Consider the following 118,095-nt stretch of genomic DNA (forward strand, 5'->3'; position numbering starts at 1 on the left):
TATTTCAGTCTATTTAACAATTAGTGAACCTCACAGCATGGGACATGGAGATCTTTACTGGAGAGCATCAATCAGACCCCTGAATTCAACCGCGGCCATGCAACTGTTACTGAGCCGTGACCACTCAGCGCCGGTAACCTTATAACAGGGGCTGTAAAACATATAAGGAGGCTTTTCTTAACTTTTGTTTCTAGTTTCACAGTACTCTCCCATCACATTGCTTTAATTCTCCAACCAACCTATTTTAGAGTGGAAACAATTCAACAGTCTGGTCGACGGAGAAATTGAGCCAGATTCCAATTACAAGCCAAGACAAAATTGTGAGCATTAGAAAACATTAATACCTTGTTCTCATCCAAAACGTTGTGTATGGTTTGGCGTGTGTGTTTGTGTAGGTTGTTATGTGACTAAGCAGGAATGTGTGTGTCGGTGTGTGTATTAAAATAACAGTATTTCTCTTAAGTGGCTGGAAATTGTAGCGAGCTAGCTGAACTCGGAGGAGGATTCCATGAGAAATCACCTCACCAGGGCTTTCCTCGACATGGTTTTCCTCCACCCGCGCAGGCACCCGCGCAGGCACCCGTACTTGTACACGCTAATGGGCAATGACATGCATACACGCATAGAGAGTGAGGCATGCTAATTTCTGCTGCTCTTGGACAAAGATGAAACCGCGCAGGAAGTCGGCAGGTTGTTTGGATTCATTGGTGTTATTGAGACATCAAATAGCTCAGTCGGAGTGTGGCGGCACCGAGCTTCAATGTGACTCCGAGGGAGAGTTCAACGGACACCTGACACGTCCTTTCTGTAGTAATGTAGCTTTTTCAAGTCCAGTGGGGAATCAGTATGTGTACAGTAAATATTTCGTTCAAGTATTTCGTTATTGTGGTTTCCAGCTGATGCGGTTTGCTGGGCAAAGGGGAGCAGAGCTGCTGAACATTGTGAGGCACATTTTCCACTGATTTAGATGTTTCTCCTGTTTACCAGGTGAAGACCCCAGAGAGAACACCAGGCTGGAAACTTCAACAAAGAGCCCTGTTTAACAGGTCAGGGGGGGGGAAGCCTTTTCAAATTGATTTCACAAAAATTCCCAACAACAACATTTACAACATGGAGCTCTTAAAGGAACAGTTCATCCCTTTTACCTGTGGTGCTATTTATCAATCTAGATTGTTTTGGTGTAAGTTGTCTAATTTTTGTGCTTTTGGTCGTGTACATATCTGTTGAGTTTTTAAAATGTACTGTATGTTTTGGGAGTTTGGATCTCCAAAACTCGGCAACTCTCACCGAAACAATTAAAACTAGAATGGGCACTCAGTAGAGCGCATACCTTCGCATATCACACGATTGGGCATTGAATTATGAAAATGTTGGCGTTAGTTGCATGCCAATTGGATAAAAATTGACCGCGCTATGGTAAAAAGAAGATGTTGACCTGATCATGACCTTGACCTTGACCGTTGACCCGATCGATCCCAAAATCTAATCAAATGGTCCCCGGATAATAACCAATCATCCCACCAAATTTCATGCGATTCGGTTTAATACTTTTTATGTTATGCGAGTAACACGCATACAAATAAATAAATAAATACACGGCGATCAAAACATAACCTTCCGCATTTTCAATGCGAAGGTAAATATCACAGGTAAGAAATATGAATTTTTAACTGACCCTTTAAAGCTGCACCAATTAATAGTTTTGGTATTAACACAATTACGATGGGTATTGTGAAAGGGGTCACATCATTTTTACATTTTTACAGCTAAATGTAGCACTGTTTTAGTTCATTCTCAGCACACATCCCATCAGGTTTGTTTTTGGCCGTAGCAAGGAGCTATTTTAGCTGTTGCTAACTCGTTTGAAGCTTATCGTGCTGCCCCCTAGTTTGTACTCCATGTGAGGGAAGCATGAAACGGGGCTTATATAATAAGGCAGCATCTGGTTTATTATGTTCATATATGTTCTAGCTTGGTTTTGAGTCAGATGATGGCAGATGGCATTCCAGGTTTTACAGAGTGCTATGGTTGTTCAGTAAAATCACTTTCTCAACGGCTATTTATTAATTAAATAGTCAATATTGACTCTGTATAAATAATAGGTTTGAAACTTAGCTAAACTTGCTCATGAATTTGAAAAGAAAAAATAAGACAGACAACAAAACACACCTGTTGGATGTTGCCACATCCACATCTGACAGCTGTTAGATCCTAGTCCAAATCTCCACTCCATTACACGATTAGACTGTTACCATGATAACCACGATACCTCCAAAGACGACAGCCTCATCAATCTTCTGCTGTCTTTGAACACACACACACACACACACAGACACACACACACTCCCTGCAGGCCTGCTCCTGCAGGGAGTATATTATTATGTCTCTGACATGGTATGTGCTCTTTTATCTTTGAATTATGCATGAAGACATTTTTTCTAAATACCGTTGTACGTTTGGCACCAACACTGAGTTTACTTGGCTTTACTTTTCGATGTTGAGTTGCCCCACACCTTATATTGAAGTCTGCTAAGCCTCAAACCCCTCCTCTCTTTCTTTGTCTCCCCTTTCTTAAACATAACAAACACAATTTACAGGACTTTTTGAAGTTGACTGCAGCAGCCGGTTCCTTAGCATTTATAACTCTTATTTCTTACAGTATGTTCTACTTAGGAGAGTCTACGCCTGTGACTGGGATCTTGTGCATTGTAATGGTGTCGGGGCTATAATGTAAAGTGTTTGCGGCGGGCCGGGTCACTGGCTGCTGTTTTGAGGCCTCTGTGTTCTCCCAGGCCTCTCCTTTCCCAGCTCTTCTCCCCTGAAGCACTGTGGGTGTGTTTAGAGCATACCCAGCAGGCCGCCCTCAATCACAAAGCCCTCTTCTTCCACAGTCCAAGGCTGCCAGCTGGTGAGAGTGTCCAGTGTAAGCGTGTTTGAGAGAAACTGAAAAAAACTACTCCTCCCTGAGCCGCAAACCTAACCAGAGAGGAGGAGAATGAAAGAAACAGACTTGGAGGGAGACGTGTAGGACTTGGATCTTGAGGTGGAATAAATCAACAAGCTGGACTCATTAGAACCAGCACGGCAGGGTTTTTTTTTATCTCCCCAGCAGGCAAGCGATGCTGATAAAGCACCGCCACTCAGTAGCAGCTCTAGTAAAGAAAAAGAAGAACATAAAACATAAAGAAAGAGTAACGTACTGGCGTTGGGGTTTCAGGAATCCAAATTAAGTGTGGGTCATGTCATATGAGAGTCTTGCAGGGAAATGCAGGAAAATGGAACGGCTGAACCTACATCACCTCTCCGGAGCAGTGGGCAGATCAACCCTTCCCATGGGAACTCACATGGTCCCGATGACCCGCCCACCATGAAAGCCTTCATCAAAAGACCCGAGTTCTCAAGCGGGAGAACAGAAATAAAATAAAAGATGTAGGAGAGTGAAAACAAAGGACTCGGTTTCCTGTTTTCTTAAGGCCAAATCAAAATGCTGCTCATCCTCTGGACGTGGCTCTGCTGTAATCTGTAAAGGAGACAATGACAAGTGACATCACCCTCCGATCCAATCTAAGTCCTCAAACAGCACCAGTGGCCACCAAGAGTAATGCATCTGTCAGCTGTCGTCTTCCTGAAAGTCTCACAGTCCACTTCCTTCCTCCCGGGCACTGTGTAGAATCCCGGTTTCAGAAGAAAGACATGCTGGTGCTCATCACACATCCCTGTGAGTATCCACAATCATGCTGGGATGTTGCTGAGGCTGAGAGCTGCTTGAGATTTGGCTGTGGCCAAACTGACAGCAAAAGACACATTTACTGATGCTACAGTGTCCAAATACAATACAAACACTTATTGTTGGCCTGTCAAAGCAGCTGGACGTGTGCCATGTGGGTTTAAAAAGTGAAGGACGCCAGAGGGAGTGGACCCGATTTCTTTGGCCTATCACCAAACGGATGGATCTTCTCTAAGTAATTGCCGTTTTCATTATGTTGTTACGAAAGGAAAACAACGATTTGTCCTTGGTGCTTGTTTTTTGTTGTTTATTTGTTTCCTTAATATCTGACCATTGAATTCTCATAAATATCTTCAACAATGTCCAAATACTAAAGTATGTGCGTCCACTTTGCCCGGGGTCTTTGTAATGGCCTTCTTTGCTGCTGTTAACATAACTAATACAACTTTTTGGCTGATTATTACATTGGAGATCTGCATTCTTCCCTCCACACAGTCTCCTTTATGATTAATATGTAGATGGGACTTTGCATTTGGTGTTGAGAGGAATGAAACAAATTACATTATTTCCACAGCTTTGATCTTGTGGTGGTTTTAAATCATTTCAAAGTGTTTTATAGTTGTGGATGAAGCTTGAAATCTAACAAGTCACTTTTTTAGCTTCCCTGAAACAATTTCAGTGGAGCAAGCAAAAGCTGATTTAATGAGGTGAATTTGGATGGATATTATAGCAATAACATGAATTCAAAACACAGACTGCTCTGCAATGTCTAAACAATGAAATCATAGGTCTTTTGATTTAGGAGGCATACGAAAGTACTTCAGAGAGGATCCGGCTTGGCTACAGTTTCAGTTTTCATTCCCCAAAACCATGATTATTCTTTTGAATTTCACCGCATCATAACTGCACTCAGACTTTAAGGCACCACAGCAATCCTCCGGGTCTATGATTTGCATTTCAGGATTTATGTGAACACTTTTAAAGATCTCAAGATCAAATATAATAACACTTGAACATTGAGCTAATCCTACAGCTCCTTCAAAAAATAATATATAACATAAACATAAACTGCCTTGAATATATATATTGAGAAATGATGAAAGACGCAAAGGAGAATATTGGATTGTGTTTTTTTGCTTTTGTATGAAGCCAACCCGGAGGAGGGGCAGAAGGTTAAGGGCATTTTCAGCCACAACTTCACATGTGTAAGTAAATGAATGATGGTTGTATTTCCTGTTTATTCACTAAATGGATCCACTTTGGACCCCATAACCCCAACTGCTGCAAATTAGCCCAGTAATGGTGTTAGTCACTGAGTACATTAACAATATTGATGTGTTCGGCCCATTAGGTAAAAGATCATTATTAATTGTCCATCCACTCCGCAGACTATCAAGCTGTATGTAACCGCTGGTGACCACAGTCGGTTCTTTTCAGAAGGAGAGTGACTTGTTGGCCTTTCTCCTGTTTGTCTTTGCCTGTCTAGGTTTGTATTGGCAATGTGGTGACTGAAGAGAAACACAATCGGGGTCCAGATTGCTGCTCTGGGCCCTTTATTCATCCATCACATCAAGGGCTTTCTGAACGCAGAGCTCCTACAAGCAATTAATGCCACTGAGCTCCAGCGCTGGGTGCTGTTCAGTGTAACGGCTGCCTCGGGGCGCAGACCACAAGGTCACAAAGCACTTCCTATACCTTAACCTCCCCCTTGTCGTGGTAACAACAGATAGGCATCAAAGCAATGTCAAATCAAGATTAAACTTTCTTATTAAGTTCATAGACGCCCTGGAGCAATGTCCTCCTCGTAATGTGTCCTCTTCCACTTCCACTGATTGCACAAAGACCTTGATTTCCTTTATACAGATGAGCGTTTGTGTGTTTGTGTGTGTGTGTTTGTGTGTGTCCTCAGCAGAGGTGAGGGGTAGTTCAGAAAAAACTAAATTACAATCCATATACTTTTATAATTCAATTCAATTCAGTTTATTTGTATAGCCCAATTTCACAAATTACAAATTTGTCTCGGAGTGCTTTACAATCTGTACATATAGACATCCCTGTCCCAAAACCTCGCATCGGACCAGGAAAAACTCCCAAATAACCCTTCAGGGGGAAAAAGGGAAGAAACCTTCAGGAGAGCAACAGAGGAGGATCCCTCTCCAGGATGGACAGATGCAATAGATGTAATGTGTACAGAAGGACAGATTTAGAGTTAAAATACATTCAATGAATATGACAGAGTGTATGAATAGAAAAAAGACCCTCAAATTAAAGCTGAAAGTCTGCTCTTAAAGCACATCGTGATTGTTTCATTCAAAATCCATTGTGTAGGCTACAGAGACAAAAGGATGAAAATGGTGTCAATGTCCAAATATTTATGGTTCCTCCCTGACCCGCAGCACCAGACAAACAGATCATGACGGTGTTTGTCCCCTGATGTTGTTTGTGATAAATCAACCACAACATTAGCGCTGCTGAAAACATGACGTCACGACTGGTCCGACGTTTTCCTAAAAAAAAACAACAAAAAAAACTCGAAAAAATCGATTTTTCAAAGCCTTGCAGCTGTTTGACGTTAGTTATGTTTAGAGAGAAGAGAGAGGAGAGAGAGAGAGAGAGAGAGAAGAGAGAGAGAGAGAGAGAAGAGAGAGAGAATTCTTATTCCATTCTATTCAACAGGGGCTAGTCTAGGATTTGCGTGGCCAGGCTGAAAACAAATCATAAGGCCTCTCTTGTTCAGAGGTCCCCAAATGTGGAATCCGGGCCTTAGTTTGAGGACCACTGCTCTTGGCTGTTGATGTCTATCAATATCGCTCATTTTGAAAATGACGGATCTGTATCAGACCAGCGAGGAGGGCAATACGTAGCTGGCATGACGACCCATTAGCCAATCAGAACGCTTGTACTGTTGTTGCTATATAATAATTAATCTTTATTCATAAAGTAAATGTAAGCTAGCGGTCTGATCCTGCCCAGAGGAAAGGCAGGCCGAGGATGTATTGCATCATCAGTGTAATGCTGCTTATGCTTCAACTCTGTCCGAATTTTTTTTGGGGCATTGGGTGCCCTTTTTTTTGGTTTGAGCACCTGCCCCCCAAAATGTCTGCACGTGCCTGGTCCTGACTGTATGTACGTGTATACATGTGTATGGGTATATATACAGTATGTCCATATATACATGTGTATGGGTATATATGTAGGTGTATATAGTGTTTTGCTTATCTAATGAATGGGTAACATGGAAAAAAAGTATGCTGCCCTGATATACCATGACATACTTTATACTTATTATATATTACAAGCAAAATCAAACAGGAGTTTATTTCATCTGTTGTTAAGAGGTTAGCTTTAACTTGAGAGACATGCATTTATTGTATTAAGATGCATAAATGTGTGAACACGCCGACATTAAAGCATGCACTAACATTTTTCCTCAGACAGCCAAAGATGTCCACTCAATCATGTCACATGTTACATATTTCACATTTCCCCAAAACTTTTCATGCCAAGATAGCATGTGACTCAGGCATGAGCCAAGGAAGAAGATGATCGCAGACAAAAGCGTAAAGGCCAGATTCAGCATCTATTAGCCAGGCCTCTCTTTACCTCATGGCTCCAGAGCTCCTGTGTGGGGTGGCTCTGGGCCACTGAGCTATAAAGAGGGATGAGATAATCTGGCAATGGTGGAGGTCCACTGTGGAGAGTGCATTGTCTATGATGAAGCTAATAGAGTCCAGCCAGGCTGTCTGATCCCTGATATTTGGCCCATGTCCAGACTGGGCATACTGCTCTTGTCTCTCCACTTATCGTCTCCTCTCTGCCCCCTCCTCTCTGTGACAGGAGGGCTTCCAGGAGCAGCTTTGATCAGTGTCTGCCTGTCATTCAGCATTAGTCACCCCAGGAGCAGGAGTCCTCTTTGGGCCCAGGATGGACCAGAGAAGGGCTCGATCCTGAATGGAAGGGCCCATGGCTGTGGAACAATCAGCTTTGTGTGCCACTGCAGACGTCTGGGTGTTAGCGGACATACTCTGGTGTGTGCCACATGTCTCACCCCTGACACTGTCACGACCCAATCTGCACTGCCCTTACAGCTTTATCTCCCTAATATGGCCCCACAACTCGATTAAAAAGTATGTGTTGGTCAGATAATACTGATGACAAATACACATGCTGATTTAACGATGACTTAAATGACATTTAATGACTTTTCCAGGGCAAAACTCCTTAAAAATAGTTAGGGCATCGAGTTACGCTCATTGCATCCAGAAGGTCAAAACATAGAGAAGACATTTCAACAAATTATCCTATTCTTTATTGAATTGCTGTAAAGACTTGTTGGACAAAACATTGTTCTTGTTCCAGACCAATTTAGTTAGAAGCATGATATCCGATATCTCCTATTCAAACCTATCATCTGTGTCTACCTCATATCTGACGGGATCAGGTAGAGGGGAGCACAGGAGGAGTTTGAGTGTTCAAGCACCCAAATGTCCATAAAGAGCCTTAAGGTCCCTAGGATGCTGTTTTTCTTTGTTTCCCATGGTTTGGATACTTTTGAGATGAATGGAAGGATTGTGGAGTCAGTTTATGATGTTATGAGAGACATAATGTGAAGACCTCATGGTCCATAGCCATGGAAGCAGCCACGAGTGAAAAACATGCACACGCAGACACATACACATACACACACTCGCTATATACACATGAGCTGCAACATCTGACACCGCTTCCCTGCTGCTCCCAGTGTCAGGAGGGGAAGTCCATTCATTTCAGAAAAATTCCTTGTGAATCAGAAAGACTCTGAACCAGGACTGAGGTTTCAGTTTACATGGAGACCGAATGTTAACAGCTTGTGTCCTCTACATCCGAAACCATTCATAAATAATATTTCGATTTTAAATGCAAAGGCTATGATAAGGCCGACTGGGACCATTGATCATGAAGTGATGTCGGCTCCATTCAACTGTAAAAGTAAGGTCATATAATCGTTCAGTTTAACCACGTTCGAAACTTAAGCAGCCAATGTCGTATTCTACACGATTCGGCTGCATTCCAACTTGTGGCTCTCCACAACTCGGTAGCAGTCACACAACTAGCAGACGTATCAGTTATCACAACCCCGTTCACAATTTAAAGCTTGAGTTTCTCCCGGAGGTAATTTACTATTGACATGTATGCTTTTGGACACGCACAAACACACAGTAGAGTAAGGATGGGGGAATTTCAGTAGGATTCCAGTTTGGTGAAAAATATTTATATTTTCTCCTGAAAAGAAGTGAAAACGTGGATATAAGAAAAACAAAGAGAGAGGTACTGAAGGAGAAGGAAGAGAGGGGAAAAGGCTGACAATCAAAGGAAGAAAGAATGAAACAAAGTGGATAGAAAAGAAGAAGAGAAAAAAGGGAGATGGGTTAGTGTTCAGACATTGATGAGTTTTTTACTCAGATTTTTTTTATCAAGTTAAGCTTATTTGAATAATATAATAACACTGTACAAAGGATTTTACACTACGCCAATTTGATCAATGAAAGATAGAGACTTCAGGTCTTTAAAAAGGAGAACAAGATGTCTTAAATTACCCACAGCATGTTACAAAAAGGAAAACAGTTTTAAACAGATGTTTATGGCATGATATCATTCATGAATTAATCTTATTGTGCTGAAGCTTTAACATCAACAATGTTAACGTTTAACCAATTTTATTTAACCATCAACCCAAGAAATCACATCTGCTTCCATCACATTCCTATGTTCTTTCATTGTGCGACATTTATAATGACCGTATCTATGCAACGCCATAACTCTTCGTATGAGCATCTTGTGGTGCTGGTTCCCTGTGTTAATTAAAAACAAGTTACCCCCTTCTTCAAGTCTGATGCCAATAACGCAAAGAAACCTGAAGGTTAACTTTGTTTAAAACCAGGAAGTTATCAACAACGGGCCTTCGCTGGTATTAATTGAATCTGCGTTCCTGTGAGATTGGCCCCCGGTGCTCTGGCTTTGTCCTGACAGCAGGCTTTGTAGGGCTAACTACACACTGTAGATGTCTCTCATTCTCTCATACTGTATGGTTGTTCTCTAGACTGACCTGCCTGTAACACCACCAGAGAAAATAAATCCAACCAGTGAAATATTTACTCTTGTGTCAGCGATTGTCAGAATCATGATTTGACATGACTCCAAAATATGACTCGTAAATATATAATGTTTCTTTTCGATCCCTGCTTTCCTAACTTTTTGTTATCAGTCAATTTCCACTACCGGGCTTTTCTCCTCCTGAAACCCATGGACATGACATCACCGGAGCAATGGTCATGTCCAATTAGAGCCTGGAGAGTGACAGGAGGCCTGAACCCCCATGATGGGAAATAGATATTGCAGTTATTACATTTGCAAGGAGGGTAGATTTATTGGGAAATATCACACACTGCCTCGCTAAATGATGGAGACAGAAGCAAATTAGGGCAAGGGTCAAACTGACAGATCCATCAAGCTATGAAAAGACCTTCCCATCATATTCCCAACAGGTATTACATATCTGCTTTCTTTAGAGCGCTGGGGCTCTGGGATAACAGGCTTTTTTTTAGAGGAAAAAGGTTTAGGAACAAACCCCATGTAAATCTATGGAGGATATTGTACTGAATGTGTGTGGGCATATCAAATTCTGGTAAAACAGCCGTACGCGCATGCTAAATGTGATCATATCCGACTGAAGAAATACACTGTGTCCATTATTTCCATTTCAGAACTCAAGTTATATCAAGGAAGTGACAAATAACTGCCCTTTGATTTGTTTTACAGTTAAAACATTCAAGCTCATTCCCAAGTGTGTCGTCTCCGTTTTCTGTCAATATTATGAAAACTGCTGCATTTCCCATACTTCAAGTAAAACCTCCAATTTCACATGAATTTCAGAATAAAACAAAAATAAAAGCACAGTCTGGTCTGTCAGGACGGCCAAACATTTCCATCTTTGTTTGACACGGTCAACTAGCTTAGGCACAGTCACTCAGGCCCCATTGTGTAATCCGAATAATTAAAGGATTGAGCCAATCAATCTCCCAGTGCAATTTCCTCTATCCTGACTTGAGCCCAATGGGGTTTAAGGGTAGCCTGTGGAGGTGACGGTCACAGGCCTATGGGACGTGTTCAGGAAGTAGGAGCACACGGCACAGCCTGTAATGAATATCATGGGCGTCAGAATAAACAAGACCACCAGTCTCAGCTCAATTCACACTCTCTCTAGAATATTCTGCATTCCCATCTAACACTGCACACTCAGTGACTTCAGTGTCGGAGTACAGAGCTGCATGCTTAGTACTGTCTGTACAATAAGTCCAACTGGAGACTGCTTTGTATGAATGGATAAGCAATCATTTGAAAAAGTCTGTCATCGAGACTATTATATTTGGCACAGAAACACAACACAACATGAAGGTGAACCACAAACAAACAAAAACAATATATATGTATACAGGACTGTCTCAGAAAATTAGAATATTGTGATAAAGTTCTTTATTTTCTGTAATGCAATTAAAAAAACAAAAATGTCATATGGATTCATTATATATATATAAATATTGCATTTAATATTGCTGATTATGGCACAGCTTAAGAAAACTCTAAAAAATCCTAATATTTCCTTTTTTAATTTTAAAAAAAGATTTATAACAGCTGAGTGTTTGTCAAGGCTCAGAAACCCTTGCAGGTGTTTGTTCATTAGACAATTCAAGTGATTTGTTTAATAACCTACTATTATACTTTTTCATGATATTCTAATATTTAGAGATAGCATATTTGAGTTTTCTTAAGCTGTATAATCAGCAATATTAAAAGAATAAATGCAATATTTCAGTTGATTTGTAATGAATCCAGAATGCATGACATTTTTTTTTTTTTTGCATTGCAGAGAAAAAAAAAGAACATCACAACAATATCTAATTTTTTCTCCTGTATACATGTATATATATGTATATATATGGTCATTGAAAGATGGCGACCCCGAATAAATACTGCATGTCAGAGCTGGGAAAAGACATTAATCCTCTGAGTGTTTGAAACACACATGGACACACATATTCCATTTATTTTCCTTAATCACCAATCAGCCCTGCTGTCAAGTGGCTTAATGCTCAGAGAAAGTACTCAGTCAGTCAGTGAGATCGTAAGCACAATGTGTGTCTCTGTACCTCGCCATGGCCTGTGAAGTCAGAAGTGAAACAAAATGAATCAGTCAGATGTCAATTAAGCATGAAATAATACTTGCGGTGCACTGTGGGTCGCATGAGGTGAAATCATGAGAAGTCAGGTTCTGTCCTCCAGTTTTCAAACCTGTGTTTAAAAGAGGAGCTCTGCCTTCTGAGATTACGTGGCCACCTGTGTGTTCTGTCTTCTATCAAAGGGAAAGAGCCAGAGGACAAAGAAAACCCCAAAACACAAAACTATTTATTGAGACAAATTCAGAGCAGGAAGGGAAATATTTGGTTAGCTCGGTGGCGAACGGTTGGCGGTGTTGGAGCAGTCCACAGTTGAAGAGGGGGGGAACAGCCGGCCCTTTGTTTGCAGAGAGAATGGTGCACTCCGTGGGGTCACTGCTGCAGGCCCAACATCACAGACACAAGGACACACACACACACACACATTCCCCCCTCTCACACACATGCATGCATGCACACACATACATGTTTGCCTGCACAAGCATACACACTCACACAAAAACCATAACATTCCTCTACTTCTAAGAATGTTTTATTAACCATGTGAATGGGTCAGAGAGTTACACCACCCTGGCACAACTGTGGTCTCCATAGTCACACTTACAAAAACTACCGACGGAGCGAAGTGGATGACTTTGACATGGTGAGATTCCTGGTCTTTGATATATGTACAGTATGTGTCTCCTTGTTCGGTCACCGTGTCTGAATCCGGTTAAACGCCACGAATCTCCAGGTATAGCCGACCTGTGTTTTGCTCAACATTGATGGTTTCCTGCCGAAGAGGACATTCTTTGCCACAAATGAGAATTAAAGGATGTCACTATTGATCTTTTAAATCAAATATTTCAATGGTGTGAGCACTACAAACATATTTGCTTTCACTTAATTATATTGAGTAGGATAAGTGAGATTTCTTTTGATTTCCAGTTCTCAAAACGTGGACAATTAAAAGCTAAATGACTTGGAGGAACCAGGCTATCTTTTCCCTCTTGCTTCCAGATGCTAGGATAAGCTAACATAATTGCCATATTGGGTTTAGCTTTATATTTAACATACAGATATGAGAATGATCTTCTCATATGACTCACAAAGAAGGCGATCATTTCCCATAATGTTTCTTTCATAATTTAGGTGATCTGATCATTTTATTTAAAGAAATGCATCCAAGACAGAGAAAACTAAAACAATGAAGTGATTGATGTGTGGCAGCATGTTTTGCCCGTGTGTTTTTATGTGCTTAACAGGATTCTAAAAGTCTTTAAACAGCCTTTAAACTATTCCGCTTAAATCCCTTTTATCCCGAGTGACCTCTTGTACACTGGAGTGTGATCTGTTGTTTCGTCCACCCATAAAATGCACCCAGTCCCCTAAACATCCTGGAAGATACACAACAGAAGAACATTTGGCTTCAACTACCCCCTCTTTATTTTTATGACACAAACAAGACATTGCCAGTCAGTCCGTCCCCCATACGAGTCACAAGAGGAAGACGGGCCAATAGTTGATCCATACCAAATCCCCTGAGCCCACACACAAACATTAATCTGCCCCCTACTGCTGTGCTCTGGAACCAGAAAGTCTCACCCAATACTATGCAAAGGTGTGAAACTGGGAGCGTTTCCAGAACCAACTACCCGTCCTTGCACCACACACAGACAAACTCACACACAAGCATGTTAATTCCTCAAGCGCCTTCATACCCCCACAGAGCAGAACTCAACTCCTGTTTGCTTTGGATGGTTCTACGAGGGGACCTTCATGTCAAAGAAACTACAACACACAGCAGCCCTGTAACACAGCCCGAGTAGTTTGATGCAGCCGGCTTCACAGTGCAGTGCTGCTGCAGAGATCAATGGGCATTAGCTACACCAATATTAAGGTTATGCAACATTCCAGCTGGTGATGTCTGCTGCGTGACTCTTTCAGCTGCACTGGTGCATGCTGTGTATTCTAAACATCACACTTGTGCATGTCCACGCTTGGCCTGAAAGTGTCTGTTACATGTCTGATGTGGCTGTGTTAATAAAAATCAAAATGTGTGGGATTCTGGTGTCAAAGTGAGACTGACTGCTTCCACGTGTGGCTTTGAGGATCCAATAGCAATATAAGTAAAACAACATTGTGGGTGCGATGACCTGTCACTGACTACAGCCCAACTGCAGACAGAAACATTTCAGTCATACTGAAATGACACGTGTAACCGTAGCCTTACATCTTACGCCAGCGGTTTCTCTGTCCTGCTGGTCCTCCTGTTTAAAATAAAATCCTATTATATGTAGTCACAGCAATGCAGTCGTGATTGGAGAGAAGAGCATTATTGTAGATAATGCCCAACATTAACCTCACACTGCTCTACATATTAAAGGTCAGAGGTCAAAGCCATTACATGTTGTTGTCCTCACGCTTGAACTTGTATCGGGTTGTGTTCTCCCCATGACTATTTATTGTGACCCTGATGTCCTGGTTATAGATCTCAGTTTAACTCTCGCTCCCTCTCTCCCTGCCCACACGTATGTTGGGTCGGTTCACAGCGTATATTAGGACATGTTGTTGAATAGATAGCGGCCGGTATGTGTACACAACAAAGATCTCCTTGTCTTTTTCCAGGCATTACTTCAGAGAACAAGACACTCCCATGTTGTCATAATGACAAGGGTTTTTTAAAGGCTTGTTAATAACAGAGAATGACAACTCGCTGTTGGGCAATTATGGCTTGTTTTTCAAATGTTACTACTCCAAAGAAACAACAGCATATCTTTCATCATCTGTTTGTGTGGCCAGGGGTTTTGTTTGAGTGGTCTTACTCAAATGCCACTCTAAATTATCACAGTGTTTTTTCAAAGAATATTGAATGTATTCAAACAAATAACCACGACAATTAATCATATTTTGTTTTTCAGCAGAGCTTAACTTAACATGGTATGGGAAAAGGCGAGGCACCATGTGTTTGTGTGCTGTGACAAAACCACAGAGCAAGCCACTTGAGCCAACTTCTTATTCGTTTGCTATCATGCACACACACACGCACACGGACAAACATGCACACACAAACACACACACACAGACACACACACACAGATTTAAGACCTGTCGCTGGTGTGGAACGTAGTGAAAAGGAGTATCCTGTGAGGCCCTTGGGGGCCAGAAAAGTACTATGTGGCGCTGTATATATGCTCGTGCATGCATGTGTGCGTGTGAGGGTGTGTGTTATGGCTGAGAGTGACCCGAGAGGCCCAGCTAGTTACAGCCTCTCTGCTGGAGTCCACCACTTCCACAAAACAAGCTTTGTTGGTACAGAGCTCCAGACACCAGAGACCCACACATTGGAAACAACTTGTATGTACACACGTACAACAAGTACACACACGAGAGAAAAATGAAACATGCTGAAAACGGTAATAAACTTTATAAAATCTCAGAAGGTCCCACAGTAGAGTTTCATCTTACATATATAACCACAGCCTTTCACTACCAAACTCACACAACACTTCAAAACGTGGATCACTGTCGCTACGGCCCTTGCATGGTTAATCAGAGTATTATTGTAGGTGTTTCTATGCAAATGATGTGTGACTGAGAGCATGTCAAAAGTAATTACTGGAAATGATGTGGTGAGCTGGAAATTTTGAGGTAACAATTCTGGGGCAAAAAAAAGAAGCGGGTTGAGATTTGTCTGACTAGACGAAACTGCAACTCTGTGCCGAAGCCATTGGATCAATGTTATTACCCCGGCAATACACAGCATCAGGAAGACATCATCTTGGCTGTCAAAATCATCATCAAAGAGAGAAGGAGGGGGAGAAAGGGGGGTCAGCATCATGACCTCCACTTCTGACTGCACCTCTACAGAGAACTCGTTGGCTGACAGGAGTATACGTCAGCCCCTCTCACCGCTCCAGTATAACCCCCTCAAGCCTCTGGCGGTCACACAGACGCAAGTGTAAAAGTAGCAGCAACTGTTGCCCGGACTAACCCATTCAGCATCCACGTCCCACGCAGCCTGACACAGAGGAGTGGGTCGGCTCACTGAGCACGAAGCGTAGAAGTGAGAGGAGAGGTGGAACATTCACGCACAGCCTTTTTGGTCTGGATTGTTTTGGCGCCTCTTTTAACTGCCTTGGATCGTTTTGGACATTTGTCTGCACTGTTTGCCTCGTGGAGTTACATTTTGTATTAATTTCAGCACTTAAATGGCAGCTCTGAGTATGACTCCCTCCCACCTGTTCCTGCTGATGTTAAACTGTTTCCTGGGTGCTGCATCAGTTAGGATCATCAAAGGGGGCAATGGGAGCGCACGGGACAGCTTCCTCCAGCCCTCTTCGGACCTGTTCTCAGATGACCTGGACCAGGACATGGTCTCCAAGCACATGTCCAAACTGTACGAAAAATACAACAGGGAAAACCGCCTCCGAGAGGGAAACACTGTGAGGAGTTTCAGAACCTGCCAAGGTGTGTGAAGACATTGATAAGCCTGCCCTCGGAGCGCAATCGATGGGTATCGCAACGCATGTGTGTTCGTTATGGAACAAAAAAGCCGGTGGCATTAGCGCACAATTAATCCGACGCAAAAAGCGTAACAATAACTGCAGTATTCACAAAGCTTCCCTGGTCCTCTCCATTGATGGTTATTAAAGGCGCTTAGTGGGGCTGCATTGCTCGGACCGACGCTCTAAATAGGTTGGATTGTTTTGGGAACAGTCTGAGAATGCATTGAAATGATTTTGGGACGCAGTGGGCACACGGTGTTATAGCGGCAGCAGCTGTGCCGTTCTTTGCGGAGTCTGGTCAATTACCGCAGACAGACGCGCAATATGCGCAGGAATGTTTGCGATTCCTTGCAAGCAATGCCAGCTTCTATCCTGTGAAACCACCGCGGCAGAGTTACGCGCTGCAAAGGGTCATTGTCGTGGCTTCTGCGTTCCTGTTGTGGTTACACGACATGTGTGACTCCAGGAGTCAGGGGGCTTAGAGCGCAGTCCTTTCGGTCTGATGCTGTTTTTATAAACACAATCCATAGACATTTATATCCCACTCAGTTCTCGGATGGCATATCATAACACGTGTGTATTTTTACTGCAGCGACTGAGTGTAATCCAAGGAGGGATGTGAGAGAGTTTTCACAACAATGTTCGATCTGTTAAAACAGTTGATTATGTCTCGGTGTCTGGGCAGACAGTGCTGACTGTATTAGGCTTAAGGGAAAGCTTTAAGAGAAACTGAGGTAAGCATTTCCATATGCAGGCTGAATCAGAGGTAATGTATATCTCTTGAGTCAGTCCCTACTTCCGCTGAAGTCTTACACAATGAACAATAACTCTGCTGTTGAAGTTAATGTTCATCATGAATATGAAGCGCTCTACTCACCCCCTCCACCCCTGGCAGCCAGATCCTCAGAGTCTGGTTCCTCTTAAGGGCACCTTCGGTACCAAGGCAGGCAGGCAGCCGCCCACCAGCCACACAGCTCAGTCATGGAGCACAGAACAAAGCAAATGTGTTGAATAGTCACACTTCTCAAGCAAAGTGCTTTTAGTGCAATTTGATACAAACTTGGTTAGTTCCATATTCGGTCATTTCTTCATCTTAAATTACTGTTAAATAATCTTTAAAATGTGTGGATTCAAATAGGGTTACATTCCAGGTTACTATCAGTCCATCAGTACGGATCTTTCAGCTCAACAGCAAAAGGCCACTGGGGCCTATACATCTAATTCTTGCTCTTTTATCCTCTGAAAACATAAAAGCACCTGTGAGCTAGACAACTGTTTCTCTATGAAATGCGTGAGAATACATTATTCTGTTGATACAAAACGTTTTAGTTGTCTGGTTGTTCACCTGACTGACTGCCTGCCACTGACTGATTTATTGTTTTTGCAGACTCCTCTGAGCACAGGACGGTGTACCTGAACCTTACAACCGTTCAGGACTCAGAGGTCATCCTCTCTGCCACATTCCACTTCCTGCTCGATCGGCGCCCTCGTCAAAAACCCTGGTTCTGTAAACGCTTCAAAAGCCCATCCTGTCGTTCCTCAGCCGTCCACCCTTCTCCGTCCATCAGCCTGCTCCTTCGCTCTGTCTCCTCTGGGTCAGAGGTCAGATCTGGGCCAATGGGGTCACTTTTAGGCAATGTGACCTTCCACCCACCCAGGAGAGGGGTGTGGCAGATGAAAGATGTGACACAGGTCATAAAGGAGGCCAGGGACAAGGGTCATCTCCTGGTGTCAGTGGAGTTGGACTACCACCGGAAACCAGAGGGGGCGCTGCCTGGTGGAAACCTGCCCTATCTGTTGCTGTATGCTAATGACCAAGCCTTGGCCGAGCCCAACAGCGTGGCTGCAAGCCTTCAGAGATACGACCCGTTCAACAACGGAGGAGAGGCCTCGCATTCCTCTCACAGAGCCAACTCCTCGCCAGAGTCAAAAGGACGAGAGAGAAGGGAAGCAGCTCTGCTCTCCGAGCCCATCCAGAACAATGAGCTGCCTCAGGTTGACTTCAGGCCTGATGGGTACAGAAAGGATGACCTCTGGGAGAGCACTTGGTACCTGGCACTCAAACCGAAATTAGGAAGGAAGGAAAATAAAAGAAAGAGCCAGGAGGAAGAAGAAGCGGATCAAGGTAGAAGAGTGCATGATAATGAAGAACGTCTGGTTCTCAAAGAAGGAGAAAGAAAATCACAGGGGCTCAAAGCTGATGACTCAACTGAGCAAATAATCAAAGACAGTCACATGCCGACTACCAGTGACGGACGAAAGCGCGAGTGGAAAAACGAGGGAAGGGACGGAAGAAGGCACAAAGGGAGCGCTAACACTCAGTCGCCTGTTCTGAGTTTTGATGAACAAGCAATGCGTAAGGCCAGAAGGAGGCAGTGGGGCGACTCCCAGCACAGAGGCTGCTCCAGGAGGAACCTCAGAGTGGATTTTGCAGACATTGGCTGGAGCGACTGGGTTATAGCACCCAAGGCCTTTGATGCCTACTACTGCGCTGGCACATGCGGCTTCCCCATGCACAAGGTATGAGTGAAAACTCCTAAGTCATTCCACTTCCGCATTACCAGGTTGTATTGAGGAACTAAAAGTGTGTTGTTCTTCTCCTCCTTGTGCGTGCCTCTCCCGACCACGCAAACGCTCTCAGGTGGCGAGGCCGTCTAACCACGCCACCATCCAGAGCATAGTCCGTGCCGTTGGTATCATCCCCGGAGTTCCTGAGCCCTGCTGCGTCCCAGAGAAGATGAGTCCTCTGGCTGTGCTCTACCAGGATGAATCCAGGAATCCAGTGCTCAAGGTTTACCCCAATATGTCCGTCAAGTCTTGCTCCTGCAGATAGGAAGGGGCGGTCAATGGGGGCCGAGGACAGAACAGGGTGGATGTGGAGAGGAACATAAAACAGGACTACGGGAGGCAGAACCATACCTCTGTTTGTTCAGTGGTTTCTTGAATGTGAGAAACAAAGTCACTTTGACTGGCGTTTTTCCTCGAGGAGCATAGGCTTCAGAGAAATCACTTCCATCTCTTCTGCCCTGCGGCAGCAGACTAGAAGAGGCACATTGTCTGGCATCTGGCTGAGCAAGAGGAACAGAGTCACACGTGTAATGTCAGGGCTCCACACAAACTCCGTTGTTTTGATTCCGTGTTTGAGATAATATTGAACATTTCATGGACAAGAGCATTTTTTCTTTTATCTCAGAGTGTACTTGCTTTTCAAACAGCTCACAGTGTCTTTGTGTTCATGTTTTCTTTGGACACGAAGGCTATAAATAAAAGACTTTATCATCGAGTCGTCGGGCAGCTTACTCAGTCTCACAAAGATGACGAAGATTGAGAAACATATTTCTTCATTTTTGACATACTGTGTCTCTCTGTTTTTACTTTTAAACAAATCATATTCCACGATGTACATACATGCAACACTCATTTGTTTGCAAGAATGGAAGGTCATTGTACATTATTGCGCTGTATGTCTTAAAAAAGGAAATATCCAACTGATCGTAGAGCATCTGGAATTCATTTACACTCACCAACCCCCTCATAACACTTCAAGAATGTTATAATGAAACCAGAAATATTTTTATACTTTGAATGTGAAACTTGGTTACAAATTATTCCTCATGTTTACTAGCTTATGAATTACTATATTTTAGTGTTTTGTACATGTGTATTGTTTAAATTATGAAAAAGGTAGCCTTCTATAAATTAGAATAAAACAAGTAATTTAATCCATTGCTCGAGCTAGAATATTATTGTTTCGTACACTGTGTTATTCTTGGTCATTACAGCGTATAACGTTTGATTCGGGGGGCGGGGGGGGCGCTTGTCAAAACAAAGCTAAAAGGGCACCACTGTTCCAAGATAACTTTGTACAAAAGCAGGAAGGTTCCACTCAAAGATAGCCAACATTCCCCCGAAAGCCCCCGTAACTCCTTTTACCCCACAACAAAGGCTCAGACGTCTGTTGTCCGGCAAATGATGTGGCTGATGCAGCTGCCGTGGATTAATGGTTGATGGAGGAAGCAGGCACGCACCTATTAGGACGTCAGCCACTCGGTGCGCTTCCCCTTTTCAAGTCCTCCATTTAAAAGCAGAACATTTGCAAGTGCAGGACGTTCTCCTAAATTGCCTTTTTTTCGAAACAGATTTCAATCTCTTTAAAAAATCAACTGCTTGTCACTTTTATTCATAAGAGGAAGAATGTGGATCATGTGGTGACAAATTGACAGCGCGAGCCTTTTGATTATTATGTATTTACTCTGAGGTTGTTCTGCCTTGAACGTGCAGAAGTTAACACCGAATCTGTTTAAAAGAACCGATTGCTCTCAAGTTTGAGATTGAACAGTCATTTTGTCTCAATGACAGATATTTATTGGCACAAGATTGAGCCATTATGCTGTGTATTGCAGTCAAAAATAATTCTAGAAGTATTTTGGCCTTTTTTCATCTCTAAAAACAAATTGCTTCTGTCCCTTCTGCCCGTGTTGCTTTGTCCTTAGATATATAAGAGACTATAGAAAGTACCACCCCCCCTCTTTAGAAGTTGTTGTATGTGTGTGTGTGTGTGTGTGTGTGTGTGTGTGTGTGTGTGTGTGTGTGTGTGTGTGTGTGTGTGTGTGTGTGTGTGTGTGTGTGTTTTTTTGCCTGACAGCAAATGTGATTTAATGTGTAATCTTTTTGGACACTAAGCAACAAAAACCCTTTAATGTCAACGTGATCTCTATGAATATGACATTGACTCAACAACATTTGGATTTACTAATTATGTGACTTATAAAACTAACCGGCTGCACCAGACAGTAGTGTATGTGGATTTATTATTATTAAATGGGCTGAATACCTTTTGCAAGTATGTATTTAATCTTTTATATTTGTAATTAATATAGATCACTTTGTAGAGATCTGTTTTCAGTTTAACTAAAAGGTTTTGTTCTCTTGATCACTGTCATAAAAGTAAGTAATTAAATCCCACTGGATTCAATGTTGTGTGATAATAAAACACTTGTCTGTAAAACCAGTAAGTATCAAATGTAAACAGGACATCAAAAAGTGTTCACATAATTTGAGGATGATAGAGAGAGACAGAATATCCGAAATACTAAATGCCCGATTACATTTTCTCCATTTTGAACAAGTGAGACTGTTCCACAAATAAAAGATATTGTTATGAATGAACCATTGATGGGATCTAACCTCCTTTTAAATTATGATAATGACTGTAATGAGGGTTATTATGAATAATGTTTTATTAATGTATGTTTTAGCTTCGGAGCAAGCTGGCCCAATTGTAATGAACACATCCAGGTTCATTTTCCCCCTCATTTTTTGACTGATTCCTTTTACAAAATGAACCCCGTGTCAACCGCAATCACAGTCAGGAGAGCGCTTACAACGGTCAACTGCAGCAGAGAAAACCACAGTCGTCTCGGCTCGTGTTAACGTCCTAAAAGCCTGAACCAGACGAGGAAATTGGGGAACGAAGAACAATATTTAGTTTTCCCTTGATGACTGTTCAATTATAGGAGATCAATACAGCCATTATTAGACAACAGAGGATGTTTTGTGTCTGGGCTGAATTGGCTCCTTTCTAACTGAATACCGAGCACGACTAGTTCTGTTCATTAGGCTATCGCTTTAATAGAGTGACACTGTACCTCCTAATCACACATTTAAACCAGTGGGCCACTAGGTATTTTATTTAGAAATCGTATTTTTCCTTTAGAAAGTAAAACAACTACTTTTACCAGTTTCCACATCACCTTTAGAAGATTTATTCAGCCAAGAAGTTAGTTTTAGTCTGAACACAAATATTATTTGGGCTTAAGACAAATCATGAACATGTTTTCGTGTGTTTGTTCTCATATGAGTGTGTTTTTCAAGTCTTGTGTAGGTTTTACTCCCCGTAATAAAACATATCTTTAGTTTTGGGTATGAAGAAATAGGAGGATAAACTCTGTTACTTAAATAAAGGTATACCACACCAGTGTGGGCGGGTGTACACCCCTGCTTACGTTTCAGAGTGACTGAACAGGGTCGAGGCTTGACTTTCCCATGAACTTCATGCCTTCTTGCCGCCTCATTTACCTGCAACAGAGACGGCTATTTATGTCCATCTGTCGGCAGCCTGACCTGAATGGGACGTAAGCTGCATTGCTCACTATGGCTGGAGAAACATAAAATCACAAAATCAAAGGCTCATGTGGACTCCATCCAAGTCTGTAGATGAATGATAACTATGGAAACTCTTTTACGTGATTTCTTATTTGTTTTTGTGGCAGCCTTGAAATGAGCCTATTATTGTTCTCAGCTCGTTGATTTGAATAGCTTGTTGAAATGTTGGGTGAAACATCTGAAATGACAGGCAGTTATAATATTGATGTATCTTTAAAACAACAGTGTTGTCTCACAGCCAAGGAGTGCAGGAAGATAAATATGTTAACCCCCTTCCGTACTACACTGGTATCGTTCAGGACAATGTCATCACAAAGCAGACATGTTTTATAGATGTTCCTTGTATTGAACGATATACAGGGGAAAGAGAACAGTTGGTCTCAGTCGCCGCCTGTTGGAGCAGGAAAACAGACGGCCAACATGATGCAACAAAACACTCGACACGTTTCATTTTCATCATTTTAGATTTCAAAACCAATCTGCAAACACAATCAATCCACATCTATGTATGACAATCATGAGCTGTTCTCGAGATCTCTCCGTGTTTCTTCCCTCCTGAGTTCCATAAGGCACAAAAATAATCATCAATCTAACACACAGGACTAAGAGAAAGACGCCAACCCGGAGTGAGCTCAGCGTAAACGTACCCCTCTATCGCCACCTAGCGGACAGTCTTTGATGGTCATGGGTGTCCGTTTCGCTATTCTCTTTACAGCTCTTTACATTCACCGTTATACACCAACGTCTCACCGTGAATGGAGTCTAACCCTGTTAAATATGAGCATCGTTTAGGAAATAAAGTACGGGCTGTTGTCCCTTCTTGTCTCAGTTATGAGAAGTCATGTGTCTGGACAGGTGGTGCCGCTCCCGGAAGTATTCGTGGCAGATCGGGCAGGTGAGTTTTTCCTCTCTCCTCCTCCTCACGTGGGACTCCGCCGCGAACTCCTTCTTGTGATGAGAGCGCATGTGGAAAACGAGGTCGGAGGTCATGCGGAAGGACAGGTTGCATTTGGCGCACCAGTTCTGCACAGACACGCCGAATGAGGTGAACGTCGGCGGAAGGATCGTGAGAGAAGATGTGTTCTGCAACTGAGCGCCAATGCTCCTGGACCAGTGCTCCGGTGCGTAATGGAAAGCATTGTTTACTGCCACCGGGGAAGGGACGGTATGCAACTCACTGCTCAGGAGGTTGGACCCCATCAAATTGTTGTATCCCATAAGAGTCCTGGAGGTGAAGGAATCAGGCATCTCCTCGAGACGGCGAGGGGGGGCTGTTGACGCACTGATGATATGCGCATGGGGGTCAATAGGTGAAGTTCTTTTACTTGGTTTACAGAAAGCGCTTTTCTGCTCCCCCCGATTGTTGGACAGGACCAGAGAAAAGGCACTGCTGCTGCTTGAGTGCAGACCAGAGCTCTCCCTTGTTTCCATTTCTCTGTCGTGCGTAAAGCCATCGTTCTTATATCCCAAATGATCCGGTTTAATCTTATCAGCTTTCAGTTTCCCCGCAGAGGAAGATGCCTCTCCTGCTGACTGGTCGTAGCCTTTCATCAGCGGTGTAATATTGTCATCGTTTGACATATTAGTTTTTTCCAACAGAACCGTTTTCCGCCCTTTGAGATAGAGAGAGTCCTCGTGTTTCCTTCTCTTGGGGAAAATCTCTGCATCCTCGTTGCTGCCAGATTTTTTGTGTTCCAAATCTCTGGCGATGTTGTGGAAATCTGTCACTCGACGTTGCCTCTTAATTTCCACATGCTTGTGCTCGTAAATCTCGCGGCTCCAGGTGTCAGTCTTTACTTGAGTGCACAGGAATCGGCAGTGAGCCAGGAAAGGATTCTCGTTCTCAAAAACCTGGTTACATCTTCCACATTTGAACTCTGAAAAAGACCCACAAAAAAACACACAATGTGACTAAACAGATACATCCATCACGTACAATTTCATTTAAATCCTCCCAAGAGTCAAATCGTATGGCTCATTGTGATATGAAATTCTGATGCTTTATTTGTATTTGGATAGAGGGGCTTCGTAATTAAAGCTCAAATAGCCTCACGTAGGCTAAGGCCAGCCAGTCCTGACCCTCGGCCTCACCTTCACTGGAGCCCCTGGTCATCATGTCTGTGAAGCCCAGTAGGTGAGACAGCTCCTGGTCGTACCACACCAGCAGCTCTTCCTCCTGCCGGATGTCCCGGATGGTCCGCACATACAGTTGACCCGCTTTCAAAAAGGCCTCTGTATTCTGCTCCTCTCCATTGCGCGCAGCCTGTACGAGCCGCAGCCAGGACAGAACCAGCGCAGAATTGCTCATGGCCTCAGGGTCCACCTGTTGACGGACGTCACTAACATTTTACTCGAGCTCCCTAATTTGAATCTATCTTTCCTACAAACTTGGAATTCCCAGAAAATAATAATAATAATTTAGAATAAAATATTATTTAATACATGTTTTTAAATCCCTTTGAGATAATAACCATAAAAAGCTTCAATGACAAACACAAATAATGCAGATGGACAAAAAAGAATATAGGGGACTCCAAATTAAAATATGGTAATTATTTCACCAGCCCGATTATATTATAACTAAGTAAAACAAATATTTTTTAAATGTCACACGCTTTAACATGTCCGTGCTGTGACTCACCCTGAACACATATGATTTAGATCTCTTATCGCATGATTTCTGCGCTATGAAGGCGATGGTCTCGTAGAAGGTGTTTTGGAGCACACATGGACCGAAGCACGTGCCTGCAGGGATGCTGCGCGTAACGAGCACACTGGTGTAGAGGTCCGCCGGATGCTGGAGGAATTTACTGTCACCGGTCCAGATGGAGCGAGGCAGGAAAGTGTGATCCATCGTTAAACTGAGATCAAATATAACGGTGATCATTAGTTAGACAGCAGGTAACAATTTGTCTTATTACAAGATGAAAATAAAATCACGAGGTCGACTTAGTTTTTTATAGAATTAGAAGAACACTAAACTAATTCACATGTTAATGTATTCGTTTTACACAAACGAAATAGAGCAAACGATGTTGCTATATGACATACAATAACGGTTGGAGTGATCTGGCATGCCGTTAGCCGATTTGGATTCAGATGCTCTCAACCCACTCTCCATTTCCTTGCGAGCAATATTAGAAGAAATAATAAATACGACAGTATTTCACGGCTTTTCTGATTAAATTAAGCGTCCCAAGTGAAGCAGACGCAGCCGGTGTCGAGGCAAAATTATTTCTAACGTCCTTTGTCTCCCTCGGTTTCTTCTTTTGTCTCTCCATCTGCTGTGAAGACCAACTGCCTCCCCTGTGCGCAAGATAAGTTAAAAATGCCTATTCATAATTTATCAACGATTTTAACGCAGGACGATTTTTTTCTTCTTCTTTTCTGGACAATCATCTTTCTGGTTTTATTATTTTTTTAAACGTTGACAGTTGACCACGCAGCATCATGACATAATATTCTGGTGGAAATCTGAAGATGAGTCTTGCTGGTAAAATAATGACATGAGAGGAAGATTGTGTGCCCCTGTGAAGAAAACCGAGAAGTGCATGTTGTCGCATGACTCACCCGCTGGACATGAGGAAGACGTTGGCAGCAAGTTGCAGCAGGTGCAATGGACCTCGGTGACGATGCCCTCCCGTTTCTTGGGGACGAGCTACTTATCCGACTGGATCTTCCTCCGTACTGTCGCCCCTCTCCTCTCCCACTCCCACTTATTCCCTTCAGAGAGCGCGCTGAAGCGTGGCGCATTGATATACACGCGCGCTCTCACGCACACACATAGACGCGCGTACACACGACTTGAATGTTAGTCCCTTGGCAAATTCCCCCATGTGTAATTTGCAATCCTTTCAGTGAGCTGCTCAGAAATACTGTGATAATTTAAACAATAATGCACATTATTGGGTGTTTATTATCCAATGCAGCTAAATGATGGCATAATGTGCACATATGAACACCTTTCAGACAGGGTGAAACGTTTTAAATATATGTTCCCTTTGCTTTTAAGGTGTAATTGGACAATTTGACCTCTATGCCAACATTTCCCTAAATGAGTTTGGATGACCTAACAAGACCTCACAAGCTTGTTCCAGCCTGTCGTCAGATCCTAAAATGCGCATGAAGATTATTCTGGCATTTTATTGTCTCTTGGTTTTAAAAAGTAACTCCTAACCGTGCTTTGTGCAAATTAAATTCAGATTGTGAGGGATTCAGAGACATTTGTTGGTCACGTTTCTGGAACCAATAAGCTGCAGCTATATGAGAGTTACACGAATGGTGCAAGTTGTCATGGTTAATTTGGACAATTGTAAATTATAAAATTGGCCACGTGGCATGTTGGATGGTGGTCTGGGTTTGCCATCGGGCAAATGCATTATTCATAAACTAAATGCTTCTTTTTAATGAGCATTTAATTAATTATTCTGCTTCAAAGCTTTGGTTTGGGTAAATGTCCTCGTCGTTATGAGCCAACTTTACACATAAAAAAGAGTGTAGAGAATAAAGCTCCTCGGGCCATCTTCTACTGTCTGGTTCCAGTGCAATATTCAATAGCTGGCAAATATATTATGTTATGCCAGATAACGTTCCCTCAAATGTTAGCCTATCAGATTACATTGTGTTTACGAAGTTTCATGACAAGCTCGGGGCCACTTTGAAAACCTTTCAGCATCACATGGGTCGATTTGCATTCAGGCCAATAATTAAATGTACTTCCCTGCAGTTCTCCTGATTTTCATTTGAAGGCGAAATGCATGACACGGGGAACAGAAGCACATTCTAAGGTGCATAAAAATAACAAATAATTGATTATTCAAAACAAGATGGATTTGCTAAATATTATATCAAATCATCGACTCGACTAAAACTAATTAGCCAAACCTTAAGTAACTATATACGCAAACAATATTAAGGAGAGCCGTATCCTTAAAGCACGTGAACATAAGTTCAATTAATTGTGGAACACGTGTGACTTCTATTCCTCTAATGGACAAACAAACGACAAAAGACAGACTTATGAGATGACTCGTTTTTCCCCATTCTCACGTTTATTTTTGGGAATACCCCAAACAGATATCTCACTATTTAGTTTGAAAAAGTGGAGTTTAGTATCAACTTCCTCCTTCTCTCCTCGGGTGTCGCTCCTCTCCTTCATGCTGCCTGCTTCAGTGCCTTTTCTGTTCTCCACTCAAGCAGAAGACTTGCAGAGCCCGGCTGAAACTCAACACGGCTCCGTGGCCTAAATGCGCTGCGCCGAACGGGAAGAACCACCGGGAAATCACCCGTGATACGCACGCAGTCGACCCGGGAACCGATGTCTGGGAGAACATGTGAAGATATTTAGTTGTCACAGCGTTGGGGCAGTCAACAGAAACCGGGAAAGATGGCGAGGACACAGACTCGCATGTTCCTCGCCCTGGCTTTGCTGGGAATTTTCCTCCTCGATGTGTCGGTAAAAGGACAGCTACAGGGCGAGCAGGAGGAGGAGGAGAGGTCCTGTCAGGGCGCCTTCGACCTCTATTTTGTCCTGGACAAGTGAGTGTCCGATATTATTTACGGCGTTGTTACTTTCCCATCGCTGCGCATTGCCATGCAACCACCCAGTGGTTTGGAAACGCGGAGCGCATCAGCCCGATTCCGTCTGCGGTTGTAACGGCGCGAGAGAAAAGCAAACGAAAAGTGTGAGCTTGTACATTTGGCAATCAAGCTTTTGTCTATTAGCTTTGTGTTTGACTAAAACAGTCGTAAATAGGATAGTTTTATTGTTTATTGTTTAACGGAATGACTTTTACATGGAGAGCACGTCCAACACCATTTTAACCCCCATTGTTTATCTGTAAGTGTCTTCTCGCTGATATATATATATACACACATACATGCACATATGTACAGTGTGTATCCAGCATTGTATTTGAAGTAGCAAGACTATTTTGGACGTTGAGGTATGCTTTGCTGTTCTTTTCGTCCGGTTCAAAGTGGAGAGGCAAACAGATAGCGCTTTTACCAACGGGATGTGGGCAGGGCGAGCAGGATGGAGAGAGTTTCAGGCTGATGACGCCCGCGGACACAGCTGCAGCTGCTGCCCCAGCGGTGCGTTGTGGCCTGCGGATCCTCGAACTATTCCTCCCCACTGTGTCCATGGGGCATGTTAAGAAGTTAAGAGTTCTGAAATATGATCAGGTTGTTGTTTCCATGGAACAAAACCACCAGAAAAACATGGATGTTGTCGCCAGCTTCTGCTTTATAGGTTGTAACTATGAAGTGAATATGTCTATAATTTATTTATGAGTTTTTTATCTGTTAGATCAACATCTGGCTTGCCAAGTTATGAAAAATCCCCGTGGATAGTCTTCATCCTCCTCCAGCTTAACTCGCTTTGTCTTTTTAACCGGCTTTATATTTCACATAAGATCTAATCTATATATGTTATAATTACAAATCAAACCTCTTTTTAAAACACGACTCGTTAAATATTCTGTATATGAAAGTGGTACCACATCTATTTGTGGCCCTGGTTATCTTTATTTGATATACGTAGAGGGCTAACAGGAAATGAGGCATCATCCCCAGTCTGATTTGAAACAGAGACCATAATTTACACCTCTTGGACCTCAAGACGCCCATGACCCGGTTCTAACATTAATAACAACTCTTAGGTTAACCCCAGATCAGTCTTTAAATATCTTTATTCAATTTTTAACATGTTTAGGCCCTGGCTATGAGGTGACAGACATTGCAAACCAAGAGGAAAGCGCCTCACAGGCCTAACAAACACACTTGACTTATTACATCCCATAATAGTGGTAATGGTTTTGCCACCTTTTCGGTCTGTGTAAACCAGACTATTCTAGACTATGTGATCTCTCTGCAGGTTTAGACTGAGCTGCTGTTCATAGCTGCTCAGACATAACCCAAACTTTTGTCTTATCTTGGCTCGAGTTGAGAACTTGCTTGTAAATGCAGCAATCAGACATGTCGAAACATGAAAGTGGGCAGAGAGAGAGAGAGATATGATGACAACAAACACACTAAGTATGGCTGTATATGTGGCCCTATTTGTGGAGATGAATACAGGTTATATAATATCAACAGAATGACTCGAGCAGTGATTTAGTGGTGGAGCTGTTAAACACTGTGGTTAACATTTGGGAATATTACATGGTTTTAAAAAATGCTTGCTGCATGTCCTCAGTTGCCCTGTGTGCGCTAACTGGACACGTGGAAGTGACTTTTTCCTTTTGGTTTTGACAAAATTGAATGAATTCTGGGACATCCACTGCAAACATCTGTAAGATCCTCTTCAGTCTTCACTCTTTGCTTCAAAATGTTTCTGAGGAGCCCGGGAAGCATGACACATCACGCATGGCCGAGCCTCTGCTACGACTCTTGACTGTCTGGACCGGCATGCTTCAGCAAGCCTCCGGGAAGCTTCTGCTCTTTTTTCCCCCCGAAAGACTTGTTGGCTGTTTTTCAGATCTTAAATGCCACACAGTGACCTAATCTAATCTTCAGTGAGAAACCATGCATCACGGATGCTTCTCCGTGTCTCCACCGATCTTCACCTCTTCACTGTCCAGAAGAGGCATGCTGGGTAGAGAATGTGTGTGTGCTCTGCTGGAGGAATCTAAGCACACAGAAAGAAAGAGAAAACATTCCTACACTCCACGTCTGACCCACAGCAAATACCAGGCTGCATTCCTTCTCTCTATCTGGTTGCCCACAAATATAATAATAGGGGTCGTGTTTTATGACTGGGATCTGAACAGAGATGTATTTTCACTGATCCAAGTACTAGATGAAAGGATGCTGTGATAGTATGCCAAATTAGCAATTACATTCACCCATACTTATTGTTTCTTTGTGAAATCTCTCAATTATTCTTTTCTGATTAATTAAATAACATTTAATTCCAGAAAAATGTCAAAAAATAATACACAGAGCCAGATCTCCAACTTGTAATTAATTAACCAATTATTTCCACCCACTGAAGGACTAATAATGCTATTTAGGTCAACCCCCTTCTCAGTCATGTATAATCATGTAACCCCTCGCTTCACTCTGATGAAAAAAACGTTAAAGATATTTTACTTTAGCAGACAGACACCTTCTGTCCTGCAACTGAGATGCTCACTATATACAATCTGACACACATACACACACACACACACACACACTTACCCCTACTGAATGTTACTTCCCTCTGTTGTTCATGTCGCAGCCTTTTCACTCTGCAGACCAACCTGTTGTCATGTTGTTGTCTGCCTGTGCTCACTGGAACCATCTGTTCCCCTCACAGACACACACACAGACACACACACACACACATAAACACAGAGATACTATCCACACATAGACACACACAGGCCAGCTGCCTGCTACATGGTCCCTGCTAGAGGCAGCCTGCTACATCTGTCCCTGTCTAACCTCAACCCTCTGGCCCAGCAGCAATTAGCCCCCATTAGCAGCCCCCTGGGACTGAGCTTCATTAATGACACTGTCATGTACACAGCAGCATGTCGCAGGCTCACCAGCAGCTCTCACCGCTCACAGGTTACCGTCCAAACTAATGGAATGGGACTGAGTGGCCAGAGGAATGTCCTCGAATGGGGAGGAGATAAACTGTTGGTTGGTAATGGTTGTTCCTGAAACAGGTCAGGGCCATTAAATCCAGTTTGTACATATCAGTGTGTCAGACAAAACATGAAGTTTGAATCACATTCTTTTCCAAAGGGGAGGCCCGATACTAACATATGGGTTTGTAGTTTTATGAATTGCATATCTATTTAATTTTTTTTTTACTTCAGTTGTCTGAAGTTGGTTACTTTTGTGGGTACCCATCTTAACATCAACAAGTCTACATACTGGACTACTACACCAGCAATGATTGGAATTATGCTTATAGGTAGCATCATCAAGCATTATGACTACAATTTTCACTACTTTAGCAGGTTAGCATGCTACCTCTGGCTAATTAGGCCCACATACTAAAGTGGAGGTGAAGATTGGCACGAGTAGAAGAATCAAAATACTGACCCGATAATGTCCCTCAATCCTCAAAGTTATTACAGCTTGTCCCGTGAGGAACATGAATGTCTGAACCAAATTCCACGACAATCCAAAAGTTGAGGAAACATAATACAAAATGACAAAAGTTAACTGCATTTTGGAAATAGATCCAAAGTTTCCAAAAGTTTCATGGCAGTTCAACCAGAGTCTGGACCACAGTGGTGGACCACCAATAAAAATTGCAGTAGTTGCACAACGTCAGCTTTGTTATTAAATTATCATACAAAAAAAGATCCACATTTTTATATGCATAAGTCTAAAGTTGCGGTTAGAGCTGTTAACCTTGCATTTCATTGGATGTAATTGTTTTGGCTGTGGATAATTATTATTTAGATATTTATATTGAATTATTATCATCCAGGCCAACACAACTGTGTTATTTTTGTCTTCTACGGTTGTGTTCTTGTTGCTTTTCAGATCTGGCAGTGTGAAGAATCACTGGATCGAGATTTACTCATTTGTAGAACAGTTGGCAGAGAAGTTTATCAGGTACACGCGGAATAAATCATTCATACATTTGGATGTTTTTGGTTATCGCCCGTTTTAATTTAAAACAACTGTGTGTTTGCAGCCCCATGCTGCGGATGTCCTTCATTGTCTTCTCCACACGAGGAAACATCATATTGAAACTGACGGAGAACAGGTAAGACCAACACCTGGACTTTCTTCTGTCTGGATCTTTCCCTCCTTAAACTAGTATTAGACATGTCCTCTCTTTTTGTGGTTTTTAAATCTTTGGATTTTGGACCAATTCAAACCATCTCTACCTTCCTCTTTCTAACTTCTGTATTGTAAAGAAAATCTCGTTCCCTAAAAGTAGTCATTTTCTGTTGAATTTATCTAGGAAAATGTGTTTGTTTACCCGACAGGGAGGCCATCACTGGAGGCTTAACAGCCCTGAGAAGGGTTATCCCCGGAGGAGACACATTTATGAACTTAGGCCTGGAGATGGTAAGGATCAGGGTTCAAGACCCATAACATTTGGTAAAGTCATCCTAAATCACACTAGTTATAGTCATCACTTCAATATCATATTCTGTCAAATGTCCAGTGAGGAATAATCAGTCTGGCATGCAGGTGGAACCAGGGCTGGAATGAGATTAGCATGAGGAGTGGCTCAGATCATCAATGACTGGCTGCTTCTTGAAACTGCTGAGCTTTCAGTGTTCAGACTGAAGCCAGGCGTCGCCAAATTAAGCATGATCCCAAACTTCGACATTGTTTACTTCTCATTTTTATTCAGATAAGTTTGATTATCTAAAGCAAAGAGCAATCAGTTGAAGAAAGGGTTCATATTCATGTCCTATCAAAAGAGCATCCAACAATCTTCAGTCATACAGCCTAATTGAATGCCACCTGCCCCGAGCTCATGAGTATTGGGCCTCGCCAGGCCACACTTGGCAAAGTGACATTTGTGGTCTGGTTTTGTAACAATATCAACATGTTTTAAACCAGTGCCGGCTATTGTAATTGTAATTGTCTGAGATTGTACTTGTTTCTTTGCAGGCTAATGCGCAGATATATCAAGAGAGGCAGGGTAAGCTCGGTTCACTATGCTTCCTCACATGAGCCTACATTTAGTGCGTTGTTTCAGAGAACACGGAGGTTTTGTGTTCTGCAGGCACAGCCAGCGTTATCATCGCTCTGACGGACGGAGAACTGAACGAGTGGCAGTTTGACACAGCTCAGCGAGAGGTAAGAGTCCGGGAGGTGACTGAAAAGATGTGAAGGTTGTAGACACTTGCAAACTGCCACAGGCTGTGGACTTCATACTGTAGGTTGTTGTTGTTGTTTGATAGGTTCAAGATGTTATGATTGTTTATTTCATTGATACTGAGTAATGACATATTAAGTCATTTGACAGTATTCTTTTTTATTGATGAACTTGCAAATAGAAATCAAATAACTTGGCCGTTAATAATTTGCGTTGTTCAACTCACATAAAGGTTGAACTTAACACATGTTGCGAATGCTCACTATTTCCTGTGATTGTTTTAATTCTGGAACATTATGTAAAGGTTTCATTGTTACATGGTTATTAAACAAATAGGACGCCCCTTTGTGCTTTAATTATGCTACACAGAGTGTTTCGGGGAGATTTGTTTGGCTCCACAAGAAAAGGCCTGAATTCTGGTCTATTTGTTCTGTTTTTCAGGCTCAGAGGGCCAGGTCTATGGGAGCCATTGTTTACTGTGTAGGGGTCAAAGAGTTCAACCAGACCCAGGTAGGATCCACAGAAGGATATTGAAGATATTGAAATTGCATAAAGAATGCAATCACAAGTTTCTGTGTCTGCATTTTTTTCTAGCTCGCAACTATTGCAGACACTGTGGAGCACGTGTTTCCTGTATGGGGAGGATTCCAAGCCCTGAGGGGAATCATTGACTCGGTAAGACACATCCATCCCACATGAAAACAGATTCACACTCATCCACACACAATCCATTATGTTATTAAATTGTCTTGTGGCGTTTTCCCCTTTTGTCTGATCACTCAGATCATCAAGAAGTCCTGCATCGAGATTCTAGCGGCAGAGCCGTCCAGTGTGTGTGCCGGAGGTAAGACGTGTGAGGTGCACGGGTTAGCCCTTCTTTTTAGGACATTGGGCGGTCACGGTGTGCGATTGTGTCAGATGACAGTCATCAGAAGCCTCTGGAGTGGAACATGAGGTTGAGTAATCGCACAGACGCTTAGGACTGCGGAGTGACAGAGAGCGTATTGTCATTCACGGCCGGGGGAATTTAGCATAGCTGCTTCAGCGCAGCGTGTGTGCAACAGAGAGGCGGGGGGACGGGTGTTGGTCAGAGGAATTAGCCGAGAATCTTTAAGCATGGCTGCTTCTCTGGCCTAGTTTTAAATGGCTGTTTCAACCCTGTCCTCCTTCTCAACTCTTCGTCCACGCCCAGCTCTTGTGCCTCTAGTCAGCAGTTTCAGGAGGTAAAAAACAGGATAATAACTAAAGAGAGACGGTGACAGAGAGCCGTTATGTGTAGTCAGCAGGATGGATGAGCTTTGACATGACCTTATAAGGGCTCACTTAAGAGAGTGTATTTGCAGCAGTGCTACCAGGACAACCAATGGAGATTAGCCTTCATTATGGGATATGAAAGATGGGAAAGGAGATGGAGAGGAGGGAGGGGGAGGGTTGGGGATTTGAAGAGCAATGCAAAAATAAAGAATCGCACTTGTCATGTATTGTGATAATTACATCCTCTGGTCTGAGTGTGTCACTCGACGTGTGCCCAAACATCCTCCAACAGCCTCATTTATTATTCGATTGATGAGTAGCCTAATGGAGAGTGAACTAAGAAACCGAGGACACGCTTAAACCAAGACCTGATTCTGGCCTAATTAATGAAGGGCAAAGATTGTAGTTGACTGAATACATGCTTATGAGTGTGCTGCCTTTGTTGTCACGCAATGTGTATACATAACATATAACCCTTATGTTAGACATGCAATGTTTATATATGATCATGCTTATTGAATCAGTATGAATTCATATTATGTCAAGCATTTAACAAGAGTTTGCTTTTATTTTTAACTGCAATACTGTAGTCCAGATTCTCCAGAGGTTTGAATATAAACGTCTCCATTATATGTACTTATAGACTGACATATCACATAGGTGTTGTGACAGTCTCTCTCTCTGTCTTCGTCTATGTCTGCATGTAGTCACATACCATACAAGCTTGACACCAACACACACACATATTAAGATGTTCTTTCGTCTGCATACACACACACACACACACACACATTTCCCTCACATTGATGTGAAGTGACCAGACCGAGCTGCCTGCAAACAGGCCATCAGACTGGACAGTGAACGTTGGGCCACACTATCAGACATGACAGGACTGATTCCCCTCTAACACACTGAGAGGACAGTGAGAGTTGGGCCTTAGATCTAACATGACAGCAGAGATTGCTGCTTTTATTAACGTCTGACCCTTCCCTCCCCGTTGTGCCGTCCTCCTTTGCCCCTCCCTGTCCTTTACTGTCCTGTCGTACTAATGTGAGTGAAGTGCCGCTGTTCGGACAAGCCGCAGCCCATTTTATCCACGCATGCGAGACAACCATGCATTCAGATGTGTATAGTCACACACAGGCACACATTCATACAAATCAAATCCTTGTCAACCGCTTAGGTGTCGATGTAAATGGACATGTGGCAACAAAGGCAGAGCAGACGGGAGGGCAGCAGCATATGTGTTGTACATGTCAGCAGGGCACCACCAGTCCCTGCCCACCATGTGTCTGACAGCACTGACCTTTTAGCCCGTCAAGCCTCGATGTGTGTGTGTGTGTGTGTGTGTGTCTGTGTCAGGTTGTGTGTAGAAGGTTTTTAAATTGAGACTTTTTTTCATTTCCTATCAATCAATTGTTTATTAAGATTGGATAAAACGTCTTTGGAAATAGTGATAGAGTGTATTTAAACATTTTCATTTTTAGAAAACGTTTTGCTTTGAAAATATGCATGATGACTGAACTGTTGTCATTATGTTGAACTGTTACATGTAGTAATAATGCAATGCACTGCTACTACTACTTTTAAAGGAGTATGACTCTTGTCAGGCTTAGAATTAGATTTCATTGGAGTAATATCTGCCATCTACCATGACCATGTTATGTTTTCTTATGCGAGTGTTTGTGTGTGTGTGTGTGTGTGTGTGTGTGTGTGTGTGTGTGTGTGTGTGTGTGTGTGTGTGTGTCTGTGTGTGTGTGCACATGCGCCCTGTCAGTGCAGCTTGTGCTGTTTGATGGTAATATTGTGTGAAAGGGGGATGACTGATAAAGCAGCCACGGCACTGAGCAATAGTAATAATTAGTGTTAAGACCCCCAATTAAGTTGCACATTGTTGTGGCTGAAAACCACATAAACAAAACAGGTAATATACAAATAATTGAAATAAAGTTATATCCTAATATTGTATATAGTTGTAATGTATTTGTGGTTAAGTTGAACAGTACATTCAGAGCAGGAGGAGGAAGAAGAAGACATAGTGAAAGGTTAATTATGAGGCTGTAATGAGATGCGTGGGTAATTTGGTGGTTTATGTGTGTTTTTGTGTGAATACACATGTGCAATCTGAGTCTAGCTGGGGAAATGGCATAAGCAGCACTTACAAGTTGCATTTTATTTAACATCTGTAAATAAGCACATGCATATGGACACAGTTGTTTGAGGTTGGCTGTGCGCATAGTTCTAGGTTATTTGAAATTAATAAAAGATAGTTTTATCTTTCTGAGGCAAATCAATGCAATTTGTGATTTTTTTGTCTCAATACCTGCTGTATGCCATATAGAGTATGAAATATATACAACTTATCCCTGTTTTGTGAATGCTCAATTTCACTGTATCGTGTACTTTATACACTGTTGTTTATGTCACAGCATCTGTAAATATGTAGAGATGTGTAGGCAGATATAAAGTGCCGTTTGTTTCCTCCACTCTGCCTATGTTGGTGTATCTGTATTTATGGCTCTTCAGCTTTAAGGTCTGAACTTTAAGGAAATACTGTTACATATCCACCCAGAGCCTGTGATGTTTTCATCCGGTGATCTTCACGCTGGAGCTTTAAATGTTAACGGTGTGACAAATGTTCACTTCTATTAGCCAGGATAATGCTAGAGGAAAGCACACTGCGCAGACCGAGACCTCGCACACGCAAACATGCACGTTCATAACACGCGCCTGCACACATCCATGCACGCACATACATAGAAAATACAAAGGCAGTGCACACGTACAGTATGTGCACAAAGTTACGAACGGATGCATACAGACATGTGTTAATAGTGCCACAGTTAAGGTCAGACCTACTTTGCCGGAGCTGTACTATTGTCAGCCCTGCAGGCATGTTTTTAAGCAAGTGTTTTTTTTCCGCTCTCTAACATATGCTGGGTAGCAGCCACATAGACACTCCAGCATATGCTGGCAATCCTCTGTCAACGCATTTTAACAGTGCCTGGGGGAAACTAAAGGTCAACACCACACATACGCACATACGCACACACCTTGAAGCTACTGCGCGGCACATATTTGTGAATAGCAGCACTTTTTGCATTAGCACCATTGGAGCTTATTATGGCCTTTCCACACATACACGCATAAGCACACAGATATAAACAAGCAGTAATGAGGCATGCACATGTTTCTCCTGCTTAAGTTGAGTACATCAGGGAGAGAATGGCTGCAAACATTCCACATAACGGTACAGCAGAAATGTTCTCCTACTTCAAACTAAAATAGTAGCCCGATTTTGATCTTCTACATCTCTCACATATAGCTGACAATATGTATCTTATCATTGTCATGCTTAAATGTGAATATCGCGAATCGATTCTGATGGTGCCTGCACTCGTTGTTTTTGTCTCAGAGAGTTTCCAGGTGGTGGTGAGAGGCAACGGGTTTCTCCATGCCCGAAACATTGACCAGGTCCTCTGCAGCTTTAAACTAAATGATACGCTCACTGTGGGTAAGTTATGCAAAAATACACAAGCACATGAAAGCTAACTCACGAATGCATTATGAGACTCTGCTTTGGCTGGTGCATTTAAGAAAAATGTCGGAACCATGTTGACATTTTTCAGACTTATAGTGTGGTTGTGTTTCTCCCTATGCAGACGAGAGACCGGCTGGAATAGAAGATACCTTCCTGCTCTGCCCTGCTCCTGTCATAGAGGAGGTTGGGAGGTAAGCTCTCACTGCATTTTCACCCCAATGCGCCTTCTCAGTCATCACTCCAGTTGCCAAGCTCTCCATGTTCAGCTGCAACACTCCCAGATATTTGCCAGCTGCTCGCAAGTTTGGTGTTGACACCAGAAGTCTGCCGTCCTTGAACAAATTAGGGCCAAAGTCATTGAGTGTCTGTGATCAATCAGTGTTTGTCGCAGCTAACGAAGCCAGACACCAATCACAAGGGGACAACAGGAGTAGAGCCCAGGAACACAACTTAATGAGAGCCTGCTGGAGAGGACCGCCATGACCGTGTGTGTGTGTGTGTGTGTGTTTACGTGTTGTGTGATGTATCCCAATCTCTGTCTGACACTTTGGGAGAGCTAAAGTGTGAGTAGAGTCGGTGGGGCAGTGTAAAGTTTCCTCTGAGGGCTTTTGGCTTTGCTTCTGGTGATGAAGAGCAGAAGTTTCTTGCAGGGCAGACAGAGCGAAGCTGTGGGCTGAACTCTGAGAGGCCCGAGGCCCAGCAGCCTCCCTGAGTCCCCGTGCCCGCTGCCTGCAGTCCTGTGCATAATTATACTCTCTGGCCTGCGGCCTCAGACACCTCCCAGTCATCATCTGTCTTGTTGCTGTCACTCAGATTTATTGCGTGTTTTGAGCTTGTCTTGTCTGCCAGTAAAAAGAACTGCTTTGATGGTGAACTACTAGTCAGAGATTTGGAAAGAAGAAATGTGGTTTTCAAACTGTGGCGGTAGGGATATTTTAAGAGTATGTCACTTACAGTATTATTTTACTCCCACGATATGATAGACGTGGCACATATCATTTATATTTGAACTCAGACATTAGGGGATTGACGAAAAAACAGCAACAATTCACCTTGTTCACAATCGAGCAGTTTTTGTTGTGGGTCGGGCTGCTACTCCTAATAACAGAGCCCAACAGGGAGCATCATTACACATTGCAAGAGAGCCTGAAGGAATTATGCTTCCACGTAACAGAAGCCGATCAGAGCAGAGGCAGCACTGCCTTAACACCCTGAGTGCTTCCAAAGAGGAAGTCAGCTGTGAATGGCTGAGGGACCCAGAGAGGAGGCGAACAGCCGCTGTATGAGTTCTGGGCTGCGGTGTAATAACGTGCAGATAGATATGGAAATAGGAATTGAAGCGAGTGTGTCACACAGGTGTTTTCGTTATTCGTAAGCTGCAGATTATATCCATGTCTGTCCTAAATATATATATATATATATAATACATGTTGTGGACCTAGTAATAAAGCTGAACCACACACACATCAGGAAATGGACAGATTATACCAACAGTGTATTAGCATTGCCTTCTAATACAGATTGCAAAACGACCTTTTCACTTGTTTCTGTCATTTCATTGACGAGACTTTATCAATAATGTGAACAATCATTCTATGGCAGATCCCATTAATGGTGAACTGCTTCCTGTTTTGGGGTTGTAAAGTCTATAGGTCTGAAGGCAACACCTCAAAGACCCCTCACTCACCTCCTGTTCCACCCTAGCCTTGTCGCATATAATGAAGTCATTGCTGCCGTCACACAAATCTGTGTTGACTGGGAACCTTCCGGATGCAGCTCCCCCTCCTACACACACAGGGCAAAGACATATATAGTGGTCAGATTGATGATTGATAGGGGCTGAGATCCGTCTGTCAGAGAGGAGCTGATAGCACCGTGTCCCCTGCCTGCCTGAGAGGAGGGTTGAGCATATAATTGGTTGGGGGAACAGAGAAGGGAGGGAAGAAGTAGAAGAAGAAAAGGTGAGTGGCACCTGCACCGCCGATTTCCTTCTCTAAAGTCAGTGTCAGCATGAGTTATGAGACGAGCTTCAGCGGTATGGAGAGGACACAGGAGAGGGTGAGGAGGCGAAAACAGAGTCAGTGATTGAGGAAGTGTAGAGGGGGGTCTCTGAAGGGAGGGACAGTGCTGAAGGGATGTAGAACAGGAAAGGCCCTCCTTCTACCATCCCCCACTCTGTTTCCTCTCCTCTGCCCCCCCTCCCCACCCCTGCAGTGACCTCCCCCTTGTCGCCCCCTCCTCAAATCTGAACCCAAAGCTCAATGCCCCTCTTGTCTCTGCCCCCCAAACCATAAGAACAGCACAAGAAGCCTTTCTCCATTATTTTCCAAACCGATAACTACAATTCAGAGCTCCACTTTTCCACACTAAAAATGTCTCGTTTTTGTTGATATTTCCGAAAAGCTTCATGAATAACCTGTCAACTGAATATTGAACTCACGCCTCAATCCTGCACAGTCTTTGCCTCCATCAGCCTCGATATCTATCGAACCAAAAACGAAACATGTCATCCTGTTTCTTGTCCCCGCCTGCCTCTGTGTGTGCAGATATAGCTGAAGATATCAGCAATGAATACTGGAGAGTAGTTAGTAATTTATCTGTCTGTGGTTTGCACATGAGAGGTCTGGGTCTGATCCACACAGATTCCTTCTGTGGGTGGAGAACTCCTTGACCTCTTTTGAGACGTTGGCTTTGTGTCCAAGTAGCATGTTAGTGTGCTTATAAGGCAGCAAGTATGGACAAAGTATAAGGAGGAATGTGTGACACCCTGGGGCGAGCTGGTACAGCAGCTGAAACAAAACATTGAATGTGTGCGTACAAGCAGATGTGCACTCGAGCGTTTTTTTGCGTTTCTTTTGTTGGACGAGAAGACCAGTCTCCAGTTTGTGTTTGTTTGCAGGGTGATCTACCTGCAGGTGAGCATGAATGAGGGCCTCTCCTACATCACCAGCTCGGTTCACATCACTACGACAGAGTGTGTGAGTACATCCTGCGTATAAAGTCTGCACGATCACAACAACACACTATGATCATTTCCTTCTGGCATGCTGCCTTATTTGAAAGAACTTTCTTTGATCCTTCTTATTTTCTTTTGGTTCTCTAGTCCTCTTCTTCTCCCCTCCCTCTCTGAGGTCTCCTCTGTTGTGTCTGTCATCAGAGGAGACTGTGAGTACTTTCGCCTTTCATTTTCACCTTTCTCTCGTCTTTCAGTCCAGTTGAATCTGAATCCCGTCCTTCTGTGTTTGTGTGCAGTTTGACGGCACCATCGTGCTCGTGTCCCTGCTGGTGGTGTTCCTGCTGCTGGCTCTGCTGCTGATGTGGTGGTTCTGGCCGCTCTGCTGCACTTTGGTCAGTTTGAACTTCAGACGTTGGAATCATCAGTCATTTGTTCATTATATCTTCGGTTCCCTCATGCCATTTCTTTTTCAACCTGCAGGTGATCAAAGCCCCTCCACCACCTCCTCCCCCAGAGCCAGTAAGGCGTGTTTTATTCTCTCAATGCAACTGTTGTAATTAACATTCATGGTAATAATTAATAGTAGTATGTTTGGAAGGATATATGCTGTGTCATGTAATTGAGTTTTACTCTAAGGACTCAGATGATGAGGACGGGATGCCCAAGAAGAGGTGGCCCACAGTGGATGCGTCCTACTATGGAGGAAGAGGAGTGGGTGGCATCAAACGCATGGAGGTATGCACGTGTACATGCGCTCACACACACATTCAATGCTCAAAGGCATATCAATATAAATGAGGCTTTCCTAGGTGCGATGGGGGGAGAAAGGGTCCACTGAGGAAGGTGCGAAGCTGGACAAACCTAAAAATGCAGTCGTAAAAATGCCAGAGCAGGAATTTGAACCGTATGAGCCAAAGCCTCGAAAACCACCACGCCGCCGCCCACAGCAGAGGAGGTGGTACTCACCCATTCAGGTTAGTGTTTTATGCATTGAGAAAAAGTTGAATGTACATTTACGGTTGTGGTTTTTATTTGAAAATGTCCCTTTGATTATTTTCTTCTGCCTTATTTTGTCCTTCTTTCCGGTCCTCTAGGGGAAGCTGAATGCTCTGTGGGCTTTGTTCGGGAGAGGTTACGACCAGGTGTCTCTGATGAGACCACTTCCTGGAGACGAGGTGAGCTTCACACTCAACTCCTGTCACATTTCCTTTTTTATTTTCACACTAAAACATGACTAGAAAATCTAATGCCCAACAAAACAGGCATGAGGAATGATACAAAACTACATTTTGGTAATTATGTGTAGTTTTGAGGGATTGCTCTGTGGGTAAAAACCACCTAAAGGCTCTTTGCTGGGTTGGATGGCATACACGGTTTTTATGTGTTTTCCATCTCTGTATGTGCACAATAGAGCATCTGCATTCTGTCTGTCACACTGCATAAAGACAACACGTGTCATTGAGCAACATGTACAATTCTCAACACAGCAGCTCAGTACTGATTTTCTCCACGCACACTGACACACTAACAGCCGGTCAATGAGCCACTGATAGTGCGCTCTTCGTCAAAGCAGCCATTGTTCACGCACAAGGACCACTGTCATTGACAATTCCCTGAGACTCCTAGAAAATTACAGGCTTTTTAATATGGTTTCCAAATAGTATGTTACACACTCACTCTACATGCAAGTGCTAATTACAGTAGACAAAAATACGAGGTTTTATTTCAGCTGAAAATCTTAACGTTTTATCTTACTGGCCACTACCGCTGCTCCTGAAAAGTCCTAAATCGTGACATCACTGTCTATGGTGGGATGAGAGAGCAAAGTGGCCCCTATTATCTAACCTTGACCCAGTGCATCCCATAACCCTACCAACATGTTTTCATCATCCTACTGGTTGTCATGGTGAAACAGCTGCTTCGTTATAAATGGTTTCATTGTCGCCTCTCATAGCGGAAGCCATATCACTGAGAAATGTATTGATTTGTTCTTTGAATGACATGATTCATCTTTACTATGCAACAGTGTGTGTGTGCGTGTGTTTGTGTGTGTGTGTGTGTGTGTGTGTGTGTGTGTGTGTACTAGAGTCTGTAAAAATGCTCACCATCAATGGTTTTATGACTTCTTTCCATCTTGGATTTTTTTTCTCAGCCGAACAATTCATCTGTCAGGGGAAAAGTTCCTTTAGTCTTTGTCAGCCACTTTGTGGGGCTCTGGTTAAAAGATGACCCCCACAACTCCCTTCATGGGTCATTATCTCACATGAAAAGAAATGAGGAGGATAAAAAAATGTTTTGTTGTAAACAGATAGTTGTTTCGAATTTGTTCTCATAGCCATATCTGACGTGAAAGACGACAATGATAAGACAGGCGCAGATCTAAATCCCCCAGAGTAGTAATGTCGAAGAAGCAAGCGACAGGAGGCGGCTGACAAACAGCCCAACAAAGTGATAAAAAGCACAGCGATAACTAGCGCTGATCAATGTAGATTGCCACGCAGCGGCTCAGGAGGAGCTCGCCCTGCTTTCTCCCCACATTACTGCTACTTCACTGCCTCTGCAAACGGCCATCATGGGGGCTGCCAGTTTCTGCCACACGGCTGTATGCGTTTGATTTGTGTGTGTGTGTGTGTGTGTGTGTGTGTGTCACTGCAGCGTGTGTGTCAGCTCTGTCGACTGAGCGTCACACAAACAGATGGGGAGTTGAAAGGCCACGAGCCATATTGTGACAGAAGAGATTCCCTCCTTTTGTCCCCAGAGCTGACGGCTCTGCTGGCCCCGTCACACAGCGCAGGCCCGAGCAAATGAGCACCGCAGCCCCTCCCTCCTCTTCCCCCTTCGTCCCCCAGTCACCTCCCATAAACTGGATCAATTCACCCAAATTACAAAAACAAATTGTATCAGTCGAGTGGTATCGAGCCGTGCAGACAGTTTAAGTGGATTGAATTACAGTCGAGGTGAATGGAATTGTGTTTGTTGTTGCTCAAAGTATTGACAATGTTGATGAGAAACAATATCAACACGAAGACCCGTCTCACTTGTCCGGAGGCTTTCAACCATATAACTTGACTTTGAGACAGTGTTCTCACTTTTTATCAAACTGAACATTTTAATTGAAAATAAATAATTTCACATTTGTTTCAAGTAACCGCTTCACTGGTATCCCACAGAAAATTATTCCAACTTTTTTTTATTGGGATTATTTCTTCTATTGAAAGTAGTTCCAGTGAAAACGGTTTACTTTATCATCTCCAGATTAAATTCACAGCCAATAGGCTACAGACTGCAAAGTAAATGCAGACAACCAATCTCAGTCAGCGCGGTTTATTCCATGGATTCTGGAAAAATATGTGACTCTTGAATTATGTTATTTTATAAACACGTTGAGCACTCAGTAATATACCTCTATTGGTTTGGTATGGAGGAAGGCATCTCAGAAAGTCTCAGCAGATAACATCTAAACTACATGTGAGCTATAATGTATTTTTTTAATTTGGTTAATCTGTCCCTTTTGATGCGTGCTTCAGTGCAGCATATGAACTGTATGAAGTGTGTTGACTCTTTTGAGCCCACATGGAGCATTTCCTTTCGTGTTTTGCTGTAATGTCATACAAGGTGACAGGCAGGGCTGTCCGGTCACATGTGCGTCTTTGCTCTCTCGTCTTCCTCTTTACTATAAAATATCCGATTTGTGTTTATTACGGGGAGTGTAAAGTCTTGGGGCTCAGAAGGAGAAACAGGAGGGCTGCTGGAGGTGTTTTAGGGTTTTGTTTTAGGAGTTGAGGTGTTTGAAGTAAACACTCGTCAACAGAGAAAATAAAGCGGTGAGAGACATCTCAGCCAAAGGGACACACACAAAAACACTGACCATCACAAGTGGCTCATTTATGACCTCTCACAAATACCATCTCCTTAAAAGTGGACCACGTCTACTCTTCTACTCCAATTCTCTGCTGCAACACCAATCTTGTGTTGTTGTCGTGCTCTCTTGCAGCCAGCCCCTAAACCTTTCTCTCTCTGTTTCTGTTATTCATGAGGCCGAGGTTTCATTCAGGCCATATGCTCTGGTGGAGGCATGCTTACAGTCACACACACACACACACACTCATATTCATGAGCTTGTGTTCTCATTGTGTCCATATGCTCTCTCTGGTGATGTGCTGCTCACAAACTGGCCTTTTCACCGCGGTCCAGCGACAAGACCGAAGCAGTCAGCCCCCAACTGGGCTGTCCCCGATCAATTACTCAACCCTCATATACACACACACACACACACAATAGCCCCCTAAGTCACAAAGCTACTGCTGCTTGGGGTCCTCTTATTGGCCCCTGTGTGACTTTAGGGCCTCTCTGTTTAATAAGGTGTTATAATCAGACCACCAAGGGTCTGTGACACAGAGACCTACCCTCCATCCTTCACACACTGACTGAGCAAGACAAGTGTGTGTGTGTGTGTCTGTTTGTGTGTCTACAGAAGGATGCTATGCAGGGAACAGAGAAGGAAACCATGAATGAGAACAATAAGAGTCGCGTTCCATTCTCCCCAACTTGTAAATTATGTTAAATGCTAAGGGTCCTCTGTTATCTATTGTGGGGTTATTGAAATCCCCCCCCTCTTTAGATTCTAAGTCCAGCACATGAGAGACATAAACCACTTTATGTTCTGCATCAAGAGAGGCACGACAGAGGCTTCTAGAGAAGAGGAGGGGAATGGGGGAAAGCATGTGTCTGTGTGTCTGTGTGCTAACGTTCTCAGTGCCGGCCTTTGCTAGCATTACAGCTATTGTAGTGCAGGTGTGGACAGAAGACAGAAGAAGCTCTGTGTTCCCCGCGGGGCCTCGGACACATATGCCTCTGTCAGCCGAGCTGGGCAAAGACTCACACAAACCTTTTTGACTCGGGGATCTTATAAGCTCATTGACTTTGCGTTTTAATTTGTATTCTGCATTGAAATGATGATGTGTGCTTGTGGTTTACCCTTCTTCCGCCTGCGTGTCATGTAGGGTCGCTGCATTAGTTTCCAACGGGTCAAAGATGGAGAGTCCACCCCAAACACCCAGGCTCCTCCTCGCACATATCACCCTCCCTCTGCGCCTCCTCCTCCTTCTCCTCCGCCCGCCGAACAGCGACCTCTGGTCTCCAACTCAGTCCCCCGGACGAAGCCTCCATCGAGAGGGCCCCGCACCACGCCACCTTCCCGCGCTCCCCCTCCCGTGGCCCAACCACCTCCAGGTCCACCACCAACTCGTGCACCCACGGCACCCCCGGGACCGCCGCCATCTCGACCCCCACCCAGGCTCTGACGAAGAAGAGGGGGCCTCCAATGAACAACTGATACATCTCAACTTATTCCGTACACACCCATGTCCTTCTTTCACCCCAAAGACAACAGAGAGGCGTAAGATCTTAGAAGCCACGAGCTCTGTGCTTTGTTGCTGGACAGCAAACAAATATTTATCAGATATCAAAATCAGCTTTTAGTGAAAAAAAATTTATTATTAAAAAACAACAAACATGTAGTAACTTGATTGAACCTGTATGTACAGTATTATATGTTATGTTGATTGAAGTGGAAAGAGGAAGTGCAATCCTTTCTGGAAATGTAACTAAATGGATTTAGGTGTTGTTGAAAGTTAGACAGGCGGTTTCTGAGGGATGCTGGTAAATGTTTTACTTTGAGTTAGCGAAGGATACTAATGTAGAGCCAGGACGTGGTGATACACACCGCATGTAGTAAAAGACAAGAGCAACAATGTCAGTTATATTTTGATTTGTTAATGTACACTCTTAGGTTCATACAAATCAGACTACTTTTTAACCAAATTCATTTTTGTAAAAGTTTATTGATTTTATTGCAACTGCAGTGCAGTTCCTCCACATTTTATTTATTATAGTACAAGCCCTGTCTGCATCTGTTTTCTATTTAGTGTCCGGTGGGTTTCTGGGTTTTCAAATCTTTGAGGATGGGGAATATCAATATTGATTTAGCATTCTGGCATCTCATGTATTTGTGGTCTAGCATCAAGTTAAAGATTACATTGAAAATGTGTATTGTTCTGCATTTACTGACTGAAATGACCATTCGCATTATTGCTTTATTAACCTTTTGTGTGTCTTCAATAAACAATGTTTTTCAAATTTGTGGTCTGTCAGTGATTTATTTTATACTTATTAACTTAAGTCTTAAATAGTATATTGTATTTCAAGAGGATCTGTGCATAGTCATCTTACAGACATGTTAGAGTTAGTATACGGACTCCTAATGACAATTATTTCATTGGATTTTGCAGGATGCAACATTTTGTGATATAAGTTCATCTTTCATTAAACTGATCACTCATGTCACCAGCAATGACATTTGTGTAGCCCGCAAAATGTATATAAAATTAATAGATTTCTAATGGCTTTAGTCTTAACGCCAAGATAAGTGACATTTCTGTGCAGTAGTACTGCAGTGCATTTATTTGGGATTATTAAAACCTTTACTAAAAGCATGTTTTCACCTCGTTACTATGGTTTATTGTGTATTAAACTACCATGATAAATAACATAGATTACTAAAGTGTGTACACTTTGTGAAGCTATTTCATACACATTTGACTGCAGTGCAGATGATGCCTACTGACTGTGGTGAATCCGTTCAGGACATCTGCTCTCCTCCTCAAACACTGACTGACACTGTGCTCAGACACAAACGAGAGCGATTAGGAGGTCGCTTTATGACTCACTTTGCTGCAATCCATCTGGGGCAATGAATCACACAAGGCCTATAGTATGTAAACGCACCCTTTATGGAGCTGCATTGAAGTTACACTGTTGCATGAAAAACCAACTACAGGCTTGAGATAGCCGAGTTTCTGGTCAGGATTAACAACAAGAAAATATTGCTTCAAACATCAGTACAGAAACAGCTCTAAATTTGTATTTAATAATCTTAAAATGCATGAATGAAGCCTTTTGTTCACTGGTAATAACCAAGAAGTCTACAGCGCCTTCTAGTGAAAAATAAGAGAAAAGCAGAGCGGTGCTGCAGATCTCCGCCAGGTGTGTGTGCAAGGACAACTGCTGCATTGTGTGATAGAATGAATACAGCCCGGTGGGCCATCCCCTCCGTCTAGACACCGATGGGCTGCGCCATGAAGCACACTTCAAACTCAAACAGAGCGGCTAATTAATTAGATGAAGTTGTCGTACAATACACCTCGTACAATCTTAGATTTCTGCAATAGAATGCGAGACAGAGGTTCACTGTGGGCGCTTAGCAGTCAAAACGCAGTTCTTTACGGCGGGGGATATTTATCTGATACAGAACCAACAGATTACAGTTGCGTGGTTTCTTTGACAGATAAAGGTCGACAAAGTTTTATAATGTCGGAAACATTTGAGAGCTTAGAAAGAAGGAACAGTTTAAAAACAAACTGGTTTCACCTTCAATGACACACAAACATACACACATCCAAAGTGTATGTCTACACTTTAGTATGTTTCTGAACACACTATCTCTCACACACACACACAACGCAATTAAAGTCCATTGAGGAATAGAAGAATGCTCTTCAGGCTTTCCTCTTTTTCTTCTGCATTTTCTTTCCAGACAGCGCCCCCTTCTGGGCTCCTCTCACCAAGCCCTGGAACTGGCCCTGCATTTTGGCCCGCTTTCTGTGAACACACCAAGGATACAACCGGTTAGCGTCTTACTGTGGCAAACAAATTCCTTGTGAGATAAGATTAAAAAAGTCTACTTTCATGACAAGTGTTACCTTCGATTGAGCTGGGACTTTTTCAGAGGGATGTAAGCATAAGGATCCACCTTTCCTTTTATCTTCACGTCTCCTTTTCCTTTCTGAGATGTGGGATGCAAAAACAGAACTTAAGTTTCTCAGCAACAACTCCCGCAAAGCGTGTTTCTGCATGCTGTGAGGCTCACCTTTGACTTGTAGTCTGAACCCATGTCTTCTCTTCCTCCCAGGGCTCTGTGGATACCCGAGCCGCCAGCTGAGAGGAAAACATGTGCCGATTAGTCTGAATCACAATACGTCTTGGACCTGACAACTACAGAACCTGCCCAAAAGCCTTATAGAGTTATGCTGATTCTTCACAGAGGCTGTTGAGTACTAGTCCAACCTAGGAGATTATCGCTCAACACATTATTGGTAGGCCAGGATAAAGCTCTTTACTTATCTACGATATTCTATTATGCAACACCTATTCTGAATTTTGCACAATATTTAGTCCCTTTTTCTTTCTATATACTTAACAGCATTGCATTGATGCAGTGTATTTGTGGTTTTAAACATGCAATTTGTGGTGGCGTTGGATTGCCATGTTAATACAGGCGATTTTGACTACAGTGAAAATAAAGTTTTAAAGACTAAACACCAACAAATATTAATTAAAGTACAATATTAGATTAAAATAGTGAATTTTGGCAACAAAATATAAACGTGAACAATGGTGAGTGTTTTAGGGCAGTCACTTCAAGTTGATTGATCCGTTTTATTGATCTCAGTGTGTCCTGGTAAACCTCCCTTGTTGCCTATTCGAAGTGATGCAACATATGTGTCTCCACTCCATAGATTATATATCTATGTGAAGCTCTCTAATTTCTTTTTTTATGGATGATACATTTGTATATCTTTATTTTTCATAAAGCAATATGGTCAGTAGAATAATTCCCATACCTCCACACCATAGACCTACCTTTATATTTTTGCTGGGGTTGAACGTCCATGTCATCATCGAAGTTGTCATTTTGGAAATTCCTTTTCAGTGACTTTTTCTGAGGGGGATTTAAAGAACGTAGACGGGGAATGAAAAACAGCAATAGAAATGTCTCTACAGCTCCAGAATTACTTTGTCACATGTACTTACACTCTTGACTCCGGCCTCTTCTAGGATATCTTTCATCTCTCCCTCATCTGTGGGACAAGTAATACATTATTGTCCCAATCTGTTCAGACATAATGCAATGGACAAGGCGGCTGGCTTCACGACGGGATTCCTCTCACCGTTGTCTTTCACATCCTCCACGTCATCCTCTCTGATGATCAGCCGTCCGTCTGACGTCACCTTGAAGCCGTGCGCAACCTTGGCACTCTTTTTCATCGCTGGGTTGGTGGCTGAGAGAGAACAATAACTCATGTTAACTCATGTTAACAAACACCACCACGGGCTGTACAACCTTTTTGTAGTTTTGGACCAATCAAAAAGCAGGATCACCTAGCACTCTCTGGGAAACCTTGGGGTCCAGGAAGTTAAGTGGGTCATCTTCCTCTCCTTCTTTGAGCCAGGCCCTTGCTTTCTGCGGTTTGCCTGCTTTCTTCTGAGAATACTTCTTCTTTCCTTCGTCCTCTGACATATCACTGTCTGACTCGGCAAGGATGTCCTCAATACTAGAGAGGAGCGGACGTTTTTTAACAGAACAATTATGAGGACATGCAGAACTTTGTGTGGGGGAACAACCGTCTACCTTTGGCTCTTGGCTTTAGGATTATCCTTTTCGCTGTTGGAGTCGTCCTGCTGCTCTTTAGCCTGCTTCTTTCTCTTGGTGCGAGCATCGGCCTTGCGGATGTTCGCAAGGACCTTGTGGTGCTCTGCGGGCAGCATGCTTTTCACCAGCTCAAAACTGGAAATACAGAAGATAAGACAAATGCACAAAAACACACTTAGTACATGACGCTGTAACGATGTACATTTCCTAGAGGTGACATCTGGTACCGTCAAGACATCCATTGCAGGACTGTCTGCATGCAAGTAGTGTGTGAATATCGGCACTATTAAACAAAGCACGCCACTGGAAGTGTTCGCATACTGATCAAATACCAACATCTTCTGATAATTCCACTGCACAATGTTTACAATATAACTGATTTGGTTCACTGGTAGAAGACAAACAAACATTATTAGAACAAAAAATAATAACAAATTAAAATGAATCCCTGATCCAATACCAGTTCCCAATCAAAACCAGGAATAGAATATAATGAAAGACATTTGTGATGCACATCATGTCCGCATCCCAAGACACACCCACTTACAGAGCATGATTACATACATGTATTTGGCTTGTTTTTGTTGTTTTGGCTGAATAGGTCACAGGTGATTCATGTCTTACAAAAAAGTAAAGAAAACCAGCACTTACCCAAACTTCCTGATGAACTTGGTAAAGATGTTCTTCAGTTTGGTTCTGAAGTGCCTCCTCACATCGTCTTTGATGCTCCCGACTCCCTTCATCTGAACAGTTACATCTGGAATAAATGAGGGCACGACTGTCTCTTATAGAATTGTATGTATAATGTCAATGCCTACTATGACAGTGGCATGTGATGCCAGCGTCTTGGGGTCCATGATGAAGAGGATGACTTTGATGAAGCCTAAGGAAGCTTTGACTATCTCTCTGGTACGAGATGTCAGCAGCAGACACACATTGTGCAGCAGCTGCTCCCTGGTGGTCACATCTATAGCGTCTGAAGAAGAAGCACCAGATTTAATCTAGTCCACAAACGGAAAGCATTTAGAACACCAATAGGAAATTGAGGAAAGTCCTTGGGTTCACCTTTGTACTCAAACATCAGTCGAGTTAGCGCCAACACTGTACAGGTGATCATAGTGACGGAGCCTGTAAGTCCTGCATACACCAATGCCAAGTACTGCTCCATGGCATCTGGATCAGAGGCAGACAATCACTTAATATACTTGAATCAATTGTCAAAATTAGAAACTCGAATGCACACGTCATCAACTGAAAGGAGACGGGCGAGATACCGTTTATGTTCCCACAGAAGCGGATGAATGCGTTTCCTATTTCCACCAGCAGATTGTAGGCGTTCTTACGCGCTCCAACAGACACCTCCTTGGTGCAGATAATCACCTGGCAAAGAGAACAATCTCATTAAAATGGTATCAACCAGGACTCTGAGTGAGTGAGTGTTGGCAGGCATGTATTTGTACCTCTGGCAGCAGTGTTGTTATGAAGTCTCTGTGTTCTTCATTGAGACTTTTCACGATGTGGATCAGACACTTCAGTCTCGGCTGAAAAAGAGCAAAACAAGATGGTTAGAACAAAAGAAACAGAGAGGTATAATCAGACAGCACTGCAAGTAAGTAAATAAATAAAATGTCATCTGATGTCAGCTGTATTTGATTTCTCCCTACACAGCAGTCTCACCCTCTTTGCTGGTGAGGAGGCATTTTTCAGAGTTTCGAGCAGCACAACTTTGAGCGCTTCCAGATTAGCTACGACAAACGATCTGCACTCATCTCTCTCTCCTCCACACATCTCCTCCAGCACACGGTACGCCTTCTTCTGCATGCCGGGCTCTTTGGTCTGAAAGAAACAACGATCCAACAGACAAAGATTTAATATATATAAATAGGTTAAAAAGTTTTGACCAAAACGGGACGTGCCGTTAAGCCCAATCTTTATACTCTTACCTCCAAATATGGCTTAATCAGCTCAAAGGTTTTAGTTATGGTGACCTCATCTAAAGAGGGAGCCATGGCAACTACAAGGTCCATCATTGACAGCCTGAGAAGTAGAGATGTCAGAGTAAGTATGATGAAATGTACCCCTTTCTAAAATATACAATGAACAGGCAGACATAATTTTGTCGCAATAGATCTACATTCATGTCTTACCGTGTGAACTCGTTGGCGTCAGAGCTAATCAATCTGTCTGTGGCCTTTTGGAGGAAAGTGCAGATCATCTGAGAAGAATAGTTTTGATAAGCGATTCACCAGAGCAAGAAAAATGACCAGATACATGCACCTCTGTCACACTTCGGCATCTCAGTATTGGCTTATAATCCCTGTTAATTTATGGACACAAACATTTTTGTAGCAGTATGCGAGACAACTTAACTGACCTCTGTCTCGGTGACAGTTAGGTAGACCTTGATGGTGTCTAGCACAGCCATCCTGTAGGTGGCGGACTCTCCGGCTGCAGGCTTCTGGCTGTACACATTGAAAAGGATGGGCAGGAAGTTCTTGGAGAAGCGGCCCACTTCAGCTTTTTCTTCCTCTGCAAAATGGTTTGGAATCATTTGATTAAACAGTAAGTAGCAGCAGCATATGTTGTCTCTCTGTGTGAATGCGTAAGTCCTCCTACCGGTGGAGCAGCTCTTGTTGACGATCGTGCGTAGAGCCTGGCACACTGTGAGCCGAAGGTCCGGCCGTTCATTCACAGCCATACCGAGTGTGCGAGCAATGCTTTTGAAGGATGCAAGTAGGTCCACAGGACATGTACAGAAGCCAGGAAGCATGGTCCAAATCTGAAGGAAAAAGGAGAGACATGCACCTCTTAACAACTCATTCACTGGAACTCTTCACTGTGAATTCACAAGTTAAAGTCAGCGTAGAACTACCTGCGTCTGTAATGTCTTGTAGACTTTGGACTCGAGTTTCTGGCCTGCTTGCTCCAATTCTACAGCTACAACACAAAATGTCATCAGTTAACACACATGAACAGCAAATCCAGTACCAGTCTGAGCCTGAAATTGAGCAGCACACATATGTTTACCTCTCTGCATGAGTGTGGAGGCGAGAGGGAGGAAGTAGGAAGAGAAGAAACCAAGGTGAGTGTTCTTCACGTGGTCCCGTATGACCGGGATCAGCCAGCTGCGTGGGAACTCCAAGTCATCGCTGGTGGACAAAACCCAGTCAGTTAAACTACTATAGTGACAAGACCACCGCTCCAGAGAGCCTGTATGCGTTTGTACTTACTCGTAGCCGGTGATGTTGAGAGGAACAGCACCCAGCACCACTTCAGGCCCCATGACCTCTACAGCGCCTCCTACAGCCAGGTCCAACTCACCGCTGAAGGGGAAATGAGGAGTGGAGCGCAGGTCCGCCAGAGACTGCAGGGACTATCCAAAGTACACAACACAAAGGCTCAGGCAAACTGAACTTGCTCTTCTCACATAGTGATCTCCAAACGTGTGTGTGTGTGTTTGAGTCTTTACCTTGGTCATGATGGGGTGAGCTTGTTTCCCTGCCGCTCGATAGAAGCAACCCAGGCTCTGCAGCACAAATGGCCAGGCGGCATGGAAGCGGTAAGACAATCCATCCTCTATGATGCTGAAACACACAATTATCATGATGAGCATTTTCATGTGACTTGGTGCGGTCTGAACAACTTGGAGCTCAACGCTCTCAAGACAGTGGAGATGGTTGTGGATTTCCCACACCACCACCCTGTGTGACTCCCGAGTCTTTCCGTTTCCTGGGCTCCATCATAACCCAGGACCTCAGCTCCATCACTAAGAAGGCGGAGCAGAGGATGTTCTTCCTGATGCAGCTGAAGAAATCCAACCTGCCAAAGACAATGATGGTGCACTTCTACACCGCCATCATAGAATCCATCCTCTGCTCCTCCATCACCGTCTGCTACACTGCAGCTACTGACAAGGACAAGGCCAGGCTGCAGCGCATCATTCACTTTGCTGAGAGGGTTATCGGCTGCAATCTGCCATCCCTTCAGGGCCTGTTCGCTTCAAGGACTCCGATGTAAGCAAGAAAGATTGTAGCCGACCGCTCTCACCCTGGACTAAAACGGTTCTAGTTCCTTCCCTCTGGCAGGAGGCTGCGCTCCATCAGGACCAAGACCTCGCGCCACACAAACAGTTTCTTCCTGTGGGAAGTCAGGCTCATGACAGCGCCCGGGTCCCCCACTGGCTGACTCTTTCTGCCCCAGGACAATTTCCTTCCGTTCACACCCCTGCACATCACTTAATTCTTCACTTTAACCTCTTCCACTCCACTGAGGACGCCGGCGTCCTTAAGACCCTCCCCTTCCCTTTAAACGGCTTGCTCACGCAGACCACGTCAATAAACATGGGCATGTTTGGTATCCCAGCATTCAACACATCCTCATCTTTGCAAAGAACATATACTTTTCTTTTATTTCGTAATAATTTTTCAAAAGAGGAGCCCAAACACACAATATCTAAAGTCGCGATAAATGCAGCAAGTCGGGTCTTGCAACATTTCGACGGAGAAAACGTACAGAATACACTTTCTAAGTAGATGTATTAGCGGAAGTACTAGCGGAAGTTAGCAAAGAGCTAGAGGAATCAGAAAAGCTAAAAAGGTTTACAAAAGAACTTTTTTTTTGGTGCGCTGTGTCTTCACTGACAGTAACGTGTTGAAGCCAGGAGACCGCGCTGTCTGCCGGGCCATGAACACGGTGATTTGCTCCATTTTTGTTTGACTACATTTTATTAGCAACAGTTAGGTTAGACTTGTCAATCCCTTCGTCTACTCTAGAGGAGATTTACGGCTTTCTAACGACGTGTTGCATATGCAAATTGAGTCACACGTAACGGAACTCCTCTGAAATACGTGGGCGCAGCCAGTCTTCTCCTTACAGAATATATATGTTCATGTATAGAAATATATATATATATGTTTATACATACATATATATTTGTGTGTATATATATATTATGTAGTATATATATATACAGGACTGTCTCAGAAAATTAGAATATTGTGATGAAGTTCTTTATTTTCTGTAATGCAATTAAAAAAACAAAAATGTCATGCATTCTGGATTCATTACAAATCAACTGAAATATTGCAAGCCTTTTATTCTGATTTATTGCTGATTATGGCTTACAGCTTAAGAAAACTCAAATATCCTATCTCTAAATATTAGAATATCATGAAAAAGTATACTAGTAGGGTATTAAACAAATCACTTGAATTGTCTAATTAACTCATAACACCTGCAAGGGTTTCCTGAGCCTTGACAAACACTCAGCTGTTATAAATCTTTTTTTTTTACTTGGTCTGAGGAAATATAAAAATTTTATGAGATAGGATTTTAGAGTTTTCTTAAGCTGTAAGCCATAATCAGCAATATTAAAAGAATAAAAGGCTTGCAATATTTCAGTTGATTTGTAATGAATCCAGAATGCATGACATTTTTGTTTTTTTAATTGCATTACAGAAAATAAAGAACTTTATCACAATATTCTAATTTTCTGAGACAGTCCTGTATATATACTACATATATCAGGCATGAAAACGGGTCAGGGGTGAAAAAGGTGAGGAGGATAGGCGCGCGGGGGGGGGGGGGGTGCTGGTGGTGACTTCCACGAACATCGATGTTGGACGTTGTATGATAATCTATAGGTCCTCCATTCTGACACCAAGTCAGTGATCGGGCCCTATAATACTATAATAATAGTAATATTGTGTATAATATGGTCATTCATGAACCAACTTCCTTTTTTTGTTGTTGGCGTGAACAAGTCTTCAAGTCTTGTGCTCTGCTGAGCCATGACTGGTCCTTGAGTCTGTTCCTCGAGTCTGTTCCTCGAGTCTGTTCCTCGAGTCTGTTCCTCGAGTCTGTTCTGCCTCTACCTGGTTGTCACGATCTTCTATACCATACCTGCCATAAATATCATGATACAATACCATAAAAACAGTATACCATAAATACGATACTGGTATATTTATCTATAATAGTAATAAATAAAATATCTGTATGGTTCACTTTTTACCAACTTTTTCAACACTTAACAAATAGCAGTAATATTAGTATTAATACAGCAAGATATTAATGAAACTACATGGAGCCATCATAGCATTGATCAATGATTATCACTATGAGGCCGTTAGTCTCTGACCAGAGGATACAGAGTTCATCAGGATGAGCAGCTGTAGAGTTACAGAACTTTACAGACTGAACTTAAACATTTCACTTCTGGCATCTTTTTTTATTTTTATTTTTAAAGCCGAAAATTCCGCCACTTAACGCCCCTCGCTGTGAGCGCTGCGCTGCGCGTGCAAACAGCTTGACACGGAGCAGCGCGTTCGCTCTGATCGCTCTTTTAATGAAGTATTGAGACTAAAAATATGCTAAATCACATCGCTCTTAACGTACGGTACTTTGTTAGCATCGCTCCACCGTGCAGCGCGACAGGAGCAGAAGTAGCGTCTAACATTCAAGCTAACCTAAACCACCAAACGCTGAAGACATCTTGACGCCGATTGGCCGAGATGCGACACGTCCCATCAAAGATGTTTTATTGCGAAGAGCAACAATTCACATTTTCTCCGCGTCCCACTCCAATCTCATAAACGCCGGCCGGCCAATTGACCCCCCCCCCCTACCCCAAAACAAAAACTCTTCGGATCTACACGATTCACGTAAGTCACCTATTTTGGTTTCAAAACGGCGAATTTCGCCGAAAGGTGAGGGATTCTCATGCCTGATATATATGTCACTGTGTGTATATATATCTATATATATGTAGTATATATTTATATGTATATATTATTTAGCAATAAATCTGCTCTACTTGGAGTAAAAGTTATATTTTGCAGTGATATTACAGTTCTTTACATTGGTATATGTTGAAACATATCAACATGTAAAGGAAAACACCTTCAGTGTCTTATAATATCATTTGGGTACCATGTGAGCATTTGGAGTCTGCAAATGTCCTTTTTGGAGCTCCGCCTGGATCTTTTCATGAAAAACAATGTAGGATGGTCATACTTTGTCCTATCCTCTTCAAATTTGAAGCAGGTGTTTAGTACTAGTGCAGTTACACACCTATACTGTCCTTTTCCTGTACAGATACAGTCACAGGGAATTATTTATACTGAAATATACTTTTTTATTTTAGGCGGACAAAAATCTTAAATTTTTACTGACTTCAAAGGCCCACTACTCTGTTTCTGTATGACCTAAAGGATTTTTGACACTTTCACAAGTAATCACAAGGGTAATCTTTCTAGAAAGCCTTCATTGATAAATTTGTTCAGAGGGGTTCAGAAACTACAGCCATTTTAATTTCGTCAAGATCATTTTAGGCGTTTTTGCTCGAAAATGGGGGTGGAGTGGAAGAGGTTAAATACACTTGTCACTTCAATCCAACTTAAACTGGTTAAAATACTGAAACATGCCTGTCTGTGCACTTGCACACTGTGCATATTTTATATTTATATTCTTGCACTGTGTCGATTGTTGTTATTGTCTATTGGTGCACCACCCGCCATGACAAATTCCTTGTCTGTGAAAACATACTTGGCAATAAAAGGTTCTGACTGAGTTAGCAGGTAGGGAGCTTACCGAAACATTTTGCAGACATAGGAGGGGTTCCCTGCCGAGGCTGTGGCGGTGATCATGCCCATCCCCTCCATGTGAGGAGCAACACATTCAGTCAATAATGTCTGAAACAGATGAACAGAAATAAAATCAGCAATAAGGACCCTTCATACAAACAAAAATAGGGCGGAGGGGAAACTAACTTTTGTTAAACTCCCATAGGTAGGATTTAATTATTTAGATTAGATTTTACTTTATTCGTCCCCAATATTGTTTGAAAAATACACATCAAAATATACAAAATAAAATAGCAAGGCATATTACATTTAAGAATTTCAAGAAGAAAAAAAATGTATAAAGTAAAATAAATAAAAAAGTGTATACAGTGTATCGAAAGTATAAAGTGACAGCGGTGCAACGTTTATTGACTTTCAATTTGAGGAGAATTTGGCCGGAGGTGATTTATTATAAAGTCTTATAGCCGTGGTCAGGAATGTTCTCCTGTATCCGACCTTGCGACAGCGGAGCTGTATCAGACTGTTGGAGACCATGCTCCTATGCCCGGCAGTAGGTGGTGGAGAGGGTGGTCATTTTACAGTATACACCGTCTCTAACCACAATCCAGAAATACGCCCCCTGAGCCGAGCACGCTGTGACAAACAAGCTTTGTCAACTCGATGTGGCTGGATCACTTATTTACCTTTAGTGTATTGGTGGCTGCAGAAGCCACCTGCGTATGAGGTGACAACAGACAGGACGTGGCCGCAGAGAAGAGCCGAGGGAGGTGACCCAAACTCAGAGTACTCTGCAAACTACACAAAAAGACACAAACTGTTGATCCACAAACGAAAGCAAACACGCTATTACATTATAACGAGAAAGGATTTAAGATTCTGTTGCAATCAATCAGTTATTACCCCGCCAAGTGGACATGTGCTTTCTCCATGACAGCGAGCCAAGCCAGCAGAGGCTGCAGGTCATTCTCACTCGGCAGATAGTCATAAAGAGCCTGAGGATGAGAGACGACAGATTAGCTTTGACAACACACTGCACATTATGATTTTTGGCTCATTTGTTCCGTTTGTATCTGCTCACCGTGATGATCTGTGCGTTGAGTTCTGGAGAGAGGGTTAAGGCATTTGGCTTCCCGCTGAATAGCTTATGAAAGGCCTGCATGGCACTGGCGGTCACCAGCTACAGTCAGAAACATAGCAGCCATGTTAAAAACTACACCCGAGGAGCCATGTAGATGAACAAAGGGTTTCTAGCTGCACCTATGAATGTTTCTGTGCTCTCACCACATGGCTGAGGGTCATCACTCGCAGCAGAGTCTCACAACAGGACTTGACAGCAACTAGAGGAAATATCCCCATCAACTCCTTCAGAAGCCCCAGCACGTGAAGTGTGGTGGTGTCCTCTTTGCTGCCTGAGAGGAACAAGTACACATAAACTACACCTCTCTGTACAAGCACAACATCCTAGAAACGATTAACGATTACAGCAAAAAACAAAAAAATAGTTGTCTTACCTCCTGCCTGCTCCATTTCCTTCATGCAGAACTTGGCTGTGGTGGCTGCAGCAGGGTGATGGGTCGGGGCATCGTCTGTAAACAGGAAGTCACTACCTCTGAGAATGGAGCAGACGCCTTGCTGCGCTGCTTTACGGACCTGAGAAGAGAAACAGGACATGAAATTTAACTGTATAAATGTCAGTATCTCAGTCAACATGTGATACTTGTGAGGCAGTTATTAGCAGGCGGGGGAGACGGACCTTTGGCTTGCTGTGCACTGTGAAGCTGAGAAGGCCGTGGTAAGCCTGAACAGTAGACGGGTAAGTCCAGACAGTTGCATCCTGCTTCCTCAACAAAGTGGCCAAGCACGACAGGATCTACAGATGCAAAAATGTCAAACTCAACCTATGCTGCAGTTTATCAGTGAAATAAAAGACAAACGGAGACAGATTCACGCACCCATCTAAGAGCCGAGGAAGTCTCAAACATGGCCTGTTTGGACATGATCTCCATCAGAGCCTTGGTGGTGTCCGAGAACTTTGACATGAGCACAGGAACAGGAACCCTGGTAAACACAGAGCGCCAATAAGATGAAAAACATTTCAAGTTATTTCTAGTAGTAGCCTTGACATGAATGGAATTTTGTTTTGGTGACAAAAATTGTTAAAAGTCCAACCGTTTCATGACGAGGTTGAGAAGGTACGCCACTGCAGCCTGAGACTCGGCCGAATCCACAACCTCCAGTGTCGTCATCTACAGAAAGCACAGACATGCTGCATTTTTAGACAACAACAAGGTTCACAATCCCCTCCAGCACATCACAAGTTATTTGGTGAAGTCGTAATAAATGTTTTTATTTTGTATATTTAAGGATAGCACTTACCAAAGCAGCAAAGTACTCCGTTTCTGTCTCCTTCCCTCCTCGACTACGGATCACCTCAGTAACAGCTGCCAACACTGCACAGATCTGTGAGCCACATTAATGTTACAGCTGCAGGGAATCTCAGTCTTGGAATTCCAAGTATGTATTTGTTTGTAATGTTGGTTTATGTCGATCAACTCCTAGAAATGTCCTCATCAACTTTTCAGAGCTCACATCATTTTTTTGCTTTTGCTCCCAGTGCAAAAAGCTGATGACTACACCTCCAGTGTCATGCCTACCTCTTTGTGAGCAGCTGAATTGGATTCCCAGTAGCGCTGCACATTTCTGAAGGTCAGGTTCGAGCAGTCCGACAGGCCGCTGAGGAAGGTACCCGAGGTCCTTTCTGAAAACCCCTCATTGGGCTCCTCTTCCATACAGGCATTTTTACGGCCACCCAGCTCCAGCGGACCGACCTGCAGATCATTGTGAAGCTTAAGAGCATCAACCGTTAGGTCGCTCTTTCCTGTGGGGAAAAAAGACGGAGAGGCAAACCATTACAACAGGCTGACCAGCACACGATGCAAAGGGCATGAGAGGGCTTCCACATGCACACACCGTTATTATATTTAGCCCCCACATTTCATGACAATGCAGATTAATAATTATCACAAACGTATAGACAAAGTTAAAAATACATGTTTAGTTCTGCATTGTAACTTTGATCCAATTAAGTGTGCATTTCATATGCTGATGAGCCTGAAAACAATAAGGTCCCAAAACAAGGATGCATGATAGCTTGGTGCAGCACAGACTGAGGGTATATCTCATGATGCCTATGGCTTATATAGTTAACCAACCAGCAGTCAATAACTGCCTACTATTACATAATAAATGATTGTTCAATACCATAAAATTGGAGGACCGCGTATGATAGACTATAATACCTACACCGTTTACCCCATGTGTGAATGTATCAAGCTTCCCTTTACAGCTGAAAGTACTCCTAAATACGTTGAATGTCTAAGTTATAGAGTCGACACAACGATGTGTGTGTTTATCTGGCAAAATAAATACAGACATTTTATTATTAATGTCGGAGCAGTTTATTTCTGGGTGGGCACGTTGCCTGATAACGAACCAGCAAACATGTAGCTAGTTAAAAGAATGTATCGACTCAGTGAAACAGTGTCTCTGTCGGCCACAAACACACAGCAGTTGTTATCAAGTTAAACCAACAAACTCAACTGACTGTCACGTTGTTCAACTGGCCGAAGGGGAAAGATAGAGAGATAGATGTTCCGCTTATAACTTCATTGGGATTGCAGGTGACGCTTAAATGGCGGAGCATATAAAGTTAAAGTTAGCTCGGCCAGTTGCGAGTTAAATGGCTGTCGCCAGCTCATGTTAGCACTAGCCACAGACCCACGTGTAACGTGAACGGAAAGCTTACCGGTGGGTCGGCTGAAGAAGCGGCTTTTAGCAGCCTGCCGATGCCGACTCGTCTCCGGGTTTGAGTCGCTACTGTGTCCTTTCTTCCACCGTTTTAGTTTAGACCCCGTCCCGGATCGAAGTTTCCCCGATTTGACCATGTTCGAGGTTGAAAACAGCCCCGTTGCCCAAATTGCCTGCGCAGCTCGTCCAGTTGAAGCGGTCGCTTACGGAATGACGTCACGGTGGGTGTCCTCGCCTCACGTGTCTCTCCGACCCTGGCGGTGTTTTGCCAGTAGATGGCGCTGTTCAGCCCAGAACAGAACTCGCACAACATAACGAAAACGTCTTCACGTCACCGTGATCTGCTGAGGCGTCGTGCCTAACAATAAGGAAAATTGAGAATTATTTTTAAATTAAAATATTTATTGAGAAGTTATTCAAGTACAGTGAGCATCATGTTTTACATAAAACTACAGTATCTTGTTGGGAGTGATGAAATAAAAAGAAACCCTCATCATATCTTACAACCTTTTAGAAAGGTACCTTCATTACATTCCATGTCTTTATTACAAATATACAGGTTTGAATTGAGAATGTACTGTGCACATAGTTACATGACCAAACAACACATATGGAAACAGATATTTATATTTTAATGTTTCTCTACAGTTTTCGGTCATCCTTTCCAAATTGTATGACACAAATCTTTAAAATTGTAAATACATTTTCCTTTTTCGGACCCCCCAGGTGAACCATATTCAGTTGAAGCACAAGTAGAAACATACATAACGAGGAGGCGGACTTGTGTAACAATAGAGCTGTGAGTTGATGTCCACACAAACAGACAGACAGACATTGGGATGTGCATTTTAGGACTCTACTGTTAATCTAAAGTGTTTCAGTGCTTTTCAATATTCGTATTTCATTTGGAAAAAGAAAAAAATACAAAAAGGAGCAATATAAAAGCAATAAATTCTTATATAAAAATGTACACAAAATCCATTGCAGTGCAAACTGGAAAATGATTTCAAGCCCTACTTCTGCCCCCCTCTCTGGCACGTCCCTTATATTTTCTTCTCTTCAAAGCCCTCTGTCTCACTCATCAGTTAACTATCACTGGAGAGTTCACATTGACAATCACTTGAACGACAAAGTCCTTTTGGATCTTAGCGTCCTGAAGACGAGTCTTGTCAGTCAGGAGTTTCCCGGAAAAGAACCACCTCTGACGGGTCACGCCAATTTCTTCCTTTTCTTCCAACTGTTTCTTTAGCTCAGTGATGGAGTCCGCCATGCTGGCTGTCAGACGCACATCCTTTCCTAAGAAGACCCCAAGGCATGAATCGAGTTAACACATATTTCTGAACACACTGAGATACTAGAAGCTAGTCATTATAAATGTGTCTACAGTCTAGATGAGTCAAGATGCAATTAAATGCTGTATGCACGCAATCTGTGTAACATGTGTAGTTCTGTAGATATTAAAGTCGTATTATACATATATTATAGGCCATACTGGATGTTTTTACCTGTTGACAATCGAACCCGCAGCTGGAACTCTTGTCTGCACGGAGGGGGCTGAGCTTGTTTCTGCGTGGCGTCAGAGACTTTGCTCTCACCGGTTGTTTCAGAGATGAGGTTGATAGGTGGGGCTAAAGTGTAGGCCGGGAGCTGGTAACGATTTCCCAGTTCATCATAACTCTCTGTGAGGGAACCTGCAGAGGAACAAATGGACTACATCACACCGGTTCCCAAAACTATTTCTAGTAAAAGTAACTAACTCCAACATAAACTCCTTCTCTACTCCATGAGGTCAGATTCACATGAAAGAGAAATGAAAGAAATGTACTCTTTTATTTATCCTTTTTATTTGACCCATCCTTAGTGATAAGGAGCTGCAGTAAAGCACCCGGGGAGCTGGGGGTTCAGTGTCTTGCTCATTGACACTTCGACATGCAAGTAATGGGGGAATGGGGATCGAACCGGGTACCTTGCAGTTATGGGAAGACCACTCCCCCCACTGAGCCCAGCACTTATCATCAACAGGGGAGAGGGATCCTCCTCTGTTGCTCTCCTGAAGGTTTCTTCCCTATTTTCAGGGGGTTTTATATTTCTTGGGAGCTTTTTCTGATCCGATGTGAGGTCCTGGGACAGGGATGCCGTATGTGTACAGACTGTAAAGCCCTCTGAGGCAAATTCGGAATTTGTGATATTGGGCTATATAAAATTATATATATATAAATTGAATTGAATCAACAATACCAATGTCCTTGAACTACACACTTACAAGCAAAGCACTCTTGTGTGTGAGTAGATAAATATGTAAGAACAGACTGTGTTTATCGTCCCCACCTAACTCTGCCATGGCTTTCTGTGCACCAATCCATTTACAGAGGTCATGCAGCTCTGTGGCTATTATATAACTACTAAAGCAATATGATCTGAAAAACTGATGCATGCTACACTGAAAAGTGTCCTTTGAGATTTTAATAACATGGAGTTTATGCATTTTACATGACATTTACAGCTCACAATTGATAGCTGGATGAAGCACATTTTTATATCTGTGGGGACACATGTGTGTGTTTTGTGTGTGTGTGTGTGTGTGTGTGTGTGTGTGTGTGTGTGTGTGTGTGTGTGTGTGTGTGTATATACCGTGTGGCAGAGTAATGCAGGCTCCATCCACTATAGCCTGTGCTAGCTCCTGGTCATTGCACTCTGCAGCCAGGGCTGCTGCTCTGAGTGCGTCCCAGATTTCTTTTCGTCCGTCAAAGGCCGGAGCCGTATCCCAAAACTCATCCCTCTTACTCCTCAGCTGGCCTTCTGTCATCGGGTAGTCACTCTTCCATTTGGGACGCTCCTTCTTGAGGGGCTCATTACGCCCTGAAAGAAAAAGCAAGGCAGAGTTCAATCTGATTGAAAGACTGATCTAAGAACCGATAAAAAGACTGTAACCCGATATCATAAGAGCATTGCTCTGCTGGACAATCATGCAAACAACGTTGAGTTTTTAGGAAAGGTAGCAGGAACTACAGCTACTTTCTACACATAATGTCTGCCACTAGTTGCTGTAAATTGAATTATAGGGCAGTAAAAGCAGTAATTGGGTAGTGAAGTTCTGAGAAACCTGTCTGTGTAATTTAAATTTGTTACTAATATATTGTTCTAATTAGAGCTATAATTTCTGACAAAAGAAATCAATCGAGAAGAAACATTTCCCAATATAATATAAGATACATTATAGGAGATAAATGCTTCAAATATTCACATGTTTTATGTACACATGATCAATCATAACCGCCCTGAGTTCAGACGAGAAAAAGAAGGCTCATTTTAAGACTTCCATATAAGGATTTTCAGTATTTAGTAAAAACAACCATTGAAAATGCACTGTGTGTACACACCCTTGCATCTGTGATATTTAACACTATCTCATTTCACAATTACGACACATAAACCCATCAACTTTATACACCTGCCGCAGGTATTTCCATGCTGGCGTTTACATAATATCCACTCTACCAGCACACCAAGAAAGTACATTTGATGCACAGAGGGAGGAGAATCCAACTGATTATTTATAGTGTTGTGGATTACTGCAGTGGCTCGTAACACGTGTGCACTGACATGCACTCACACACGAGCACACAAACAGTGGATTATAGACAGTAATCAGTCTCCACACAACAGGACGTATCTGTCCCTGTCCCATGAGGCATTGGTTGAGAGATGAGCACTCGTTGGCCAATGAAAGCAAGCAGAAGTACTCAGGGACTATTACAAGGCTGAAAACCAAAGCACACTGAAATGTAAACACAAAGCCTCTAAAAAATCAATTAAATCTCACTGTAATCAAATACTGTAAATATTCTGATGCGAAATTTTTCACAACTAGAATAAATGTCTGCCTCTATTAATCAGGTTGTGCATGAGGTGCCATTTCCCAGAATTTAATGATTTGCTTTGTCATTATTAATGCAGGCCACCATATAATGATAAAAGTCACTGTGACTTTGAGGGATGAGCTTCAGGTTGCCAGTTAGGATTTATACAAGGTGTATTTTATGCATTTGTGCCTGCATATGCATTTGTGCAGAAGTAGACAAATTACACATTTTATCCGTAAGATTTTAGTTGATTATATATTAGTAATAAAAGGTAGATATTTATTTTTATTATTTAAATAAACCTATTTGTTATGTATAAGTAATTTCATAATGTGTACTTGTCGAGCATAAACTAGTCTCAATGTCCAGTTTTTTTAGTGTGGACAGGCAGCAAAGGACTGCCTTAACAAGCCCCCAAACAAATGCAAATATTATTAGTGTCTGGAGTCTTAACAATAAACCTGAGTGACAGAGTCGAGAAGGTCATTTCAAGTTGCACTAATCTGTTGGATTATGACAAATTGAGGTTTGAAAGAACGAACATGGCCGAGAGCAAATGAACAAAACATGCTCGATTTGAACTTGTTCTTGTTGTACATATAGTTATAAAACATTTCTGTGGGAACCTTTTTGGTTTGGTTCTGTGTTACAATATTTAAACAATATTTGAACAATATTGGATCCCCATCCTTACTGGTGTAAATCAGTGAGCCTGACACTGTGCAGTGTGAGTGTACAGAATAACCATGTCAATTTTAAACATTTCTGATGAATGAACTAGGTTCTTCCAAAACAGAAACCCATCAAGTTTCTGTTAGGGAAACTAAAGTGTTATTTTCTGGCTATTATTTTTGCTGCACCTATTCTGTATACTATTTTAATATCCACTAGTGCTAATTGTAATAGGGTAGTAGTTCAGTGTTCAGCATGGGGCTGATCAACAGCACAAATAGATTAATGAACACATCAATCAGAAACATCAGCATCTGGGTTATTAAGCAAACATCTCCTAAACCTCAGCAGTGCAACCCAAACTGAATTGATCAAATCTCACATCTCCATCAAAGCGACACCAATGTACCCTTTTACATGAACGTGTGCATTTCAGTTAGAGGCAGCAATGTGGATGATGTCAACCTTTATCTTTGTTTTTCATGTATTTTTAACCATTTGTTCTTTTCTCATGATAAGTATGCATTCTCTATTGACATAAAAGACGGTCGTAGAAATCAACAGCCCCAGAAACTAATTATTGCCTAACAAATGTGGCCGAACTGCGCACATGTGAAGACCGAAAACATGAAAGTACACTTTTCAGCACACACAAAAATCTATACTTAATTTTCAGAAAAATCTTAAAAGGTGTGTTTGGCGCTTGATAGTAGTTGGACTCCCTGGAGTTGGTTACTCCCATAGCTGTTCTTACTGTGAGGTTTGAGGTCAGTTAAGAGTCTGCATGAATGACCAAAAGACACCAACCCCGAGGAGGACAGCCCTGCGGTGTCCAACCAGCTTGTTGCAACAGGTCTCTCAATTGACGAGGCAGACACCTGGTCAAGTTGGCCACGATGTGCAGACTTCGATTCACAGCTCAGAAACCGTCCTTACACTTCCCAGTGGATTTTAAAATGACCCAACTCACTCCACTTAACAAATACTTGAAAAAAACAAAATACCGCAGGATCAGTTCATTGAGACAGGTGCAGCGGGTTGGGAGAGAAAGTGTCCTAGCCAGAAGGTTGCTTCTTCAGGGCGTAATCCTATCAGCTCTATTTAGAGGCCGGATAGAAATACCCAAAGGAAACATGATAAACCTATTACCAGACAATAAACCCTTGTCCGACCATTACAGAAGAAGCAATATGTACTTCTGCGAACTGACCCGAGCAGATGATTGCTTTTCTTTCGTGAGGGCTCACATGAATAAATGAAAATATGTCTCTCAGATGCTGCATTTCCACAAATAATATCCAGCCAGTTGCTTACAGAGGCCTTCTGTGTTTGTGTCTCACAAAAGCAGGTTGAGCCTGTGAACATGGTCTGTGAACTCATAACTATATTTTGCAGCAGGTTGACAGAAGGCAAGTCACGCACCAAGTAGGTCAAACTTTGATCTGAAGGCTCTGTGTGCCGGCGACTGCTGCTGCTTCATGCATAATATATGACAATCCAGCTGAGTGCACTGCTACTTCTTTCCACAAGGAATGGATCGACCATTTTTTAAATGTACCATTGTTGAATCAACGCAGGTCCTCAACACAGATTAGACCCATGACTAAGCCATGGGGCCTGAAACTTTAAACGCCTGAGACAGAGAGCAAACTCTCAGACAGAGAAACACATCATTGCAACATGGAAGTCGCAAGGAATCCCAACCCAACCTGCACTTTACTATAAATACATACATTGTTGAGGCTTCATCTTCCCATAAAAATGTACTGGTTTCCAGCGATCTGTCCTAACATTAGTATGTGTCTTATGTAACATAGGATGGGTACTCTGTACAACACAACATTTGAACGCATCACCACAGAAGACATTCACCTTGTGCTATAATAACGTAATAAACTAATAGAACGATGTTAGGCCCTTTAGAATATTTGCTACATTTGTGAGGCCAACCTCACAATAACTTATTTTCCTTTCATCTCACTTGCACTCAAAAAAACTAATGCATAAGAAATAATGTCTTATTCCGAAATTGTGGCTTAAGGACATCATTACAAATGTTTAAATTCCTTATATTTAGCACTGTTTCTAATACATTCACACGGCTGCAGTCCAATGTCGTCCAGCTTCTTACCTCCACGTTTTTTGCTTCTTGTCGAGCTTCGGGCACTCCCTTGTCCATCCATCCTACTCCTCCCCAGACAGCCTCCCATCACTGTCCCTATGATCAACACCAAGGAGAATAATGTCTATTGACATATTTGCCATGTAAATGCCTTGAAATGCATATCTGACCACTCGGATGGATAAACAGTTGATGATGATATGAAATCAATTGCCTTATATGAACAACACAATGAAGAAGAAAAATGACAGCTCAGCACTCCTTGTTCCTGTGAGGTCAGACAAGCTGCGATGTTTACGTCACGTGTACTGCACGCGCCTGAACCATATGCCGCCTATTCTCAGATTGTTCCAATCACATACTAGAAATGTGTTTATACACGACAACAACTTATATTAGCTGTTTGAAATTAAAAATATGTAGACTACGTCCGATATAATTTAATGAATTTACAGTTATATTAGTCGCAGGCTTTTTGCTATCTGATTTGTTTTTTGTTTTTAAACAAACAGCTACGATTAATTTTGCCTACCGGAAATCCAGTCTGTTAAATTATGCATTCGTCTGCAGTTTGCTTGCCACATCCGAACTTGCTTCCAAGTGAAGTTATCACCCTGACGCGGCGCGCGATAGGATCAGCAGCTCGACAGACGATATCTGGGCAGAGTTTGCGGGCTGGTGAGCGTCTGGCCCCGCAGAGTCTCCAGACAATGTCAACAGCGAGTCCAACCAAATATACAGCAGTCAATTCCGTAGCCCCTCATAATCATAATAAATGCAGCTCACCCAAACAAGCCGTTTGCACTGGTCTAGAACATAGGTCTAGAATTAAATCCTTATCGGTCTGCACGCATGCGCAATTTGCAGCAGGTCCTCTATCCTACTTCCTTCAAACTCATCAGAATAAAAGCAGGGCTTGAGAAATGCCCCATATCAATAATAAAGAGATTGCAAATCATTGTTCAGTTTGCAAATAATAAGATTTTTTAAATATTAAAACAGTCATTAAGATAGACATATTTTTTTATTTTTATATTTAGGGTTATTGTGCAAAGCACATTTCTATTGTACTGTATTTCTGTCAGGGCTTTCAGTCTGAAATGCAAGGCGGAAGTAAGGCTATTTATATTATAACCACAACCAGAGAGCATCTTGTCCTTTTTTTAATGTATCAAATCTGGAATACGTTTTTATTTAGATGATTTATGAATGAAGAAACAAACGGCTATTGCTGGTGTTTCACTTCTATACGGTTATTGCTTAGTTATAGTCTCTGGATATACAGGAATAATTGACTATTGCTCATGAAGCATCCGAATTGTTCAGGTTGTGGTCAAAATAAATTAATAGTATGCAGTTTCAATATTACTATATAAAACGGCTGCTGCACCCTAATTATCCAAATGGATGATGAATTAATATAAACCAAATCGATAAAAAACAACGTTAACTAAAATGCAGAATTCTTCCATTGTTTTCTAAATTTTTCTTTCTATCAATTATCCTCATCCAAACATTCAATATAGCTTCTGACCCAATTTGACATGTTGAACACTGACATCTGCTGGGAGTTTGAATATTGACGTGCTTGTGTCGATGTGTATACTGTCTGTACGTGCGTGTGTGCATGTGTGCGTGTGTGTAGGCTGTTTCAGACAGAGTGGGGCAGAGTGATAAGTAGTGGCAGAGGAAGAGAGGGCTGGAAACAGACCGACATCTGTTATCATCCCTTAATCTGCTAATCTTTCTCTAGCGTTTACCATTTAACTGACAATATTGTCCTCCATCATCTTATCAAATTACATTAAGTCCAAAACAGTATATAAAATATATGTCCTTGGAATAGTTTACTGCCAGCAGAATGTTGCTAAAATTGGAGCAAAATGTTTCATATCTGCTCTTGCTCCTTTGCTTTCATCTTTGTGTATCACCACTCCTGTCGCTGCTTGTTCCTGAGTGACTATTATCCATATGAATCTGCAGATCAAATCTGAATCTCAATTCATGCTCCCCTACTAGCAGCATGTCTCTGCATCTGCCTGCTTAAGCAACACGATGACATAACACTGGTGCTGGATTTTCTCAGTATTGAAAAGTGATCCTTGACAGTTGTTGAGGCCTAGGTGCCTTCCTAAAACTGATGATTCATATTTATACTTTTTTGGAAAGAATGAAATGTTTCAAATATGTAATATGTGTATGTGTAAAAACAATGAATGCATATCTTTAGTAAGAACTGACTATTCACTGTCAACTTGTTTAAACAAAGCAATTTATAAAGATTTATTTAACTTAACAGGTAAAAAAGACAGATAAATAACACATCATCATGGTACTGCAGTTGTTACAATGCTCAGACTCAAGTAAGACCTGTTTGTAAGACTAGGTCAAACACAGTAAAGAACTAACCGTCCATGACATATTGGCTTTTCATTGGCAAAAAATATAGACCGAACCATGAGCAACCCCACTGCAAGTGATTGAGGTGTTGGAGGCTGATATGTCCTCATTCCTTCAGCTGTATGGAGCCACCTTGCAGGGATCCTAACCGCCAACCAGATCAAAAGACCAGAGTGAGTTGGACACAGCAAAGACTGCTGATATTAGGCTACAAGTTTGCCTGAGTCAAGTCTATCATACTGGTATTAAATCCTTTTTAACAGGGAAGGCGTCCCATGTCAAGCCATCACCAGGTGGGGTGTGTCCAGATGGAAGGAGAACGCGTGTCAACCAGTGACTAGAGACAAAGAAAACAAGCAGAACAGGTTACAACAAATACAAGGCAGCACTGCTTATAGGTGAAAATAATTGAACACCAGAGACATACCTTGTCTTTCCCACGCCCAAGAAGATCTTCCAGTTATTCAGCTTACCATAGTTAAAAGGGTTTTTGTATATCTGTCAAAATAGGAGGAAAAAAATAGGATTTAAAAACCTAGTACTGTCATCGTCATTTAAATGTCCAATTTCTTTTAATTGAAGGTTTGTGGCTCACACAAGCTGAATTATTTTCACATGTAAAATACTTGACATGCTCACCCGTCCTCGGTTGGCCATTCGCTTTGTTTCTTTGCTGTTAGTGTGTCTTTCGATGCTGGTCTCTCCTCTGGATATGAGGATTGCGTGCCACATGGTCAGAGATCCCAGGGTCACTGACACAGTGCTAATGGAACAAAACACATTTTATTTGATCCGCTGCCAGAATGCAACAGCCACCAGAATGGTTTTTCACACATTTTAATACACAGATCAAGCGGGAGCGATTTCAACACCATCCACAATTTTACAGTGTTTTTTCAGCTCTGAGCAGCTCCTGTATTTCCTGTGTGCATTTCATTGTGGAGCAAGTGTCAATCAAAACAACTTCCTCAAAAGATGTTGCAATTTAGTGTGCATACTCATTTGTTTGAGTATACTTAGGTAACTTGTTTCCAGTGTGAACACACAACAAACACAAGCCTGCTTTAAAGTAGTTTGTAATATGGACTTGTAGGTGGCATGCTCCTACAGTATGGATGCCAGGTGGCAACATATAATTCATATTTTACCTGGTAAGCACCCACATGTAGATGATGCTCTTATGAATCATCTTCTCCTTAAAGGTGTACGTCGGTGCAGCTGTCTGATAGTTGGTCTTGACAAAAAACAAAACAAATATTACTAAACTAACATAACGAGACATAAGCTTAGATTATTGTGTGTTTGTACTTTTGAGACTGTACCTGACCAGGGGGGAGAAGCCCGATAAGAACTCCCATCCCGGTTACTGGTACCCCTGACTTTTCAACATCCAGATGCTTGAAGTGCTAATGGAACAGCCGGCAAACACAAACCAGAGCGTTAAAGACGGAAACAAGGCAGTGTCAGTAAGTATCAGTAGAGACCAGCAGAGAAAGACACTAGGAGTAAAAGTTACAGACAATACCGAACAAGTCTGTGACAAGGACACAACTCCAAGCAGGGCCAAAAGTAACAGTGCGAGTCTGAGCTTCTCACCTCAAGAGCATTGTATGCATCTAGGAACATGTACCGTCCACTGATGCTACAGTAGACGCAGCCCAAGGCCAGCGAGAGGCAGAAGGAGAAGAAATAACGGTGGTTTAAATGGCCCACGCAGTTATTCAGCCAGGCTGAGATGGTGACATTAAGGAAAACCAACATCTTCTCATAGTCGCGTCAAAAAAATGAAATAACGTGAGCTCAAAAGGATACGACAATGATGGTCCATTTTCAGAATGCACCTGCAAAAGAAAAACAATATATTTAAAAGCATCCCGTACATCAATTACATTCCACTAAGCAGACGGTAGGATCTTGGCCGAAAAAAATACAATTCTGAAAACTAAGCAATTAAATAGTAGCACAAAATGCTCGAAGCATCTCTAAAATCGTCCAGACTGCCTTCATCTGCAAAGGGGGGAACAATATTGTGGAAAATAATTTACAGATTATTAATTAAATAAACTAGTTCATTAGTTTTATAAATTCTACGGCTAAAGACCAACTTAAAACTTATTTAGTCAAAGCCATATAACTTTCTTAGCTGCGATAGCATAATGAAAGTTTGAAATTGAGCCAAACAGCTTTAAAGCTCACCAAAAACCACTCATCAATAAAAGATATACCACAACACGGGACTCACCTGTTACAGATACCACAGTGGTGTGTTCTTGCTGGTTTGGGAATGATGCATTTTTTGCAAACCGATACAAACGGACTGTCATTTTTTTCCTGATGGAAAAAGGGCATATTCATGACATTAATAAAGGTACATTTAAATCAAGAGCAGATTAGTTAGCTTGTTGTGGTTCTGTAGATGTGGTCTTACTGTAGGGGGGTACCCAGGGGCAGTCTTGGTGGCCTTGTAGTAATGGAAAACAATCATGACGAGGTTCCAGTGTCCATAGCAAAGGTGCCAAGCCACCCATATAGGAGGGTATGTGCTTATGATCATAGGCAGTAGGATCAGATACACTATTACCAAAATGGAGCTTGTCAGCACCACCACCAGAAAAACAAACATCTGCAGGACAAAGACAGAGGACGCCCACAGAGAGCATTATTCAGAGAAAAACTTAGAAACTCCGGACATTAATTAAAGCACACAGACAAACCCTCAACACTCACCGTGCCGAACCAGCGTGTGACATAATCCACAGTCCAAAATATCGGTTCAAAGACTGAGTCGAAAACCACATCTGAGTCTGTAAGAGAGCTGAAGTACAATGACTGTACCAGCAGTCTCAAGTAAGCCCATATTGCCCTAATCCACAAAGGCAGCGTGTTCCTTCCTCCTCTCCTGGTACATGACCTTAACCGTACACACCGCAGCTGGTGGAGCGTTGAGCTAAGAAACCACCGCATTCTGCATCTGTAATATGCACACACCTTTGAGGAAAATAAAAGAAACAATATAATGAAAAAGATCTTCTTCCTTTTTTTTTAAATACAGCAAATTGCATGTATAATAAATCCATCTTTCAACAAAAAAAGGACAGTGGGTCATTTTGACAAGCTGTCCCACCCTAACATCACAAGTAAAAAGTTCTAAACAAATGGTTTGCATTTTAACTTGAAATACTATTCTAATTATTAATTGATTATCAGTAGTTGCCAATTCATTTAGCTGTCTATCGACCAATCGTTTTAGCTCTACTCCAGTGTGTCAAGTCAAACTTACCAAACGCGGAATCTGGGAGCAAGTCAACTTGGATCTTTTGGCAGTTGAATTGTTTTTATAACTCAACATATCCGTGTGTGCCAGCTGACACTGTAACCTCTACAACGTAACAGTGTAGCTCGGTGAACAAGCCAGAGCATCCGCGTGTGAAGATAATAGACATATAACGTTAGAGGAAACCAAACGAGCATGTATGGAAACGGGCTGCTGGTCAATGACACAGCAAGCCGATCCTCTTCTGCATTCCAGACAGGGTGGAGTCTGAGTGGAGGTGTTGTAGCCACCTGAGGCCACCTTGGTCCGTGTTTGTCTCCAAAAAATGAAGTTGCCACCCAAAAAAGCAAACGAACAAAACGTACCCACCTTGTCAGTAGCAACGTTCAGCTTCACAGCATCATGCAATGCTCTGCTATTAAAAGACAAGGCAATTAGGTAAGCCATCGCCACGTGAGAGCGTCGACATATATTTAGTCCAAAATGCACATGGCTGTGACTGTGTTATAGAAGCTTAACGCTGCAAAATCCCCTGTGTATGTCTGTGATCCAGTGGTTCCCTATCCAAACACACAACGCAGTGTGCTGCGCTCTTGTGTTCAATAATATTGCAGGTTTAGTTTAAGGGAATACTCACTTTTTCTATGAAGGCAAGACACCTGCCGAAACCAGCCCTCACGTTGACATGTTCATTGGAAAGCAAAAATGAGGTTATTGATAAATATTGGCGAAGAAGAGCAGGATCAGAGACCTTCTGTGACAGTCGAGATCCGAATCCTGATCCGGAGTTAGTGCGCGTGCGCCAGAAGAGCGGAGAAAGGCATCATGGTAGTTTGAGTCCGGAATAAAACACGACATTTTAGACCGATAGATCCTTCAGAATTTTTTTAATATATTTTTAAATGTCCTATGTTGTATGCTTATGAAACGGTCACTTTACATAATTAAAAAGGCGAGAAACTGCGTGTCGGTGCCCACAATTATCAGAATGCTGGGACTTGTAGTTCTCACACTCGCCATGTGGTGCCCTCAGTAAGCGGGGACACAAACCTTCCAACCTCAAGCCAACTGTGTGCTGGGTTGTCGGTCGTCATGTCATTTTGTTTTAACTTCGACGTCCCGACACACGATCCGGACGACGTGGCTGGAAATGAACTGCAAAATGGAAAGAAAGATAATGCTGCGAAACATGTGAGTAACGCAAGCTCACTAATAAAGGTGGTCCAGGTTAAGTTACTCAAAGCAGTCAGGCGGAAGGAGTTCTGACTCAAGTGATACTGTCATCTGGCATGGGATATGATCGTTATTAAAAAATAAGATAGCATATGCGTTGACTTGAATGAGGGCTGTGTGAGGGAGACACAGGACCATTGAGCGGTGTCGTAAACATACTTGTGTTCTAGAGATGAACACGTCTCCACTCCCTCCCACTGTGCAACACTTCAGATGTTTTTTAATATGATATAGTTATATTTCTACCTGCTGCGGACATGTGTCGTATGGAGGGTGTCGTATGGAGGTCCCGCCCACACGCCCGGCCCAGTCAATCACAAGCCGAACACGGCCACATGGCGAGAGTTGCCACCTTAGACAGAAAATGAACACTTAACACAGCCTCGGTGTTTTGCTGATTAAAATATCTACTGCCAAGTGTCCCTTCAGTCATGATATATTCAACTTCAAGCCATTAGACACATGTCTAGCTGGGGGAATACATTTGGTATTTAACTATGCATACTGCTTCATATTTTTCAGAAGGAGGAGGATGCCAAACCAGCAGAGCCAGTAAAAGAGGCCAAAGAGCACCAGCCGCCATCTGACCCAGAGTTCCTCCTGAGGGATGCTGTCACTGAAACGGTTACCATCGGAACTCTTCCCCCCCTTCACTTCCTTAATGAGACCGTTTTTGAAAAGACGGCGTCAGAGAGAGAGGACGAGGAGAAAATTCTCTCTCGCACCGTGGAGCAGAGGTCCGATCTCATCTCTGGCGTGTACGAGGGAGGGCTTAAGGTGTGGGAGTGCACATACGACCTTCTGGAGCTGATTGAGAAAGACGGAGAGACCTTTGGGGGGAAGGCTGTTTTGGATTTGGGCTGCGGTGCAGGGCTGTTGGGGATGTTGGCTCTGCAAAGAGGAGCCAGGCAGATCCACTTCCAAGATTACAACAGTACCGTTATTGAACAGCTCACAGTGCCGAATGTCATACTAAACTGCCAAGAGAATGACGAAGTAGACAGTGGAGATGACAAAGAAGGGAGGGCCCAGGGGGAAGTACAGGAGGATGACAGTTGTAAAAAGGAGGGGAAAGAGGTAAAAGATGGCAACCCACCAGCTAAGAAGAGAGCTGCAGACCTTTCCCAGCACGATTCACTCGCCAAGTGTCGCTTCTTCTCTGGCGACTGGAGCACTTTTCTTGCTTTGGTTAAAAAGGAGGAGCCACAACCCAAATATGACATTATATTCTCCTCAGAGACTATCTACAACACCGCATACTACCCGGCGCTACACGAGACCCTCCACAAACTGCTGGCGCCAGATGGACTGGTCTACATCGCCACCAAATCCCACTATTTCGGTGTAGGTGGTGGACTGCACCTGTTTGAGACATTTGTGGAGCAGAGGGGTATTTTCTCTTTGGATCACCTGTGGGACAGTGAAGAAGGACTTCAGAGGCATGTCGTCGTCCTTCGTTTTAGAAAGAGCAAAGAGCACATGAATAATTAAAGCAACTGGGTTTGATATGCAGCTTCAGTCACATGATAACGGACACTTAGATACAATAAACCAAATGTGCTTACAAGTTGTATGTAAGAGCAAATGTGGCAAAACAAGGAAGAACTATAATAAAATATGCTGTCTCATTTCCTATTTGATCTTTGGTTACCTATTTAGTCTTTAGTTACCTAAACCTTCTTTCACTTGTCATATAGAAATGTTAATATGTCTACCGCTAAGTGAAGAGCAGTTGAAAGGGGCTGTTACTGGTCTTTAGATGCATGGGGAGAAAAGAAAGGAAATGGGCTCAGTGACCTTTGCTAGTGATTTCCCCAGTGTTCAAACAGCAGCATGAAAGCCAGGTTTGTTTCTGAAGTCCGGCACAAAATGTCAATTGCAACTTATCCTACCAGCCCAAGGATGTAGCTTGAAAGTGGATTTTAAAGTCACTGCACATTGGTGGTGGGACTCTGTGGGGTCTCTGTACTGGTTTCTCTAGTCTGTGGGTTTTTAACGTTAGTTAATGTCTCTCCGTAATCTGGGTGTGCTCTATTGCAAAACAGAAATTTACGACACATTGGCACGAGTACTTCAAGCCAGGAAATATGTGCAAATACACATCAAAGTACAGGAAGGGAACTATGCGATACTGTTTCCAACACCGTGTGGAATCCCCTTTTCGTCCAGATCAAGGAAATCAATTGAATTGTTCTGACGGGGCTTCTTTTTTCTTTGCTTTTTTTGAGGAAGTATTAATGACATTTAGACTAGTTTTTTATATTTGTAGTGACTGGGCAAAATGGAAGAGGAATTCACAGGTCAGTAACCAACAAAACTGTCAGCTAGCTTGTTCAATAACTGGTTTTACCTTGCTGACATGTTTGACAGACTGAACACAGTCGGTCTCACATCCCTGTCCTGTTTGACTAAGACAAGAGAGCAAATACAGGTATTTTAGGAAGCCTGTGCTATTGTATGCACCCTTATCAGACCTCACCTGAATAAATGACTCAAGCTAGACAAATATTCACATGAATCCATCTCATCATAATCATGCCCATGACGCAAGTAGGACACTGCCCTTGTGACAAATAGGATTTAGCAAAGATAAAAACCCTTTTCTAGAAAACGCCTAGTCACCGCCTCAAACATGTACTTGTGTGTTGTATTGTTAAACGACTAAAAACACCGAACACGGTTTCTGTGTGCATAGGCCGGGCCAGCAACCTTCCAGTGTGTCTGCTTCGTCATCGTCTCTCATCTCGACAGCTGTTCATGGCCTGTGGGGGAATTCCTGGTTCCTCGAGTAGACACAGCCTTTCCCCTGGTTACTTTATGGGAACAGGGGGCAGGGCCAGTCAGATGGTTTTCCTCAGAAACTATTATGTGTTGATTCATTGTGAGGGGGCGTGCTGTTCACCACTCCCACCATTTCCTTCTTACTGGGAAGTGACTGTCAGGCTTACCGAACGGAGGGAGCGTATGAAAAACAGGCAGCGAGGTGGGAGGGAGGCTGATGGGTGATGTGAGAGGTGGTGGTATTTAAGGTGCTTTGCTCTGAATGTCACACAGTATGTCGTATCCTTCCTTGGAGCTTGGAGGATGTGAGAGAGTGAGCAGAACATGCAGGTGAACCGGGGGAGATGGCTTATCTTCATTTAGTTTAGAGAGACTTGCCGCTGATTCAACGTTGTAACGTCTTTTTTGTTGAGATGTGACTGCTGAAGAGTGTTTAATGCTTGACCCTTCAAGAGCACCGCCCTGGGAGGCTTTTACGAGGATATGTAATTCTAATGTGTTCAAGATCTGGAGAGAAACATTTCAGTGAATGACTGGGGTAAGTATTTGGATAGAAAACATTCTCAAATTATTGTCAATCTAAAAGAAAATCATTTGATCTAAAATTGTCAGAAATACCTATTAAAAACCACAAGCTGCAAACTTTCAACATGTTTTAACTTATGATGTTTTTTAATTCGATGTATTGTATTACTCTTAGCAGATGAAAGGTGTCAATGCTCTCTTACTACATTAATGAGCCCACTCTTTGTGTGAGAGCTGTTTAAACCAGTGCAGGCTTTAAGAATGAACTCATGCCCTCTGAGGGGAATTATTTTCTCGTCATAGGCTGTAGAACGGGTAGTTTCCCAGTCCAACTGCCGGAAAGATAGGAGTTTCCTGAACGTGGTCAGGTGTGGCCTTCCTCAAAAAGTTCATTGTACTATATCGCATGTCTCCTAAAAGAATGTACAATCACTGAATAAACTCCATTCACTGAGATAACGTTGAGGAATTATCTTGCGATACTGTCACTCTAAATGTTGACCCCTGGCCTTCAATGATGTGTTGTTTAGATAAAGGAAGAGTAAAGCATCGCAAGTCTGTTAATATCAAACTTACTTTGGAGGGTTCGAAAATACATCGAGCAACAGTCAGTCGTCACATTGTCCCAAAGTTCTCTTCCTGGGAGTGTGTATGCCATAAACGATGAGTCATCTCATGCCTTGACCAGAGCACTATCACAATGATTTGATTCTGTGCTTGCATCAGCCTAGTGGACAGACTTTCATTTCAGTGGTTGAAAAGCATTTCCAGTAAATACTTAGCTTAAGATGGTTGGATGTCCTCAGACAACCCAACTTCCCATATGATCTGTCTAACCACAGCATTAGATCCATTCCATCATAACTTTAAAATGTGTGTTCCACTTTGGTTTTTATTGTACTTACATGAAATGCCTCTTAATCTGGTTCTGCTATTTACGAAAAAGTTTAAATTACATGATTCAATATACTGTGTTATACAAAATACAACTCTGATGAATCACTTTTTAAGATCAACTTTAGTTTCCACTGAAATGGTCTCTTGCTCAATCTTCCAATGAATGAAGGATGGCTGATGTTATCATCGCATCGTCACCCTGCGTTTCTTGAGAAATAGAGCAGATCGTGGGTGGCTCAACCTCAACGAGCAGCTCCACATCTTGTAACTTGTGTATCTTAAACACACTTTTGTTATTTCCAGAAGGTTTTAAGTTGTTTTATTGATTACAAAATGACTTCATTTCTAAATTAATGAATGAATATATTGGCAGTAAACTGGGTTGAAAAGAGCATTATTGATGGAGCATGAGTTGAGTCAAACAATCATTGGAACCTCCTGAGGACCAAGTGTTGTACTATGAGAACTGAATTCCATAGATGGTGGCAGCTTCAGGTTTCATCTATGGGCTCAGTTCTTTTGGTATGGGGCTAATTTGTCATCCTTAATGCACAGCAGCAGAAAGCGGAAATCACGACCATGAGAAAATATTAATATGTGGTTTGCATTAATTCCAGCATGTCATAGGCTAACCTGTGTGTTACTAGTGTTTGTATGTTTGTGTTGATTGTTACTTGTCTTGATACAATGAATGAGGAGTTATTTTCAAATTGTATATAATTGTCCTGTTAATAAAATACACTGATCAGAGTTTATAATGCATATATATTCTTAATAAAGGTAATCAAAGATTTATTTCCCTCCTTTTTTTAAAGTCTGAATACTGAAACATGTAAGTAATACAAAGCAAAGAGTGAGAGGTTTTCGGAAATGTTCAGAAATAAAAGGACTACTGGATCTTATCTCATTCCTTGTTACATATAAATCTGCAGTCATTGTAGTGGAAGTTAGATAGATTAGTTATAAACAATATGATAAGAAACAACAGCCTTTTCCTTTTCAATTACAATATCACTGAAATCTCACACAACTTCCACCTACAGATTTAGGTAGACAATTCAAAACAGCATGTTGTTATGTAGACTTTTAAGAGAGGGAGACTCTATAGTTGTCGTACACCAGTAGTCATTCTGCTAAGCAGTTATTTTTTAAGTAGTTTCTTAACATAATTTTAGAATATGCCATGCACTATACTTATGACCCTCCTGACTTTCTCGTTAATTACCTTTGCATTGAAAATGCGGAATGTTATTTATTTGTATGCGTGTTCCTCGCATAACACAAAAAGTTTTTAACCGAATCGCATTACATTTGGTGGGATGATTGGTTATTATCCGGGGACCATTTGATTAGATTTTGGGATCAATCGGGTCAAAGGTCAAGGTCAAGGTCATGAACAGGTCAACATCTTCTTGAATCGCATGAAATTTGGTGGGATGATTGGTTATTATCCGGGTACCATTTGATTAGATTTTGGGATCAATCGGGTCAAAGATCAAGGTCATGGAAAGGTCAAATTCTTCTCTTTACCATAGCACGGTCAATTTTTATCCAATTGGCATGCAACTAATGCCAAAATGTTCATAATTCAATGCCCAATCTTGTGATATGCAAAGGTATGCGCTCTACCGAGTGCCCATTCTAGTTATACATATGTATTTCCCACATGGATTGAACAACATAACAGGAGGTCCAGTGGTGGTTAAATTCTTTACCACTCTGCTTTCCTAAAGTTGGTGTGTGTATGTTTTTACATTTTCTTATTGCAACATTTATTTAAATAAACAATATTAATACTTATTCAAACATTAGTTAGTTGACCTTTTCTTAAGACAATTATCAACAAATCCATACGCACCTAAAATCCAGAGCCATTTAAAGAGAATGTTGCATCAACAGAAGTTCAGAATGCTTGATTGTTATGTGATTCATTTAGACTTCAGAGAGTTTAAGGAAGTACTTGGCGAGCGATGTGCATGTTGTATGTAGATGTTGGTAGAAATCGGTACAAAGAAAAATAATTGCGATTTGAGCTAATTAGTAAAAAAAAGAGAATACATTTATAATTGATTTAGAGAAACAATATACGTACAAATATACTTTGTGTCTTTTTAAAAGCTAATGTTGCTAGTCATAATGTATAGTAAATGTAACAGCTAGTGTGAACAGAGTAAGATTTAGTGGCATCTGGTGGTGAGGTTGCACATTGCAAGCAACAACATACCCCTCCCTTTCCAAGTGTGTCGAAAAGTACGAAGGCCCTCTATCTTAGGATGTTATTACTTCAAGAGCACCTTTTATCAATACTCTGTTCTTTTTCATGAATAAATAATTGCTTTTAAAAACACATGAAGAATTTAAAAAACAAATAAATTCAGGACAGAATTAGAAGTAACTAACAGTGACATCCTGCTGTTTTCGAGAAAAGAAACTTTGTTCCAAAGATACTGTACATATATACTGTATATTAATTCATTTATATATATTTATTATTTATATACATTTTATTTTAATTATTATTATTGATTTATTGTTGTGCGTTTACCGAAAGTAGATGGAATTCTTTGCAGGTCCAACAATGCTTAATTTGAGCTGCCAACGTTACAGACAAGGTGTGCTCAATTAACGAATGTCACTCAAAGTCCAACCGTATCATCAGCATTTTCTGTTGAAACTGAGCTTTTATCAACACAGAGAGTAGGATCACTTAACTTACATACAACACACTTATACTCGGAGGAAAATAATAACTGATATTAAAGGAACTTATTAATGTTATATAACCTTATTGCTAAATGAAGTTGAAACTAAAATACAAATATCGAAATACCCACATTGTGATGTGTTAAGTTTTAGAGGAACAGCAGACAACTCTATTAATACATTGTTATTTATATAATCAGAATCAGCATTACACATACAATGAATATGACTTATCTGTACATGCACAGATACAGGCAACAACAGCGAACAATCAGTTGACTACTACAAACAATCTTTGAAATATGAGAGTAGATGTGCTCTTGATGTTTCTGTATACACAATAACTCATATAGTCAACTCCGACCACCGTGTTCACACACAACACAGTGATATATCATTCTTTATATCCAAGTGCTACATTATGATGATGTGATTTTGTCAGAAGGGCAAAGACACTGACAGCATGTAGAACAGAACAGGTTAGATGTGGATTGATTATAACAGTAACAGTGATAATGGTGTAGTGATGTTATAGTAAAAAAAATGGGAAGTACAGGTAGATCAGACTTAGAAACTGGATCACCATCATCTTTTTTCTCACTTGTCATCTTGGGGTTCTAGATCTCAAAGGATAAAACGAGTCATGTGTCATTGTACCAGATGTTCACGTGTTAATAATAAGTTCACTATTGACAGAAATGCTGGAGAAGCCAGCGAGCCAAGAGAGCCAGCAGACGTGTGGCGAGCGGGGGCCGACGGAGGCCTACAGGATCATTGAAGCTGGCGGTTGAATAACGGCCAGAAAAACCTTCTTTTTGTTATTTCCTTCTAAAATGTTTGTGACTAGTTCATATACACTGGGGTGTAATGATGTAATGACTTATGTGACAATAAAAGACTTGTAACTTGTAACTTGGTAACACGCAGGCCGTCTACTATAATGTCACTTTTAAGAATAGCAGTGAAATATATATGTATGACTTCAGGACAAATTTAACTTATAGGAAGATGCAGTTGAAGCACACCATTCACTAGGAAGCAGATGGCAGAAAAATGTGTTGACACTGTCTATAGTGCATTATTAACATACTCGGTATGTGTTTTAATCTGCGTACATGCATTATGATGTGTATGATATGATATTCCTTTATTTGTCCCACACTGGGGACATTTCAAAAATCACAGCAGCGGTGCACATCAGAGCATCAATGAAAATAAATATAAAACAAAATACTAATACTAAATATGCAGGGGGAAAATAAAGTAAAGTGCCGAGTTTGCCAGGATCTCCAGCGATCTCCTGCAGTGTGTTGTGCAGCCTGACAGCAGCAGGAAGGAAGGACTTGTGCTACCTCTCCCTCAGACACCGGGGAGGAATCAGCCGGTGGCTGAAGGAGCTGTGCAGAGCTGAGAGTGTCATGCATGGGGTGGGAGGCGTGGTTCATCAGAGACGAGAGCTTTGCCATCATCCTCCCGTCCCCCACCACCTCCACAGTATCCAGAGGACACCCAGCACGCTGCTGGCCTTCTTTAGCAGCTTGTTCAGCCTCTTCCTGTCAGCCGCTGCCATGCTGCTGCTGCTGCTCCAGAAGACCACTCCATAGAAGATGGCTGATGCCACCACAGAGTCCAAGAAGGTCTTCAGCAGTGCTCCCTGCACTCCAGAGGACCTCAGTCTCCTCAGCAGAAAGAGTCTGGTCCCTTTTTTTTTGCGATCAAATGTTTTTATTTAGCATAATCACACAGGATGGCGGAACACCAACACATGGTGCCCTTTCAAATTACAAACAATATGCTGAGACCAAAGGAGTCTCTCAGAACCATAAAGCAGAGAGGAAAGAGGGGGGGGGGACATAAATATCACACAACACAAGAGACAGACAGACAAATAACATTGATAGGGACCAAGGACATGTTCAATTAGAAGTAAGGGGCGATAGCACACATCTACAGCATATTTTTCAAAGAGTCAGCAATGTTGACCCAAGTGTCCAAAGTCTTTTCTGATGCTCCATTGATGCGAGCTGTAGAGATCTCCATATATACGACATCCAAAAAGGAAAGCATCCATGTTCGAACAGACAAGTCATGAGGTGGTTTCCAACGGGTTGCAATCATTCTCTTAGCAGCTGTAAGTCCAGCAAATGCAACACACATTTGGATTTTAGAGAGCTGAAAGTCTGAATCAAAAACATTTAGAATCAAAACACTGAGAGTGACAGGCACAGTAACATTAATCAAGACAGATAACTTGGATGCAATATTGTTCCAAAACTGACAAACAGGGGAGCAATCCCAGAACATGTGAAGATATGTTCCTTGAGTGTTTAGTGGGCAGAAAGTGCATAAAGGACTGGTAATTATTTTCATGTGATGCATTTTCACAGGGGTGAGATACATCCTATGAATGAAATTGTAGTGAATCTGCTGATGGTCTGGATTGCGTGATACTTCTGAGATATTAGACCATACATCATGCCAGTCAAAACCAGTGACCAAGTCTGGGCAATCACGTTCCCAGACCCTCTCAATAGGAAGGCTGAGGCGGCCAGGTGTCACCAAAAACTGATAGAGCTTAGATACCATACCGCTGGTTTTTGCCTGCATTGTAAATAATTTCCGGATAGGATGGATGGGCAAAGCTCTCTGCCAGGGGACACCATATGCCTTGAGTGCTGATCTTAATTGAAGGTAAAAGAAAAATGAGGAACGTGGTAGACTGAATGCATTTTGTAAGTCAGTAAAAGATAACAAGCCAGTCTCGTTAAAAATGTCTTTTAGATAATGAACCCCCCTCTGTTCCCAATGCGGAGCTGTTATAGGCCTCCCACCAATCAGGAGAGCTTTATTGTTGAATAGTGGAGAAAGTGTATGCCAATTGCATGGTACATGGCAATATGTTTCAACCAATCTCCAGGTTTTGATAAGATGAGAGACAATGGGGCCAAAGTGCAGCTGGCACTGTTTGTTAGAGATATTGGCAAAAAGAACGTCATGAAGTGACCATGGTTCTGTCAGAGCACTTTCTAAAGCACGCCAGCACACTGAGGAATCTGGGTCAAACCATGTAAGAAGAGGCCTTAAGACAAAAGACCAAAAATAAAGTTTAAAGTTGGGAACTGAAAGACCACCATTCTCCTTTCTCCTCTGTAGAGTAGACTTTTTAAGTCGTGGCCGCTTGCCTTTCCAAATGAATTTCGATACTGCTGCCTCTAATTTATGCCAGTAGTCAGAAGGAGGAGAAAGAGGTAGCATAGAGCTCACAAAATTAATCCTGGGTAAGATGTTCATTTTAACCACAGAGATACGGGCTTGAATAGACATAGGAAGACTCATCCATTTTTCCATATCTTTCAATATGTTGTTCAGAGCAATAGAGTAGTTATGCTTAATAATCTTATTTAAACAAGGAAAAACATCAACACCCAAGTATTTAAACTGTTTAACAATGGGGATGTTGGCAGAGATGATTGAATTGCACGCAGAGTCGTTTAGATGGAGTAAAGCAGACTTTGACCAGTTAATTTTGAAGCCTGATAAGCTTCCATACTCCTCGCATAAGGATAGAAGATGTGGAAGAGACTGAGAGGCGTTTTCCAAAAAGACCATCACATCATCCGCAAACAATGAGAGTCTGGTCCCTTTTGATAGAGTGCATGTGCGTGGTCAGCCCAGTCCAGTTTGTGTTTCAGGTGAACACCCAGGTACTTATAAGATTTTACAATCTCAATGTCCAGTCCCTGGATGCTCACTGGTACCGGAGGAGTGCGTTTACCACGGCGGAAGTCCACCACTCGGTCTTACTAGAGTTGATGTGGATTTGAGAGATGTTTGTAAGTTTACTGTACAAAAGGCTAAAAAAGGGATTAAAAGAAGATGTATTTCTGTTGGAGTCCAATTTTGGACTAATGTTGAAATGGATGTAAGAATGGTGAACTCCTTTTTGGTTTTCAAGAGAATTATTTATAGAACAATTCTTGAGAGTTATAAATGTGATTAATGTGACCGAAACACAGGTGGCGGCGCGACTCTCTGCCTGTCTGACCGACATCTCTCAGTGGATGTCTGCTCACCACCTGAAAATCAACCCTGACAAGACCGAGCTACTATTCCTTCCAGGGAAAGGCTCCCCCACCCACGACCTGACGACCACCTTCACCAGCTCTGTGTTGGCCCCCGACTGCCAGGAACCTCGGGGTGACACTAGACAGTCGACTCTCCCTGACGGCCAACATCACTGCGACAGCGCGTTCCTGTAGGTACATGCTGCACAACATCAGGAGAATACGGCCTCTTCTTACTCAGAAGGCGGCACAGGTTCTGGTCCAGGCTCTGGTCATTTCACGCCTTGACTACTGCAACTCCCTCCTGGCTGGTCTACCTGCTAAGGCCATCCGACCTCTGCAGCTCATCCAGAATGCAGCAGCTCGACTGGTCTTCAGCCTCCCGAAATTCACCCACACCACTCCGCTCCTCCGCTCTCTCCACTGGTTACCGGTGGCTGCCCGCATCCGCTTCAAAACATTGGTTCTGGCGTACCGTGCTCTGAACGGATCGGGCCCCGTCTACATCCGGGATATGGTCACACCGTACACCCCGACGCGTTCGCTCCGCTCGGCAACAGCCAACCGACTTGTGACTCCTGCACCTCGAGCTAATCACTCTACATCCAGACTGTTTGCTGTCCTGGCTCCTCAGTGGTGGAACGAGCTCCCCACTGACATCAGGACAGCAGAAAGTCTCTACATCTTCCGCCGGAGATTGAAAACACACCTTTTCCGACTATATCTGGATTAAAACACAGATTTGCACTTCAGTGGCACTTAAATAGCTCTTATTGTGGTACTTTTGTAGTTTGACTATGTTGAGGAAATGTTAATTCCTGTATTCTTGTTGTTCTTTGTTTATACTCTAGGTTGAAATGCACTTATTGTAAGTCGCTTTGGATAAAAGCGTCTGCTAAATGACATGTAATGTAATGTAAAATGTATTTATATGGAAGATGTATGTGAAAGTATGTCTGTGTGTATGTATATATATATAGTTTTATTTTTTATTATCTTTGTTATTTTTTCTTTATTTTTCATACATTTTCCGATTTATTTGATATTAATTTAGGATAGGAATACATAAGCATTTTTTTCTTCTACCTTTACCTTTTCAGTCTTTCTGTTTTGTATATTATATAGAATAATATTGTATTTGATTGACTGAATAAAATACTCAACAACAACACACATGGTGTATGAAACTTCTAAAGAAATGTCTGAGTGACCGTCAACTATTAAATATTATAAAATTATAGATATTCTTATTTACAGTAAACAGAGCAGGGTAATGTAAAAAGAACATTAGTAATATAAATAATTAAGCTGTTTCCAACAGTAGTGACTACTGGCAGTTTAATTCATATTTATTTATGTACGCAGCAACTTTTCAAATAGTCGTTGCATTGTTTGATGCAACACAGTTTCAAATATAGTTTCATCAAAGTAGTGTGTGTGCGTGTGTGTGTATAGAGTTGTTGCTGTTATAGTTGTCCACCTCATTGTGCCGTTTCTTGAATGAACAAAGCAGAGCCTGTATGAGGAGAAGCAGAGGAACCTTTCTACCAGTAGATGGCAGTATACGCTTATGTAAACCATACATTTAATTAAATGTACCCATCGTCTCTGTTAACTAACTAGGTTATTGATGAATATGTATTTAATGCCGTTTATTTCCTCTGATATTTAATGTTCATGGTTAATTTGCAGCATAGTTGTACATACATCATGTGGCGGTGCGTCAATAGAGGGCGCTAGGGCGCCGCGCCTCTGAAAATGTTGAGATGAAGAAAAGAAAAAAGAAGAAGAAAAAAATATAATATATACTGTCAAAAAACGTTATATACCAAATAATTTAAATAAGAAATAAAGCGTGTTGACGCGCTAAATGTGTGTGGGAGACCGTAAGCCTGTCAACAACCACTTAAGTTAAATGTGACCAAAAATAATATATCGCCACTCATCGTCACGGAGAGAAGCCCCGCCCCCTTTTACGCGCGCCGCCCTTACGTGTGTGGACTGGAGCGAGCAAACACTTCACGGTCGTATTCTCCCCGTCGCCTCATCCAGCCTGTCGTTTGCTCGCTTCAATTATTGTTTAATGTCCGTGAGTTGAACCCGTTATCTATCTTTTGTGAAGTCTCGACGTTCATTGCCTGCTTCGCCGGCTAGCCTCGGAGCTAACTCGTCATGTCGGGGCCCAGAGAGCCGAGAGGCGTTAAAAATCGCCAACATTCCGCGTATTTCACAAAAGCTACGGGGGAGGTCGAGAATTAAAATGTGAAATGTTTTTAAATTTCGTAAAAGAGTTTTTCGGACAATTGTCTGGGGGAAACCACTCTCTCCAGAGGAAACCCACCCTCAGCTCACACTGGCTGCGAACCTGTGAAACCGCGTTGCGTATGAGGGCGCTTCATACCGCTTGACTATCGTCTCGGGCAATTTCTATGGCATTTTTGGTTAATTTATCATTATGAAACGCGTCACGTGACCAAGCCGCCGGTTTGAATCAAGCAATTCACATATCTCTAAATCAAAGATATTCAAAATAAATTAAAAGAGCTGACGGGTAAATAATACTTATAATAAATAAAGAATAACCCAGATGGTCATAATAATAATAATAATACTGGGAATTTATAGCGCTTTTCTAGACACGCAAATGTCGTTGTTAGCTAGCTAGTAGCAGGCTAACTACCCACACAGTGCAAACCTGCATCAGTTTTCAATGCATTCAGGAAACTCAAATCATGTTGAGGGAGCAGCAGCTGGACCAGCAGAGCTTCAGGTGAGGTGTTACATTGATTCTGTGTTGATGTGTATTATTATGCTTGACATTGTTAATGTCGCCTACCTGTTTAATGTGAATTATTATAATGTTAATCATGCATGTGCAGGCTAGGCTACGTTTCCTTTGCTCTTTAGGGAACAGTCTGGCCACAGTGACCGTCAGCAACTTCAGCACAAGAAGTTACTGTTTCAGGCAAAGTGGTGGAGTCGGTATCCATGGCTGCATTATTATATAGCCCGACACTCTTTGTTTTGAGTAGGATATAGAATATATACTGTGACTGTCTTTTGGCATTTTAGCAGAACTTTTCTTATTTGGTGCAGAATACGGTTTTGTATTTAAACTAAGGTTTGATCACAGTAATTTAGTTTAAATCAGTTTAAAGAGACTGAGACTGTACTTCAAGCGACATCAACGGTTTTCACTTTTTTTGCTAGAGAAAGTACTGGTATTTTTCCAAATATGATGTGACTCGGTAGTTTAATTATTTGTTGTCAGTCCTTGAAGTTCAGGCAGGTTGTGCCTTTAAAGCCCCCTGACTTGCATTTGCATTACATTGATCTGTAAAACGATAACTCATAAAAATACCTTTAGTGGCCTTGCAGTGGATGAACAGCCAGCAGCAACACGGCATCGTTCTTTTGTTGCTATTCTTTGGCGTGCTGGTGGCAGTAATAACTTGTGTGATGAAGAGGAGGAGTTGCAAGCTGTTGGATCTTCCACAAGGCAGCCTGGAGGAGAGGCTGCAGAGGGACAACGCTCTTCTCCAGGTAACCAAGAACAACTGTTGTCTTCTAACCCCTTCTCCTCCCTAATGTTCATTCATGAGGTTGCCAACCATGTAGTAGACGGACGCCTTCTGGACGCCATGGGGGAAGCAAGAGCTTTCATTAAGAAATGATGCTGTGGTGATGGAAAATAATAAATAATTAAATATAACTATTGTGTGTATTATTTTACGCAACTATACTAGTCCGCATGTAGCATATTCCAATCTGTTAAAAATGTTCTCCTGAGAGCAACCTGCGTAACATCCGGTTGTTGTTTTTATCACGGAGGATGGCAAATTTTTTTTTTTATGCAACTTTAAAAAGTAAAAAGGCAGCGCCGTCTATTTCTTCTGCTCGTATTCTCTGCCGACCTCACTAAACTTTAGCGCCGCGCTCTCGTCTTTTAAAATGATGATTCCATGCGAATGCAACAGAAACACTGCCTCGCTGCTAGCATGGCACGCTGTCTTCACTTGGAAGATTGCAGAGTGTAACTGGACGCTCGGCTCTGTGACCTCGATGTAATGATCATACGGGGCAAGGTCAGAGGAGGTTCAAGATATTTAGACTATACAGCGTAGTTTTTGTTTGCCGTTTCTTTTGGATAGATGTTTACAAAAGTTCCTTTCTCAAATCTCTCGCTCTCTCCGGAGACATCTTCTTGTTAGAATATATATATATATATATACACACACACATACACGTATAATTAAAGAAGTCATTATTGCAGCTGAGAACACTAAGAATAAACCAACTGCCTCTTTATTGTTTTAATTGCGTTTATTTATTACCTCGTGATCAACACATGCTCACTTTTCCACGGAGATGTATTTGGTTCTAACATTACACAAATATAACAGTGTATGTGATAGGTTGAAAATTAACCATGAACATTACATATCAAAGAAAATAAACAGCATTAAATATGTCTGTATCAATGACCTATATCAAAGACATCGGTAAATGTTAGTAAATGTCTGAGAGGGTAAACATCTTCAGTATGCGTCTCCTCATAAAGACTCTGCTCTCCGTTTACTCAAGAAACAGGTGGAAAAATACAGTGCTAACAGCAACAACTCTGCACAGAAAAAAATACTTTGGTTAAACTATATATTACATGCCTACAATCCTTCTATTGCCTTGGCTTGTATTTTGACAGACTCGTACTTACGTGTCGCCTGCCTTGAGTCTCTTCAAAAGAAGGATTTGCAAAAACTAAAATCGGCTTGTTATTTGATTTCGGTTTTCTAATATTTATTTTTGGGATTTAGACGAGAAAAACGAAAAAACGGTTTTGCTTTTTCTTTTTTTTCTTTTTTTTTACTTTTTGGTTTCAATCCGAAAATGTAAAAAACATGGCATTTCTGTATTTTTGTTTTTTTCGACCAAACTATGAAACAAACTATTCTAACGCATACACACACCTTTAATGCACATGTTCATTTCAAACAGATGTGATGATAATAAAAGATGTCTTTCTGAAAACTTTTTACATTGTAAAAGTTAATCACAAACGCAATCAGTAGGGGCGAGATCCCCCTAGCGACGCTGGCACTCAGTGGCACTTGCCAGTAGTTGCCAGTTGCCAGCAGATGCATTTCATGGCGGTATAACAGTATGACATGGTAAAATAATAAATATATATATATTTAAAATTATTATTAAAGAAAGGCGGGTACATTATACATATTGTAGCGACCCTGTGAAGTGGCTGTCAATCACAGTGTGGCACCTTGCGTGCTGGTCGAGGGGGCGTGCCTGTGATTGGCAGAGTAGAGGGGAGGCGGGGTTAACCTGTCGGAAAACGGGAGTTAAGGTTGGTTGACGGGAACCGTTGTTGTTGACCTTCGAGCTGCTAAACTGAGCACGCTGTCTGTGTTGGTGGATGCTCATTAAAGGGAGGATTAATAACGTCGTCCCGTCTCCGTGTCATCAGTGCCATAACGTCCGAGACGTTACAATATCATGGTATATAAGTGTAATAGATTACGAAGTGAAACGTAGTAGGAGCAAAACAATATTAAATATAGTACAGCAGTAACGTACAGCACTATTTTATTGCATATTGTAAATAAGTGTCTACAAAAAGACACTAATTATCTAGCTAGCTATTTTAGCTATCTATCTAGCTAAACCGCAGCTCCTCCATTCTGTGATCATGAAAGTGATTTCTTCCGCTGTCTGGGCACTTTAATGGAGCTTGTCGCAGACTCGTCACTGCGCAGACATGCCGCAGACGCGCCTGGCCGACCCTCCGTCTGCTGGCACTTTTTGACTAGTAGTGGCACTTTTTGACTAGCTGTGGCATCTGCTGGCAAGTGCTGGCAAGTGCCACTGAGTGCCAGTGCTTAAACTTTAGACTAACAGTGGCATCTCCTCAAAGTAGAATTTTATGGAGGTATAACAGTATGACATGGTAAAAAAAAAAAATTATATATTTTTATTCTTATTAAATTGTTGAGTGTTGCTGCCGGCGACTCGTCGCAAACACGCCGCTGAGTTGTCGCTGAGTACTGGCACCGAGCGGCACTTGCCACAGACTTGCACTCGCCCTCTCTCAACGCAATACGTTCAGACTTCGGGGAACCCAGAGAGGATCCATGGACCGCCATTGCTGTAAAAAAGAAAAGAAAAAGCTCCAATGATTTGACTCTCATGAAACGGCGATGCTCAAATCCCATTCTTCATTGGCCATCACTCGCCATCAGTCATTACGTCACAACCCCCATCCGACCAATGGCGAGGTGGTTGTTTTATACAGGATGAGCAACAGGCTGGGCCCCTGCTAGTGTAGCGCAGCGGTCGGGATTAAACCTGAACTAAATCGACCAACATTTGTAGAGGACAGCCTTTATGGTTTAGTCTCGCCTGGCCTTCGTGTTGCTGGGGGTAGACAGCAGACGATAACGGCACACACACTCTTTTTTAACTAGAAAACAGGATTGCTTCTAGGCCGTGGCATGGATGAGGTACGGCCTACCAGCGGGGCTCAACCCCACGGGCTGGTACCGCTGTTTCCCCCTGGACTGCAGGCTATCTACGGGGAATGCCGGCGAATGTATCCCGAACAGGCCAACCCGCTTCAAGTTACAGCCATTGTGAAGTATTGGTACGTACGGTTACCCCGTTTAGTGATGTCGGCCCTAAAGCTAACTAGTTGAACACGTTCGTGATGCGGTGGCTGGACGTTTAGCCGAGAGGTTCGTTGCCTTGCAGCCGAGCTAACGTTTCAGCAAACGACGTAACTTTAACTTTACAGGAGCCTTTCTGTGCAGCTAGCTTACGTCACTTTGTTGAACTACACTCGCTAAATTAAAACTTCTTATTCTAAGTATTGTCCACTACGTTTCTACAAGTTATGGTTCCACATAAGATCACTGTGTTTACGTGGTTGTGCGTGAACGTAAACAATGACAACAATAACATGGCTGTTGGTTTTCGTTTCTTGTTGTCAGGTTAGGGGGACCTGACCCGCTAGACTACATCAGTATGTATAGGAGCACGGGCTGTCCAACTCAGGACATCCAGGAGCATTGGCACTACGTCAGCTTTGGCCTGAGTGACCTGTATGGGGATAATAGGGTTCATGAGTAAGTATGCTGCACTAATATAAATACTTGACTTCCGGTTGCACATGGGGAGTATTTAGTGAGTTTGATGGGACAGATAAAAATGTAAAAAGAATAGACCATAGACGCACACACATTGTGATTTTTCACAACACTCATGCAAATAACAAATCGTAATAGCTCATGAAGTTTTGTTCACCCAGTTTCCTAATGGGTGTTTGTGCATGTGTTAGATTCACAGGGGCAAACGGGCCCAGCGGGTTTGGTTTTGAGCTCACATTTAGACTCAAGAGAGAGACGGGAGAGACGGCACCACCGACCTGGCCGGCTGAACTCATGCAAGGCTTGGCTCGCTATGTGTTCCAGTCAGGTAAGAGCACAGTAAACAAAACAAAGCTGTTCTTTTTGCATGTTTTGCAAGGTAAAACTGGACATTAAAACACCTCACGGTCATATTTATTTGCTTTATCTGTAGATTGTATTTGCAATCTTATGTTTTTAGGTTTGTTCTTAACATCAGCAACATTGGGACTACAGATGAAAAATAGCCTCTTGGCTAACTCTGGCACATTTACTGCAATGTTTTTATCAATGTGCACTGTCCCTTATTAAATAAACCATTTAAATAAAAAATAAAAAAATTATATGTTATATTTTATTTGGGAAATAAGAAGGAAATGCTTTTCTTACTTTTGTTAAAGGTATGAGACATTAATTTGGGGCCTGTACAATGTTTCGATTTAGTTATTTAGGCAAGGCAAGTTTATTTATATAGCACATTTCATACATGAATGCAATTCAAAGTGCTTTACAAAAAAAATAGATCAAGAATAAGAAATAAAAAAAGAGGAATACAAAGTGCATCAAAGTAACAATTTAAAAAGGCATAAAAGCATAAAAGAAGATTAATAAAAGAAAAAATAAAGATAAAAATCTAAGTGCAAAGAATCATTCCTTCTGTCGTTGTCTTATTATTTCAGGATTAATACAAGATTCAATTTAAGGCAATGGAGAACATAAACGTTTTTAGGATTTAGGACATTTTAGGAACTTATTATTTAACTAAACAATACAGTGACAGTATTAAGAGATATAACATATTGTGTTAGTTCCAGCCCTACAGCCCTTATCCTTCACCCGCATAATCTGTGTCAGTCACACATTTCTTTGTGTGACTGACACAACACTGGACTTTTGGCTGCAGTTGGCATGCCTCCTTGTCAGGTCTTCGTGAATGCTGAGAATGTGTTTTTTCTAATGGTGGTTGTACTTCCTGTGATACATTCAAATATGCAGTAAAAGACGCGTCTGCTGCAGGCAGCAGTCTTTGGTTTAGTACACACTATTTGTGTTTTTTTAGCTCTGGGTATTGACAGGTCTAATTTCCCCTTTCTTTCCCTTCACCATTCTACATACCTGCAAACTTGTCACCTTTTGAGACCGTCTGCGGCTTTAAACAATGATTTCTATTTTATTACTACTGTAGATAAATATACCAGTATCGTATTTATGGTATATCGTATTTATGGTATTGTATTGAATTCTGGTATCAGGTATTATGATATTTATGGCAGGTATCGTATATAAGTTATAATTTTAGGATCGTGACAACCAGGTAGAGGAAGGAACAGACTCATGGAACAGACTCATGGAACAGAATCATGGAACAGAATCATGGATCAGACTCATGGAACAGGCTCAAAGCTCAGCGGAGCACACAAGTCAAAAAAAGGAAGTTGGTTCATGAATGACTTTAACCATATTATATATAATGACAATGTAAAGTTGTTTTTACTATTATTAGGGCCCGATCACTGAATTAATCAGAAGACCTTTTTTCTTAAAATGTTTGTTATTATTATTTAGATTTGCGGTCAGAACAATCAAAAGACCGTAGTTATAAAAGCTTTGAGGTGTCATCAAACAACGTGGATGTGGTGTACACCCCTCCCCCCCTCCCCTCCCCTATGTGTAATGGGTTTTATACTATATTGGTAAGTTTTCCAAAATCCTTCAATTGTGTATTATAATGTGCACAAGAAAGTGTAGTTAAGAGTGGAAGAGGCATTTTAAAGCTGTGAAAGAGAAGGAGGCTCCTACGCCGCTATCCAGCTGGGGTCAATTTGCGCGTGGGTGGGCTGGGTTCCTGAGCTAAATGAATGCTGATTCCTGGCCATCTTCCCCCTCGCTTTTCTCCTGCGACAAATCTGGATTGGGTGCATGTTACCTCCCAAGCAGACATATTCCTCAGATGGAAATGTAATTTTTATGCTATTTCTTGCCATATTTTCTTCCCCATTTCTCTCACTTACTCCCTCTCATTCTCACACTGATCTGTGTCCCATCTTTTCCTGTTAATGAAACTATCTTTTATCAACTCTACCATCGGATAATAAAAAGTAGTGAAGTAGAGCTACTTTCCACTCCTCACCCAAAGTATAGACCCAAATGCAGACGAATGAGTCGTGACGGTTTTAATTCTCGACGTCTTAAAACTGCTTATTTTGCCGTACTTAAAAAAAGAATGTCTCCTTTTGTTGTCTCTTCTACAGAAAACACATTTTGTAGTGGCGACCATATCTCGTGGCACAGTCCACTAGACAACAGTGAATCTCGTATCCAGCATATGTTGCTGACAGAGGACCCGCAGATGCAACCAGTTCAAACACCATTTGGCTCAGTGAGCTTCCTCCAGGTTAGTTCAAATATATGATATTCACATAGTTTTACTTTACTTCAAGCACTTTTGGGATCTTTTTGCCGACAACAGGAATTGGGTCATGCATGGACTTCACTTTAATACCAGTGATGATGATACGGGACACAATTGGTTATCAGAAATGTCAGTATATTTGGCCGGAATGGCTCACAGAAATGATCAGTCAATACACATTCAAATTCTCTTTTGATGTTCAGTAAAATAATACATCTTTGTAGCCCGAGAGTGTGTGTGTGTGTGTTTTATGATCTTGTTTTTTAAGAACGTTAAAAGAAGTTAGTTCACTCAGTGAATGTGTATCGTCAGTCTTCCGCATGTTCTAGTCTCTGTGGACCTTCTTTGCATCACGTCACTTAGTGCTGAATGACTCGAGGAATATATCATTTTGTAGCTGACTAAACTCTTTGTGACAATTAGTCAATATTACATAATGGTACCAAACATCAATAGAAAGTAACGACCCTGTAGACTATGCCCTTTCATGCTCTGCACTGTCTCCTATAGATTGTGGGTGTGTGCACAGAGGAGCTCCAGGCAGCCCAGCAGTGGAACGGCCAGGGCATCCTGGAGCTGATGCGTGGAGTCACAGTGTGAGTGCAATTGTGCAGAAGTACATGATTCAACTAGATGATTAAGAAGCATTGTTTTAGATTCTAAACAACACTGTACATATTGGGCATTTTTGTTCTTCTGTGGTTTTATTTTGTTGCTCAACTTTGTTCACAAGTGATTGTTAATTAGTTAATTATTCCATTTCATAGCTGGGGATTGCTAGATCATTATAGATGTCCAGATCTGCTTTTATTTTTGGGTATTGGCAAATCAAATATAGATTACTTTAATATTCATTGAAGCAGAATATATACATTTGCCTCTAAATGGTCAGTCATTGAAAACACAGTTCCATCAATGCCACTTCAGTAGAGTAAAATATATGGAGTCCAGTTAGAGAAATGTAATGTGAGCAGCAAGCAAGGTGCTTGGTTATTTGTTCATTTATTAACTTAGTTAAGCTTGATCAATGATCATGGTTAATAATTCCCTGGACTAATGTTGATCATTGTATTGTGTACAGAGCTGGTGGCTCCTGGCTGATCACGGACATGAGGAGAGGAGAGACTATTTTTGACATTGATCCACACCTTCAAGTAAGGCTATATTAAGTTCTCCTTCACACAAAGCACCCGTTTTAAACATTTACCAGAGATGTGCTCATGAGTTTCTTTCGAATAAGTCAATCCAGATGAAAAAGCATAAAAATATGACTGAAGAAAATCTCTTGTAAATCAACCTTTTTTTAATAATTTTGTCTCTGGCCCTATTTAGTGCCCCCTGTTGGCCCAGACATTGTTATACACGGTCTTTTTATTTCTGAAATTTTTTAAACTTGTGAGTTTTATGTGAGCTAGTGTTGATGATTGTGTGTGTTTATTGTTCATTTAAGCAGGAGAGAGTGGACCAGGGTATTGAGACAGAGGGCTCCAACCTGAGCGGGGTCAGCGCTAAGTGTGTGTGGGATGATCTGAGCCGACCGCCAGAGGATGAGGAGGATAGCCGATCCATCTGTATCGGCTCGCAACCACGCAGGCTCTCCGACAAAGGTATGCCAAACTCCCAAAGAAGAGAAAACAGTACATCGTCCAATTAAGACTGAGCAGATCCAAGAATGCTGAACCAATGTGCTCAGAGGAGTTCTGGTTTCCCGCCGTCAGCAGTGCATCGTGGAATAATTCCATGCGGATCTTTGTCTGTGTTGACAGACACGGAGCAGATTAGAGAGACTCTGCGAAAAGGACTGGAGTTCAACAGCAAGGCAGCAATCCCACCCATCAGCAGCCAGAGACCGAGCCATGAGAGACCTCAGTAAGTGCTCCTCCCACACACACAACATGGGCTCAGCTCAGCACAAGGGCTGCTCCAGGATAACTCCCAGCGCAACGGACATGTGAACTGTTATCACATTGTCTCTTAGCTTCAGGCATAATATGGTTGTTTGAAACAGTTTTTTTTGCATTGTTGCGTCTGCCGACGAGTCAGGTAACCGCTTCATGAAAGGTGTTGTGAAATCTGTCTGTACATTTCCATCAACAGACAAAAGCCGAGCAGCTGCCATTTCCTTCACAATAGCTGCTTTTCACAGATAGCCACCGTATCAGACTTCCTCACTTATATTCCCCTTTTGTTGCCTTTTCTTTTCTGTTCTTTGTCTGTTTCTCAGGAGTCGGAAGGACAGTTTAGAGAGTGAGAGTTCAGCAGCCATTGTTCCTCATGAGTTGGTCCGAACGCGACAGTTGGAGAGCGTCCATCTGAAGTTCAACCAAGAGTCCGGCACATTGTTGCCCCTCTGCCTGCGGTACTGCGCCACTCTTTTACTCCCACACACAGTATTTACCCTTTGGGAACGCCCCCTGAGACAGACGGATGAACAAGTAGTTCAGTTACCTTCTTGTTGTATGGGTGTGGCAGAATGTCTTCATAATTCCAGAGCAAAATCCCAAATGACACCATCTTCTCTGAAGTGAAATGGGGGCCTTCTGCAAGTCAAAGTCAAACCTGATTTTCCTTCTCCTACTTTCACTTTGATGCCACTTTAAAGTGCCAAGAAAATACAAATGTTGCAAGTGAAGTGAACATAAATCTAACATGTGATGTGGGTAAAATGATCATTGTGCCTTCATTGTTGGCCAATTGTACCTTTTTATAGAAAGGATATGGACTCTGATCCCCTGGCATGATTTATGCAAATAGGTTTGCTGTTTTTACTTCTCTCTTGACAAACTAGAGAAGTCAGCAAAGGTTATGACTACGTTGACTGCATCATCGAGTCACTGGAGTCCACATGGCTCCACGGATTTTCAGTGATCATACTTCTAGAAGAAAGTTTCTGTTTCAGTGTCGGCTAACACACGATCAGAGGATCTTCACCATGTCAGCCAGCTTGCATTTAAGTTTCACAGACCTAATGTTGGTTTGTTTTACAGTTAAAAACATGCGCTATAAAAACACACACTTGCGTTCCATCCTATGGTGAAAACAATAATAGATGAATCTCTGTCTTTTGAAATGTGCTCACCCGTGGCTGATGACTGTCTGGGCTGGGTGACAGAATGACACTGAAGCAATTACTGTAGGATTTTTTTTTTTATGAGGCAAACCTGCTTCATGAAATCTCTATCTGAGAAAAACAAGATGTTTGTGTGAGAGGGAGAGATGTGCTGGGATTTAAGTGCGAGAACACCGTGTAAAGGGGAACATTTATGTGACACAGACACACTGGGTGTGATGTCATCAAAGGTTGCCGATGAACTGTGACTTTTAATATCTGAAAGCTTGTGAAAATATGTAAGCATTTACTGACTGTTCCACTGTTGCCTCAAACGATTGTATATGTTACAATGGGAACTGTCTTATCTTCAGACATCACAGAAAAAAATGTATAGAAAATATAATTACTTGATCCTGGCTTGCCAGTAATTTTCACATGGAAAGTAAAGTATTCTGTCATGGCTCAAATAAATAAAAACACATGTGCACCTTTTTTGTAGTTCACACTGCACTGTGTTGAATCTCTTCTAGGGGCCGGTTGCTCCACGGGAGACACTTCACATACAAAAGTATCAATGGAGACACGGCCATTACATTTGTGTCGACTGGAGTTGAAGGAGCTTTTGCCACTGAGGAGCATCCGTATGCAGCTCATGGCCCCTGGCTTCAGGTACACACACATACGTACAGATAAACTACAGGTTTCCATGTGGTGATTTCATATTTAGTGCATGTATTTGACCGTCTGCCCTCCTTGTGTAGATATTGTTGACTGAGGAGTTTGTGGAGCAGATGCTTGGGGATTTACAGGAACTCAACACTTGTGAGGAGGCAAGTTAAACCTCCTTTATTTCATGACTTATTTTCAGTCTGCTTTTGTTCAACTGCCTGTTTTACCGTGTGTATATTCTCTCTCTTTGTATAGACAAAGTTACCAAAGGAGTACAGTTGGCCAGAAAAGAAACTGAAGATCTCTGTCCTACCAGACTCTGTGTTTGACAATCCACTGCAATGAGACAGAGACACTTCTTCTCTAGAAACCTCCAATATACAAACCCCTGCAGACACACACTTCCAGAGTGAACCTTCATGAACAGGAGACCTCCCAGAACTGGCAGCGACCCTCAGCTGGCGCACAGACATGTTGATCCCACAGTGGACGGCCAGAGACTCACTCCTGAACATGATCTGACAGATGATCTAAACTCTCTTCATGGTTACTGCATTCTTAGATGAGCCCCACTGTTTACAACATTTCTCCTGGGCTTGAACGCTTGAGCATGTAAAACCAGCCTGTCTAGATGGTTGAGCTGTAAGAATAATCATTATAGGGGGCACACAAGCTGTAGGGTAAATGAGGATGTTGTCATACCTCCAGTGAGGCCGGCCAAGGTCCAAAAAATAAGTAATAAATACATTTGATACTGCATCCTGTGATCTCCAGACACTGCGTCTCAGGCGATAACCGTGTTGCTGTTCTCAAAAGCAATTCTATTTATTCCACTGGGCTTTAGAAAAGATGGGAAAAGTCACATATTGGAGTTTTTGTTCCCATTTTTCTTTTGATTGAGCTCATGTGTATAGTATTTACAAATGCTGGACATTTTTCTCTTACGTGTTTGTGGTCATACCAAAGTTTAAACTGTTGGCAAGTCCTTTGCCCATACAGTCTGTGTCAAATGTGTCCCGATTCTATGATGATGACATGTCAGGCTGAACCATGAGTCATTAATAATCACTGCCTGTTTGTTAATCAAACAAGCACCTGACTGGTTTTCTTATCTTTTCTTTTCTTTAATGCTTCTTCTGAAGTTATGGAATGAAACGCATCAATTATGTTGTAAATATTTAAAGACTGGGAGTGTGTGGTCAGTGTCTTCTCCAGTGGCCACATGAGTGTTTAGTTTTATCTGTAGGACCTGCCTGAAAACGAGTTGTAGTAAAATTCCTTAGTGCCTTGTGTTGGAATGGACCACATCTTCTCGGTTGGCCCTGGATGCCGCCCGAAGCTCCTGGGTTGTTAGAGAAGTCACATTAAATCAAGGCTGCTGCCTTCAGTCTTTTTCTGTCATTGCATTCCATTTTAACACAAAAACAGACGAGACTACTTTTACGACAGATATATACTCTTTTACAACATGTGATGGCATCTTATTTTTGTTTGCCTTCTATTCAGAATGACACATGTAAGGTTACTCTTTGTTTTGGTATTTTGTATTCACTAGTTTATGACTGAACTGCCTGATTGTAATCCCAAGTGCATTAAAGCGTGTATGTATTGACACAAATAAAGCTGAAACACTAATGCAAGATTACAGAGGAGTTTGTTTTAATTCATAGACGAGTGTAAATGCTTCTATCCATGTGTTTTACAATTTGACTACATTGCATTGAACCGACGGTGTGTATGAAGTTGTGATACACTGGATTATACTATTTTATTTTATGTTACCATTAAGATATGTGAATATGTATATATATGTGTGTGTGTATAGGTATGTATATATATATCATATTCGTATTTACAGTGTTCTATGACGCAAACACACTGCGGTGGTCGGGTGTATTAGGGATGGACGGGAGGAGGAGTACAGGGCAGTGGTGAGTGACTTTGTAAAGTGGGCCGATGAGAACCACCTGCGGCTGAACGTGGCCAAGACCAGAGAGATGGTGGTGGACTTAAGGAGGAAGGCGACAGCTCCTCCACCTCTGAGTGTCCTGGGAGTGGACGTGGACATGGTGGAGGAGTACAAGTACCTGGGCGTCTCCATCGACAGCCGACTGAACTGGAAGGCCAACATCAACGCTGTGTACAAGAAGGGGATGAGTCGACTCTTTTTCCTGAGAAAGCTTCGATCCTTCAACGTGTGCAGCAAGATGCTGGAGTTATTCTACCAGTCGGTTGTGGCCAGTGTGCTGCACTTTGCCATTGTCTGCTGGGGAGCAGCATCGGAGCCGGTGACACCAGCCGTCTCAACAAACTGGTTAGGAAGGCTGGCTCCATCATCGGCTGCCAGCTGGAGCACCTGGAACAGGTGGTGGAGAGGAGGACGTTGAAGAAACTTGTGTCCATATTGGACAACCCGGACCACCCTCTCCACCACCTCCTACAGGGACAGAGGAGGACTTTCTCCAGACGTCTCCTCACGCTCCGCTGCCACAAGGACAGATACAGGAGAACATTCCTGCCGGCGGCTATGAGGCTCTACAACAGATCACCTCTTGCCAGATCATAGTGCAATAACTACAATAATAACTTCATATCCACACTATGTTGATCTGCACTTCACACATTTCATTTGTTTGCACTACACACATACACACACATTTCATTTGCACTGCACACATATACACACTCTGCATTTTGCACACTGTCTATATTTAATATTTTTGAATTTGATTTGTTTTGTCATTGATGTGTGTTGTGTATGCATGTGTGTTGTATATGTACATATATTTTTTGTTTTGTTTACTTTGTGTACTTCTATATCTTTCATCCCTGTTTTTGATATTTGTGTTTTGTTTTTGTTTTTATTCTTGTGTGTTTGGTTTATTGGTGCTGCTACTTGGAACGACAAATTTCCCCTTGGGGATTAATAAAGTATATATCTATCTATCTATCTAAACACATAGCAGGGTAACTAGTAGAATATTAATAAATAAATATAAATAATAATAAATAAACCTGGATATGTTAGCGACAATGCTGACTACAGGAAGCTTAATATTCATATATATATATATATATTATATGTATATATATATATGTGTGTGTGTGTACACAGCAATAATCAACTTGTCACTTAATCGTTGCATTGTTTAATGTAACACAGTTCATACTCTAGATTAATCAAAGTAATGTGTCTGCAGAGTTGTTGCTGTTATCATATTTATATTTCCACCTCATTCTGCTGTTTCTTGGGCGAACGCCGCAGAAGCTGCTGACCCACTGTCTCCCAGGTGGTTGCTTCCTGCTGCCTTGTGATAATCCATAAATGTGTTCCCTTCACATTTAGAATGCATGGTTTCTAGTTATCAGGGCGCCTTAAATGGAATTATTTCCCTTTCATAATGTATCCTGCTCTTAGTCTGGTAGACGGTAAGCTGGTTGTTGTACATCCAATATGAAAGGTGATTTCCATTTGTGTCTTTTGGGAAACAACCCAGAATAATGATCAGGTGGTCCAATAAAACCTTTTTTTTTTCTCAAGTCACCTGCCTTTTTTAATTTCTCAACTTCCTGTTTATTGTCATATTCCTGGGCAACATACAAAGTTATTCACACATTCATCATGTTTTAAAGATCCGTCAGTTTATTTCTAAGAGTGATGCTGCTTCGTCATAAAATATTTTTTCCTTTGATTCAACGAATATGGATAATAACCGTAGAAAGTGAACCCACATATCTCAGTACCTATAGAAATATAAATGGGGTTTGCGTTAATTGTAGGACTGGTGGTTCAATCATTCGAGCAAATGAAACGGATAATAAAACTCATGTATTAGAAGATGTATTACATTTATTTTTTTACTTTTTCTGGAGGCACAATAACACCCAAATAAGGAAAATAAACACACAAAGCAGTTCCTTTCTTGACCCTGTGCTGCCTGTTGGGATACCAGGAGCTTGCAGCTTCATTTTCACATTTAGCACCCACTTCATTTTCCTACAGCACTCAGTTTAACACAACAACCAACATCGTCTGAACAACAACAACAACAACACAGACTCCACGGCATCTCAGAGGCTGTGCAGGAAGTGTCGTGACTCCCACCGTGACCAGGATATTCCTAATTATTAGTCATCACCGTCACATTGTTCAAATGTAATGCTTAGTTGGCTGTAGCATCCCTCTCACACACACTCACAGTCAGATTCATAAATGTATAGATGCTGCTGCTGCTGCAGCTCTACCTCGTGGCTTAACAACATGGTTACTCAGACATCATATCTAATGTGGTCGCAAAAGCACAAAGTAAATATGCTGTAATCCTTGAGCCCAGCATTTGAGAAAAAAACTCAGAGGGACAGCTAAAGCAAAACTGAATGAAGCATCTCAAATCAAAAAGTCCAGGATGTTCTGGACCAAATGTGGGGACGATTGCTCCCACTCTGCAGGAAAAGCAGCAACAAAATAACACTAATGACAAACAATTAAAAATAGAATTAAAACGACCTATGGGTGTGGCTTATATGGGTCGATTCATCTGGTCCAAGAATGACATATTTATTGTTTCCAAGACTTCCGGTTCAAAAGTGAAAGCGGAAAAAAAGAGGAACAAAAGTAATGTAGGCTAATTGTGTCAAAATGCTACATTTGCAATTTGTAACAAACAAAGACCACACTATTGGGGATGATTACTGTAATACTTCTGCAAATACATTTTTGAATACATCCACGATTAAAAAGAAATAAAAAGGAATACAAATGGTGGACATCACAAAAACTGACGCTACATAAGGAGTGAGTACCAAACAACATCTACCTGTACTCACCTGAGTAACTCACTGAAAAAGTTATGTGCACCCCTGTATATATGTATAGAAAGGTACAAAGGTCTTTGTGCGTATGTATATATAGATATAGATATATGTATGTATATATATATATATATATATAATATATATACATATATATATACACATATATATATAAATATGTATATTATATATATAAATATGTATATTATATATGTATATATAAATATGTATATTATATACATATATATACACATATATATATATGTATATATATATATATATATATATATATATATAGTGCGTGATTATTTAATGAAGAATAAAATGTGAGACTATATATTTTATAAAATCTGAGAATATTAAGGCACGTTTTACAAAAGGTTTAGGATAGCAGCTTATGGCATTATTCTGTTTTTAATCAACAATGTACTGTGAAGCGACCCTCTGGCTCGTGTTGACCTATTCTTTATGGCACTGTGTGTCCAACATGGCCACTCAGACGTTGTTATTGATGGCTTATAACTGACCTATAAAGCATTATTACAACCAGATATATGGTTGTCTACTCACAATGTTCCCCCTCGTGCACCGACCCTCCGACCGGCCGCGGTGCATAAAGTGACAGGTCACAGGAGCCCGAGCGGCCGCCGGTCGTTTCCAGCCTCTCCGGTAGAGTTTGCTGTGGCCGTTTCCTTCGCCTCGCTCCTCTCGGCTCCTCCCCGTCTGTGTGTCAACTCTGTGACGGGTCACGTTATCGGAGGGGGGCAGTCGGTGTGGAAGCACTGAGCTCCCTACCGACGAGTCACCGTCGGGCCGCACTTACCGTTAAATATCAGTCAAAGAGTTGACGGGAAAGCGAAAGCAACCGGATAACATCCTTTATCATCCCGCCGCGGAGCGCGACGTCGGACACACGGCTGGAATCCACCCGGAGCCGCTCGAGCTCCCCGCGGGCTGGATGCGAAGCTCGGCGTGAAAGGTGCACCGGAGTCGGCCGACGACATGGGGAATAAATAGTTGGTAACGTTGCTTTAATTCCGTAATAATACACCTACCGTGTTTCATTCGACTACCACGGGGCTTAATTGACAACCGGAAACAGGGTCTCCGGGTAAAAATAAAATGTCAGTGTCGCCCGGTGGAAATTTGTATTCGTCCTATTTCTGTGTTATTCAGTCGCAAGTTGTCACTCGCTTCCCAAACGCCACCGCTCGTACCGTCTTGTCGCGGATTGTCAAACCAGAATCCCCGGGCCAAATGTTCCATTGTCCTTGTGTTTTATTGTTTTATGGTGACGGTAGTTTGAGAGGTTTGGTCGAAGTTCCCCCGTCGGTGCACTTCGTTGGACACTTGACTTGATCTGAGCTGCTCCCGGTGCTCCCGGTGCTGGAGGCTCCTCATACGCATTTACCCCCGCATCATTTATCCACATCTATCTGTGCCATTTTGGACAAGACGTAATCCACATATAAATATAGGCCTAATTTTAATAAATATATTTATCTGTGTGTGTTTAAAAAAAAAAATTTTAAAGAACGCCCTGCAGGAAGCAGTAAATCAATATTTAGATACTAATTCTCCGTTTTGCTCTTTTTTTTTCTTGTAGTCACACATCAGCAGTTTGGATCTGGCTGAAGTCATGGATGAAAGTTGGAAAAACTGCTTTGAAGAGGAGCTCCTGTGTCCCATCTGCCTGAACGTGTTCGATGAACCCATCCAGCTGCCATGCAAGCACAACTTCTGCAAGGGCTGCATCTCTGAGGCCTGGGCCAAAGACGCCGCCGCGGTCCGCTGTCCAGAATGCAACCACGACTACGAGCAGAAACCCGCGCTGGAGAAGAACTTTAAGCTCGCCAACATCGTGAAGCGGTTTAACGCGCTGAACACGGACAAAGTCCCCGCCGTGCTGCACTGTGTCCTCTGCAGACGAGGCCCCCCGCTGCCCGTGAGGAAAGTCTGCCTGCGCTGTAAGGAGCCCTGCTGCCAAACCCACATCCAGACGCACCTCCAGCAGCCGTGTGCGGCCCCGGGACACCTCCTCGTGGACGCCGAGGAGCTGAGCGCCTGGACCTGTCCCAGACACGAGGAGTACCGGCTGCTCCACTGCGAGGAGGAGCAGGTGGCTCTGTGTCCGTTCTGCTGCATCTCTCACTGCACTCACCAAAGACACACAGTGTGCGATGTGGATACGCAACGCATACACATGCAGGTACATACATTGGCAGCCGCGCATGCTCTTACTCACCCAGCCGCTTGAAACTCTCTGCTACGAGGCAGCTGACTGTCAAAAGATTCCATAGATGCACTTTCTTTTGGTTGGTCTATAAAGGCCTCTTTCTCTTTGCCTTTTCCTTTATTCGTATCTGATGTGAGCCGACTGGACAGGTGAAAGCCGACCCTTTGGGGTGGATGATAGCACACACACACACACACACACACACACACACACACACACACGCAGGCATACTTCCCACACAGCTTTTAACCTTGACCAAACAACCCATTCCACACTGCCACGCCTTCACATTAGCCGGCCTGTGCCCCCGGGTAAGTGCTGTGATGCAATCTGCATCCACCGGAAATGATGACCCCTGTGCAGTGGGGGCGGATCCTCGTGTAGTCGTATTATCTCAGCTCCCCTGATCAGTTTCAGGGGGGAACGCATACTGGTAAGCCGATCGAGGCTCAGAAATGAATGGAATGAAATGTCCTGTTTTGAGAAGAAAATGCGGTAATATGGGGACGTTTTCAACAAGCCAGCAAGTTTCTAACGTTGCATTTCATTCTAGTCATCACCAGGAGTTGGGCATTTTCAGGAAGACAAAGGTAGAAAAGAAGGAAGGGAAAGAGCAACATGGATTTCCAATATCAGTGTGTATGAGCATGTGAATAATGAACTGGCTTGGCAGGCCAGGAGGAAGAGGGTGTCTCTCATAAGGCTGTGTCCACTCCACTATGGTCCTTTTTTTAGTTCTATACATTTACATACATTATTTCAGTTCACTCCCTTTTCAAAAATGAAATGTAAGTGGCGAGGTGTAAAAACACGACCACCCACACTGCCTCATGCACATTTCTTCTGTTTCTCCCCATCGGTGAAGGGGCGGAAGTGAGAATCGGATTAGTTTTAGCATCTGCCATGTTGTGGCCTTAATACGTTTGGTGAATGTTTTATTCCAGTTGGGAAAGTTACAGGCGCTTTTCTTTCCGGTGTGTGTGGCTCACAAAGTTCTAAATCGTTCAAAATATTTGGTGAAAACTGTTGCTCCGGAGCTATAATTGGGACAAAAGATGTCTGTTCAGCCCTTTCCGCAGCTGCTCTGTACACACACACACACACACACATATGCACACACACACACACACACATCCACCCATCTTGCTGTGTTTTGACAACCGTATGTCCGTCGGGTAAATGGAGTGATCCAGGAGTCCGAGCTCCTGTCTCTCCTCAGATTAACGCTGTGCGTGCTCTGGCCTTCAGACACAGAGCGCCTCTCGTACTGACGAATGTGGCAATTGCCGAGAGTTCGGTTTCTTGTTTGCTGGTCCACTTCTTCAAGTAATTTGAGGCCAAAGTGGCTTCTCTCTTACTGAGAGGTCGTGAGCTGTGGTCTATTCTGGTCAAATGATTTTTTTTAAATTCCCTTGGCAGCACTCTCTTTGCTTTTGGGATAAACAAAAAGGAAAAATGTAATGTAGCTATGTTCATATCTTTGGCTCTCGATGGAGGCTTTGACGCTAACCTTTTGCCGGCTTGCTGGTCATTTCAAGATGAGAAAGAAAGAGTGATATAACAGTGATGTGGTCGGTGGGACAGCCGGAGATAGAGCCCTCTCACTCCGCCTCACCTTGGTTCTCTCAGGCACCTCAGCAGGAAACCATCGCTCAAGCTCTGCCGGTTGCTGCTTCTTGTATCGGGCTGGAGTGAGTCAGTTCCTCAGAATGCTGAGGGCAGTCCATTGACATCAGACGTGGGGAGTAGTTGTCAGTTGATTGTGAAAGAGGCTCTCTGTTCATTGAGCCTGAGGCTCTTCATTTAAACATGAGCTTCCTGGCAACCCGCGGGTGTCTGGATGCCTAAACAGGACAGTGGGGAAAGTGATCATTGGTGGATTTAACCTTGATAAAGGTAGGCGTTCACACTGCTACAGAGAGATCGGCAAGCAGACACTTCCCCCTGTCCCCTTTGTGCCTTTTCACGCATAAAAGACAAAAAAGGGAATTGGAGGAAACATGGCGAAATGAGGAAGACACGGTTGTTGACTCGAAGCATCCATGCACAGAAAAGCCGTTTCCATGATGTGAGGCCGTGTCACACGAAGCAGGACATGCGCCGCTTTACGATGGCAATAACCCAACAAGGGGTTCTTTCCTGTAAAAACAGCAGTCACACAGAAGTTATGACACACAACGGCGACTTTATGGAGTTGTTAAGACGGTTATTATCAATGCAAGAATGCCGTCTGAAAAGTATTGTGCACACAATACATGAAAAACTGGACGAGCCAAGGAGCGAGGCGCCTGCTCTTCATGTCACCGCTCCTTCAGGTGCGTTTAACTTCAGGTGCTCTGCAGCTTGAGTCCTTGTGTGATTCTTTAAGGCTCCACAAACACGATGATTAATCATCGTTTACATCTCATCTCCTCTTCTTTCATTGCTGCTTTATTTATTTGATTTGTTTACCAAAGACGAACTCCACAAACTTCCAACCTCCGCGCTGTGCTGGTTGTGTGCTTGTTGTGTGCTTGTTGTGTGCTTGTTGTGTGCTGGTTGTGTGCTTGTTGTGTGCTTGTTGTATGCTTGTTGTGTGCTTGTTGTGTGCTTGTTGTATGCTTGTTGTGTGCTTGTTGTGTGCTTGTTGTGTGCTTGTTGTGTGCTTGTTGTATCCTTGTATGCTTGTTGTGTGCTTGTTGTGTGCTTGTTGTATCCTTGTTGTATGCTTGTTGTGCTGTTGTTTGTTGTGCTTTGTGTGTGCTTGTTGTGTGCTTGTTGTGTGCTTGTTGTGTGTGTGCTTGTTGTGTTGTTGTGTATGCTTGTTGTGCTTGTTGTGTGTTTGTTGTGTGCTTGTTGTGTGCTTGCTGTGTGTTTGTTGTGTGTTTGTTGTGTGCTTGTTGTGTGCTTGTTGTGTGCTTGTTGTGCTTATGTTGTGCTGTTGTGCTGCTTGTTGTGTGCTTGTTGTATGTGTGTCTGTGTGTGCTTGTTGTTTGTTGTGTGCTTGTTGTGTGCTTGCTGTGTGTTTGTTGTGTGTTTGTTGTTTGTTGTGTGTTTGCTGTGTGATTGTTGTGTGCTTGTTGTTTGTTGTGTGTTTGTTGTGTGTTTGTTGTGTGTTTGTTGTGTGTTTGTTGTGTGCTTGTTGTTTGTTGTGTGTTTGCTGTGTGATTGTTGTGTGCTTGTTGTGCTTGTTGTGTGCTTGTTGTATCCTTGTTGTGTGCTTGTTGTGTGCTTGTTGTGTGCTTGTTGTATCCTTGTTGTATGCTTGTTGTGTGCTTGTTGTGTGCTTGTTGTGTGCTTGTTGTGTGCTTGTTGTGTGCTTGTTGTGTGCTTGTTGTGTGCTTGTTGTGTGCTTGTTGTATCCTTGTTGTGTGCTTGTTGTGTGCTTGTTGTATGCTTGTTGTATCCTTGTTGTGTCCTTGTTGTGTGCTTGTTGTGTGCTTGTTGTGTGCTTGTTGTGTGCTTGTTGTGTGCTTGTGTTCCACAGAACTGATATCTTCAGTAGAACTGGATTTGCTGCGGGTAAATGGCCAACAATTCATCAAACAGAACTGGCTCAGCCGGTCCTCATGCCGAGAGAACATGTGATGCACACGTTGCTCTGAAGTGCAGTCAGTGGTCAACAACACTGAGGGGCATGGGAAGTCTAGATGTCAATGACATTCCTTCAAAGTAAAAATGTAACAACACACAGTGACTTAAAGGCAGGCTTGTTGCCCCAGCAACCGTGTTATGTACAATATATCATTTTGATGATGTCGGGCTTGCTCCACCAGCCCATGTTGTTCCCCATCTCATCGGCCTTTAAAGTCAAATGCATTCTTGACTTTTCCAGTGAGACCTCCTTTAATGCTGACAGTCAACACGGCAGAAGGGAAGCAAACAGTGGAGTGGAAACGAAGCAACTCGCCCACATTGCAGAACACAGTTCGAGGCTGTGTCACTTATTCACTACTCCCTTTATCACAGCAACTCAATAGTTTAGGCACAATGCATTGCACTGTGGGATTGTATGCAGAAAGTAATACTATGAACAATATATTCTTTCCATATTTTCTGAGGGCACTATATCGTAGAAAAAGTAACTGACTCAGAAACTGGACATTCAGCCTGCGACCGGCTAACCTTCAGGAGAATGAAGCTGGTGGAGACCAGAACGCTGATCAAAGGAGAATTAGTATCGGACATATATTTGTTTGATGGCCAAACTAATTTAAATGTTGGTCCAAGTCTCCTGGCTGTGTCATAAGGCAACTGTTTGCCACACGTTCGGCAAAAACGGCAATAGTATACGCCGACGTTGTTTTTACAGGTTGTTATCCCTAATGCTTCGTTCACGCTCCACAACTTTAGCTCTGAATTTCTGTTCCCAGACAGTTTTTTCGGAGCTCCCGGAAAAAAATCCCTAGATCAGATGCAAATCCGCGTCGGCACTGCACTCGCACAGCGACGATGAAGTGTCGCTGTGCGAGTCAGGGAGCGACAGCCAATGAGAGTGCAGGACACGGGTTGAAGGGGAGACCTGGTGGAGGGGTTGCCTTTGCCTGTAGCCTCCCTTTGTGTTGTTGTTGTTGTTGTTGTGGCACCTAGGGGGTTGGATGAATGAACATAACACAGTGACTGATCGACATGGGGGGAATAGCTAAGATGTGGAAACTGGCTATTCTGTGAACGTGACTGCCGGGGTGACTTTTCCTTCTAAAAAGTAGTTTGGAGAGCTCATCGGGGATTCCTCCTGGGGAAAGAGCTTGTCGTGTGACGCCGGTCAGTTAAACAGTGTGACCATCGCAACGACTTCAAGACATCTGATTAAAAACAGCAAGTTGTGTCGTATGAACCGCACAACGAACTGAAAGTCCTTTAGTGGCACAAAAGAATCCCTTCGTGTGGTCTTTCCCCCGTTAGTTACCTTAAATTGTAAACCATGTGACTGAAATATTTCTGCTGTGACCCAGGTGGAGATTGGGAATGTGTAAAAGCGGGAGTAGCAATATACGTCGGCTCGTATTTAATTGAGTCTTCATTTGCTGTTTTTAGGTTTGTCCAAACTTGATGGCCTGTTGGACTCTGTGGTCCAGTCGTGGCCAGCCAGTTGTTGTACATAAGACTCCATGAGTGTTGTCAGCAGCTGAAGAGGGCTGTTGCTGTGATACCACAACGTAGCTACTCTGAAACTCACTCACTCGAGACCGCAGGAATGTCCTCAAGCTCCCTATCTCTCTTTTTGATTCAAACTTTCCCTCTGTTGGTTTCACCCTCCTTTTTGTATGTCTTTCTCACTTTCCTTCTGTCCATTCTTGGCATGTGCGAGCAGAGCCCAAGAGCACTTTCCCCTCCCGTTCCCTCTCTCCCGTGCACACTCGTGCGGAGGGAGCGAGCCGACCCCGGCATTATGCACACAGACATGACGATCTGTCACCGGGAGGCCAGAGCACACAATGGGAGCGACGCATGTGGCAAAACGGGAAAGCAGAGAGGGGTCGTGAGACACCCCCGCTTTTCGCTCCCTCCTGCTCCCTCACATCCACATTGGCTTTCACATATAAATACATACACAGGGCCTTGTTGCCATGACAGCAGGTTTTCTCTTATCTGGGCATGGTGCCTTTCCCATGCAGAAACAGTTCATTAAAAGGCGTACCTGCCCTCCCCAGTTCCTAGTCAGCTGTCAGCCTGTGACAGGAGATTGATTTCCATCTCCTGCAAGTAAATGGAGACGGATTATGTTTACCGGCTCTTCAACTGGCCTTTGGCTCTTTTTGCACTCCGAGTCCACGGAGGAAGTCGGCCGGTCTAACAATGGACTTCACTTGACGGAGCAGGGTCCCCGACCAACCGAGATGCAATCACAGATGCATGTGTGTGATTGTGTTTGCTGGTGTGCTTTTCCTCATTGACGAGTGCACATGTGCGCTGCGCTGGCAGCTGTCGTTTCCTCCGTCTAATCAGGGTTGTGAAAGAGATCGTCTTCGTGTCTTCGTGACTCCTGAGTAGCAGCCATGTTTGCTGAGGTCACAGCAGAGAGCGGAGAAGCAAAACATTTCTTTTCGGTTTGTGTTTTATATTTCTGGTGCGTCCTGTTGCGCTTCACCCGTCTCATCCATCTGCCGTCCGTCACCTCTCAACAGGCCATGCTAATGAGGCAGCAAGGCCGACTGGACGGTCGTGTTCAGAACATCGATGAGCAGCTGACCAAGCTGGAGTCGGACAAGACGCTGATGAAGGTACAGTACGGCTCACGCGGTCCATGTACTTGCTTGTTCTTTGTCGTTGTGTGGGTTTGGTGCTATAATTTAGTCCACGCGCTGCTGTAACGAAATGACTCCGTACCTTTGTTCACTGTTCCAAAATGAGAGAAAACGTCATCTATCTCCAGCTTTGAATGGCTGGTGCATTGGGGTAGAAAATACATTTTGCAAATGACTTTGCTGCTTCAAAAAGCACAAATTCCCCAACATGATGTAAGACAGAAAACATATTTTAACCCGTAGAGGAATGAAACTCATCAATTCCTTTCTGTGTACTGAAGTTTTAATTTCACCTATCTTCAGCATTTACATGTTTTCTGCTTATAGTTTTGATTTAAATGGATGTAGTGTATATTTTAGAGGTTTATGCGGAGACTTTGCAGAAATAATTGGTAAAAAGGCAAAGATGTTTGTAAAAGTTGACACGCCAGCAATTTAATATGCACTTTCGGATTCCTTGTAAGGGACAGATTAGAGGGAGAGTGGTCAAATTAAATGTGATGACTTTAGCTGGTCATTTTGACATGTAAAAGAGGCGGCGTTCCTTTTTAAAAATGGGTGTATGTGTTTGTAAATCAACTCGTCCCCGTCCTTTCTCCACAGGACGCAGTGTCTGAACTGAAGGAGCGAGCCCGAGGCCAGTACCAGAGGATGCATGCGCTGCTCGAAGCCAACCAGGCTGAGACCATGCAGATGCTGGAGAGCACTTACACCATGTATGTGAGGAAAAACACCCAGCAGGTTTTGCAGCTCAACGAGAAGCGCCAGGAAGCAGAAAAACTCCTGAGCTCAGTCCTAACGTTCTTCAAAAGAGCAGACGGCATTAACTTCATGAAGGTACAACTGCACTCGTGTCCGTCAGCCACTCAAGCTCAAATAGGTTTCGCAGTCTTCACATCCACAGAATCCAATGATGCATTCTCAAGAACACAAAAGCAAGGTCACTGGCCCAAAGACTGTTCATAACACACGTTGATGTACTCAGACACAGCAGGTCCATTGTCTGTCAATAAATGTCTCTTTCTGTCCTCCGATAGCAGCTGTGAGTGCGATGGTGTCATGGCGGGTCTGAATGACCTTTGTGTCTTATTGTCTTTTTCAGAACACAAAACCGTATCAGCTGCTAATGGACAGGTAATCACTTCTACTTCTATTCCATGTCACTCTGCTGGTACTTGATTGTATTCATCGTTGTGGCGTTTGGTTTCCTTCAAAGAAGCACTTCATTCCTTGATCTACTGATGCTTTCATTTTGTTTTGGTACGACGACCCTCATTCTGCTGTCATAGAGGCTATACATGTTGGATTGACAAATATTCTTGTCCCAACCACAATTAATTGTTCATATAGTTGTGTAAATTAGGAGGAGCCTAGTAAATATATAAATATAATCCTACTCACAATGTGTGTTCATAAAGAAGAGATCTACTCCACTGGTGAATGTAGGCGTACGTCATCTGAGAAGCAGAGTGTGCTTCAGTCTTCCAGGGAAGTAAAACGCAAGCCTCAAGTGAGGCTTACTGAATCTGATCCACAGTATATCATGTGTCTCTCTTTTTTTAGGTCAAACACGCACCTGAGTAGCGCTATCCCTCTGCTCAGAGTGGGCCAGCTCAATTCTCATCATTTGCTCTCTGAACTTTCAACGAGAGAAAAGAACATGCGAAAAATGCTGGAAGGTAAGAGAAAGGTGGAAGAATTAAAGATGAGGGGAAAGTGTATCTAAAGATATTAAACATCAATCTCTGGGATATGGTGTTGTCTGAATGAACTTGTTTGATTTCTGCCCCGCCACCACTTGTCCTTCTCAGAACCGTTTAACGAGGCTCACATTCTCGAGATCGTCCAGTCTCACAGCAGCGCCGATGGCTCTCACATGGGGACTGACTCCGGACTACAGAAGAGGAAATACGGCATGGCTTTTCTGGAGAGTAACACAACAAACTCCACCTCCCAGGATCCTCCTCCGTTGCTCTTCGGCAGCAAAAAACCCTTCCTGGCTGATCAGAACCATCATGCCTCATCCATGTATTCCTCTGAAGGCCTCTCCCAGAATCCCCACGGTGGGCCCGGCCACAGCCGACTCCTTGGCACGGCGGCCCACCACATGGTGGGCCTCGGGTCCAGCTCTAGCCACCACTCAGGGACCATATTCCCCCCCTCCCATTTCTCCAGTGGAGGTGCCTCGCAACAAGCCATGTACGAAGGGAGGAAAGTACTGATGTGCACTCTGAATAACTGCTGCTGCTCCAGGGCCCCCGCTGCTCGTGCCCGGCCTCCTTACCCCGCGTCGGACTCCTTCCCCTCCATGACCTCTCAGGAGTTTCCCCCACACGCCCCGCTCACGACAAGCCAGCCACTGCAGCATTTTCCCATGAGGGGAATGATGGAAGCCGCACACACAGCCAGGCACCCTGACTTCTACGGGCTGTACGGCCAGTCTTCAACCAAGCATTACGGGACCAAGTAATAAACCAGAATCAGCATTTGTTCCATGTTCACGAAATCGAGAGTTATCATCGATTTCCTCATTTGCTTTTTTTGTTACTTTAGATATGTTTATCAGTTTGTGTTTCCAGCGCGCCATCATGAATATATTATTTTGACATCTACTTGACCCCATTTCGGGAAACCACGCCCTGTTCATGTTTTTAGCCCGGTGTACTTCTTGAATCACAGAGGCTGTAATTTAAAAGCAAGTTTGTATTTTATTTATTTTTAGTTTCAATTTGACTGGAAGTGCTAATGTGAATAATGTAGTCTTAAATCCTTTCAGGCAGTGAACAAAATAAATGACATATCCTTCATCATGAGTCCTGACATGGGACTCCAGAGACTTCAGTGCCTAAAATGACTGTTAACATGCTCTTATTGGACTTGCCAGTTCCTCGCTCTTGATTATTTCCTGTTTGCGGTTGAAAGCATGCAGGGAGCCTCTCCATGCACTCCAAAGTCCATGTGGCTTTAGGAACACACTGGACTTCAAATGCTTGTCAGGTTTTTCATGAATTTTTATACAAGATTATGAATAAACCAAAATCAGTTGAAAATATGAAATAAACAAGCAGAATACTTTACCTTTTGTTGTACTTTAAGCATCGGTTGACACAGTTTAATGCAATCTTGTGGGCCTTTCTCCATGGTTAAAGTGTCAACTCTAAACAGTGGCACAGAGGCGCACATTGTGAGATTTGTTTAGGTGAAGCGGTTTTACAGGTCAGCGTTATTGTAGTGCATCCCACCATGCAGTTCACCCACAATCCATTCAGAGGCTCAAAGGCTTGTAAATGAGGAAAAAGAGACCCCGTGTTTGAGATGCACTGCCTTCAGCGGAATCACAGGAGGAGGTTTGGACAATGATTTGCTGCAGACCGAGCCACAGAAGGCCCATTATCTGCCAATTTAGCACAGTTCACTTCCTTGTCAACATCCTGGTCTCATTCCTCTTTGTCTCATTATTGGTGCTCATTGTCAAGTTAGGTCAGAAAACAGGAATAACTGATGAGCAGCACCTGCCTCCCCTCACCTCTCGCTCTTCGTCTCCCGGGGTATCATTTGCCTGGGCTTGACGCGGAGGAGGAGGAGGAGGAGGAGGATATAAGCGAAGAGTTTTAATGAGGGCTGGGACAGCGTAGTCATCTACTTGTCTGTCACTCATACTCCTTTCATCATTCCCCTCCCCCCAGCTAGACGGTGAGATAGATGGAGTGAGCTGAGGGGAGGGGGGGAGGGCGTAGAGGGAGGAGAGGAAAAGGGAGGAATGGTTAGAGGGGGAGTGGGGGGGGGGGGGAGTGTGGCACATCACTTATTTATGGGTTATGAAATGCTCTCTCCTCTTCTGACGATCTCCTTTTCTCTGGTCCAGTCTGTTTGCTGTTTTTCTGTGAACACACACATTTCTGATATTCTTTCCAAAGCGCTCGGCCACCTCTAGCAGTGAATACACACGGCAGAGGAGGAGGAGCAGAGGTTTAGTTACAGTGTGGCATGGATCTGACATTTAGTGTGTGTGTGTGTGTGTGTGTGTGTGAGCGAGAGGGAGAATGAGAGTGAAAGCCTATTAGCATTCCCCTTGAGCACTGTTCCTTCTGTGTGTGTTATTAATAAAATATACAGTAGATATCCTGAAGGAGGCCATACCATTAATTTAATCCATATAAATAATGTCATATATAGCTGCATGTTTATATCAACATTGCCACTTTAAACTCTAAAATGTAAATCAGGGATTTAAACGGTAAACAGTGAACTCTGTTATATTTTAGTTTAAAATTGGTCAGAACTATGTGGAGTCAGATCTCTTAAGCAATATTTGTCCACTACAGTTCATGAAACAGTAGTTATGTATCAATATTACAAACGTTACGCTTGGAAAAAAGGTGTGTAGCTTGTCGTGTGTGTTTGGTTTGTGCAAGTTGAATCTTGTGTGAGCGAATGTGTGCTCAGGTGTCAGCGCACAATCAGGAAAGTAGGATCTGCGTACATGTATGTGTATGTGTGTGTGTGTGGGTGTGTGTGTGTGGATGTGTGTGTGTGTGCCCATTGAGGTTACATATAGGGTACAGGGTGATGCACTTGACAGCTGTGCTCTGTTGTGGCAGGTGTGTTAGAGCTGTATATGTATGAGTACAACACGCCCCTGCTTGCATGAGGAAATTAGCCTGTAGAGTGTGTGTGTGTGTGTGTGTGTGTCTGTGTGTTTTCAATGCATGGGCAACTGTCAGCTGGTGTGCA

General features: G+C 42.6%; 9 protein-coding genes across 18 annotated transcripts; 5 read left to right on the forward strand and 4 right to left on the reverse strand.

The window, feature by feature from the left end:
* The first annotated feature begins 16,016 nt into the window (after positions 1 to 16,016).
* Positions 16,017 to 20,157, forward strand: gdf10a (growth differentiation factor 10a). The gene is made up of 3 exons (XM_056435739.1): positions 16,017 to 16,389; positions 17,815 to 18,947; positions 19,069 to 20,157. The coding sequence occupies exons 1-3, from the start codon at positions 16,131 to 16,133 to the stop codon at positions 19,258 to 19,260; spliced, it is 1,584 nt and encodes a 527-aa protein (XP_056291714.1). The 5' UTR covers positions 16,017 to 16,130; the 3' UTR covers positions 19,261 to 20,157.
* A 2,758-nt stretch (positions 20,158 to 22,915) lies between these two features.
* On the reverse strand, positions 22,916 to 26,223 carry prdm8 (PR domain containing 8). Its single transcript, XM_056435874.1, has 4 exons — positions 26,163 to 26,223; positions 25,234 to 25,453; positions 24,684 to 24,915; positions 22,916 to 24,469 (listed from the first exon to the last, which is right to left on the reverse strand). The coding sequence occupies exons 1-4, from the start codon at positions 26,171 to 26,173 to the stop codon at positions 23,418 to 23,420; spliced, it is 1,515 nt and encodes a 504-aa protein (XP_056291849.1). The 5' UTR covers positions 26,174 to 26,223; the 3' UTR covers positions 22,916 to 23,417.
* Positions 26,224 to 27,770: 1,547 nt separating this feature from the next.
* antxr1d (ANTXR cell adhesion molecule 1d) lies at positions 27,771 to 47,264 on the forward strand. Its single transcript, XM_056434954.1, has 18 exons — positions 27,771 to 28,130; positions 32,079 to 32,150; positions 32,233 to 32,304; positions 32,531 to 32,612; positions 33,168 to 33,198; positions 33,283 to 33,356; positions 33,817 to 33,885; positions 33,970 to 34,050; positions 34,159 to 34,219; positions 38,045 to 38,143; positions 38,292 to 38,361; positions 41,070 to 41,148; positions 41,423 to 41,518; positions 41,607 to 41,645; positions 41,763 to 41,861; positions 41,936 to 42,100; positions 42,221 to 42,301; positions 46,130 to 47,264. The coding sequence occupies exons 1-18, from the start codon at positions 27,979 to 27,981 to the stop codon at positions 46,427 to 46,429; spliced, it is 1,722 nt and encodes a 573-aa protein (XP_056290929.1). The 5' UTR covers positions 27,771 to 27,978; the 3' UTR covers positions 46,430 to 47,264.
* Positions 47,265 to 47,898: 634 nt separating this feature from the next.
* On the reverse strand, positions 47,899 to 62,334 carry rrp12 (ribosomal RNA processing 12 homolog). 2 transcript variants are annotated; one of them, XM_056434953.1, is made up of 34 exons: positions 62,005 to 62,334; positions 60,854 to 61,077; positions 60,576 to 60,659; positions 60,369 to 60,445; positions 60,152 to 60,257; positions 59,953 to 60,069; positions 59,711 to 59,849; positions 59,481 to 59,608; positions 59,278 to 59,376; positions 59,100 to 59,191; positions 58,883 to 58,994; positions 58,207 to 58,307; positions 54,086 to 54,200; positions 53,847 to 53,989; positions 53,644 to 53,765; positions 53,489 to 53,553; positions 53,233 to 53,395; positions 52,991 to 53,145; positions 52,764 to 52,831; positions 52,560 to 52,653; positions 52,294 to 52,452; positions 52,077 to 52,157; positions 51,891 to 51,996; positions 51,682 to 51,789; positions 51,435 to 51,592; positions 51,268 to 51,359; positions 50,596 to 50,751; positions 50,346 to 50,518; positions 50,135 to 50,245; positions 49,998 to 50,044; positions 49,827 to 49,905; positions 49,054 to 49,121; positions 48,887 to 48,969; positions 47,899 to 48,785 (listed from the first exon to the last, which is right to left on the reverse strand). In XM_056434953.1, the coding sequence occupies exons 1-34, from the start codon at positions 62,141 to 62,143 to the stop codon at positions 48,683 to 48,685; spliced, it is 3,867 nt and encodes a 1,288-aa protein (XP_056290928.1). In that variant the 5' UTR covers positions 62,144 to 62,334; the 3' UTR covers positions 47,899 to 48,682. The 2 variants fall into 2 exon arrangements, with proteins under 2 accessions (XP_056290928.1, XP_056290927.1); XM_056434952.1 differs by having other exon boundaries at positions 59,711 to 59,879.
* Positions 62,335 to 62,615: 281 nt separating this feature from the next.
* ubtd1a (ubiquitin domain containing 1a) lies at positions 62,616 to 69,478 on the reverse strand. Of its 2 annotated transcripts, none has more exons than XM_056434956.1 (5): positions 69,450 to 69,478; positions 68,673 to 68,759; positions 64,638 to 64,865; positions 63,512 to 63,697; positions 62,616 to 63,302 (listed from the first exon to the last, which is right to left on the reverse strand). In XM_056434956.1, the coding sequence occupies exons 2-5, from the start codon at positions 68,749 to 68,751 to the stop codon at positions 63,088 to 63,090; spliced, it is 708 nt and encodes a 235-aa protein (XP_056290931.1). In that variant the 5' UTR covers positions 68,752 to 68,759; positions 69,450 to 69,478; the 3' UTR covers positions 62,616 to 63,087. The 2 variants fall into 2 exon arrangements, with proteins under 2 accessions (XP_056290931.1, XP_056290930.1); XM_056434955.1 differs by lacking the exon at positions 69,450 to 69,478 and adding an exon at positions 69,196 to 69,443.
* Positions 69,479 to 70,918: 1,440 nt separating this feature from the next.
* On the reverse strand, positions 70,919 to 75,102 carry zdhhc16a (zinc finger DHHC-type palmitoyltransferase 16a). Of its 6 annotated transcripts, none has more exons than XM_056436069.1 (12): positions 74,975 to 75,102; positions 74,707 to 74,752; positions 73,791 to 74,051; positions 73,492 to 73,686; positions 73,306 to 73,394; positions 72,876 to 72,904; positions 72,660 to 72,793; positions 72,386 to 72,469; positions 72,212 to 72,297; positions 71,703 to 71,826; positions 71,491 to 71,561; positions 70,919 to 71,400 (listed from the first exon to the last, which is right to left on the reverse strand). In XM_056436069.1, the coding sequence occupies exons 3-12, from the start codon at positions 74,025 to 74,027 to the stop codon at positions 71,298 to 71,300; spliced, it is 1,152 nt and encodes a 383-aa protein (XP_056292044.1). In that variant the 5' UTR covers positions 74,028 to 74,051; positions 74,707 to 74,752; positions 74,975 to 75,102; the 3' UTR covers positions 70,919 to 71,297. The 6 variants fall into 6 exon arrangements, with proteins under 6 accessions (XP_056292044.1, XP_056292042.1, XP_056292045.1 ...); XM_056436067.1 differs by having other exon boundaries at positions 74,344 to 74,752; XM_056436070.1 differs by lacking the exon at positions 74,707 to 74,752.
* Positions 75,103 to 75,335: 233 nt separating this feature from the next.
* On the forward strand, positions 75,336 to 77,205 carry mettl18 (methyltransferase 18, RPL3 N3-histidine). Its single transcript, XM_056436072.1, has 2 exons — positions 75,336 to 75,528; positions 76,093 to 77,205. The coding sequence occupies exons 1-2, from the start codon at positions 75,430 to 75,432 to the stop codon at positions 77,059 to 77,061; spliced, it is 1,068 nt and encodes a 355-aa protein (XP_056292047.1). The 5' UTR covers positions 75,336 to 75,429; the 3' UTR covers positions 77,062 to 77,205.
* Positions 77,206 to 92,845: 15,640 nt separating this feature from the next.
* On the forward strand, positions 92,846 to 101,731 carry sufu (suppressor of fused homolog (Drosophila)). Of its 2 annotated transcripts, none has more exons than XM_056436047.1 (12): positions 92,846 to 93,192; positions 93,539 to 93,673; positions 93,886 to 94,022; positions 96,205 to 96,347; positions 96,876 to 96,961; positions 97,447 to 97,519; positions 97,816 to 97,972; positions 98,132 to 98,234; positions 98,590 to 98,724; positions 99,948 to 100,086; positions 100,179 to 100,247; positions 100,342 to 101,731. In XM_056436047.1, the coding sequence occupies exons 1-12, from the start codon at positions 93,044 to 93,046 to the stop codon at positions 100,429 to 100,431; spliced, it is 1,416 nt and encodes a 471-aa protein (XP_056292022.1). In that variant the 5' UTR covers positions 92,846 to 93,043; the 3' UTR covers positions 100,432 to 101,731. The 2 variants fall into 2 exon arrangements, with proteins under 2 accessions (XP_056292022.1, XP_056292023.1); XM_056436048.1 differs by having other exon boundaries at positions 97,819 to 97,972.
* Positions 101,732 to 105,681: 3,950 nt separating this feature from the next.
* On the forward strand, positions 105,682 to 116,438 carry trim8a (tripartite motif containing 8a). 2 transcript variants are annotated; one of them, XM_056436060.1, is made up of 7 exons: positions 105,682 to 105,918; positions 106,505 to 107,107; positions 113,242 to 113,337; positions 113,965 to 114,198; positions 114,464 to 114,495; positions 114,925 to 115,040; positions 115,173 to 116,438. In XM_056436060.1, the coding sequence occupies exons 2-7, from the start codon at positions 106,538 to 106,540 to the stop codon at positions 115,829 to 115,831; spliced, it is 1,707 nt and encodes a 568-aa protein (XP_056292035.1). In that variant the 5' UTR covers positions 105,682 to 105,918; positions 106,505 to 106,537; the 3' UTR covers positions 115,832 to 116,438. The 2 variants fall into 2 exon arrangements, with proteins under 2 accessions (XP_056292035.1, XP_056292036.1); XM_056436061.1 differs by having other exon boundaries at positions 105,682 to 105,914.
* The last annotated feature ends 1,657 nt before the right edge of the window (positions 116,439 to 118,095 follow it).

Source organism: Pseudoliparis swirei, chromosome 17, assembly GCF_029220125.1.
Source record: "Pseudoliparis swirei isolate HS2019 ecotype Mariana Trench chromosome 17, NWPU_hadal_v1, whole genome shotgun sequence".
Lineage (NCBI taxonomy): Eukaryota > Metazoa > Chordata > Actinopteri > Perciformes > Liparidae > Pseudoliparis > Pseudoliparis swirei.

Bases quoted from the DNA above. Each gene is read 5' to 3' on its own strand.
- gdf10a (XM_056435739.1), top strand. From the start codon at position 16,131: ATGGCAGCTCTGAGTATGACTCCCTCCCACCTGTTCCTGCTGATGTTA. The intron at 16,390-17,814 runs GTGTGTGAAGAC...TTGTTTTTGCAG, and splicing joins GAGTTTCAGAACCTGCCAAG to ACTCCTCTGAGCACAGGACG. The intron at 18,948-19,068 runs GTATGAGTGAAA...AAACGCTCTCAG, and splicing joins GCGGCTTCCCCATGCACAAG to GTGGCGAGGCCGTCTAACCA.
- prdm8 (XM_056435874.1), bottom strand. The intron at 24,916-25,233 runs GTGAGTCACAGC...GTCCGTCAACAG, and splicing joins CTAAATCATATGTGTTCAGG to GTGGACCCTGAGGCCATGAG. The intron at 24,470-24,683 runs GTGAGGCCGAGG...GGTCTTTTTCAG, and splicing joins GACCAGGGGCTCCAGTGAAG to AGTTCAAATGTGGAAGATGT.
- antxr1d (XM_056434954.1), top strand. From the start codon at position 27,979: ATGGCGAGGACACAGACTCGCATGTTCCTCGCCCTGGCTTTGCTGGGA. The intron at 33,886-33,969 runs GTAGGATCCACA...ATTTTTTTCTAG, and splicing joins AAGAGTTCAACCAGACCCAG to CTCGCAACTATTGCAGACAC. The intron at 41,149-41,422 runs GTGAGTACATCC...GTTTGTGTGCAG, and splicing joins ACATCACTACGACAGAGTGT to TTTGACGGCACCATCGTGCT.
- rrp12 (XM_056434952.1), bottom strand. From the start codon at position 62,143: ATGGTCAAATCGGGGAAACTTCGATCCGGGACGGGGTCTAAACTAAAA. The intron at 53,146-53,232 runs GTAGGAGGACTT...ACCATTTTGCAG, and splicing joins CAACAAGAGCTGCTCCACCG to AGGAAGAAAAAGCTGAAGTG. The intron at 49,906-49,997 runs GTAAGTACATGT...AATCCCCCTCAG, and splicing joins AAGAGGCCGGAGTCAAGAGT to AAAAAGTCACTGAAAAGGAA.
- ubtd1a (XM_056434955.1), bottom strand. From the start codon at position 69,247: ATGTGGCAAGCAAACTGCAGACGAATGCATAATTTAACAGACTGGATT. The intron at 64,866-68,672 runs GTAAGAAGCTGG...TTTTTCTTTCAG, and splicing joins AAGAAGCAAAAAACGTGGAG to GGCGTAATGAGCCCCTCAAG. The intron at 63,698-64,637 runs GTATATACACAC...GTTCCTCTGCAG, and splicing joins CTGCATTACTCTGCCACACG to GTTCCCTCACAGAGAGTTAT.
- zdhhc16a (XM_056436066.1), bottom strand. From the start codon at position 74,784: ATGGCTTACCTAATTGCCTTGTCTTTTAATAGCAGAGCATTGCATGAT. The intron at 72,470-72,659 runs GTGAGAAGCTCA...CTGTTCCATTAG, and splicing joins ATGCATACAATGCTCTTGAG to CACTTCAAGCATCTGGATGT. The intron at 72,298-72,385 runs GTACAGTCTCAA...TTTTTTGTCAAG, and splicing joins GGCTTCTCCCCCCTGGTCAG to ACCAACTATCAGACAGCTGC.
- mettl18 (XM_056436072.1), top strand. From the start codon at position 75,430: ATGTCATTTTGTTTTAACTTCGACGTCCCGACACACGATCCGGACGAC. The intron at 75,529-76,092 runs GTGAGTAACGCA...CATATTTTTCAG, and splicing joins AAGATAATGCTGCGAAACAT to AAGGAGGAGGATGCCAAACC.
- sufu (XM_056436047.1), top strand. From the start codon at position 93,044: ATGGATGAGGTACGGCCTACCAGCGGGGCTCAACCCCACGGGCTGGTA. The intron at 93,193-93,538 runs GTACGTACGGTT...TCTTGTTGTCAG, and splicing joins ACAGCCATTGTGAAGTATTG to GTTAGGGGGACCTGACCCGC. The intron at 100,087-100,178 runs GTACACACACAT...CTCCTTGTGTAG, and splicing joins CTCATGGCCCCTGGCTTCAG to ATATTGTTGACTGAGGAGTT.
- trim8a (XM_056436060.1), top strand. From the start codon at position 106,538: ATGGATGAAAGTTGGAAAAACTGCTTTGAAGAGGAGCTCCTGTGTCCC. The intron at 113,338-113,964 runs GTACAGTACGGC...CTTTCTCCACAG, and splicing joins CGGACAAGACGCTGATGAAG to GACGCAGTGTCTGAACTGAA. The intron at 114,496-114,924 runs GTAATCACTTCT...CTCTTTTTTTAG, and splicing joins TATCAGCTGCTAATGGACAG to GTCAAACACGCACCTGAGTA.